The sequence below is a fragment of the Schistocerca gregaria genome, chromosome 5, assembly GCF_023897955.1.
Source record: "Schistocerca gregaria isolate iqSchGreg1 chromosome 5, iqSchGreg1.2, whole genome shotgun sequence".
In the NCBI taxonomy this organism is placed as follows: domain Eukaryota; kingdom Metazoa; phylum Arthropoda; class Insecta; order Orthoptera; family Acrididae; genus Schistocerca; species Schistocerca gregaria.
The window spans coordinates 207,920,933-208,065,111 of NC_064924.1; the positions used below are offsets into that span (position 1 = coordinate 207,920,933).

The 144,179-nt window shown below is 41.9% G+C and overlaps 1 protein-coding gene across 1 annotated transcript; it reads right to left on the bottom strand.

The window, feature by feature from the left end:
* Nucleotides 1-23,954: 23,954 nt before the first annotated feature.
* On the bottom strand, nt 23,955-92,195 carry LOC126272380 (uncharacterized). The gene is made up of 4 exons (XM_049975196.1): nt 92,057-92,195; nt 60,540-60,689; nt 41,467-41,634; nt 23,955-24,295 (listed from the first exon to the last, which is right to left on the bottom strand). The coding sequence occupies exons 1-4, from the start codon at nt 92,132-92,134 to the stop codon at nt 24,143-24,145; spliced, it is 549 nt and encodes a 182-aa protein (XP_049831153.1). The 5' UTR covers nt 92,135-92,195; the 3' UTR covers nt 23,955-24,142.
* Nucleotides 92,196-144,179: the final 51,984 nt, after the last annotated feature.

A 144,179-nucleotide genomic window follows, 5' to 3' on the forward strand; every position in this document is an offset into this window, starting at 1 on the left:
TTAAGTAGAATATGGCAATACGAGGAGCAGGAGAACTGAAGTATCTCTGCTTGCTAATTCTTAAAACCGTCCTTATTTCTTGTTTACGTTTCGGTCAGATTTTGCGCCCCCTCAATGCCTGTAATCTTGGGGTGGTCCTATCTCGCCACATCCTCTATACGGCCTTGCATCGGCCAACGGCAGGGTTCGATGGTGCTGTTGAGCTATAGGACAGGATGCAGCAAGGATGTTGCTCACAACATACCGAAGAGAATGCCTTCCTTGAAATCTCTAGGAAGACTGTACAGTCTAGGGGAAACTGCAGTGTGATACCGAAGTCTTGTAACGCACAGTACTTCATTCAATGAAATGTAGGACAACAGAAGAAAAAGACTAGGAGCACATTAAAAATCAGGTACACAAGGAAAGAAGAAAATGTAGAGGCGGCTGGAAAGAAATGTAAGGCACATTATAAATTGTGTTAGGTGTAATATGTGTGTTACGATGAAAATTTTAGTGCAAGGAACCAGAATCCAGTCATCTGTAACAGTGTGAGATGATCATAGCAAAAATTCGATCCTATATTCGGGGTATTCTTGTCATTTCCGAGCATAAATTTCCTATTGCGGAACGGTGCCGAGGCAGCGAGGTGACATATATTGACGAAGACGAGAGTGGCTCAATCGCGGGCGCCGCGCTAGGCTGTCAGAATGCCAATCGGCCGCTTCCTCTGCCAGCGCCACCTGCGCGCCATCTTTTCCCCCGGGGCGAGGTGTTTAGCTCGCGGCTTGTGGGGGCCGGGGGCGGGGTGACAGGTCGCAGAAGAAGCCAGAGGCGGCAGGCAGCCGCTGGGGGGAGAGATCCCGCGGATTGATTCGGCTGTCAATAGCAGCGGCGCGCCGACAGTGTCGCTGTCGCCAAACTCGGGCGGCCGCGTTGCCGGCGCTTCTGCCGCACGCCGCTGAAAGGCGCCACATATATCATAGCCCAGCCGCTGGCGCCGGCGTTCTTGCTCCAGCAGAGAGCGCACTGCCATCCACTGCGGATAACAACTGCCCGAGAATAGAAATCGGTCTGGCCACACTGGAGTTAGCTCTACAGTGATCTAAACTTCCTCTGTGAACTACCGGGTAATCAAAAAGTTAGAATAAATTTGAAAACTTAATAAACCACGGAATAATGTAGGTAGATAGGTAATAATTGACACACAATCTTGGAATGACATGAGGTTTTATTACAACCAAAAAATAAACAAAGTTCACAAAATGTCCGACAGATGGCGCTGGACGGCAAAACGTCAGTGACTGCGTGTATAAAAGGGTGCGCCAGCAGTCGCAGCATGTTGACGTTACCTGAAAATACGCTTTTAGTGAAGCTGTATTATCAGAATAGGGAATGTGCTACTTCAGCGTTACGATCCTGTCGCGATAGGAAGGGGATTCGAACGGGTAAAGGTCCGTTGACAAATGCAGCTGTGGCGAGAATGATTTCGAAGTTCGAAGCCACGGGTTGTTTAGACGATAGACCCCGTAATGGCCGACCGATTACAAGACGTAATGCTGCTGAGACAGTTCAGGAAGAAATGGAGACTGAAGCGAGTTCGTCTATGCACGAAGAAGTTAGCACTCGTGCAGTCGCACATCGCACTGGCAATCCATACACTACTGTTTGGTTGGCACTGAGGCGTACCCTCCGATGCTATCCGTACAAAATCCATCGGCATCATGAACTGTTACCTGGCGATTTAGTAAAGCGGGGAGCATTTGCGGTGTGGGCGTTTCAAAAGATGGCGGAAGATGGCGATTGCTTGAGTAACGTGTTGTGGACCGACGAAGCTCATTTCACGCTCCGAAGGTCTGTCAACGCCCACAACTGCAGAATTTGGGCTACCGAAAATCCTAGATCTGTCGTGGAAACTCCATTGCACGACGAGAAAGTCACGGTATGGGTTGGATTTACCACATCTACAGTTATCCGGCCTTTTTTCTTCGAGGAAATGAGTGATTCTGGTTTTGTAACTACTACCGAGACGGGTGAGAGGTACGCGGATATGTTACAGAATCGCATCATCCCCAGCCTGGATAATAAACCCTGCTGGAACGTGCGATGTTTAAGCAAGATGGCGCTCCACCCCATATTGCTAGACGCGTGGAAGATCTCTTGCGCGCGACGTTTGGTGATGATCGTGTGCTCAGCCGCCACTTTCATCATGCTTGGCCTCCCAGGTCCCCAGACCTCAGTCCGTGCGCTTATTGGCTTTGGGGTTACCTGAAGTCGCAAGTGAATCGTGATCGACCGACATCTCTAGGGATGCTGAAAGACAACTTCCGACGCCAGTGCCTCACCATAACTCCGAACAAGCTTTACAGTGCTGTTCACAACATTATTCCTCGACTACAGCTATTGTTGAGGAATGATGGTGGAAATATTGAGCATTTTCTATAAGAACATCATCTTTGCTTTGTCTTACTTTGTTATGCTAATTATTGCTATTCTGATCAGGTGAAGCGCCATCTGTCGGACATTTTTTGAACTTTTGTATATTTTTGGCTCTAATAAAACCCCATGTCATTCCAAGCATGTGTGTCAATTTGTACCTCTCTATCTACATTATTCTGTAATTTATTCAGTTTTCTAATTTTTACTGACTTTTTGATCACCCAGTACATTGTCAAATCTAGATGGCTATCAATAAGAAATGGCACGACATGAAAAAATGTGGTTAACTGATCATAATACCTTGGGACTCCCTAAGAGGAACAAGCCTGACGAAATCACACACGTGAAGAATTTTGTCACTGTTTTCTACACCAGACAATCACAATTACGGGATTTCCGTCATTAGTCTTCTTTACTGACGAAGCAACCTTTACCGGAACTGGCAGTGTCAGTAATCGTCATCTATGATATATAGACACAGCACGCGGTCAAAGGAACTTTCATTCGTCACCGTTATCTACTGTGTGAACGATGCATTTCCGGATACGTGTTCATAGGACTTTTTTCCCTTCATTTTCGTCCCTGTGGTTTGTCTGTCTGTGTGTGAGAGAGAGAGTGTGTGTATCCACTGTGAACATCATTGAGTCCAGGGATAAAGTCATTTTCTGTAAGGGTTCAGGTATTTAAATACTTTACTCCTTTTGCAAATGGACAGCAAACATCATTTCTGGTATTGTCACAAAATTTGTAATGAACTTCAATACGAAGCATGCAAGTCTTTCCGACACAGAGTCTAAGAGCCAACTGCTACTATTAATTTGCACTTGGCACCTATGCTTTAGCTTAAAGGAAACTGGAAGACTTTGCAGCATAGTGAAGCTTTTCTAAAGAACTGTAGAAGGTGACAACCTCTTCATATTTATCTCATGTTCCACAGTGTGAGGATTGCAGAGGCCTTGGTTTTCCATTTTCAAAGAGATGAAGAGCTTTGATTCCTCATATTGCAACTTGACCTCCAATTCTTTGGACATTGTGTCTTTCATTTTTATGGCTTACAGTACATAACTGGGTGTGGAAAAGGGTGTATTCTGAAGGACTTAAACCTGTGGAGCACACATAGTATACACCATCAGTTGTCAATCGCATTGGTGGAGGAATTGAATGACTCTCATACACCCAGGCGAACACGTATCATCATTTTGTTGTATTTTTCTCATTTTTACGTATTTTCCATCAATTTTCGCAATTTCACCAGGCTTTCTATAATTTCAACGCATTTTACCAAATTACTTGAGTTCCAAACCACTGCTATCAACGACTTGTCATGTCAAGGAAATGTCTCACTGCATTGCTCCCGTGATGCTCTCAACCAATAGCATTGCAACATGGTTCTCAATTTCTGTGTCATTGTTGAACCACCCCTCTGCCACATTAACTGAAATAACACAATGAGCACTATCCCTCATGCAAACTTCTAAACGTCGAAACGTACTGTGTATGTGTGATCTTAAAATATCTGTGTACCAGAAAGTCAGACATCATCCCGATCGTATTGGAGCTTGCAAACCTGTAGCAGCGGCTTCAATGGCTTTATTACAAGGTTGCTTCTTCTGCTTTATTATAGTGCTTTTGTGTAATACTTTTATTGCCTTTGTTGAACTTGGTGTTATGAATTACCACTTAGTTTGCAGTTGCATAATAAAAACTGAAAGCAGACAGCGCATAATTTATAATATTTTCTCGGTCTTAAGTGTCTGGGAGGTTGCTTTGTATCAAAATGCTCCCAAACAGCATGAAAATATTTATCAAAATTCATCAAAACTGCAATAAACTTTTTCCAAAACTACAGCATCCATCATCACATCTCTTAGCTCTTCCACCACTTCAACAGTCCCCCATAACGTCGTGGCTTTTCTTCATTAAAGGTAACAAAACTTTACACTGTTCTATAGAAACAACTTCGATCACAGGTCCATACAAGTAACATGATAGGTAAAATAGCAAAAAGTTGTTCTGTGAACTCATGCATTTCCATTACACTTTAAGTGTAAATACAGACATCCAGCAAGAACAAGTCGTCACAGAATTTTAATTATTTTGTGACTTTTTCTATACTTTCGATATTTATTCATACTGCTTACGAGAAATGTGGCTTGCTATTTCCGTTCGTACTATCCAACTCCGAGACATAACCCCAACCCAGTAATGGTATCTACAAACTATCGTAGAAACACATATGCATGTAAATAAATTACTGTAGTGAAGTAGGTTGCTGATATCATTCTGTTTTAAATGCACACACACAATATTTTTCCCACAAGTATTAAGGAGAGGAACCATTGTATCGAACTGACTTAAGCCATTAGATATTAAGGAAATTCGTACTCTAAGGACAGTTAATGTGTTATATGTAGAAAAAAGAAAAATGGAGCTACAGACCATCGAAGTAATGGAACGGGAACTTGGATATATGGTGAAGACAACTGTAACTAGAAAAAGAAGAGGCAATTGCAGATATATGAGTAGGGTTCACATATGGCTTTAACCATAGTGTACAGGGAAAGTTGGTTGCGGCAAGGGGACTGTTACCATTTATAGTAAACGTTCTTCTTTTGTCACATTCTGGCAAATTTACTTTTTAGCATTGAACTGAGCTTGGGCAGATGAGCGTATGCCCATTCATCATTTAACAATAACCATTCAAGTGAAGAAATCTGTGAAGAAAAAGTCTGTAGGACTGTGGCAGCTTTTACTGTAAAGAGGGCGAAACGGTCCAGCGGTTCTTCGAATCTGTAAAAGAAATTAACTGAAAACTAAGTAATCCGTTTCTGGCTTGGACCTTCAAAATGGCCACTTGCGCAGTTCGTAAAAACCCTTTCCAAGAGCTTGTTGTCTTTAACTTTCCAATTTCACGATCAAAAGGAATAACAATTTTCTCTAGGTCAGCTCATCAGAGAAGCTCTGTGCGTCACGTTTTTTTATTTTTTTTTCCTTGATCGTGGAATTAACTATAATCATCAAATATGGTCCCAGTAAATAACCTCTCCACACGTCTCTCACTCATGTAAATCTCTTCTGAGCACTGTGACTAACGAATCCATTGAGAATTATCCTCAAATTGTGGACGTATCTGATTTTCTAACATATTAAATTATTTTTCTTTCTCTAATGAGTCAACAATTTTTCTGTCCCTATTAGTCAACGCAAGTCATATAGAAGAAGATTTTGCAATACTTATATACATCTTAAAAGTGAAAGTAGGGTGCATTATAGAGATATTGTGTCAATACGAAACTACCTTGTCCTCATACGCAAGGGCAATACTACCTAACATCAGATAATGACTTCTGTCACACAAAGAGCTCCCCTGACATCCGGTTATGCATTGTAAGCCATAGAAATGAATGTATCCTGAAAGACGCAGAGTGCTGCAGTAATGTTGACTGTGTCCAAAGAAATTGGCGTCAGGGTACTTATGAGGCTAGCATTTCTGGTCGTCTTGACTGACATTTAAGTGACAGGTCGTACCAAGTAAGGTACTGAAGTCACCGCTACAGGCTTGCAAACACAAACATGTTTGAGATGGGGTCTGGCTTTCCGTATACACACATTTTTAACATCACACACACAGACAAACACAGAATATTTCGACATTTAGAAGTTTGCATGAGGGATATTGCTCGTTGCAATATTTCAACCACCACACAGTTTAGTAATGGAGAGGTGGTTTAGCAATGACACAGAAATTGAGAACTACGGTGCAATATCGTTGTCTGAGAGCCTCATGGGACCAACGTAATTGGTAAGATACTGTTAGATTATGGAAAACATGGTAAAATTGCGAAAATTGATATAAAATACGTAAAAAAATACAACAAAAATGAGGGTAATTATGTGTTCGCCTAGGTGTATGAAAATCGTTCCATTCCTCCATCAGTGCGACGGACAACTAGTGGGGCATGTTATCAGTGCTCTACGGCTTGAAGTCCTGCGGAATACCTCCTTGTTCCACATGGGGTCATGCATTGTAAGCCACAGAAATTACATGCGATGAAATTATGGAAAACCTGGTAACCTTACGAAAATTGATGGAATACGTAAAACTGAAGAACATGGGACAAAAAGTGAAGTTATCTAAATGCTGCCCGGTTGTATAAAAAATCATTCCATTCCTTCACCGATGCGATTAACAACTGGTGGTGTATACCATTCATGCTCTGCAGTTTAAGTTCTGCAGAAATGAAACATACAGTGTTCAAAGGTTTGGAGGTCAAGATGACTACACCTAGAACACTGAAACAGTGATCGTGCAATATGAGGAATCAATGCTCTTTGTCTCTTTGAAAATGGAACATTGTGATACATCTTCTTCAAAATAGTCCCGTTCTGGCTGAACACACCGACTCCAATGGTGTTTCCACTTCTGGAAACATTCTTGGAAATATTTTTCCTGAAGTGTGTTCAGGTCGCTCTCCGTATTTGCCTGGATGTCTTCAATCGAATCAAATCGCTTCCATTAGTGAAAATTTCAGTTTAGGAAACAGGTAAAAGTCCGCAGGGGCCAAATCAGGGGAATATGGTGGTTTTGGAAGCACAGGAATTTTGAATTTGGTCAAAAATTCAACGATGGAGGAGACACGATGAGCTGGAGCATTGTTATGGTGTAGCACCCAACTCCTGTCTCTACACAGTGCAGGCCTTTTCTTCCGCACCTTTTCGCGCAGACGTTCAAGGACACATTTGTATTACTCCTGATTAATTATCTGTCCTCCAGGGGAAAATTCATGATTCACAATACCGGTGGATTGGAAAAAGATAACCGACATTGTCTTCGGCAGACTTTGCCTTGGTTTTTTTCGCTTGTGGTGAACCTGGAGTCGTCTATTGCGAAGACTGCACTTTGGTTTCAGGATCATATCCATACACCCACGATTTGTCACCTGTAATTACTCTATATAACAAATATGGGTCTTTTTAGTCCGATTAACCACTTCTTGGCACAATTGAAGTCGGTATTGTCTCTTGTAAATTGACAACACTTTTTGAATGAATTTTACGGACACTCGATGCATATCCAGATCTTCAGTTAAAATTGTCTGAACTGTATAGAAACTTAAATTAAGTTCATCAGTCATCTCAATAATTGTAAGTCTACCAGCAGAGCGCACTAAGTCGCGAAATTTACATTTTCATTTGTTTTTGAGGTGGAAGGGCGGCCAGACCGTGGTTCATCAACAAATGATTTGCCGCCATTTTTAAGTCTGTTGAACCAGTCAAAAGCATTTGACTGGCTCAGTTATCTCCAAAAGCCGTTTTTAATAGTTCGTAAGTCTCAGATGCTGATTTTCCGGTTTTAAAACAAAATCTAACACAAACACTTTGCTCCGTTTTTATGTCCATTTTCACAGAGACAGAATCCGGCAACAACCCCTAACAGACCCGCACTCATCCAGCTGCCACAAGGAAATGAATAAGGGAAACGCAGTTTCCTGTCAGAGGGCGTTCATAGACAAGGCAAAAACTCACTCTCCACCTGCCCGCCACGCCAGTAAGCAGTAGCGGATCCATTCTTATTCTTAAAACTTCCCAATCACACCTCTTATGATCGATGTCAACATGTGGTCAGTATTTGTTTTTGATACATCAGAAGATAGAGATGTGATAAAAATGTTATTGACTTCTCTACCAATTGACGTTAGTGAAGTTTTTACAGATCATATTTATACTCCATTGGATCTTAGAGATAGATAGAGAGAGAGAGAGAGAGAGAGAGAGAGAGAGAGAGAGAGAGATGAGAACTGTAGCTTGATGTTGAAGATGGAAAAGATTTTTGTTTTACACATGAGTAAATAGCGTGAAAGACAGTTTTCTGTATGGATATTTCATGCATCTAAAATTCATGTAATACTTACATTCTTGACAATTTATTTACAACACTTTCACACACTAATTTTGAACATAGCAAATGCTCTCAAATGTGCCAGTTTGTCCATCAAACTGAAAGAAATTGGTTGCATCTCTTCTCGTGGAACCATGACTGTTTTATTATCTATGTGAACATGTTTGTTTTTAATAACTCACCACTTGTAGAAGGTGTGTTGATATTAAATTCAACCGTTCCACTGAAAAAATCATCACACAGAAGTTTATAGTATAGATGTTTCAGTGGATTGAATGCTTTCGGAGATTAAAATTCTCACATTTACTCAGATGTGTATTCCAAAATAACAAGGACATTCTGCAGTGATCTGTACTTTGCACACCAAAATGCCAGAAGTTTTTCATTCATCTAGGATATGTTATCTATTTTATACATGGTAGACATGTGCAAAATATGTATGATAGGTTAATACATATATCAGATCTATTGTTACAGAGATCCAACATTGGTAGTTCGCTCATCCTTCATCAACAATGGTATCATAGGCCAAATTCATAGGTTACTAGGGTAGGTGTTACGAAATAACTAGGAGGGGTAGGGATGAGAATTGTAGCTTGCAGTGTTGTGTAAATAACACTATGTTTTTGCTGATATGCTAATAGCCAGTGAGGAAGCTGCTGTTCTGTACCGATATTTGGGCATCTGAAATGTCGGGAGCGGCCTCTTCCTGCAACGAGACGTGTGCCATTGGCCGTTTACCTTTTGGAGATTTATCTTTGCCCATCCACGACGAATAGAACGATATTTTGCTATTGTGCAAACAGCTAGCATTTCCTGGAAATGCGTTTGATTTCTGCAGACCTGAGCAGTATATCATTGTCAACCCACACTGACCAAAGGGGAGTACCCGCAGTGGACAGACCTCTTTCTATACCATCAGCAAAAGGTTAGAGCAGTTCTCAAAAACCAGTGTTCCTGTCTGCACGGGAAGAAGAGGGAGGAAGGAGGCGAAGTTGGTGTGGAGGTGAGACTGGTTCTAAGTTGCTTACTCCGTCCACACTGTAGCCGTCACTGTCAAGCATAGAAGCTGGCACGCAGTGGAGAAATGTTGGAGATGGATGGAAACTGTCAGGATTCACCGTATTAAAATTTGGCCCTGATCTTAAAGTCTTTTATTATTCCCGGCTACAGTGCCGCATTCCTCTCTGTCTATGTCACAGGGTCCTGTGATGCCGAGTACGCTACTTTACTCTCTGCAAAAGAGACTCTGTATGTGCAGAACAGAGAATCAGTGATCATAAGGCCGTTGCAGCATCCATGAATATGGAAGTTAATAGGAATCTAAAAAAAAAGGGAGGAAGGTTTATCTGTTTAGCAAGAGTAATAGAAGGCAGATTTCAGACTACCTAACAGATCAAAACGAAAATTTCTGTTCCGACACAGAAAAGTTGAGTGTTTATGGAAAACGTTCAAGGCAATCGTAAAATGCGTTTTAGACGAGTACGTGCCGAGTAAAACTGTGAGGGACAGGAAAAACCCACCGTGGTACAACAACAAAGTTAGGAAACTACTGCGGAAGCAAAGAGAGCTTCACTCCAAGTTTAAACGCAGCCAAAACCTCTCAGACAAACAGAACCTAAACGATGTCAAAGTTGGCGTAAGGAGGGCTATGCGTGAAGCGTTCAGTGAATTCGAAAGTAAAATTCTATGTACCGACTTGACAGAAAATCGTAGGAAGTTCTGGTCTTACGTTAAATCAGTTAGTGGCTCGAAACAGCATATCCAGACACTCCGGGATGATGATGGCTTTGAAACAGAGAATGATACGCGTAAAGCTGAAATACTAAACACCTTTTTCCAAAGCTGTTTCACAGAGGAAGAGCGCACAGCAGTTCCTTCTCTAAATCCTCGCACAAACGAAAAAATGGCTGACATCGAAATAAGTGTCCAAGGAATAGAAAAGCAGCTGAAATCACTCAACAGAGGAAGGTCTACTGGACCTGACGGAATACCAATTCGATTCTATACAGTGTACGCGAAAGAACTTGCCCCCCTTCTAACAGCCGTGTACCGCAAGTCTCTAGAGAAACAGAAGGTTCCAAATAATTGGAAAAGAGCACAGGTAGTCCCAGTCTTCAAGAAGGGTCGTCGATCAGATGCGCAAAATTATAGACCTATATCTCTGACGTCGATATGTTGTAGAATTTTAGAGCATGTTTTTTGCTCGAGTATCATGTCGTTTTTGGAAACCCAGAATGTGCTCTGTAGAAATCAACATGGATTCCGGAAACAGCGATCGTGTGAGACTCAACTCGCTTTATTTGTTCATAAGAACCAGAAAATATTAGATACAGGCTCCCAGGTAGATGCTTATTTTCTTGACTTCCGGAAGGCGTTCGATACAGTTCCGCACTGTCGCCTGATAAACGAAGTAAGAGCCTACGGAATATCAGACCAGCTGTGTGGTTGGATTGAAGAGTTTTTGCAAGCAGAACACAGCATGTTGTTATCAATGGAGAGATGTCTACAGACGTTAAAGTAACCTCTGGCGTGCCACAGGGGAGTGATATGGTACCATTGCTTTTTACAATATATATAAATGACCTAGTAGATAGTGTCGGAATTTCCATGCGGCTTCTCGCGGATGATGCTGTAGTATACAGAGAAGTTGCAGCATTAGAAAATTGTAGCGAAATGCAGGAAGATCTGCAGCGGATAGGCACTTAGTGCAGGGAGTGGCAACTGACCCTTAACATAGACAAATGTAATCTATTGCGAATACTTAGAAAGAAGGATCCTTTATTGTATGATTATATAATAGCGCAACAAACACTGGTAGCAGTCACATCTGTAAAATTTCTGGGAGTATGCGTGCGGAACGATTTGAAGTGGAATGATCATATAAAATTAATTGTTGGTAAGTCGGGTACCAGGTTGAGATTCATTGGGAGAGTCTTTAGAAAATGTAGTCCATCAACAAAGGAGGTGGCTTACAAAACACTCGTTCGACCTATACTTGAGTATTGCTCATCAGTGTGGGATCCGTACCAGATCGGGTTGACGGAGGAGATAGAGAAGATCCAAAGAAGAGCGGCGCGTTTCGTCACAGGGTTATTTGGTAACCGTGATAGCGTTACGGAGATGTTTAGCAAACTCAAGTGGCAGACTCTGCAAGAGAGGCGCTCTGCATCGCGGTGTAGCTTGCTCGCCAGGTTTCGAGAGGGTGCGTTTCTGGATGATGTATCGAATATACTGCTTCCCCCTACTTATACCTCCCGTGGAGATCACAAATGTAAAATTAGAGAGATTCGAGCGCGCACGGAGGCTTTCAGACAGTCATTCTTCCTGCGAACCATACGCGACTGGAACAGAAAAGGGAGGTAATGACAGTGGCACGTAAAGTGCCCTCCGCCACACACCGTTGGGTGGCTTGCGGAGTATAAATGTAGATGTAGATGTAGATGTAGTAGGGCTACCTCAGCGACCCGTGCAACGTACTGGGGCGTGCCGTCCATGTACAGCTGGGTTGTTTTGACGACGTCAGGATACGCCGACAGCCGACTCAGTGGCCTTCATCGCCGGGATGCTTCCGGCATGTTTTGGGAGCTAACAAGACTGCCTTCAGTAGCGAGCCGTCGAGTGGCCCACCGCTGGCTGGATACGGACACCACATTCGCCTCAGAGGGTCGAACCCGCCATGGACTGGAACGCGTGGACCCCATCTGCTGCTGTGTAGCCGGTGGTGTGACACGCCCCGCCATCCAGCAGAGCTCTCACACGTGAATCCCCTCGTTAGAAAACCGGCACCTATTTATACGCGGCTGTGCACCTCTGTTTTGCTAACGAGCCACTCTGTCACACATACTCATAACACCTAGGTCGCACCAGTGGACCCCTTCTGCCTTTAACTTGCACCATGCAAACCGCTGCGTTTACTCTTGTCAGCGGTTCGATGGCCTTGTGGCCTCCATTCTACTTTACAACTGCTGGTCAACTTAACTTTTTATCAATAGGCCTGTACCTGGCTGTAACTTGTGCTCTCAGAAATATTGCTCCAAGTCTAACTTTCCTATCTTGAGTGGTGGTGCCACTACAACACCTTGAGGTGTCAGCTGTTAAGAACAGCAACACTTTAGGCAGGCATGCAGTGTGTTACTCCATGAGGAGCAAGTGAGCTATGTAAAATTCCTCCACCGTCTATTCCTCCATCATCTGTAGAGCAGGGATGCCTCTCATTCAGCAGGACATCAGCGATTTGCGCGAACTGTGTAGCTAACATCAGTAGGAGCTAAGTAAACCAATACAACTGAGAAGTGTCTCGTCATCTTGTTATACAGGGTGTTTCAAAAATGACTGGTATATTTGAAACGGCAATAAAAACTAAACGAGCAGCGACAGAAATACACCGTTTGTTGCAATATGCTTGGGACAACCGTACATTTTCAGGGGGACAAACTTTCGAAATTACAGTAGTTACAATTTTCAACAACAGATGGCGCTGCAAGTGATGTGAAAGATATAGAAGACAACGCAGTCTGTGGGTGCGCCATTCTGTACGTCGTCTTTCTGCTGTAAGTGTGTGCTGTTCACAACGTGCAAGTGTGCTGTGGACAACACGGTTTATTCCTTAGAACAGAGGATTTTTCTGGTGTTGGAATTCCACCGCCTAGAACACAGTGTTGTTGCAACAAGACGAAGTTTTGAACGGAGGTTTAATGTAACCAAAGGACCGAAAAGCGATACAATAAAGGATCTGTTTGAAAAATTTCAACGGACTGGGAACGTGACGGATGAACGTGCTGGAAAGGTAGGGCGACCGCGTACAGCAACCACAGAGGGCAACGCGCAGCTAGTGCAGCTGGTGATCCAACAGTGGCCTCGGGTTTCCGTTCGCCGTGTTGCAGCTGCGGTCCAAATAACGCCAACGTCCACGTATCGTCTCATGCGCCAGAGTTTACACCTCTATCCATACAAAATTCAAATGCAGCAACCCCTCAGCGCCGCTACCATTGCTGCACGAGAGACATTCGCTAACGATATAGTGCACAGGATTGATGACGGCGATATGCATGTGGGCAGCATTTGGTTTACTGACGAAGCTTATTTTTACCTGGACGGCTTCGTCAATAAACAGAACTGGCGCATATGGGAAACCGAAACGCCCCATGTTGCAGTCCCATCGTCTCTGCATCCTCAAAAAGTACTGATCTGGGCCGCCATTTCTTCCAAAGGAATCATTGGCCCATTTTTCAGATCCGAAACGATTACTGCATCACGCTATCTGGACATTCTTCGTGAATTTGTGGCGGTACAAACTGCCTTAGACGACACTGCGAACACCTCGTGGTTTATGCAAGATGGTGCCCGGCCACATCGCACGGCCGACGTCTTTAATTTCCTGAATGAATATTTCGATGATCGTGTGATTGCTTTGGGCTATCCGAAACATACAGGAGGCGGCGTGGATTGGCCTCCCTATTCGCCAGACATGAACCCCTGTGACTTCTTTCTGTGGGGACACTTGAAAGACCAGGTGTACAGCCAGACTCCAGAAACAATTGAACAGCTGAAGCAGTACATCTCATCTGCATGTGAAGCCATTCCGCCAGACACGTTGTCAAAGGTTTCGGGTAATTTCATTCAGAGACTACGCCATATTATTGCTACGCATGGTGGATATGTGGAAAATATCGTACTATAGAGTTTCCCAGACCGCAGCGCCTTCTGTTGTTGACAATTGTAACTACTGTAATTTCCAAAGTTTGTCTGCCTGAAAATGTACTGTTGTCCCAAGCATATTGCAACAAACGGTGTATTTCTATCGCTGCTCGTTTAGTTTGTATTGCCGTTTCAAATATACAGGTCATTTTTTAAACACCCTGTATATAGCTGCTGTTTGATGCAGTGATGCATCTAAAATCCTTTCCAGACAGTCTTCAGACAGTTTACATGAAGAAGTAGCATAAACGCGAGCGTTGACGGGTTATGGCCGCTTGCAGCAGTGGAGGATAGTGAGTGCAGACACTGCTCTCCACCTGTTGGGGTCAGAGTGCTTGGATCCTCTCACAGTAAGACGACTAACATAAAGATCCGTGTATATTAATTCATGTGGGCTGTATTATTTCAATGCTTTTTCCTACAAGAGATTGATTTTATTTAGCTGAGGATCATTGTCAGACAATTCGGCACATCCAGAATATCTGAAAGCATGCCAAAGTCGACTGTTCAGTTTTTCATCTGTGACCGATGGTCAGGTATTACGCTATTGTTCCATGGGTGCCTGTCTTTCCGAGAAATGCGTTCAATGGCTTGAAGGAAGCGTACTGTTCTTGAGTGTTTTGCCCATCTGTGACTGATTTCTGCAGATTAGGAACAGTACTTCATTGTCAGCACATGGATCTTTTTGTGTACCATCAAAGTCAGTTTAGAGCAGACCTGGAAAATCGGTATCCCTAGTTGGGAGGGGGGAGGGGGAGAAGGAAGGAGGAAGCTGCTGATGGGAGGTAGGACTGGTTCTAAGCTGCTGTCGGTATCCACAGATTGAGGTGAACACATGTGCAGCTCCCTCCACTCTCTCCCAGCGAGATCTTTAGGGATCGAATTTAGCAGTAGTTGTGTTAATACAGTGACTTTTCTGAATTTTTAGTGCGTGTTTTGGATTATGATTCGTTGTTTGTGAGTCGTGGTTTTTTCACGACAATTTCGGTGAATAATTGGAGGAGTTTTCGTAGTGTATTTGCCTTACTACACTTCAGTTTGCTGCCCTATTCCTTCTTGCCATGTATCTAAGTACAAGTTCCTCAGGAGCTACACAATAGCAAATCAGTAGGAGGCAATGCTCCTTAGACTTCAGTGAAATTTTTCTGTCCTATCCCTTCGCACCATGTATCTGAGTAGAACGTCCTCAGCAGCTATACACTTGTAGTGTAGATCAGTAGGCAGCAGTTCTTGCAATAGTGGCTGTAGGACAATTACCTTCAATTTAGAGTGTTATTGTAGACTAGAGTCCACAGCAAGGTGAACATATACATATACTCAATCAGAAATGGTAAGAAAACCTGTTTCAAGCGTCCTCAGTCAAGCCCCATGCACCAAGTCTAGTAGGTATAGTTCATTTTTTCTTGAGTAGTGGAGGAGGACAAAATTGTATCCTGCCCTATGGATTCACCAGCCATTTCAAAGAAACGATCAGCTGCAGGCATTAGTCTATGAGTTTCAAAATGTGTCTTCAGTCTACCCCACCTCATGTCCACTATTTTCTTTACCTTCTCCATTCCTCATGTTGGAGGCTATGGTCGCAGTCCGTAAGATTATGCGATCTTATTAAACTCCTCTATGTCCAACACCAACAGGTTGTCGACTGAACACATTTACCACCAAAAATGTAGGAAATACCTTACACTACAGCCTTTTTTTCTGAAATTCACAAGTGGGGAAAGGGATGCAGTTATAGGGCAATCCAGCAGCAGGATACCACCCTCCAAAATAAATAAATAAAAACAATACCTTGCTTCTTTCCTCGCCAGTAGCCCAGCCAGTGAGTTTTTTTCTCACCAGTTCCTAGATTGGAAAGGAGAGGGGAAGTGGTGAAGGAGGGGGTGGAGTGCGGAGGGGAAGGGAAGTGGGGCAGGGGCAGGAGTGGGGTGTTTATGTCACGAATGAGACAGTGTCACATCCATCTCTCACAGGGAGGAGGTGGGGGAGCCCCCAGGTAGAGCCATCTTGAATAAATTGGCAACAATGCAACAGTGCAAACTGTGTTGAGAGAATCATTATCCTTCTACCTTAGACACATCGTTGAAAGTGTACCCAGAGAAGTTCAAAGTGTCATAAATGTGAAGCATCGACATACCCCATATTAATGTCCAGTGATAGGTGTCCAGATGCTTTATATCTATTTGCTGGGAAAACTTCAAGAAACAAGAATGCGTTGCTTATCACCTTTTACTACATGAGGAAAACGGTGTCAGAAAGAGAGGAAATCTATATGACCTCGTTTGGAATTTCCCTAGCTAAGTGACGAAATTATTAAAAATAATTCTGAAGCAGCAAATTCCTATTTCTTCCAGAAACTACTTGCTCTACTAAACGGCGCAATAAACAACAATTCCAAGTTTATCCACGCAAGTCAATGAACCACATTCAAAATCTTACAAAAATACATGTTCCCTGTATTGAATAAAATTGAAATTAACTACAGTGATCATGATAACCGCTTTCTCTTTAACTTGCCTTAGCTTTCACGTTCCCTGGTATTCTTGTTACGTAATCTTTATGGACTGATTTCTTTCTGTCGATCTGTCGTAATGCTGAATAAGTTACGAAATCTAAAATTCTTCTACATCGTGCAGAGCAACTAGATTTGATTTTCACATTATGGAAATCGAGTCATCGTTCTAGATAGAATAGGCCTTATCGCCGTATTTCTAATCACTCACTATTTGAATTATTTATTTATTTATTCTTAGTTATTTATAGGGTATCAATAAATGGCTAAACAATTTCCAATTTTTTTCAACTAATGTGGGATTCGCAATTGGCTACATACTTTAATATCAGTTCGATGTCGTGGAATGGAAGGAGGTTGTACCCTTTCTTTCGTCTGCCTCAAGCTTATTTTTATCCTTGAAAGGGCAGTTCAAGACGACAGTTTAAGAAAATATCTTTTACTCACTCAAAATACTGGCGAAGCAGTTCAACAAACAAGCACTCGGACCTGCAACGTGGAGTAAATAAAGCTGTATTTCCCACGAGGTAGCGCGCAGGTAAATCAAATAAACGAGGAAAGATTATCTGCAGACCGCACAGCCGCCATAAAGAAAAAACTCGAGTAAATATCACAGCGAACACAATTCCGTGCAGTATTGCTCTGCATCTGGGAAGTCCGCCCAGTTGGAGAGCAAATACATTATGACAGAATTTATCGCATTTCGCACTGAAATTTGTTTTTGACAGTAAGACCTGCATGGTTACATAATCACTTGCAGAAAGCGAGTAACTAGGAAAGAAGCTGTTACAGAATGCGCAATAGAAAATCACAAACTGACTTGACTTCGTGTATCTTTCGTAACCCACAATAAATGTTTCACTTTGCACCGTTGAAACCTCCTGGTATTAAACTGTGTACGCCGAGGTAATGGCTGAACCATTTCTTCGAAGACTGCTTTACAGTAAATGTACATTGGAACCAAGTGTATCCATGCTAAATATCGGATCCATCCAGATCGTATTTTCCTTACCTGTTTTTCGTACGTTCCTTTTCTTTCTGATTGTTCGATACAAATTTTGTATTGATTTTAAACTAATTTCCCGATGAGCTAACGACTAGAAAATTTCAACATCTCAGAAATGGATGACTGCAGTGTTAACTCGCTTTCTTGTCTGGTCAGTGATGGAGGGTACTTCGTTTATCACTGTTATGTAGCTATGAGCTAGAGACAGGAAATTTTAAACATTGCTCAAAATGGGACGACTGTATAATATTAACTCACTTTCTTACGTGGTGTGTGTCGGGGGGTACTTTGTTTACTACTCTCATTTCCCGATGAGCTACAGATATGAAAATTTCAACGTACTTCAGAACTGGATGACAATGCTACATTAACCGGCTTTCTTGTCTGGTGTGTCATGGAGGGTACTTTGTGTACCCCTACTATTTCCCCCTGTGCTTGTTTCAGTCTCAAACCGTTTGTTAGAAGAACGATTGATGGTAAGCTTCTGTGTGAGGTTGAAGCCCTCTAATTTTTACCTGCTCAGTCTTTTCGCCAAATATACGTATCAGGCAATGGTCATCTGAGTCAGCCGAAGAGAAACAAATAAACCCAAAATTTACCGTACTTCCCTGTTGTAATCTCATGAAAATGTAATCGATTGAAACATTTCAAACACGCACAACACTAAAAAGCTGGAAATAATAATTCAAACAAAAATGAACTTTAAATATGCCACGTTTTTAAAACGTCAAAACTATAAAATACTTTCTTCTAAATCCATACAGACTCTTGTGACCGTACAGATAGTTCCGAAAATAAATGATCATGAACTTTTAATAATTATGAAAATACTTGTAAGATTTAAAACGAAAGATGTGGAGTACATGCAGTACGTAAGTGATGGACAAATATTTCACCTCCATACTATTACACTACCCACTATTGTCTACTGCAAGTACTCCATGTTTGTCATTTAAATCTTACAAATGTTTCCATAGCTATTAAAAATTTAAAATCATAGAGATTCTCACGAATGTCTCTATGGGGTTAGGAATCTGTATGGGGCTATAAAGAATTATTTTTATATTTTACTCTCATTTAAAATGTGGTATATGGTATATTAAAAGTAAATTTTTTATTTAAATAGTTATCTTTTTAGTACAGTAACTACACAATATTTGATATCCCGAACGTAACAGCGGCAACAGTCGCCGATGAGAATAATTAAATTTAAATTCGGCCAATCGCCATACGTAGATTCTGGCAAGATGACAGCTAATAAATTAACACTGAACACTACTTAACTGCTCCTATTTGTTTCGAGTGTCAAATGTCATCAAACAGAAAAAGGTTATGTAGTCCTTACTGATAAAAATTTAGATGCAGGGATAATGGAAAACAATTAAAAAATATTATTGCTAAACTTGGTGCTGAAGCATTCACAAGGATTCCAGTGTGCTCAGACACAGGGATTAATGAAACAAACGACTGACTGCGAAAAGACAATGACGCTGGATACGGTATGATTTATGATAACACATTTGCTACTGATTGTTCATCTGCAGGCAATGACGATAATAATGATGCATGCATTAAGTGGCAAAACTGGCGCTCAGTGTGATAACGTTATGACAGACACAGAGCCAACTGCCGTTGGACAAAATATTTTATTTGGAACCTCAGGTAGAAAACAAATTTCACCGAACAATTGTTGGTGTTATTGGACATAAACGACATACGAATCCGGTTCAAAAGAAACTCATTATTTCAATGTATATAGCTCGGCTTTTTTATCCAACATTAAATCGGAAATAAAGTAAAATTTGTGTCATTACGTAAAAGACAATGCAAGGAGTTTTTTTATTGCGTATTTCTCTGGCTTTCTGGATTATCGATAATTTCGATTATTAGGATGACCTACGACTCTACCTAGTCCATGTAATAAAGTTCCACTGTACGAAGCAGTGCTTCTGTGAAGTATGGGAAGTAAAAGGTACCTACTGACATAGTTGATGCTGTCTATTACAACGTGTAACAATATTCACATAGTGAACAATGCTGTCTATTACAACGTGTAACATTATTCACATAGTGAACAATGTTCAATAACCTCTACAAAACATTTACTGAAACTAATCATACTTCTGCTTCCTCCTCGCTGTGGAATGAGTCTTGAACCCGTGCGGCCACCATTAAATGCTTACATTTCGTCTTAGACTTGATTCCCTCTCTTTTTCCAGGTTATTTATTTCTAAATTTAATTTTGGGAGCATTATACATTCATACGTTTTATACTACAACCTCATCCTGCACAGTTAGGTGGTAACGTGCTCGACTCCTATGCGAGCGGGCCAGGGTTCGATTCCCAGCCGAGTTGGACATTTTCTTATAACATCATTTTTTTTATAACATGAAAATTGCCAGGTGGGACATGCCATGCATCTAAATGCTGTTGAATCGTTTCTGATGAATTAGGTGACATATAAAGCAGTGAAACAGTAGATGCTATGTTCATACAGTCGTATCTGAAAATATATTAAACATGTAAACATTAGAGAACCTGAAACTTCTGCTGTATGATACTATGAGTCCATTACAAGAAGGATTTTGTTTTTTACTCCCTTTTACAAATACAGCTATGCCACCAACATACCAGGAACAGAAGCTGCAAAAAAATGTTACAGTACATTTTTGTTTCTTTATTTTCATTTCGTTTTCCTCGTTCCATAAATGTAGAATGTGTTGGTCATACTCCCAGGCCACCAAACTCTTCGGATTTAATCCCAATTGAGAATCTGCGGGACCAGCTCGATCGGGCTGCTTGTACCATGGATCCTCAACAGAGAAACCCAGCGCACTTGGCGACGTCACTGGAGTCGGCAAGGCTGTTGGTACCTTCCAGAACCACATCAACATCACGTCTTGCAAAGGCCCGCGCTGCAGAATGTGATTATTCAGGCTTTTGACAGGAAGTTGAAATTAAATGATCGTATGGTATTGATTGTGCGAGTCCCCATCTAGGGAAGTTCGGCCACCGAGTTGCAAAGCATTTCTGTTGACGACATAATGGGCGACTTGCGTGTCAATTATGTTGAAATGGTGTTTGGGTCAACACAATAGCCATTCTGTGTAAGGAGAAAATCTCTGACCTAGCCAGTAATCGAATTCGGGTCCCCAACATGACAATCAGACGCACTGACCACTCAGCTAAAGGGGCAGGTATTACATCTACTACTCTGCAATTCACATTTAAGTGCTTGGCAGAGGGTTCATCGAACCACAATCATACTATCTCTCTACTATTCCACTCCAGAACAGCGAGCGGGAAAAACGAACACCTAAACCTTTCTGTTCGAGGTCTGATTTCTCTTATTTTATTTTGATGATCATTCCTACCTATGTAGGTTGGGCTCAACAAAATATTTTCGCATTCGGAAGAGAAAGTTGGTGACTGAAATTTCGTAAAAAGGTCTATGCTGTAATGACTTCCATCCCAACTCGTGTATCATATCTGCCACACTCTCTCCCCTATAACGTGATAATACAAAACGAGCTGCCCTTTTTTTGCACCCTTTCGATGTCCTCCGTCAATCCCACCTGGTAAGGATCCCACACCGCGCAGCAATATTCTAACAGAGGACGAACGAGTGTAGTGTAAGCTGTCTCTTTAGTGGACTTGTTGCATCTTCTAAGTGTCCTGCCAATGAAACGCAACCTTTGGCTCGCCTTCCCGACAATATTATCTATGTGGTCCTTCCAACTGAAGTTGTTCGTAATTTTAACACCCAGGTACTTAGTTGAATTGACAGCCTTGAGAATTGTACTATTTATCGAGTAATCGAATTCCAACGGACTTCTTTTGGAACTCATGTGGATCATCTCACACTTTTCGTTATTTAGCGTCAACTGCCACCTGACACAGCATACAGCAATCTTTTCTAAATCGCTTTGCAACTGATACTGGTCTTCGGATTAGGTGGTTACATTACTGTGACAGGACTGTTTACCTGTAATGGCGTGGAACACATCCATGTTATGCATCGGATCTGATTTGCTCCCTCCCTGGTACTATTGGCTGGTGAACATAATAAAAACCGTAATATTACTACAGCTGAAAAAAATCTACATGTGTCTGTGCACAAGAAACAGAAGGTGAGATTGATAATGTGTGGCTGCTACAGACCATACTGTGTTTAAATATAATGACTATCTCTTTATCCACATTAGCACTGTAACAAGACGACTTGCGGCAGAGTACGGCTCACAACTGGCGACAGCCAGTCTGCTGCCTCATAGCTCCCAAATTGATGACATGATGGCTCATAAATACCGTCTGTTCGTGTATATTTGGGCTCTGAGCACTATGGGACTTAACATCTGAGGTCATCAGCCCCCTAGAACTTAGAACTACGCAAACCTAACTAACCTAAGGACATCACACACATCCGTGTCCGAGGCAGGATTCGAAGTGATCCAGCGTAGAGACGCTCGTCCACACCGGCTGGCTGTTCGTGCATATTTCCTGCATTCCACATGCACCTCTATGTGACGTGTACCGCGTCCCCAGCCATTAGGACAAATCGAAAAATTGAATTTCTAGAACTAGTCCCCGTGCAACAGAAACTGTGTAATATTTCATGCTAGACCATAGCATATGGGCCGCTGCATCCACACATGGCGGCAAAAAAATGCGCTCTCTGACGCGGGGTGTGGGGTGGAGGTCTGGAAATCAGACAGCTTGGCGCCGTGGCGTGCATTACTTCTGTCGCACTTTGGACACAGCGGTGGAAGGTGGTGGCAGGGCACCATGGTCAGTGTGAGGCTCACTCGACGTTGATGCAGGAACTGGTATGGGTTCAATACAACTGTATAAAAAACTGCCTTTTGTAATTTTTAAACGTAGAACCCAAAGCTGTCACTGTACTTTGTTTAGTAAGATGAACCCCTTCTCAGTTACACAGTAATACAGCACTTTGTTTGAAATAGACGGCTACACATATAATTTTAAAAGCTGCGATGTGCCACATGCACCGAAACTTTTCGAAATGTTTTAAATTGATACATCATGCAATATTCAACTGTTTAACAGGCTTTTTAGCACGGAACTAATGACACATTGCATGCGACCAGTAATGTGTTTTTAATATAATACTGCTAGATACATGTCTCGAAGGATCCAGATACGGTCTTAAATAAATATACCATGCAATATGCAAGCTATCTCACTTCGATTTTTTTTAATTTCCGCAGTTTTTTACAACTCTTTGCATGTGTGCCATCTTGGTGATCCTTTGGTCTTCCACCAAGTTGGGCAGCGATGGTTGGTTGTGGCAGCACAGTATACTGAATGACATCTTGGGTTGTAAATTTTCCTAATTGAGTAATATATATCGGTGATACGGGTAACAAATTATAAATGTAAGGAAAAGGGTACTCCTAGCTGGGTAAGAGAACATATTGGCTTTTGGGCTGTGCCCATTCATCCATCTCAATAGTGGAATGTCATTTATGATAATACGAACGTATGTACAACACAGCATCCAGTCTCCAAGTGGAGAAAATCTCCAAGGGGGGCAGGAATCAAACCAGGACCCCTTCACTCAGTGATCTACCACGCCGACCGCTCAGCTACCGAGGCAAACGCTAATAGCATTATTATTGAATAAACACTGAATGACAGGCCAAGTGGCCTAGATGGGAGGAGGAGTGAGAGTTGTTAGTAATTAATTATAGTGATAAGGAAAAGGATAATCGTAACGGGGTAAGTAATTAGATGTTGAATAAACACAAATAAGTGGTCTACTGGGAGAGGGGAGGGGAGGACAGGATGGGGGAAGTATCTACACATTCAAGATGAACTGCTCAACCAATCACTCAACAGTATGCCACGTACACATTGCTCAGTTGGCCAAAAGGGAGGGAGAGGGGGGTACGGGAATGATAGGGTACCATAAATCTTTACACCAGGACTGTTTCTGTTGCCTTATTTATTTCTCTATTTGCAACCTGTTGCCTGAATTATACCAGGAGGCATTCATTCTCGAGGTGCAGTCGTCATAATGTTGTTCATCCGAGAGGATAGGTTTGCGAGACTTTTCATAGATGTCTCTCGAAATGAGTGAACCGATTTGTTTAACACCACTAACGTGATTCATAACTTTTAAATGAATACAATTTTAGATCACCTGAATATCGTTTTGTGGTTTTTACTGTGTCATATGTTGATATCTTTATTGAAATCCGATTACTTAATGTTTATTTTAAAAATTTTATTTCCTCAAGTAACATAAAGGATAACGCCTTATCCTGTATGCTACATTTTATCACGAACTGAACTCCAAGTGCTGGAAATAGAGATGATGTAACTCTGTCTTCTGTTTTCACCCCCGTCTCGATTGTAAATTGAGTTAATTCTGTTCACACTTTCACATTAATCTCTGCTCTCGTTTTTGTATATCATTTATTATCAGCTTCACAGACGACAAGTTAAATACAATTACATTCAAGGTACACAAAATAAGCGTAGTTACCACCTGGTTCATCTATTTCCCTTTGTGCTCATATTCTGCAGAATAAGCCTCGTTTAGAAGCATTATTCTGAGTAGATAATCATAAGCCGGGTCTGCAGCGATTACATTACAACTTCTATGATTTTCGCATCGGCCTGGAGACAAAATACAGTTTCACCGTCCCGCACCGCTTGCAGCTTAGCCGTCCAGTAGCCTTCTGGGGCGTTATCCAATGTTGTAGCGTCTATCAGCGTGCCTAACGTGAAGAAGGTGTCCTGAAAACAAAACAAAGGCATGTGTATACTGACAGTTCGAAAATGACGCAGGTAAATGAGAGGAAATGGCGAAGAACAATACGGATTTTGCTCTGTGCCATGATCTTCTTAAATGTCACTTCCTGTACAAGTACAGTGATTAGCAATTGCACATATGATTTGTTTTTCCTGTTGTTGTTTTGAGTACGAAGACTGGTTTGATCAATTTCTTCACGGTAGTCTACCCCGTGCAAGCCTCTGCGTGTCTTCATACCTACTGCAAACTACAGTAATTTGTATATGCTTTACACAGTAAATCCTTCGTCTCCCTCTACAATTTTACCACCACACCTCATCTCCATAACCATTATTGCTTCAGGATGTGTTCTATCAACAAATCTAATCTTCTGCATTTCTCAGAGTCAAAACGTTTTATTGGCTTGTATCCTACTTTTGTCTGTCGTCTTTATAGTTTACATTTCACTTCTGTATAAATTTACACTCCAACCCAATACCCTCACTTAAATTTATATAACATGTTGAAATATTTATATGAACCTTAAATCTTCTCTGCTGTGGCAATCATTTGTTACTTTGCTGCCCAAATGGCAGAACTCGTTTACTAATCAGATTATCTCAGCAGCGCCTCATTTATTTCTTCTAAACTTCATCCCCTTTGTTTCAGTTTCGTTGTTCATCTTATAGCATCTATTCAACACGCTATCCATTCCGTTCAACCTATTCTTCAATTCCTTGGTTTTCTCTGACAGAATTCAAATCTCATCACCAAATCTTAAATTCTTTATTTCCTCTCACCTTGAATTTCCTCTTATTGTTTGTACATGGTACTCACTCTCACTCTCTTTTGAGAGTCTCACTCTCTTTTGAGATGCTGTCTCCCTTTCTTGTTCTTAGGCTCTTTAGTTCGGTAATTTTTATCTGGTCGATAAAATGAGCAACTCATAAAGCAAACATACTGCTCAAAAAATCTGATTACACGGTAACTTACCCAAAAAGAGACAAAAGCATCTCAGTTACTGTGAAATTTAGTTGGAGTCATGACATGCCAATAAATTACAGTTACACATAACATTTTAAGATTAATTATGATATCACATATTCAATATCAATAACTCTACTCTCTACGGATAATAAACACAACCATCATGTGTGCAAAAGTATATTTAATTAGATCTGAAATGTTGCAAGCAAAAAAAATTCTTATTAGCGTCGATTAAGTGTACGGTAGTACTGAAGATTTAATGGCATTCAGGAAACAACATCGCAGTCGAAGATATTCTGACAACCTTGTAAGCTGGTTGCTCACCTCAGAGTAAGGAAAAATAATTCGCTGGTGAGACTGAACATTACGATCACTGCCCACCACGAGAATACTGGAAAGTATAGAAGGGGAGCGGAGATGAATGGAGACCCATTCTAGAGACGACACAGGGGAAATCCAAAAATAGTTCAAATGGCTCTGAACACTATGGGACTTAACATCTGAGGTCATCAGTCCCCGAGACTTAGAACTACTTAAACCTAACTAACCTAAGGACATCACACACATCCATGCCAGAGGCAGGATTCGAACCAAAGACCGTAGCCGCAGCGCGGTTCCGGACTGAAGCGCCTAGAACCGCAAGGTCACAACGGCCGGCTTGTGGAAATCCACTGACATACAATGAGGATGTCCGACGCAGTTCTGGCTACAAGACGGGAATTAACAGACTTTGAACGCGGGATGGTGGTTGAAACTAACGCATCAGACATTCCATTCCGGGAATCGTTAGGGAATTCAGTACTCTGTGGTCCAGAGTGTGAATAGTGTACCAAGGGCAGCGGCGTTTGAGTAGACTTGTCAGTACTAACAGACAGGCAACACAACGTGGTTTAACCGGAGAAATTCGTGTGGGACGTATGACAGACGCGTCCGTTAGGACAGTGCGGCGACGTTTGGCATTAACTGACTATGGCAGCACATAACCGAAGAGAGTGACATCGCCTGCAGTGCCGCTCCTGGGCTCGTGACCTTGTCGGTTGGACCCTAGGCGATTGTCAAGCCGAGGTCGGATCAGATGATTTTTGGACAACATGGTTGTGGAGATGAAGCAGCGATTAGTGTGATTAATCAATTATTCAAAAACAGTCTTAATCGCATTTATTATTATTATACCGCCAACCGGTTTCAACCCGACGTAGGGGTCATCAACCCTCCGGAATAGAGTCGTACCCTACTAACTCCAGTTTCCGCTCCAGTGAATTTTACATCACCATTTACACCCATCCTATCTGATTAAGTAACACACAAAAACATCGTGGACTGTGAATTTTTTGTATCTTTGTCCATAAAAAAACAGCTATCGATAAAATTATATACAAATTATTTCAATAACATTATAGATAACATGTACGTGGTGGTGTGAGAAAAGTAATGAAACTGATTTTTTATCTACCAAAATTTTTTAAGTATTTTCGAAGGACAGTGTTGTCGCCTTCAAAGTAGTTCCCCTCGGAAGCTCTACACCTGTGGAGTCCTTGTCCCAGTCTTGGAGCCAGCGCTGACCTTTAACTAGTCGGTCACATTCTTTCGAATGTTCTGCATAGTCCCAAAAGGACGTCCTTGTAGGACATTTTTTGATTTTCGTGAAAAGAAGAAAGGCACAAGGACGTAGGTGGATAGAGGGGATTTGGAACAGCAAGAATACCTTTTGAGGTCAAAAATTCCGTGATGGAAGTGGTCATGTGACATAGGGCGTTGTGGTGATGCAGCATGTACTATGCAATGTGCGGTCTCACTCGATTCACCCTTTTGCTGAGCTTTTAAGGACGTCTTTGTTAAACACGTGGTTGACAGTTTGTCCTGGAGGAAGAAACTGTTCACGCACGATACCTCTACTGTCAAAAAAGCAAATTAGTATTGTTTTTATCTTCGATTTGCTCAGTCTACCTTTTCTCGGTTGAGGAGAAGTCTTCGTGTGTCACTCCTGTTTTCCACTTCTTCCCAGGGTCGCACTCAAAAATCCAGGATTCATCACCTGTGATGACGCGACTCAGTCATTCGTGGTTATTTTGGCAGTCTTCTGGAGAAGATCAACGTACACGTTTCTTCGATTGTTGATCGTCGGTCTGATCTCATAATAGCTGCCACACGTTTTCGCCGGTTTTTGAAGCTGAAGATCTCCTTGAGCGAGCTTCATCTTCGACGTGTTCTTGGCCTTCCAAAAATGATTTGTGCCAGAGAAAAATATGTGCTGTTGATAAGCAATGTTCTCGTGGGTCTGTTCCAACTTTTCCAATATGACCCTTGCGGATTCTCCAAGTTTTGACAGAAAACTTGATTGCCTAACTTTGGTCTAAATTCCGCTGTTCCATTTTCATAACAAACAACAAAACTCGGCTTCATTGATGGCTGTACAGAGCTGAAAGTCGGACTAAGCATCCATAAAGGATGAACACGTACGCATACAGAAGTAGAACAACACCGCGTTGACAGATCGCTCGCAGTGTTGTCAGTCTCGTTACTTTTCTCATGCATTTTGCAAATTGCATATATTTCGTTTGGTGAACGACTGCAGTATTTTATCAAACCGTCATCAGGTCTTTCTTTACTTCTTAGTGACAGTAGGAGCCGGTGGCGTGAAACAAGACGCTCTGGAGGCATGTAGAAAATTTCTCCATCTTGGAATATCCCTCAGTTATAAATTATCATCAAAGCTTCACATACTAACCATCCTACAAAAAGCTTGCAATAGGCTAAAACTATTAACTAGGTGAACTATCATGCACCACATGTCTCTGTCCAATTTATCCTCCGGTATGTCTATGTTGCAAGGATATCTGCTTCGCCAAAGTTGTGTCAGTCCCTCGATATCCTTGAACACCATGCAATAAGCCTCGATTTCCACATCCGTTTACCTTCCCTTACAAGGCTCTTTTACCGTCACATCATATTACCATCTCTCCTTAGTGACACTTAATATCTTAACAAATTCTACACCAGCCGCAAACTCGGTCCCATCAATCCTAGCATTTCGCACCCAAATCCCAACCTTGTTCCGCACCTGTACCGGCACATTTCAACACATCATCTCGCTACGAAAACTGAACCTATTCCCTCTCTAGGACAAAGAAATATGCCCGATGGTTATCCATATTATCAACTGTAGTCTATACCAGCCCACACCTTGGCTGCCTCTGCCCTCTCGATTTTTCCTGTAACTGTCCTCTTCATGCTGCAGCCCTGCTCACTCCTCAGTCTCCTACTCCTTTTCTGCCGTATGAACACCTACCCTCAACCTACAGTTACAACCCCTCTATCCATATGCCAACATTCTACACTTAATTTTCCCCTCAACTTAAATATTACTCTCCCAGCGTAGGTTCTTGTCGATATTTAAATCTACATCTCCATTTACATACTCTGCAAGCCACCATATGATGCGTTGTGGGGGCTACCCTGTACCACTAATAGCCATTTCCTTTTCTGTTCCACTTGCAATCTTAGAAAGGGACAAAACGATTGTCATATGCCTCCATATGAGCCGTAATCTCTCTAATGACATCTTCATTGTTCTCACGCGAAATGTACGTTAGCGGCGGTGGAATCGTTCCTTAGTCAGCCTCAATAGGCGGTTCTCTAAATTTTCTCAGTAGCTCTCCTCGAAAATAACATCACCTTCCCTCCAGTGATGCCAGGTGAGTTCCCGAGGCATCCCGGTGATACTGCGTGTTGTTCGAACCTATCGGTAACGAATCTAGCAGCCGACCTCTAAATTGCTTCCGTGTTTTCCTTTAATGCGCCCTGATGCGGATCCCAAACACTCCAACAGTGCTGAACAGTGGGCCTTATTCTTCCAATAAAGAGAAGTTGAACATTCGTATTCCCTTCTACAGTCCTTACGTGCTCATTTCATTTCATATTACTTTGCAACAGTATGAGTAGATATTTAATAGACTGTGTCAAGCAGGACACTATTAATATTGCAATCAAACATTATAAGTTTATTTTTCGTACTCATCTGCATTAACTTACTTTCTTTTACATGTAGAGGTAGCTGGCATTGATGACACCAACTAGAAATTTTATCTAAGTCATTTTGTATCATCCTACAGTCACTCAACAACGACACGTTCTTATGCTCCACACCAATATCACCAAACAGCCGTGGACTGCTGCTTTCCTGTCCGCCAGATAATTTATGTATGTGGAAAACAACAGCAGTTGCATCATATTTCCCTGGGCACTCGTAACAATACCCTTGCCTCTGATGCACACGTGCCTGCCGGGCGGAGTGGCCGAGCGGTTCTAGGCGCTACAGTCTGGAACCGCGCGACCGCTACGTTCGCTGGTTCGAATCCTGTCTCGGGCATGGATGTGTGTGATGTCCTTAGGTTAGTAAGGTTTAAGTAGTTCTAAGCTCTAGGGGACTGATGACCTCAGATTTTAAGTCACATAGTGCTAAGAGCCATTTGAACCATTTTTTGAACCACACGTGCCTCGAGGGCAACATACTCGGTTCTGTAACTGAATACTTTTTGAAAATGTCTTTTTATTATTTCTATTTCATGTTTTAGCTTTCGTTTTTTACTGAAAAGAAGAAAACCAACAGTTTAAGTTTAAAGAAATACAATCCACGAAACTCATCTCTCCATAAATTTTGAAAAATATATGTAAACGTTACGCTATTTCAGTATATTGTTTTCGTTTTTATGCAGAGTTCAAGCCGTTTGACTGAAGAGCTGGATGCGTGTACCGCTACGAGCCCCTCACTCCTGCTGTAGTGAAACAGCGATAAAGGAAAAGAAGTGGGTTTTTGCCATGGCGGGCTGTATGAAACACTACATGGTACTCTATTAAAAGCATTGCCTGCAGAATGGGTACAGCCAGGGACTAAAACCGCCAGAAACGAGAAGGTAGCTCGGATACATAGTCCGCTCAGCCAAGTTTTTCTTAATAGCACATGTAGTACCGTCCGCGGATAATCTCATCGAGATTCCGTTCTATACATTTTAATGAGTATTGATCCTGCAAAATTCCCTTTCGGTACACCCTAAGCTACTTTTAAGTCTGAGGATGTTTTTCTGATTCATTCCTGGCCGTTTCGATAAAAGGATCGTTCACCTGATTTGTGGAGCAAGTAACTAACTCACTAAGGAAATGCTGCGATACATTTGCTACAACTCTTAAATCCATTCATAAACCTCGTGTTTCGTTCCGTTTTGGCACATTTTATTCACGCGGTGACACCTGGGAATCGTATCGAACACCGTTCAGAACTCAAGGAACTCGGCATCGCTGAGCGGTCTAAGGCGCTGCAGTCATGGACTGTGCGGCTGATCACGGCGGAGGTTCGAGTCCTCCCTCGGGCATGGGTGTGTGTGTTTGTCCTTAGGATAATTTAGGTTAAGTAGTGTGTAAGCTTAGGGACTGATGACCTTAACAGTTAAGTCCCATAAGATTTCAGACACATTTAAACTTTTTTTTGAAGTCGGCATCGACTTGAGCACCGCGCCAGTATCTACTGCCACCTGGATGACGTGCACAAACAGGGTGAACTGGGTTTCACACGACTGCTGTTTTCAGAATTCACTTTGACTGTGGAAAAGGTGATTTGTGATCTCGAGAAATTACATAATGCATGGGCATAAAACGTGATCCCAAATGGTACAATATTTCGCAGTTTACCGTTACTCGTCCAATCTCTGTTGTACAGGTACAATGGGCAAGGAAAAAAGAAAATTGTCATCAGAAAAAAACTTCCATGGATTTCAGTTGTTGTACTTTGTAAAGATCTGCAAGACAGACGTACCTGAAGATCTTAGAGAATGTCCACAATGAGGGCATTATGCTGGAAACTGGTGCATAGCGAAACAGCCCAATACCAAGCCCAAGCGCTAAGCCTGGCGAGCCACCACTTAAAATGGCGACCTCTACTGGATGTGAGGACCCGCAATTTCGCCCTATATAAAATTTATTGCTATTAAATGTTTTATATCAGCGTGCCGTGCGTACTTGCGAATGTCTTCGATGCCGTTTAAGGGTACTCCAATCAAAGAGCCAGCGACTTCATTCTGTGTAATGTAAGTGGAAGATATTTCGGACTTTTCCTGTGGTATTGTAAAAACTGATGAAATTGAGACCAAGTCTTACATTCAAGAAGTGGAAATAGGTAATCTGCGTTTTTAATGATTAACCGACAGCTAAACATTTCTTGACATTTACGAGCGCGTGCTGAAAAGCAGTGCCTCATAATTTTTTATTCTCTTCTCAAGTCTGTAGATGAATTACATGTAACGCACATTACTCGAGCGACTTTCGCACTTCGCTGGCGCAAGTTGCTACGCTCTGTCACTCCAAATTGCAGCATGTTATATGAAGTTATGTAATTTAACTATGTCGGTGTTCTACGGGACCGCCGGCCGTGGTGGCCGAGCGGTTCTAGGCGCTACAGTCCGGAACCGCGCGACCGCTACGGTCGCAGGTTCGAATCATGCCTCGGGCATGGATGTGTGTGATGTGCTTAGGTTAGTTAGGTTTAAGTAGTTCTAGGGGACTGATGACCTCAGAAGTTAAGTGCCATAGTGCTCAGAGCCATTTGAGCCATTTTTTTTTTCTACGAGACCCTCAGAGAACTGAAAGCAGGAATCCAAAGATTTGTCCACATGTGGAGCACCATCTACTTCAGCGAGAGAGTGTCAGTATACAGACGAACACTGCGACATCCTCCGTACAATACCGACTTGGCACCATCCAATCTTCATCTGTTTCCAAAATTTAAAAAATACTTTCGAGGAGCTCACTTTGATAGTCATGAAGCGGTGCAAGCAGAGGTGCGGTTGTGGGTCCGTGAATGAAGTCAAACATTACACAGTGACTGTTGCAACAACCTGACCTTTGTACAGGGTGATCCAAGTGCCACTATCCACGGGTTCTATGCAATCCGCAGTGCCTCCAAACACCACTTGCGAGATTTTCACATTCTATTTCTCACTACATGCAAACTATCTGTCCTACAGAAAAAATGAATGGCACCTTTCTGTAGAAAATTTAGTTTAGTTACATTTTGTACTAGGGTACGTTTTCGCTAGAGGTCATAGTTTTCGAATTATGCAAGAAAAACATAGAGAAGTGGCCTGAAGATGCGGTTTTCTGTACTACTACGAAAATTGTGGACTCCAACAGGAAAGTACCCCTGTACAAAATTTTAGCTAAATGAAATTTAATACAAAAAAGTTTTGTTAATTTTTTGCTAGGACTAATAGTTTTCACGTCGCGAACGAGGGAATATGAAAATCTCCCTTGTGGTTCTTGGAGGCGTTGCGGGTTGCATAAAGCTTACCTGTACGGGCAGCTGAACCACTCTGTATATTCCTAACTCGTCACTATGGTGGATATCTGCAACATACGTAACTAAAGAACACTCCACAACCAAAGATCGCTAATAAAGCGTTATATTGGGTAATTGGTTTCGACAAAGCCGTTCTGTCATCAGATCTTAGGCTTTAAAATATTCCAAAATATTGTCCAACAATGCTGCAGGTCATTTCACGTTGTATACAGGGTGGTCCATTGATAGTGACCGGCCCAAATACCTCACGAAAAAACTACAAAGTACGAAACTCGTCTAGCTTGAAGGAGGACACCAGATCGCGCTGTGGTTGGCCCGCTAGATGGCGCTGCCATAGGCCAAACGGATATCATTTTCGTTTTCTAAAATAGGAACCCCCATTTTTTATTACATATTCGTGTAGTACGTAAATAAATATGAATTTTTAGTTGTACCACTTTCTTCGCTTTCTGATAGATGGCGCTGTAATAGTCACAAAAATATGGCTCGCAATTCCAATGTGGTCATGTACCTTCGTGAACTTATCACTTGTGAGAACGCATGCTGTTACAGCGTGATTACCTGTAAATACCACATTAATGCAATAAATGCTCAAAATGACGTCCGTCAACCTCAATGCATTTGGAACGTGTAACGACATTCCCCTCAACACAGAGAAGTTCGTCTTCCGTAATGTTCGCACAAGCATTGACAATGCGCTGACGCATGTTGCGAGGCGTTATCGGTGGATCACGATAGCAAATATCCTTCAACTTTCACCACAGAAAGAAATCCGGGCACGTAAGATCCGGTGAACGTGCGGGCCATGGTATGGTGCTTCGACGACCATTCCACCTGTCATGAAATATGCTATTGAATACCGCTTCAACCGTACGCGAGCTATGTGTCGGACATCCATCATGTTGAAAGTACATCGCCATTCTGTCATGCAGCAAAACATCTTGTAGTAACTTCTGTAGAATATTACGTAGGAAATCAGCATACATTGCGCCATTTAGATTGCCGTAGATAAAATGGGGGCCAATTATCCTTCCTCCCATAATTCCGCACCATACATTAACCCGCCAAGGTCGCTGATGTTCCACTTGTCGCAGCCATCGTGGATTTTCCGTTGGCCAATAGTGCATATTATGCCGGTATACGTTACCGCTGTTGGTGAATGACGCTTCGTCGCTAAATAGAACGCGTGCAAAAAATATGTCATCGTCCTGTAATTTCTCTTGTGCCCAGGGGCAGAACTGTACACGACGTTCAAAGCCGTCGCCATGCAATTCCTAGTGCATAGAAATATCTTATGGGTGCAATCGATTTTGATGTAGCATTCTCAACACCGACGTATTTGAAATTCCCGATTCTCGCGCAAATTTGTCTGCTACTGATGTGGGGATTAGCCGCGACAGCACCTGAAACACCTACTTGGGCATCATCATTTGTTGCAGATAGTGGTTGACGTTTCACATGTGGCTGAACACTTCCTGTTTCCTTAAATAATGTAACTACTCGGCGAACGGTCCGGACACTTGGATTATGTCGTGCATGATACCGAGCAGCATACATAGCACACGCCCGTTGGGCATTTTGATCACAATAGCCATACTTCAACACGATATCGACCTTTTCCGCAATTGGTAAACGGTCCATTTTAACGCGGGTAATGTATCACGAAGCAAATACCGTCCGGACTGGCGGAATGTTATGTGATACCACGTACTTATACGTTTGTAGCTATTAGAGCGCCATCTATCACATTCATATTTCCTTACGTACTACACTAATATGTAATAAAAAATAGGGGTTCCTATTTTAAAAACACGCAGTTGATATCCGTTTGACCTACGGCAGCGGCAACTAGCGGGCCAACCATAGCGCCATCTGCTTTCCCGCTTCAAGCTAGACAAGTTTCGTTCTTTGTAGTTATTTCGTTTGACTCTTATTTCGTGAGATATTTGGCCCGGTCACGATCAATGGACCATCCTGTATACAATTCCCACTATCACGGACAATATATTGTAATGTTTTAAAGCATAAAATTCGACGATGACGGCTTGCAGGGTAACTCTGTCGAAACCAGCCATCCAATACAATGTTTTCTTAGTGGTCTTTGGTTGTGAAATTTTTCTCAATTGCCAAAGGGAGAAATGTGTTCGACGACAGGGTGATTATGTAGGGAAACAAAGATGAAGACGTGAAGAATAAAACTGTCGAGTGTTAATAAAGTTAGTTTTATTTAAAAAGCTCTCAGAGTTTTCGCATAAGAAATTCTGAGGCATTACTTTTCAACTCGCCCTCGTATTTCCGAGCAAACCATTATGATGACCTTCTTAATACCGTTATGGAGCATCTTTCTAAGGCAAGCACCAGCGAGTCTGTGTGACACGGATTCGACAGCTTTGAGAGTAGGTAGCAGATACTGGCGCCAAGGTTGATGATGCACTTCTTGAGTTCTGAATGGTGTTCCATGCAGATATGTCATGTACGGAGTAGAACACAGCCGTACAGAGTATCACATCAGCTTTGTGATTGCGTTTAATAGTTCTTACCAATCGCAATGCAGCATGTCTACATGAAACTCTACACAATTCCCGTAAATTACGGACTAATTGTTTGTGGGCACTGGTCTGGCAGCTGGTAGCAGCCGAGGTGTGTTCCGTCCAATTCGCTTCATAATTTTTAGAACATTTTGCTTAGGAAAACGGTGATTGATAAAATTATATTCAAACTATTTCAATAAAACAGTCCAGATGGCATGTGAACTGTATACATCTCGTTTGGTGATCGGTTTCGGTCTTTTATCAGGTCATCATCAGACCATCTTTTACTCCGAGTAAGCATGAAAGGATAATATTCAACCTGGCCTCACAAGAAACGTGATTCATCCGATCACACGACACTTTTTCTTTTCTCCATAGTCCAGTCTCAATGATCCCATGTTCACTGCAATCTTAATTGACGGTGTTGTTGGATCAACATGGGAAACCCTAGGGTCTGCTGCCGCGAAGCTTCGTGATCAACGAAGTGCGCGGAACGGTTTGATCTGAAACTCTTGTTCCTGTACAAGCATTATACCGTGCCGTCAGATCTGCCACAGATCGTCGCCAATCATGCTTTACAGATAGAGCAAGACTCTCGGATCTCCGCGTCCTGTTATGAAGCATCGATGTTTAACATCTTGTCGCCTTTTCGTGGGTTCACCAGCCTTCAGCCAGTTTCCATACATACCCAACATAGTAGCACGCGAATAACTGACCTACTGCGGCATTTCCGAGATGCCTGGTTGCAGGCGCAGGGCCATGGCCATCTGCAATCTATCAAAGTAGCTTATGTCAGAGGATTTCTCCATAGCGGACCGTATCGTAGCTAGAATCATTTCTTATAGGTCTTTCCTTACATTATGTATTTAACTTATCACTTGATGTGCCCGAAATGCTTCTAGGAGCTATTCATTCTAGCGGTGGGCAGTGTTTCGTCCCTTCAGGGCATTTGTTGCGCACGCTGCAACCAATAAGTTTTGCACGAAGTGCGTTGAAATAAATAGCACCACCGGGTGAAGTGATGTTTGAGCACTGCAAAACCGTGTTCTGGTGGTAACCTCTGTAACACTTTCAGTTTCATCATTCAGCTTAGTTCTAAAACGCGGTTATCAAGGTAATTTTCTTGTCATGACTCGTATCCAGTTTCTCGGAAATAGTAAGTGGGAAATAACAGTGAGGCTAATAGTTTGAGGCTAACCGCGCTTGGAAGATGTAACTGGTTAGGACGACTACTAGTGAAGTTTGACTTATTTTTGTTGGAAGCAGTCTAGCATATACAGGATATTTCAAAATGATTTTCCTTTTGAGTCATCAGTCTTCGGGCCGGTTTGATGCGACCCGACCCACCACTAATTCTTCCCCTGTGTCAACCTCACCATCTCAGAGTAACACATGCAACCTACATCCTCAGTTACAAGCATGATGTATTCCAATTTTGTTTTTCTCTACAGTTTTTACCTCCTACAGCCCCTGAACGGAATAAACGGTTTTTAAGGCTTTGTGTCATTTATCGCATTCAACTTGCAATCATTTTAATACATTAAATGAAAGAGCAACTCATCCAGTTTTCTTTGTACGTGTGTGGAAAGCAAATAGTATGGAACGACCGAGAGCACTGAAGAACGTGTGGAACAAGTTAGGGTCTTTCGCGCATGGCCCAAGAAATCAGTTCGGAAGGCTAGTTGTGAATTAGCAATTTCACTGACATCTATTTCGAGACTTCTAAGGAAGCTTACAACTACGTTCTTACCTTCTGCAGTTGTTACAAGCTCTAAGGCCTACAGAGTACTGGTTACGTGCTAACTTTGCAAACGAATGTTGCTACATGACGATGAGGATTTTCTGAATAGGGATGTCCTCAGTGATTAATCGACGTTTCACGTAAGTGGAAATGTGAACATACATAACGTTTGCGTCTGTGGGTCAGCAAATCCACACGAGATGGTACAGTTACGATGAGACTCATGAAATATTTTTTAGTCATATCGCGGCGGAAAATTTATGAGCCATTATTTTTCGGTGAAGCAACTGTAACTGATATTTCTTATCATGATGCGCTGCAACTATATGTCTGCTTCCTCACCTGCAATACACTGAACTACAAAACTTTGCTTGGCGGCATAATGGCACGAAGCCCCACTGGCATAAACTCAGTACGCAATGGATTAAAACACGATGTACCCTACCGCTGGATTGGCCGCACGGGGCTGCATGACATACACTCCTGGAAATTTGTCCCATGAAGGGGAAACTTTATTGACACATTCCTGGGGTCAGATACATCACATGATCACACTGACAGAATCACAGGCACATAGACATAGGCAACAGAGCATGCATAATGTCGGCACTAGTACAGTGTATATCCACCTTTCGCAGCAATGCAGGCTGCTATTCTCCCATGGAGACGATCGTAAAGATGCTGGACGTAGTCCTGTGGAACGGCTTGCCATGCCATTTCCACCTGGCGCCTCAGTTGGACCAGCTTCATCCAGTCCCAAACATGCTCAATGGGGGACAGATCCGGAGATCTTGCTGGCCAGGGTAGTTGACTAACACCTTCTAGAGCACGTTGGGTGGTACGGGATACATGCGGACGTGCATTGTCCTGTTGGAACAGCAAGTTCCCTTGCCGGTCTAGGAATGGTAGAACGATGGGTTCGATGACGGTTTGGATGTACCGTGCACTATTCAGTGTCCCCTCGACGATCACCAGAGGTGTACGGCCAGTGTAGGAGATCGCTCCCCACACCATAATGCCGGGTGTTGGCCCTGTGTGCCTCGGTCGTATGCAGTCCTGATTGTGGCACTCACCTACACGGCGCCAAACACGCATACGACCATCATTGGCACCAAGGCAGAAGCGACTCTCATCCCTGAAGACGACACCTCTCCATTCGTCCCTCCATTCACGCCTGTCGCGACACCACTGGAGGCGGGCAGCACGATGTTGGGGCGTGAGCGGAAGACGGCCTAACGGTGTGCGGGACCGTAGCCCAGCTTCATGGAGACGGTTGCGAATTGTCCTCGCCGATACCCCAGGAGCAACAGTGTCCCTAATTTGCTGGGAGGTGGCGGTGCGGTCCCCTACGGCACCGCGTAGGATCCTACGGTCTTGGCGTGCATCCGTGCGTCGCTGCGGTCCGGTCCCAGGTCGACGGGCACGTGCACCTTCCGCCGACCACTGGCGACAACATCGATGTACTGTGGAGACCTCACGCCCCACGTGTTGAGCAATTCGACGGTACGTCCACCCGGCCTCCCGCATGCCCACTATACGCCCTCGCTCAAAGTCCGTCAACTGTGCATACGGTTCACGTCCACGCTGTCGCGGCATGCTACCAGTGTTAAAGACTGTGATGGAGCTCCGTATGCCACGGAAAACTGGCTGACACTGACGGCGGCGGTGCACAAATGCTGCGCAGCTAGCGCCATTCGACGGTTCCTGGTGTGTCCGCTGTGCCGTGCGTGTGATCATTGCTTGTACAGCCCTCTCGCAGTGTCCGGAGCAAGTATGGTGGGTCTGACACACCGGTGTCAATGTGTTCTTTTTTCCATTTCCAGGAGTGCAGTTTGTTTTACATGACCTCTACGGTCAGACACGACTTGACGCCTTGTGATTTTTACCTATGGGGGATTATAATGGAACATTGTGTACGTGTCTCCGTTACCAGCGGATCTACCCGACATTAGAAACAGCGTTGTTGCAACAATTACTCCAGTCATACTGGTTCAACAACAAAGTTAGGAAACTACTGCGGAAGCAAAGAGAGCTTCACTCCAAGTTTAAACGCAGCCAAAACCTCTCAGACAAACAGAACCTAAACGATTTCAAAGTTAGCTTAAGGAGGGCTATGCGTGAAGCGTTCAGTGAATTCTAAAGTAAAAAACTATGTACCGACTTCACAGAAAATCGTAGGAAGTTCTGGCCTTACGTTAAATCAGCAAGTGGCTCGAAACAGCATATCCAGACACTCCGGGATGATGATGGCTTTGAAACAGAGGATGACAGGCGTAAAGCTGAAATACTAAACACCTTTTTCCAAAACTGTTTCACAGAGGAAGACCGCACTGCAGTTCCTTCTCTAAATCCTCGCACAAACGAAAAAATGGCTGACATCGAAATAAGTGTCCAAGGAATAGAAAAGCAACTGAAATCACTCAACAGAGAAAAGTCCACTGGACCTGACGGAATACCAATTCGATTCTACACAGTGTACGCGAAAGAACTTGCCCCCCTTCTAACAGTCGTATACCGCAAGTCTCTAGATGAACGGAAGGTTCCCAATGATAGGAAAAGAGGACAGGTAGGCCCAGTCTTCAAAAAGGGTCGTCGAGCAGATGCGCAACAACTATAGACCAATATCTCTGACGTCGATTTGTTGTAGAATTTTGGAACATGTTTTTTGCTCGAGTATCATGTCGTTTTTGGAAACCCAGGATCTACTCTGTGGGAATCAACATGGATTCCTGAAACAGCGATCGTCTGAGACCCAACTCGCTTTATTTGTTAACGAGACCCAGAAATTATTAAATACAGGGTCCCAGGTAGATGCTATTTTCCTAAACTTCCGGAAGGCGTTCGATACAGTTCCGCACTGCCGCCTGATAAACAAAGTAAGAGCCTACGGAATATCAGACCAGTTGCGTGGCTGGATTGAAGAGTTTTTAGTAACAGAACACAGCATGTTGTTATCAATGGAGAGACGTCTACAGACGTTAAAGTAACCTCTGGCGTGCCACAGAGGAGTGTTATGCGACCACGGCTTTTCACAATATATATAAATGACCTAGTAGATAGTGTCGAAAGTTCCATGCGGCTTTTCGCGGATGATGCTGTAGTATACAGAGAAGATGCAGCATTAAAAAATTGTAGCGAAATGCAGGAAGATCTGCAGCGGATAGGCACTTGGTGCAGGGAGTGGCAACTGATCCTTAACATAGACAAATGTAATCCATTGCGAATACATAGAAAGAAGGATCCTTTATTGTATGATTATATGATAGCGGAACAAACACTGGTAGCAGTTACTTCTGTTAAATATCTGGGAGAATGTGTGCGGAACGATTTGAAATGGAATGATCATATAAAATTAATTGTTGGTAAGTCGGGTACCAGGCTGAGATTCATTGGGAGAGTCCTTAGAAAATGTAGTCCATCAACAAAGGAGGTGGCTTACAAAACACTCGTTCGACCTATACTTGAGTATTGCTCATCAGTGTGGGATCCGTACTAGATCGGGTTGACGGAGGAGATAGAGAAGATCCAAAGAAGAGCGGCGCATTTCGTCAGATGGTTATTTGGTAACCGTGATAGCGTTACGGAGATGTTTAGCAAACTCAAGTGGTAGACTCTGCAAGAGAGGCGCTCTGCATCGCGGTGTAGCTTGCTCGCCAGGTTTCGAGAGGGTGCGTTTCTGGATGAGGTATCGAATATACTGCTTCCCCCTACTTATACCTCCCGTGGAGATCACGAATGTAAAATTAGAGAGATTCGAGCGTGCACGGAGGCTTTCAGACAGTCGTTCTTCCCGCGAACCATACGCGACTGGAACAGAAAAGGGAGGTAATGACAGTGGCACGTAAAGTGCCCTCCGCCACACACCGTTGGGTGGCTTGCGGAGTATGAATGTAGATGTAGATGTTGATCAAACTTTGAGAAGAACGCGCCTAACGACTCGATATTTGACGAAAGGTGCCCACATTGAACACTTGCGAGAAAAGCTGTTCCAGTTGTTCTTTCATTTATTTTTTGGTAATTGTTAAGATGAATGTAATAAATTTTATAAAGTCTTAAAACCTACACAATTTTGAAACACCATGTATTTGCAGTTGCCACGATTATCGTGGACGATACCGCATTAAATGCGATGGTGTACTGATTTGATTTCATTGTTTACATTGATATTTTCATTTCGTAAAACGCACTGAGTTACCAGCGGATCTACCCGACTTTAGAAACAGCGTTGTTGCAACAATTACTCCAGTCATACTGATCAAAGTTTGGGAAGAACGCGCCTAACGACTCGATATTTGACGAAAGGTGCCCACATTGAACACTTGCGAGAAAAGCTGTTCCAGTTGTTCTTTCATTTATTTTTTGATAATTGTTAAGTTGAATGTAATAAATTTTAAAAAGTCTTAAAACCTACACAATTTTGAAACACCATGTATTTGCAGTTGCCACGATTATCGTGGACGATACCGCACTAAATGCGATGGTGTACTGATTTGATTTCATTGTTTACATTGATATTTTCATTTCGTAAAACGCACTGAGTGCAAATTAGCTTTTCTGTATGGAACGTACCGGCTGCACGGGACATTCGACCGGTGGAGATGTTGTCTTGACGGCGTTCGACCAGGGTGTGTTGGGATCGTTGATGCGATCACAGAAGTTGTCAAACTCTTCCTCGAAGAAGAGAGAGCAGCTAGATGGCTGCGATTTGGAGTCACACCTCGTGAATTCCACCTTCACCTGTGTACAAAAAAGAAAAACGAAATAAAACATTGTTGGTTGACAATGCTTTCGATGAAACGGAAAATCATGGTTGCACAATAGTCATCTACACAGCGCTTTGAAAGTTAAAAAAAAAACTTGGGGCTGCTTAAAAATGGATCTCTCAGAACTGATACAAGGTGCTCTAAAATTCCCCTTGCAGACTTCTAGTACTTTTAGAGGGGACTGAGTATACAATATTTTGAACTGGATCCCATGTCCGAAAACGTACGGTTTCCGTGCTACAGGCATTTGAAAATATCCATTTGAAGATATATTTCCTAGGTAGCTTTGCGACAGTGTAGTCAATGTGAGTGGTGCTTACCGGATCGGCTGATGTCTACCCTACCTCTCTCACCTGGTTCGAGTCCAATTCAAGTGTCTGTGAGACTTAGCTCAACATGGTTGAGCATTCGTTTGCAGAATACACCGACATGATCCTTCCGTATGGCAAAACTCACGGTAATCGATGAGTTGCTCGTCGCCTTTATGAAGGTCGTTATCCACAACACCCGAATCCATCGCAAACTCTTTTCGCCACAGTTAGGCAACTGCTCCAAGAAAGGCGTACCTTCATCGTCAGCAAGCGTGAGTGTGGTGCTCTAAGAAGCCACCGCACACCCGAATTGGGTGTAGTCTTACTGCATCACACTGAAGAGAACCCGCTAACGAGTATACGAGCATTTGCAAGTGAAATGGGTGTTGCTCCCAGCACCATCTGATGTGTTCTTCATGAGCAACAACTACATTCATCCCACCTCCAAAGGACACGATCACTAACGTCAGCCGATTTTGCACCACACGTTGAGTTCTGTACGCAAATTCTGTGCTGTTGCATCAACGAGCCCTAGTACTTCGACGGCGCATTCTCCTCAAATATGAATGCAAATTTACTAGCCATTGCGTTCTCAATTCTCGAAACAGGCATCTTTAGGCAGACGAAAACGCACATGCCAGGCCTGTACAGGGATTCCAACTCAGATTTGGTATCAATGTGTCGGTATTACTCTGGATGGTCGTGTGACTGGTCTGTACACGCTTCCACCCCAGTTCACGGATCCCATCTACTTGACTTTCGTACAACAAATGGGTGTGTTGTTGGATGCTGTGCCATAGGATGTCCGTCAAGATATGTGGTTTCGGCATGACGGCGCGTCCGCTCACTTGACACGACATGTTCGAAAACACCTGGACCAACGATTCATTTACAGGTGGATAGACCGAGCTGGTCCAGTCCCACGGCCTCCACGATCACTGGATTTGAGTCCATTGTGCTTTTTCCTCTGGGATGAAATGAAGAGTTTGTTCTGTAAGATTACAGTAGAGACAGAAAAAGAAGAGTTGTGGCCGCTGGAGGAAAGATTGCAGAGACACCAGCTGTTATAGAGCGCGTGCACCACAACATCATTCACAGATACAGTGTGTGCACCGAACTTGATGTCTTACTTGTCGTGAACCAGACTGCTACCCTTCTTTGAAAAGGACAAAAACTGCTTAATTTGAACTCCAAACAATACTGTCTGTGAAGACTGATTAAGTTTACTTTTTGTTTGTTTGGTTACTAGAATTTTAGAACATTGTTTTTTGCTTGAGTATCATGTCGTTTTTGGAAACCCAGAATGTACTCTGTAGGAATCAACATGGATTCCTGAAACAGCGATCGTCTGAGACCCAACTCGCTTTATTTGTTAACGAGACCCAGAAATTATTAAATACAGGGTCCCAGGTAGATGCTATTTTCCTAGACTTCCGGAAGGCGTTCGATACAGTTCCGCAATGCCGCCTGATAAACAAAGTAAGAGCCTACGGAATATCAGACCAGCTGTGTGGCTGGATTGAAGAGTTTTTAGCAAATAGAACACAGCATGTTGTTATCAATGGAGAGACGTCTACAGACGTTAAAGTAACCTCTGGCGTGCCACAGAGGAGTGTTATGGGACAATTGCTTTTCACAATATATATAAATGACCTAGTAGATAGTGTCGGAAGTTCCATGCGGCTATTCGCGGATGATGCTGTAGTATACAGAGAAGTTGCAGCATTATAAAATTGTAGCGAAATGCAGGAAGATCTGCAGCGGATAGGCACTTGGTGAAGGGAGTGGCAACTGACCCTTAACATAGACAAATGTAATCTATTGCGAATACATAGAAAGAAGGATCCTTTATTGTATGATTATATGATAGCGGAACAAACACTGGTAACAGTTACTTCTGTTAAATATCTGGGAGTATGCGTGCGGATCGATTTGAAGTGGAATGATCATATAAAATTAATTGTTGGTATGGCGGGTACCAGGTTGAGATTCATTGGGAGAGTCCTTAGAAAATGTAGTCCATCAACAAAGGAGGTGGCTTACAAAACACTTGTTCGACCTATACTTGAGTATTGCTCATCAGTGTGGGATCCGTACCAGGTCGGGTTGACGGAGGATATAGAGAAGATTCAAAGAAGAGCGGCGCGTTTCGTCAGATGGTTATTTGGTAACCGTGATAGCGTTACGGAGATGTTTAGCAAACTCAAGTGGCAGAGTCTGCAAGAGAGGCGCTCTGCATCGGTGTAGCTTGCTCGCCATGTTTCGAGAGGGTGTGTTTCTGGATGAGGTATCGAATATATTGCTTCCCCCTACTTATACCTCCCGAGGATATCACGAATGTAAAATTAGATAGATTCGAGCGCTCACGGAGGCTTTCAGACAGTCGTTCTTCCTGCGAACCATACGCGACTGGAACAGAAAAGGGAGGTAATGACAGTGGCACGTAAAGTGCCCTCCGCCACACACCGTTGGGTGGCTTGCGGAGTATAAATGTAGATGTAGATGTAGTGACTGACATTCTAAAACATGCGATGTTCTCAGTTAAAGTGGTATCGTTAGCAACATGTGTTCAAACGGTTATAGGACAGAAGCGGTACGTTTCCGGACATGTGCTCAGAATATTATCTACTCAGTCCCCTCTATAAATCCTGAAAGTCTGTAGGGGAATTTTAGAGCACCCTGTATAATTCATCAGATAGGGAATAAGACAATGGCCATTATAAATGCATGGATAACTCACGAGATATCGAATTTAACTGGAGAAGAAAAAAATATAAGAATTCATCACATGAAGCACACAAACGGGGGCACAGATCTGTAGAAATTGAAATCTTTCAGAAAGTACAAAATTACTAAGCAAGAATAACTGGAGGGGAAACGCAAAGCTGTAGAAGAACGCATGACTATAGAAAAGGTGGATACAGCCTATAGGAAAATTTAAGAGATACTTGAAAAATATTAAGAAATCAGATGACAGACAAGTACCAAGCGAAGAAGGGAATGCTGAAAGGTGATAGGCAAATACAGAGGTTCTCGAAAAGGAAAACAATCTTGAAGACAGTGTTACGGAAAGAGAAGAAGAAGTATATCAAGATGAGATCGGATATACTACCGGAAGAGCAAGAAAGGCCTAAGTTGAAACAAGGCCCTTGAAGTAGAAGATATTTGCTCAGATGCTGAGAACCTAGGGACATACAGCCACAACACTATTATTCGATTAACTTTCCATTGCTGAGACGGCGAGACTCAGTGCTGTCACCAGAAGCACCTCCAGAGAGTCCAGTTCTCCTCTGGACGAAACTTCGGGAAACGAAAAGCTTCTTCGACCAAGGCTGTACAGCCTGGAAGACTCGTCAGAACTATTATTCTACTCGCATTGAGGACATGTGAGACAAGCGAAGTACTTTGGATTTGAAGAAGAGTGTAATCATTCATATTCTACAAAAGGGAAGGAGAGAGGGACACAGTGGTCTAGGGGTAAATCATTTGGCGCCATCTTGTTCTTGGGGTAGGATTCTGGTGCTGAAAGACAATGGAAACCACTGCACTAAAGACAAAAAAAATGTGGTCATTACGCATTCATAAAAAAGTGTCATGACGATCTCTTCACTGGCAACTGCCAAGAGGGAGAGAAAGATTGAATAACCAACGAAGTCTATCGGATCGTGGAATGTCAGAAGCATGAATGTACTAGGAAAGCTAATAAACCTGACGAATACAGTGCTAAGGTTTACTCTAGATACAGTGAGGGTCAGTGAAGTGAAATAGAAAGAAGATAAGTATTTCAGGGAGAGACGAATATTGAGTAATACCGAGAACAGCAGAAAAAGGATTCGTCATGACTGGAAAGATAGGACAGAGATGTACTTTGAAAAGGATTATTCCCATAAGAATCTACAGAAACCAACTTCAGCGACAAAGATTCAGCTACACATGCCGACGTCACAAGTGTAGATGGAGGGAGACTATATGATGGCATTTAACGTGTAATTCAGCATGTAAAGGAAGATGATAATCTAATAATTATGGGGGACTGGAACGTTATAGTAGGAGAAGGGACTGAAGATGGTGTTACGAGAAAATATAGACTCTGTAGTAGGAACGAGAGAGGACCAAGACTAATGGAGTTCTGCAGTAAACTTCAGCTGGTTCAAAAATCACAAGAGGAGGAGGCATACTTGTAAAAGCCTAAGGACATGAAAAGATACTAATCTATAAGACTGTAGACATACCAATAGAGTTTCGGAAAAATATCATCCGCACAATTCCAAAAATAGCAGTGACAGATCGAAGCGAGAATTGGAGCACACTCAGCTCAACAGCCAAAGTTACTCGCAAGAATAGCATATAGAAGAGTGTAAAAGAAAACTGGGCATCTGGTTTTGGCATTAGGAAAGGTAATGGCACCAGAGAGTCAGTTCTGACGTTGCGCTTGTTAATGGAAGCATGACTTAAGAAAAATCAAGGCACCTGCTTGGGATTTGTCGACCTAGAAAAACGTTCGACATTGTAAAAGGGGGCAGGATATTAGAAATCCTCAGGACTGTAAGCTACATGTAAAAGAACAAAGAAGTAACAATAAGATGAATGTCTAAGAATGAGGTGCTAGGGTTAAAAAGAGTTTATTTTGTTTTCTGTGGAAAGGGTGGAGCCCCGCCACGTGTGCAAGTCTGATTAGCTGACGCCACTTCGGTGACGACGACAACACCCATTCTCCGAGCGGACAAAATCTCCAAGACAGCCGGAAATCGAACCGCCCCCGCCCCTCCCCTCCCCTCCCATACACGCACACAAACACACACATGGCGTACCACCACACTGACGACTCAGATATGGAGGCGGACATTAAAAAAGTATGTAAAACAGGGATGCAGCCTTTATCTTTTGCCGTTCAGATATAACGTCCAAGAAGCAAGTGACGTAAGTGAAAGATTTAGGAGTGAGATTAAAATTCAGGGCGAAGAGAGAATTTCTGCAAGGAGAAGTCTACTGTGAACTATCAAACATTGACCTTAATTTGCGGAAGAAATTTCAGAGACGTATGTCTTGGTCACAGCATTTTATGGAAGTGAATCTTGGACTGTTGGAAATCGAAGAAGAAGACACTCGAAGCTTTTCAGATGTGAAGTGGTAGAAGATTGCTGAAAATTAGGTGAATTGAAACGAAATGCGCCCGGTTCTCAGCAAAATCGGAAAAGAAAGGAACATATCGAAAATAGTGACCACAATAGAGGACCGGATGATAAGATATGTGTTACAACATCAGGTGATAATGTTATGGTGCTAGGAGCTGTAGAGGGTAAAACCTGTAGAGGAAGACGGACACCAGAATAGATACCACAAATAATTGAGGTAGTAGGTTTGTTAAATGCTACTCTGAATGAAGAGTTCGGCACAGAAAAGCAAGCTGTGCCTAACCACTTGAAATCAGAAGATTTATCATTCTAGAAAACAGTTGCACAGAAGGTGGGTGCTGATAAGTGAGAATGTTACCGAACTACAAGTTTAATAAGTCAAATACTGACGAATGATTTACGTAAAAGTGGAAAAACGGTAGAACTCGTTGTAAGATCATATTGCGCTCTGGAGAAATTAACGAAAAGAAGATAGGAAGCAAGAGAAAATTTCTGAAAAAGATTAATTTGTTAACAAGGAATATGAATTTAAGTGTTAAGCTTTTTCTGATACTATTTGTGTGGGATGTTCCTCTGTACGGAAGGGAAATGTGAGCGATAAACAGTTCAGACAGCAACAGAATGTAAGTTTAGAAATTGAATTTTCTCATTTTAGAGAACTCAAGGGTGATCTGTTTAATTGCTAAAAATCATTCAACAGCCAAGACCACTTTTTTTTTTTTTTTTTTTTTTGTTTAAGACTACCGGTTTCAACAGACTGTGCTGTCATCTTTAGGTCTTAAAATCTTTTGTTCTGAAACATGTCCATTTTACGCTGACGTCATGCCTAAGACGTCAAGCGGATGAAAATGTTGTTGTTGTTGTCTTCAGTCCTGAGACTGGTTTGATGCAGCTCTCCATGCTACTCTATCCTGTGCAAGCTGCTTCATCTCCCAGTACCTACTGCAACCTACATCCTTCTGAATCTGCTTAGTGTACTCATCTCTCGGTCTCCCTCTACGATTTTTGCCCTCCACGCTGCCCTCCAATGCTAAATTTGTGATCCCTTGATGCCTTAAAACATGTCCTACCAACCGATCCCTTCTTCTAGTCAAGTTGTGCCACAAACTTCTCTTCTCCCCAATCCTATTCAATACCTCCTCATTAGTTACGTGATCTATCCACCTTATCTTCAGTATTCTTCTGTAGCACCACATTTCGAAAGCTTCTATTCTCTTCTTGTCCAAACTAGTTATCGTCCATGTTTCACTTCCATACATGGCTACACTCCAAACAAATACTTTCAGAAACGACTTCCTAATACATAAATCTATATTCGATGTTAACAAATTTCTCTTCTTCAGAAACGCTTTCCTTGCCATTGCCAGTCTACATTTTATATCCTCTCTACTTCGACCATCATCAGTTATTTTACTTCCTAAATAGCAAAACTCCTTTACTACTTGAAGTGTCTCATTTCCTAATCTAATTCCCTCAGCATCACCCGATTTAATTTGACTACATTCCATTATCCTCGTTTTGCTTTTGTTAATGTTCATCTTATATCCTCCTTTCAAGACACTGTCCATTCCGTTCAACTGCTCTTCCAAGTCCTTTGCCGTCTCTGACAGAATTACAATGTCATCGGCGAACCTCAAAGTTTTTACTTCGTCTCCATGAATTTTAATACCTACTCCAAATTTTTCTTTTGTTTCCTTTACTGCTTGCTCAATATACAGATTGAATAACATCGGGGAGAGGCTACAACCCTGTCTCCCGGATGAAAATAGCACGTTATAAAAGGTTTGTCATCGCTAAAATATTTAAAAACGTAAAACACCTAGTTCAAAAGGCTATGTTCACATACATACGAACAGTATGTGTATGCAGCCCGTTGCAATAAATTCCTAAACCTTATTACAGTGCTAAAATTTAAGACAAGTAACACTTCATTTCCATGTAAGGTATCACCAGAGACCTCTACAGTCTCTTAAAACGAGACACACAGCAATCGGACTTTCATAATTTTTTATATTTGTGGTACATGACGTTCAGAACTCAAATATCAATCACTGGTAGTTCTATGCAACCCTAGAGAAAAAAAAATCTACATTGAATTTTTTTCATCAATCTCTACATTCGGCTGTAGCACATCTCAAGCGCTTCGATTCTCTACTGTTTCGGTTTTCCCACAGTCTACGTTTCATTACTTCAGTGCCCCAAACCAAACATACATTCTCAGAATTTTTTTCCTCAAATTAAGATGTTTGATACTAGTATGCTTTTGTCCAGCACTAGTTCCCTTTTTATACCTTCCTTTCTCCGTCCGTCGTGGGTTATTTTACTGCCTAGATAGCAAAATTCCTTATGGTCGTCTACTTCGTGACCATCAATCCTGATGTTTTCTCGCTGTTCTCATTTCTGCTACTTCTCATTACTTTCGTGTTTCTTCGATTTACTCTCAATACTCATTAGACTGTGCATTCCATTCAATAAATCCTGTAATTCTACTACACTTTGCTCCCGGGTTCCCGGGTTCGATTCCCGGTGGGGTCTGGGATTTTCTCTGCCTTGTGATGACTGGGTGTTGTGTGATGTCCCTAGGTTAGATAGGTTTAAGTAGTTCTAAGTTCTAGGGGACTGATGACCATAGATGTTAAGTCCCATAGTGCTCGGAGCCATTTGAACCATTACTACACTTTCGCTCGGGATAGCTGTCAGTGAATCTTACCACTGATATCCTTACACTTTGAATTATAATTTCACTCTTGGACCTTTCTTTCTTCGACGTATAGATTGAGCACTAGGGGCTAAAGACTACAGCACTGTCTAACACCCTTTTTAATCCGAGCGCTTCGTTCTTGGTCTTGTACTCTTATTGTTCCCTCTTGTCTCTAATGCTGAATACTACCCGTCTCTCCCTATAGCTTAGGCCTGTTTCCCTCACAATTTCGAACATCTTGCACCATTTTACATTATCGAACTCTTTCTCTAAGCCGACAGATCCTATGAAAGTGTTTTGATTTTTCTTTACACTTGCTTCCATTATCAACCGCATCCCCATAACTGCCTCTGTGGCGCATTTACCTTTCCTAAAGCCATGCTGATCGTCATCTAACATATCCTCAATTTTCTTTTCGATTTTTCTTTATATTATTCTAGTCAGCAACTTCGATGCATGAAGTGGTAAGCTGATTGTGCGATAATTCTCGCATTTGGCAGTTTTTGCAGTCTTCGTAATGTGTGGACGATACTTTTCCGAAAGTGAGAAGGTACATTGCCAAACTCATACATTGTACACACCAACGTGAATAGGCGCTTTGTAGCCGTTCCTGCCTGCCAATGATTTTAGAAATACTGGTGGAATGTCATCTATTCCTTCTGCCTTATTTAATCTTAACTCTTCCAAAGCTAATTTAGATTCTGATTCTAATACTGGATCCCTAGCTCTTCTAAATCGACTCCCGTTTTCTTCTTCTATCACATCAGACAAATCTTGCATCTCATAAAGGCCCTCAGTGTACTCTTTCCTCTTCTTCGCTGTCTCCTAGCGTCCTTAATAACCTAAATCAAGGTCAATTCGTCGAAGGACGTTGTGGCGCTGTGGTAGAATGCTCGTCTGCCAAGTGGTTGGCGATAGTTCACATAAAGCATGATAAATGTAAAGATAAAAGAATTTAATTTTTAATGTTTCTCTTTTTTTAATTGAAACAATCTTTATTAACTACCTCTTAGAATAGATCGATAACTAAGGATTACTTTTGCAATGCAATTTTGTGTGAGCTGTAGAATAAGAATTATAGAGACCTGCATTTTTCATAAAAATGACAGATAACTTGTTAGTCAGCAAATATTTGATGAATTTTATATTTACATGACGTACGTTTGCGAACTGAAAACGGAAAGAATGAAAAAATTATTACCAAAAGAAGCAGCGATTACCAGTCTCTGAGGAGCTTTTTTCCCATCTTCACGTAATTTACGCTCCACGGAAATGCTCGTACACCATGTTAGTTTAAAAAATTTGCATCATCAGCTGAGACTCGAAACATCTGTCCGTCGAACCCCCCCCCCCCCCCCTCCCACATATCACGTCGGCCACGGTGACTGCTAAAGTGTTGGCGTTACTTTATGGTTTTAAAGATGTTCCGAAAACTTAATGTTAATTTCTTCGAGAATTTTTGTTAGTTGAGTCGTACGGTTTTGGCCGTTTGATGTTTGTGTTCTGAACTTCTAGTACCAGTAATAAAAACAAATTATAAAAACTTGATTGCTGTTTGATTTCTTTATTAGTGAAAAATATATTCTTCATACATACCGGATGCCCCTCCTAAGAGTCATCAGGCTCATTTTTCCTGATGTTTCGGCAGATGTTTGTAATTTTGTTTTGGCAGTGGGTAGCTGGAGTCAACCCAAACACATCTTGCTTATCACATCTATCATGGGATGTCTAATTTCGACGGAAATCGTCGGTTTCTTTCCAGTTAAAAAAAAAATTAACACTGCATTTTACCTGTCCATTCGATGTAGTGAACCCAAATTAGTCGAGTGCGACATTCGTTTTAGCGATATGCACTAACAGGAATAGTTAAACACGAAAAATAACCAGTATTGCAGCAGTGACAGCATTGCCCTGGTCCGAGCTGACTGCAAATTGGGAATGTGTAGTTACGAACTGTCATTGACTTCATTATCAAATAGTGTGCTACTTAGTAGAAATGTATTTGAAATGCACAATTTTCTATTAAGTTCCAATTAGTTTGGTTCAAATTTCACGCATCCCCCCCCCCCCCCCCCCCCGCCAACCATGCACAGCTTCGGGAAATGTGGATCAAGCATGATGGGCACAGGCACACTTTGTTGCTGATATAAGATATCTAATGCGTCGACGTGGTCCAAGATGGATAGGTCACTTCAAGCTTGTACCTTGCCTCGGAGATCAAGTGACCTCAGACCTTTCAATTTTTTTGGGCGGGGTCACCTCAGAAGAGCTGCGTACAGCACTCCCGTTAATAAGGTTTAAGAACTGCATCCGTGATGCAGAATGATCACAAAGTCCCACTACCCCCTATGTATTATTTAGATGTTAACGAATCGTTGTTTCTTATTCTTTCAGATGCTGATATAATCTAAATCAAGCCCAATGAGTCCACTTACACTTTGGAGGAACGGATCGTAATGAGCATGATTTCACTGTAATGTTTCGAAAACCTTCCAATCGAAACGAATATTTTTATAATGGAAGATCTCCGTTCAGCACGTTCATAAGCACGACTGGAAATATGTGTGGAGGCTGCAGCGTCTGTCAAATGTTCCCCACATAAGTCCTTTACATATTCTACATTACAAAAACGTATGAAGTTAAAGTTAATATACCTTCGTTTATAAACGAATTGAGTGATAATGACATACAGTAACACCATAAGGCATGTGGGAGAATTCGCGATGTCCTTAAAGCTCTTCGTTCAAGGCGGAAAGTGTTTTCCTCGGATGATTGTGCAGTTTATCGCAGAGCAAACGTGAGAAATACTTATTTCTGGAATAAAGGAAACTCACATTTTTATGAGGAACTTGAACACAAGACATCACAAGTCATGCCTTGGACTGCAATGTCTGCAACCCAACTCGTAGGTCCCTTTTTTCTTTGACGGTGCTGTGAATCACACTGCATATCTCACCATGTTACGTGATTGGTTTATCCCACCTCTGTAAGAACGGGGAATGTTCGGTTGTGTATGGTTCCAGCAGAATGGAGCATCCGACCATTATACTATTGCCCTTAGAGAAAAACTTCAGTGCGTTATTTCCTGATAATTGGATTGGACCTGGTTCTGTCCATTTGCCTGTACCTTTGGAATGGCCACTCCGAAGTCTTGATCTTGCGACAGTGTATTACTGGAATTTATTAACAGAAGTTTGCTGCGACACGTTGTGGAATATTTTACGTACTCAAGGATGCTACTCGACGTGCGTTTGCTGCCATCGCGCCAGCAACGCTGAGGTAGATTTCACATCGTTCATAGAGGATGGCTTACACACAGGCACTTTGGAATAAATAATTACACTACACCTGAGTTGTCCTCTGTTATGATCCCCCATAAAACAATGCCACAGTCTACGAATATGGGGACACGCGATAGGAGTAATAGGACATTGTGATTATCCTGTACAGTGGTGTCAAGATTTACTAAATGATCTGCGTGTGTTTTAAAGATTTCGTGGCTCTCTGTGGAAATGAGTGCCGAACTGACCCCATATGAAAGGACGACATGTGGAGCGTGTATCAGTATATCCCCTCTCGTAGTATCTTTGTTCGACTGTTATTACTTCCCGGTCGTTGTCTGTCGTGAGGCAGTTCGGGTGGCGAGTTCGGGCCGCCAGTCAATTTCAACGTGTCTGGAGCGCAGTCCGGACCTGCCAGTCGGGGACTTGCAATGCGGCACTAGTGCATTCGGTTTGGAGCTGTGATTCTGTGTCGACATGGCTCGCCCGATCGTTGCCGCCACACATCGGTCTTGGTGGGTCGTCGGTCGGTTGTCCTACCGGACCGATCGTTCATGAGTCGGCTGTGTGTGTGCGCGCGCGCGTGTGTGTGTGTGTGTGTGTGTGTGTGCGTGTGCGTGAGCATTGACTCCTGATTTGACTTCATGCATGCTTAGTTACTGTTGGGTATCGTTCAGCTGTTCGTGCAAGTTTGTCAGGTTGTGTGTGTAGTTGGCTTTATTTCCACTGACGACTATTTTAGATGTTATTGGCATTCTGAGGGAGTAGGTCGGTTGGTGTGGACCAGGGAGGATATCTCCGTGCGGTGCAGTAGGCTGGGTCCGCTGGCGGTCCCTCCGCAGTGTCGGAGCGTGTGTGGAGCTGTCCGATCGCTACGAGGTTCATGGCTCACCGACCCAGGACGTCAAAGTTGAGTGGTAGGTTAAGTACCCAAGCCACGTCCGTTCATGTTGTGTCGTCCGTTTCGGTGGTTCGCTGTTGGGGAGCTTTTCCTGTGAGCAACACCGAGTGTTTGTAGTGGTGAAATCGAGCCGCCATGGGGTGGAATTAACTATATTGGTTCACTACAATTCAAGTGCCTTGTGGCCTTTAGTGTTCCGGTTACCTGTCCTGGCCATTAATGTAATTTCAGGCAGCGTCCTTTCCACACCTATTGTCGCTGTCCAACATGGTGTGTGGTTTTGACAGCTTAATACATATTTCATTGTGGATAATCACATCCGTAACTTTGTGGTCTTTGAGTTTTTGTGTACCGATTGGTGGTTAGCAAGTCGTTTGATCGGTCGGTCCGTGACTGTCTCTTGGTTGGGTTTCCGATAGACCAAGTGTATTTGGGCCCACCACCTGTCGCACCTAAGTGAACGTTAATGTTTCGAGGGCAGGCCCACCGGGGGTGGGGAGGGGAGGGGTGGAGGTGAGTGCCGTTGTCTATACTGCCCTTTTCATGAGTGTTTAATGGCCTGTTGGTAATCTATTATAGCCAATGCTTGAAAAGAAAAGAAAAATGTATTGTGTTTTATGTAAATCAATCTATATAAATCAATTGTGGGCCTTCAGCTGCTTAAAACCTTATTCTTAAATTTAGTTATTGTCGTTGCGTTTTCTTTTTTTTTTTTTAATTTAGTGGTCTTCCCCCATTGAAAACTTAAAGGTTAACGTATTTTTGAATTTTTGGAAAATCAACTACGGTCCTTCAGCTGCTTAAAGCCTTATTCTCAAATTTCCCCTTAAGCGAAAACAATGCGGCCTTCTGTCTTAAAAGATTACGTAATACATTTTAAAATTTTGAAATTTAATTGTGGCCTTCAGCCGTTTGTATTGCACCTTGTATATGTTTGTTCTATCCACTTTTTCCTTGAGGCTTTCCGCGTGTCTCTGATATACATATATTTTAATTATTTTATTTGCAATTTTAACTGCATGTTTTCAGTCACTTGAAATTTATTTTGATACTTTTTAAGAATATGATTTTGAAACTCGTAGTTGTAAAGGTTCGGCTATGTGCTGTTTTGGTTTAAAGGTGTTTTGATGTGAAACTGACCGACACCTTATTTGGCCCTTTCCACAATCCCGTACGTGTACAGAGAAACGAATGAAGACAATTACAGAAAAATTGGATGAGTTATTCAAGAGATAAAGTTTCACAAACTGAGCAAGCTAACAACGCGTTGCTCTACATCTGGCCCTTATGCAAGCAGTAATTAGGCATTGACTGATAGACTTGTTAGATGTCCGCGTAATTCTTCTGTACAACTGGCGCTTTAGATCGTCAAAGTCCCGAGATGGCTGGAGTTCCCTACTCATAGCGCTCCAAAAATTCTCAATTGGGGATATATCCGGCGACCTTCCCGGCGAAATGCTCTCGACGCGTATGGGCAGGCATTTATCTTGCTGAAATGTAAAATCTGGATGGCTTACTATAAAGAGCAATAAAACGTGGCGTAGAATATCGTCGATGTACCGCTGTGCTGTAAGGGTGCCACGGAAGACGACCAAAGGGGTCCTACTATGAAAACAAATAGCACCCCAGACCATCACTCCTGGCTGTCGGTCTGTATGGCTGACGACAGTTAGGTTGGTATCCCACTCCTGACAGAGGCATCTCCAAATACGTCTTCGGTCTGGAATATGATTGCCGGAGTAGAATTGTCTTCAGCGTTGTCTTCAATCCAATTTCGAACTGAACCTCGATGACCAACAATGACGTGTCTGGAGACACCGCGGTCAGCAGTGCGTTACCTTCACCCGCCGTATGGCCCGACAGCCACGACTGATGGTTTACGGTGCCATTTTTTTCATATCAGGATGTCTTTTCCTGTCTTCCGCTGCATCCTTACACCACAGAAGTACGTCAACGTCATTCTACATCCTGTTTTACTGCCCTTCATGGCAAACTACCCTGATCTTACTTTTCAGTAATACAATGCCCGCCCGCACGCGGCAACGTGCTCGCAAAAACCCTGACTTGACCAATAAGGTCGCCGGATCCCTCTCCAGTTCAGAATTTTTGGTGCATTATAGGCAAGGTCGTGCAAACAGCTCTTGATTTTGACGATACAACGCACCAACTGGACAGAATTTTGCATGATTTCCCTCAGCAGGACACCGAACAGCTCTGTCACTCAATGTCAAGCCAAATTATTGTTTGAACAAGGGCTAGAGGTGGACCAACACGTTATTGGCTTGCTAAGTTTGTGAAGTTTTTAGCTTGAACAAATCATCCATTTTTTTTGAAACTGTCGTCATTTGTTTGTCTGTACATATACATCACATCTACTGATTTCCGTCCCATTTGGATCATGCCTTCGTGGTGCGTTGTTGCTGCTTTTTCGTTTTGCTAGAGTATATATACAGATTTTGCACTTGTGCGTCTCTCTGTTTGGGGCTTAAATGTGCCATGGTGGCCAGTTTTGTCGTTTCTTGCGCCTCCAACAATCTCATCAAATGTTGCTACAGTCATATGGTGATAGTCCTTGAATTTATCTGGGTAATTCTATAAGGCTGGCAGGTTTCAAAAAACTGTCCTGCACATCTACGAATTTGTAAACATATAAACGTTATCATTATATATCTCAGAAATTGTATTTAAAATATCGTGATTCATATATTTATCAGTCACTACGGTACGACTGCTTCGTGCCTCACCGCAAAGCCGTTGTGTTCATCCTACGCCTCGTAACAGTTGCTCACAGTCGTTGCGTACCTGAAAGCGTTCACGAGTGAAATGGGGCATGAATGTGAAGAGACAACGCTGGAAGAGAGAAATGTTGTAATTAATCTCCACAAACAACACATATTCCTCTCTGAACGTGCCAGTGCAGTCAACAGAAACAAAACTACGGTGTTCTCTGCCATTCAGTGCATCGAACAGAATAATCGTGTTGTGAATACGCCGAGATGTGGTGCTCCTCCGAAACTTCCTACTAGAGACAGGGGAAAAATAATAAAAATGGTGAAGCAAAATCCGAGGTTGGCGGCATCTGAAATCAGAGAATGCTTTGAACGATATTCACACAAGAACAGTTGACCAGGTTTTAAATAGTTCCGGTTACATCTACATCTGCAGCTACATAGATACTGTGCAAATCACATTTAAGTGCTTGGTACAGGGTTCATCGAGCTACCTTCATAATAAATCTCTCTTATTCCACTCTGGAACAGCGTAGGGGGGAAAACGAACACCTGTTTCTTTCCGTGCGAGCTCTGATTTACCGTATTTTATTATTATGAACGTTTCCCCCTACGTAGGACGGCTTGAACAAAATATTGTCGCATTCTGAGCAGAAAGTTGATGATTGAAATTTCGCGTTAAGACCCCACAGCAACGAGAAATATCTTTGTTTTATGTCCACCCCATATTCTGTATCATGACCGTGATACTCATTTCTCGTTTCTCGTTAACACAAAACGTTGTGATTTTCTTTGAACTTTCTCGGTGTCCTCCATTAATAGTATCTGGTAGGGATCCCAAACCACATGGCAGTACTCCAAAAGAGGACGGACCAGCGTGGTGTAGACAGTCTCTTTAGTAGATTTGTTGCATCTTCTTTCATCTTCCGCCAATAAATCGCAGTCTCTGGTTCACCTTTCCTACAACATACTCTGTGTGTTCTTCCCAATTTAAGTTGTTACAATGCCCGCATTCATACGAGGTAACCATACGTCAATCATGTAAATCCGAAAAAGCGTCTAGAGCTTGCTGACGAGTAGATGGTGAAACCAACCTAATTCTGGGATTAATTTTCTGGTCGGACGAGAGAAAATTCAGCCAGTGCAATGGTGGTGGATGTGTCTCAGTGTGGAGGCTACCAAATACAGAACAGAGACCTAAGAACATGGTAGCTGCATTGAAACGTGGAGGCGGCATTCTAATGGTATTGGGCTATTTGGTTCCATCAGGCGTTGGGGAATTGGCATTTATTGATGGGATCACGGATAAGTTGGCATTAAGAATCTTCAGATGTCTGCAAGAGTCTGCGATTAGGAAATGATTACTACTGCCGGCAGCATTCCGCTGAAACTGTGAAGCTTTGGATCGTGCACAAAATTCCTCACACTTCGAAGACACCGCCTTAATCGCCAATTTAAATCCCACAGAGAACATCTGGAATGAATAAGAATATCGTGTTAGGAACCATCACATCAGAAGTGAGGACCATCTGAAAGAACTTCTTCGAAGTGGAGAAATATGCACTCTGCAGTCACCAGAATTCATTTACAGACGGTGTTCAAAAGGCTAACAGCAGCCATTCGTAGAAAGGAGGTGTTAACTAAATAGTAGCTGTCCTCTGTTCTAATACTTCGTTCCAGATGAAGAAGCTATATTAGTTCTCCCTGGAAGTGGAAATATGTTTCAGTTGCATTTGTTTAGTAGAAGACTCAGCATTAATTTGTACCAGTTGTATTTTTGTCTGCTTCCTATACATAACTATAGAAATGACAGAACTAGCAAACATGTTTATGTTCGAATACTTATGTGGGCCTCTCTATCTTCGTTAGTTAAACTGGGGATCCCACACTTTTTCTAAGTCTCTTATTCAGATGAACGCTCGTCTCCAGCAGAAACCAACACAGAAAAGACCACAGGACACGAAATAGCTCTACATCGGATCGAGAAAAATACAGGTCCGATGTATAGGTAGACTCTGGTCGACATCGGGTCACATAATCGATTCATATCGGATCGGGAGAAAAGAAATCTGATATAGGTGTTGTCTTCTTGGGAACGCATACAGATGTAGTAGTTTCTTCACTCAGTTGATTGGCAGTATCATTTCATTTTATTGTAGCTAACAGTAACTGCCAGACTTTGTTGACATGTAACAATCCCAAATATTCTAGCTAAACAAATTTAAAATTAATTTGGCATTTCTCCTCATGGAGGTACTGTATTTCATTTTTCATGGGTGGTATCGTTTTTAAGATTTTACTTGGTTGTGTTTATCATCCATTATTGACACAATAGTTTGTTCTTTTAATGCTGGAAAGAATGAACAACGCATGTGCCTCCAGGAGAAACGCAACAATGTCGCTCTAGAATGTATTTATATGTGGCGAAATAAACTGATGGATAACTTCCCATGGTCGGGGTTCACAGTCATGTAGAATTGTTTAAAAGGCATTAATTCATCGTTGACTGTAGCAATTATTTACTTCCCAATTGCAATTTCGGCCTTTGGACCATTTTCAGGTGGTACTGCAAAAGATTTTGCTTCATCACTTGGCAGACTTTAAAAGATCTGTTATGTTGATGACATTCATCCATGTCGGAGGATTTGAAGTCTGACATGTGCTGCAACAAAATCTTTTGCAGTAGCACTTGCAAAGGCCGAAATTGCAATTGTGAAATAAATCATTCCTACAGTCAATGGCGAATAAGATGTCGTTTAAAAAAAACTGATAGTTCATTTGCCTATTGCAGCCGTCACGTCATTTACTGATGTTAACTTGTGCCAAAGATAGTTACTAAATCAAAAATATCGATATTTAGTATCGATATTGCATCGAGTGTAATTCCCGTTCGTGAAATATCGACATTTGTGAGTAGATTTTTTTTCAGATTACTTTTTATAAGTCAAGGAAAGTATCAGAGCACGCTTCAGTAGTTTCAGTAAAGGCTCGGACTACAAGAGCAGATTGTCCGAGAAACAGAAGTTCCCAAGTTTCGAGAACCTCTGATGCCGACTGTCATACACTGCGATAGCTCTGCAAGATGGTCACACAATAATTTTCGCACAGCCTCGAAGAATGATATTTATTAAAGAAAAATATTATTCTTTTGTAATTTCAGTTCCAACCTCCCATTTATCTTACAGCTCAAGTTACTTATATTTTGTATCATATTTATGCCATTTTATGGTTATTTTCAGATCATTTTATAATCATTTTCCAAGAACTGTAAGTCGTCAAAAAACTCGGATACTATTGTTATACAGTACACCATTTTTCATATCGGTAATCTAAACGAATTCTGAGTAGGAGCAACCCCCCCCCCCCCCCCTCAAACCCTACCCTACAGCGCCCACCTCCATCCCTGTGGACGCTACTGATCTTTTCCTGTTAATTACTCTGACTTTAATTTGTTTACTCCCCTCGTTTACTAATACAGCTATATTACTGTCAATATTGCATGATGCGCAACATTTTCGTAAATACGTACATATTACCTGTGAAGTTTTCCTTGAGGAGAGGAGTAAGCACAGATTAAACCGAGAAGACTGATGCCTTTGGCTCTGGTATCTAGTACAGCTATTTCTTTTACAAATTAGATATCTTTAATGCAAAATGAATTGAAGCTGTATCTAGAACGTTTGAGTTGTGTTCAAACAACGTGCTGAGTCTACATATCAACTACATCAAGGGAATAATGGGAGGATGTCATTTCTTTCATGTAAGAGACTGTCTTCTGTAGTTCCAGCAACATAGGAAGTGGTTAATATTGTGTTACTCACGCTCAAGCCAACGGGAAGTTCCTTTGTTACTTCAGTTGTGGCGTTCGCCTCTAGTATCGACCGATCTATCCTTTCAACAGCATGCTCTCGAATTGCCACAACCAATTCGTCATTGTTGTCACATGGCGCCACGCCATTGATTTTGATATCCTGCAAGAAATGGAAAAAAATTAGTATAAATAAAGTACAATTTGAAGAAAAATCTGGTTAGTGGTGGAATATCTCACAATGGGAAACTAAAGTTGCAAAATAAAAGTAACGAAAGTTGATAGGCTCTAAAACCATATCTTCACAACTGTTATTTTATGTACGAAAAAAATGTTTAAATACACATAACGATAGAAAAATAATATCAAAATGGTTTATAAAAAGTAAATCTGATTTATTCTGTTCTGAAATAACACACGTGATCCAGGATAGCATGCGACGCTAGATAACGTGTGAGTTTGTCAACCATAAGTTTCATACTTGCGTGTATAATTTACGTATTCATCACAAAAAAGTCTGTTTCTGTTTTTAATAAATGGTGGCCTCATAGCAGTTCATGAAATGAACACATACTACCGTTGATAGTGCAAATACACATTAGAAGACAATTTAACAAGTGCCAACCGCATTTGAACTGCATACAATGTTGAGTGCAACTATTGCGATTTACTGATTATTTATGGACTACAAACTGTCCTGGTCACCCACAGACGTCAAAGAAGGTACTGGGGAGGATTCGAGCTGTTTGTGCAAAGAGCCCAAGCAAATCGGCAACGGGGACTACTTGCAAATTAAGGAAACCTCCGTGATATAAGTTGGGAGTAGCAAGCAAGACAAAAAGCACAACCAACGACAATAAAATTCAGAACTTATTACCAAAGGATGAGTTCAGCGACAAGCTATTATTCAGTGAGAAGCAGAAAAGCCAGTCACTATAACATTAAACCTGCAAGTCATTGTGGATTTTGTAAAGTTGACTTTTCCCAGTCAACGAAGGGTGTGGGTGCCGATACCACTTAGACGAACGTATCTTACGCTTCTGCCAATCTTGTCACTTAACAGAATGAAGCTCCCACCTTCCCAGTGCAATACTCACGTAAAATTGAACACTACTGGGCCAGAATTTAGTATCGATGAAGCTAGAAGTAAAGGAATGTTATCACTACTCTGGCATCCGCGAAAACTCATCAAGAACATTTTAACACTGTAATTGGAATGTTTCCTAATTATTGTTGAGCAGATAAACTAAGTTTGGTTTGTATACATGCTGGATGAAAAACTATGTTCTGGACCTGCTATCTGAGCCAGGGGTCTAAAAAGTAACAAGTAATGGATTTAGAGACCTAACTTTTTAATTTTGGGTTTTTAATGTCGATCAAAGAGATGAAAACACTAAGCAGATTCAGAAGGATGTAGGTTGCAGTAGGTACTGGGAGATGAAGAATCTTGCACAGGATAGAGCAGCATGGAGAGCTGCATCAAACCAGTCTCAGGACTGAAGGCCACAACAACAATGTCGATCATGCTCAAAAATCTATATCTTATCTTTTTATTCTGTATCCAAATATTTATGATACCGATGTGTCATCTTGTATGTATATATTAAACCGGGGACCTAGGAAGAATGGAGAGGCTTCGTCCCGCCGTAGCCCTCAGTGGTTCACAACCCCACAACAGGCCATAGCAGTCCACCCACCCCACCGCCGCCCCATACCGAACCCAGGGTTTTGTGCGGCTCGGCCCGCAGTGGAGTTTCGTTGTTCTAAGCGTGATTACTTTCAAAGGAGTTTCAGAAGAGTAAACTCAACAAAATAAATACACGTATAGTTTTTAGCCCTAAAAACGGAAACTACCCAAATTCTTTGTATTATATGTTACAGAAACAAAACGAGACCCACCAAAGATGACACGTAGGTTTCTAAATATGCTTGCTAAAGACTGAAGAAAAACGTAATCTTTTGCAGAAGGTATAATTTCAAAGACACAAACTTAGTTTTCGACATCTAAAATTGGCAATGCAAGTTTTCAGCCCCAAAAAGATGACTAACTGTTCAAGGCAAACAATAGAAAAAGGAAAAGACTCATGTCCCAAGACATATTTACGGAGAAAAAAGGCGATATCTTGGAGCGAAGGCATTACTGTCCCGAACACTGGATTCAAGTACTGTAATTGCTTCCTGCTGCCTGTGGCTGAGGGCTGCCTTTAACTGCAAAATAATAGAGCTTGCAAGTGAGTAATTTGTTTTAGATTCATATATTTATTTGTAATTCAGTTGGTGACTATCTTGGTGTTTTCTAATATTGCCCTCACGGACTGTTAAGTTTAAACTACGGTTACGTCACAGGACGGTTGTTCTGCTGAGTGTACCTGATCTTTCATTAACTCGTTTGCTCACTACTCTAACTGCGGTAAACTGTAAGATACAGAAGCTTAATTTGCCTTGTTTTAAGTTCTGGAATTTCACGCGCAGCACATGCGCAGTATCGCAGGTCTTTGTGATATAAATTTGTTACGTAGTTAACATGATATTGCAAGATTTCTGTAGATTGCTTGTGCTTTCTAGTCCGCAGTTTAACTGCATTTTGTTGTGTTTGTGAGTTCATTCATGTTACTGAAGTTTCAAGATAGAAGCCCAGCTATTTCGGGCGTTTGCTTAAATCTGTTTCAGTGCAAAGCATAGTGACCTGGTGCAAGGTTTTGCTAATGAAATAGTGAACATTTAATATTTATGCTGTTGTTCAAATTTGCCCTACCCTTCTTTGAAGTTAACGCGAGATCTTCCTTGCGCGTCGCCTAATAACTTATGGTATCCTAGGTCTGCCACTTACGCTCTTGGTATGTACTCGCCTGTGGCTACTTGGCTTGCGTTAATCGTCCACGCTTGGATCGCTCAGAGTGTCGCACTACGCAGTCAACACACCAGTTTCGGGATCCGTATGACGGTGACTAGGGGTAAGATTACCTCACTAGGGGTGAGATAGATACTGCCCACAGAAAATTAAAGAGACCTTTGAAGAAAAGACAGCCACTTGTATGAATATCAAAAGCTCAGATGGAAACCCAGTTCTAAGCAAAGAAGGGAAATCAGAAAGGTGGGGGGAGTATATAGAGGATCTATACAAGGGCGATGTACTTAAGGGCAATATTATGGAAATGGAAGAGGATGTAGATGAATATGAAACGGGAGATACGATACTGCGTGAAAAGTTCTAGAGAGCACTGAAAGACCTCAGTCGAAACAAGGCCCCGGGAGTAGACCATATTACATTATAACTACTGACGGCCTTGGGCGAGCCAGACCTGACAAAACTGTACCATCTGGTGAGCAAGATGTATGAGACAGGAGAAATACCCTCAGACTTCAAGAAGAATATAATAATTCCAATCCCAAAGAAAGCAGGTGTTGACAGATCAGTTTAATAAGTCACAGCTGCAAAATACTAATGCGAATTCTTTACAAACGAATGGAAAAACTGGTAGAAGCTGACCTCGGGGGAGATCAGTTTGCATTCCGTAGAAATGTTGGAACACGTGATGCAATACTAATCTTACGACTTATCTTAGAAGAAATATTAAGGAAAGGCAAACCTACGTTTCTAGCATTTGTAGGCTTAGAGAAAGCTTTTGACAATGTTGACTGGAAAACTCTCTTTCAAATTCTAAAGGAGGCAGGGGTAAAATACAGGGAGTGAAACACTATTTACAATTTGTACAGAAACCAGATGGCAGTTATAAGAGTCGAGGCGCATGAAAGGGAAGCAGCTGTTGGGAAGAGAGTGAGACAGAGTTGTAGCCTCTCCCCGATGTAATTCAATCTGTATATTGAGTAAGCAGTAAAGGAAAGAAAAGAAAAATTCGGAGTAGGTATTAAAATCATTGGAGAAGAAACAAAAACTTTGAGGTTCGCCGATGACATTGTAATTCTGTCAGAGACAGCAAAGGACTTGGAAGAGCAGTTGAACGGAAAGGAAAGTGTTTTGAAAGGAGGATATAAGATGAACATCAACAAAAGCAAAACGAGGATAATGGAATGTAGTCGAATTAAGTCGGGCGATGCTAAGCGTATTAGATTAGGAAATGCGACAAAGTAGTAAAGGAGTTTTGCTATTTAGGGAGCAAAATAACTGATGATGGTTGAAGTAGAGAGGATATAAAATGTAGACTGGCAATGGCTAGGAAAACGTTTCTGAAGAAGAGAAATTTGTTAAGAAAGTAATTGTATGGAGTGTAGCCATGTATGGAAGTGAAACATGGATGACATGGATGATAAATAGTCTGGACAAGAAGAGAATAGAAGCTTTCGAAATGTGTGATACAGAAGAATTCTGAAGATTAGATGGGCAGATCACATAACTAATGAGGAGGTTTTTGAATAGAATTGGGGAGAAGAGGAGTTTGTGGCACAACTTAACAAGCAGAATGGACCGGTTGGTAGGACATGTTCTGAGGCATCAAGGGATCACATATTTATCATTGGAGGACAGCGTGCAGGGTAGAAATCGTAGAGGAAGACCAAGAGATGAATACATTAAGCAGATTCAGAAGAATGTAGGTTGCAGTAGGTACTGGGAGATGAAGAAGCTTGCACAGGATACAGTTGCATGGATAGCTGCATCAAGCCAGTGCCAGGACTGAAGACCACAACAACAACATGACAGTGACGGCTGCCATCTGGCAACGTTCGTTTTTCTGGTAAGCTATAGACACGGTTACATTCGTCGTGATGCTATACTCAGGACCATTACTCTTACAAAAGGACGACGTGGTATCAGTCATGTGTTCGGTGTTGTTGAGCGCCCTACGTTCAGCATACATCTCCCTTTTGTCGCGCTAAGGAAAGCTGCAACAATGGTCGCCGTGTTGACACTCTGTGGTGCTTTGATATCGTTCCGCTATACTTGTGGATACTTGTCTTCCTGCAGACAGGACCATTTCGTAACTCAACACACATGACGTGTCTAATATCCTGCACGGTCTTTACGAATCAAAACTTTATCTTGGTTTGTTACCAGACTTATCAAATTACCGCCGTATTGTTCAGTACGAGGGTGACTTTATAAGTCTGATAAAAAAGCAAGAAAATTTTTTGTTCCGTGAAGACCTCCCATACTCCTTTCAGGAATATAAAGTCGGTCCAGCAATCCACTAGCTTTTTCATCCTATCGCAAAAATAGATTCTGTCGAACTCTGCAAAATACTCGTTGACTGCAAGCCAAAGTTTCAAGTTATGGAACAGGTAGAAGTCACTTGGAGCTAAGTCTGGAGGATATGGTGGACTAATTCAGTGCCCAGTTCACGCACTTTCGCCATTGTTATCGCTGATGTGTGGGATGGCGCATTATTCTGGCGAAAGAGCACATTTTATTGCGTACCAACGTTGGTCTTTTTTCAGCCAACACAAGTGGCAAACGATTCGGCATTGAAGCACAAATCGGGGGCAGTTATCTGCCTTTTTCCAAGTATTCTATGAGGATTCTCCTTGGGACTCCAAAAAACAGTGGCCATCACCTTACCAGCCGACCAAATGGTATTTGCCTTCTTCGGTGCACTTTCACCAGCCTGTGTCCAAAGTTTTGACTGCCGTTTTGAATCTGGATCTGATGGATTCAGGTTTTACAACAGTCACAACTCTGTCCAAAAAGTCTTGCCTATTGCAATACAAAGCCAAACATTATGTTGAAGTGCTGTGGCTGAAGCCTTTTCGTTGACTTTGAGCAATCGCGGTACCGACCTGACACGCAGCTTCTTCATGACCAATTCTCCGTGCAGGATATTATGCACCCGCTCAGTTGAAATGGCTACAGTCTCAGCAGTCTCATGAACAATTATTCGTTGATCATTCATTACCAAACCATGAATTTTGTCAATGGTTTCTTTTGTGGTGATCTCCATTGGACGGCCGGTGCGCATTTCTTCTTCGGTGCTTGTCCGACGAAGTTGAAATTTATTAATCCAAAATTAAATGCTCTTCAGTGATAGTGCAGAGTCTGCGTGAACTTCATAGAATTCTGTCTTGATTTGTGCGGCTGTCCATACTTTAAAATAAATATGTTTAATAATAGCACGAAATTCGGTTTTAACCTTTTTCAATAGCAGTCGACACATTGACCAGTTCAGAAGGCTGTCAACAACGAACTCTACACTGTACATTGCTGAAATTATTATACCATCCTCGGAATAATCATGCGTACCAACCATGAAGGCACAACAGAAACGATCCATTATTTCTTGAAAATTTACCTGACTTATAAAACCACCGTCTGACCTCCAGGCTGCAATGGCGTGAAGCCGATGACCTTGCCCGGTCGGGATGGCCGAGCGGTTCTAGGCGCTACAGTCTGGAACCGCGCGACCACTACGGTCGCAGGTTCGAATCCTGCCTCGGGAATGGATGTATGTGATGTCCTTATGTTAGTTAGGTTTAAGTAGTTCTAAGTTCTAGGGGACTAATGACCTCAGTAGTTAAGTCCCATAGTGCTCAGAGCCATTTGAACCATTTTTGAAACGATGATCTTTTTGAACCCGTCGATTGCATATTAGCCTCAAAGACGTCGGTTCCTGACCAAAATAACAGCAATATCACGGAACGGCCACAATCGTGTTGCTGTCGAATTACGACATATGCTTTCTACTGGACGTGTCTTCTTTTTACACGATTTACGCACGATCTTGTCGTAAACATCGCTACCAAGCCTTGAGTGGAGTAAGCTGGTTCACGAGGATGTAATTTTCTGAGGTGAAACGGCTTGCACAGGATATAGTAGCAGGGAGAGGTGCATCAAACCAGTCGTCAGACAGCATAACACAAGAGGTCTAAAATAACCCTGTGGCTCTTCAACGTCTGGGGTGAGAGCCACCTCAACCCTACAGCAAAGAGTGGAATCCTCTCCAAGCGCCCCTGCGCCCTCTTTCATGCGGCTCCCAAATGGCTCTGTCATTCTTGGTCAATTTGCGAATCTCTTCGCTTGGTTGGCCTCCAGCCACGTGCAATACTGGACAATATAAATCAGGGCGTGCTGTGCTGGTCCTGCGAACGGCTGAAATCAAGTGGAAACAACAGCCGTGATTTCTCCCGAGGGCATGCAGCTTTACTGTATGGTTAAATGATGATGGCGTCCTCTTGGGTAAAATATTCCGGTGGTAAAATAGTCCCCCATTCGGATCTCCGGGCGAGGACCACTCAGAAAGACGTGTTATCCGGAGAAACAAAACTGGTGTTCTACGGATCCGAGCGTGCAATGTCACATCTCTTAATCGGACAGATAGGTTAGGAAATTTTAAAAAAGGAAAAGGATAGGTTAAAGGAAGATATAGTGAGAATTAGTGAAGTTCGTTGGTGATATGTGGCGTCGCGGGCGCCAGTCGTTTCTCTGTAACGATGAAAGATCTCTGCGATCGACTCTGCATCGCGTGGCAGCAGTTTTCCTCTTTGGTCGATTTTCGGATAATTAATCGCACGTCGCTGTGGGGAGATGGCTGGTTTTGGTCGGTTGGTTGGAGCTCCGGTGTGCAGTCTGGTTGTCGGTGGTCGCTCTTTGCACATGCTCTGCCTCTTTCTGTCACGTGGGCTATGGGGCTGTGGATGGACACTTGCGTGCTGTCGGGAGAGTGTACTACGTCTATTAAGATGGCGGTGGTCTCGTCCGTGCAGCTAAAAGATATCAAACTGTGAAAGTGCCTTTGGAGTTTGTCAGCTTGCAACCGGGTACGCTACAGAATCAGACGGTGGGAATCATTCAGGTTGTTAAAGTTCTGCTGTATATGTATGCTGAAATTCGCACTGTGTGGAGTTAACCGGCTCTCCCAGTGTTTGGACGCCCGTATTATCTGTTTTGTGTTGATTACTGGTGCACAACTTATGAACACTAGTTTGACTGTTTTTGTCGCACTTGAGATATTGGCAGTGAGTGTTTATCAAAGTGGGCGCCTGTGCATTCCGAAAGATCCACAGGTTTGAGTTCCTGGCACTTATTTCTGCCTTTTGCCATTAAGTGTAATCCACCTAGAATGGCATTCTTTGTAAAATTAAGAGATTTATGACATTGTTTTTCTTGTATGTAATTAGTATTTAGGATTATTAGACAGGGTATGTGTTCTGGTTTCTACAAATTCTGCAATGTTCGCATGTGAATGTTTATGTATCGTGGTTCCTGTGCAAAGGCAGTGTGAACTGTTGTTGTAGACAATGATTGCAAGAGATTTAGTTTGGCTGCAAGGAGTAATTGTATTCCTGTTTTGAAATTTTTCTAATGTTTTAAGGATTTTGTTGCTTTGGATACTCTCCAGTTGCTGTGTGGTTTTATGTTGTTGCTTCACTGGTATAATTAGCGGTGTGCGTCGTCCTTTGTAGCTTGGCGGCAGCCAGTGAATTGTTACCGACAGCACAGTGGCTGTGTTTATCAGTAGACTCCAGTTATTCGACGAATTTACGTTGAGTATTTATTATTTGTTTCTTGTGACCCCGAGGCGTCCGTATTCCCTTCTCCTCTGTTCCTTTCAACTTTCACTCAGGCACGATCTGAGTTGTAGTTTCCGCGCACGTTTGAGGTGTCATTACTTGTCACTGAAATTTGGTAATGCCTGAAAGATGTCTTTCGTTGTTTCTGCTGTTATGTCTTAAAAGGTGTCCAGCTTCTGTGGAAGTTTTACTCAGTAAACCATTTACTGTTGTATGATTCTTCAGATTTATGTAAAGAGGGTTTTAAAATTATTTATTGTTTGGGGTGAGCTTTGACGCCCGTAGACATTTTGTCTCTTTAGTAATGTTTCAAATTATAGGGCAATTACAGTACGTATATTACAGGTGAATAAGGACTGCAGGAAAAGAACGAAAGAGGAAGCTGCCTAGCTGAATTCTGCACGGAGCATGATTTAATCATCGCTAACACTTGGTTTAAGAATCATGGAATAAGGCTTTATGCGTGGAAGGGACATGGAGACACCAGAAGGTTTCAGATCAGTTATATAATGCTAAGACAGAGACTTCAGAACCAGATTTTAAAATGTAACATATTTCCAGGGAATTCTGACTACAATTTATTTGGCTATGAACTATGGATTAAAATTTAAAAAATTGCGAAGAGGCAGGGATTAGAGAGATAGGACTTGGATAAACTGGATGAAACAGAAGTTTCTGAGAGATTCATAGGGAGTATAAGGGAACGATTGACAGGAAGAGGAGTAAGGAATGCAGCAGAAGAAGAATGGATAGCTTTGAGAGAAGATATAGTGAAGGCAGAAGAGGATGAAATAGGTAAAAAGACAAGGTCTAGTAGAAGTCCTTGGATAACACGAGTGATACTGAATTAATGAAAGGAGAAAATATAAAAATGCAGTAAATGAAGCGAGCGAAAGCGAATACAAACGTCTTAAAATCTGTACAAGTTGTACAGGTGGCAGTTATAAGAGCCGATGGCAGTGATTAAGAAGGGACGGTTGCCGATGACATTGTAATTCTGTCAAAGACAGCAAAGGACCTGGAAAGGCAGCTGAACGGAATGGACAGTGTCTTGAAAGGAGGATATAAGTGAATATCAACAAAAACAAAACGATGGTAATGGAATGCAGTCTAATTAAATCAGGTGATCCTGAGGAAATTAGATTAGGAAATGAATCACTTAAGGTAGTAAATGAGTTTTGTTATTTGGGGAGCAAAATAACTGATGATGGTCTAAGTAGAGAGGATATAAAATGTATACTGGCAATGGCAAAGAAAGGGTTTCTGAAGAAGAGAAATTTGTTAACATCGAGTATAGATTTAATTGATAAGAAGTCTTTTCTGAAAGTATTTGTATGGAGTGTAGTCACGTGTGGAAGTGAAACACCGATCATAAACAGTGTAGACAAGAAGAAAACAGACGCTTTCGAAATGTGGTGCTACAGAAGAATGCTGAAAATTAGATGGGTAGATCATAAGTAATGAGGAGATACGGAATAGAATTGGGGAGAAAAAGAATTTATGGCACAACGTGATTAGAAGAAGGGATCGGTTGGTAGGACGCATTCTGAGGCATCAAGGGATCACTAAATTAGTACTGGAGGGAAGCGTGAGGGGTAAAAATCATAGAGGGAGACCAAGAGATGAATGAAGTAGTCAGATTCAGAGGGATCTAGGTTGCAGCAGTTACTCGGAGATGAAGACGCTTGCAGAGGATAGAGTAGCATGGAGAGCTTCATCAAACCGTTCTTTGGACGGAAGACCACAACAACAAGAACGTGATTTTTAACCGCCTTGAGTGTTGTAGCTACTTAACTTGTTGTTAGATACAGGGCATAAAATCTTCACCGAGTATTTTATTCTGAGAACAAAGTTCATTTTTTGCAACACAAGTTAATGGAAAATGCAAGTCCGATAATCGTGCTGGAGCTGACGGACTTTTTAATACAAATTCAATGTAAAATGGATACATTATTTTCAAGTACTTTATTTTTAACAAATTTAATTCTTCACGTGCATACAGAGTTTCTTAAGGTTATGAAATGATTCCTTTCGTAGAATGGACGAGTCTACAAATGATGACTAGCTATTCGCATTGCATTTTGTGGATGTTTAGTCACTTTAGCTGAGGATGAAAATCGTATAGACTAAACTTCATGGTTTGAAAGTTGAACAGAGAATATCGGGAACTGGGTTTACCCATTAATGTAAAGAAAACGAAGTATTTGGTTACTGGTAGAAACACGTCACATTTTGGGGTACTGAGATCAGTGGAACACGTGAGGCAAAAACTGACCCTACGACTTATCTTAGAAAATAGATTAAGGAAAGGCAAATCTACGTTTCTAGCATTTGTAGACTTAGAGAAAACTTTCGACAGTGTTGACTGGAATACTCTTTTTCAAATTCTAAAAATGGCAAGGGTAAAATACAGAGAGCGATAGGCTATTTACAATTTGTACAGAAACCAGATGGCAGGTATAAGAGTCGAGGCGCATGAAAGGGAAGCAGCGGTTGGGAAGGGAGTGAGACAGCGTTGTAGCCTCTCCCCGATGTTATTCAATCTGTATATTGAGCAATCAGTAAAGGAAACAAAAGAAAAGTTCGGAGTAGGTATTAAAATCCATGGAGAAGAAATTAAAATGTTGAGGTTCGCCAATGACATTGTAATTCTGTCAGAGACAGCAAAGGACTTGGAAGAACAGTTTAACGGAATGGACAGTGTCTTGAACGGAGGAAATAAGATGAACATCAACAAAAGCAAAACGAGGATAATGGAATGTAGTCGAATTATGTCGGGTGATGCTGAGGGAATTAGATTAGGAAATGAGACACTTAAAGTAGAAAAGGAGTTTTGCCATTTGGGGAGCAAAATAACTGATGATGGTTGAAGTAGAGAGGATATAAAATGTAGACTGACAATGGCAAGGAAAGCGTTTCTGAAGAAGAGAAATTTGTTAACAGCGAGTATAGATTTAAATGTCAGGAATTAGTTTCTGAAAGTATTTGTATGGAGTGTAGCCATGTATGGTAGTTAAACATGGACGATAAATAGTTTGGGCAAGAAGAGAATAGAAACTTTTGAAATGTGGTGCTACAGAAGAATGCTGAAGATTAGATGGGTAGATCACGTAACTAATGAGGAGGTATTGAACAGAATTGGGGAGAAGAGGAGTTTGTGGCACAACGTGACAAGAAGAAGGGACTGGTTGGTAGGACATGTTCTGAGGCATCAAGGAATCACAAATTTAGCATTGGAGGGCAGCGTGGTGGGTAAAAATCGTAGGGGGGTACCAAGGGATGAATACACTAAGCAGATTCAGAAGGATGTAGGTTGCAGTAAGTACTGGGAGATGAAGAAGCTTGCACAGGATAGGGTAGCGTGGAGGGCTGCATCAAACCAGTCTCAGGACTGAAGACAACAACAACAACAACGAGATCAGTGGACTCCTATAAACATTTGTAAGAGATTATTAACAAAGATCAATCCAGTAAAAGCGAAATTAAAAACCGCATTGACCTAGGTAGACAAGCAACCAAATAACTAAATGGAGTTTTATGAACTGATATCTCAGATCAGAAACGAAGGTTAGGATGTTCAAAATGATTTCGGAAAGTACAGCAGCATATGTAGCTGGAACTTGGGACATAACTTAAAGAATTAGAAGAAATTTATTGTCAGTGTGGAAGGGTTGACGCTACGGGATAAAATCAGAACTGAAGACATATGTTTAAGAGAGTGGACTCTGACACCATTGTAACGGATACAATCGAAGCAAAAAATGATGATGATGATGACACCCATAAACTGGTGCGTGTGTTCCTGGTACTTAGTGCCCATATTATTGGCCATAGGTTTACGTCTGTCAGTGGACTCACTATGGTTTCTCGGGGTCTTAAGTGGAAGCCATCGTGGAGTTGGAGCTGGAGAGGGAGCTGGTGGACAGCCGGTGTTCACAAGCGGCACACAGAGGGCAGGGCTGGTTGCCGGCGGTACAGTCACGTGTGTGAAGCAACAGTTGGGTTCGATGGAGCGTCGTGGCCAAGGACTGCAAGGGCCGCAGTGGTGACTTGGGAGCGGTCAGTTGCTGTTGGAACATTATGCAGGAGCAGCGGGTCGCATGGATGAACTGGGTTCCATCGGAGCAATATGTGGCTTCTCACGGAACTGCTTGCAGGACTGAATCCGTGTGACTGGCTACTACCGTCATTGGCGAACCGCTTTATTTCAAAGTTACTGGATTAGAAATTGTTCTCCGGTTCTCACCATTAGTGGTTAGTGTTAAAGCTCCCCTCCCCGAAGTGTACTGTTTTCCTACACCACGTCAGCGTAGATGTTATTTGATTTGGCTTGGTTGTGCCGGCGTTCTTAGTCCCCTCCAGCGTGTCACGGTCCACGGAACTTCTTGCTTGCTAATTAATAGTTGGAAACTGTAATTCTGGAACTTCTACCTCGGCAATATGAAAGACTGTGACCTCAGTGGCTCAGTGTAACCTTACTATCGTGAACTTTGTTTAAAGTCTTAACTTCCTTAAAGGCGGCTCTGTGTAGCCTTACTACTGTCAAACTGGGAATTTTTGTTTAAAATTTGAAAGTTGTAATTCTCTCTTGAAAGGAGGGTATAGCGTAATTTTACCATTGTGAATATTTAGGCTTTCAAAAAAAAATTTTTTTTGTCTTTGAAAGCTTCGCAGGATAACGTTTTTCCCTCTATTTTAATCAACCCTTTAAAGGAGGTTTAAAATAATTTTTATCTAGTATGAACATCTGTTTAAAGTTTTGAAAAGATTTAAAATCACCCTTTAAAAGAGATTCAGTTTGTCCCCTTTTGTAAGCATTGGCTTAAAGTAAACGTTAACATTTCCTTTTAGCCTCTTGTTATTTTTTGTGTTAATGTTAAGCGTAAGTCTTCATCATTTGGTACACAGTCCATCTAATCATCGAACAAATAGTAGAAAAACATCGGAATCATATTCTGCGGCAAGTTGAGTGGTGTAAGATTGGGACTGTAAATGTGCCACACACTAGCATGTGTCGTGAATCCTAAGTAAGCTATTGGATCTTGTGTACACATATATTTTTCTAGCATCACAATTTTCTCAGTTTTATGACACTGAAAATTTTTTAGTGTTTTGGATTTCAAATCAAGTAATATTTTTTAAATTACAGTTTGTCTAAACATTTGTTCTGAGTCTCAGTTTTACGACTGAGTTTGCTGAGCTTGCCTGTAAAACCATATTTCGCTTAATTGTTCCAGTTCATGCTACCAGTGTATAATATTCGTAGTGCCCTGTCAAATGAAAAATGAATATATCTCCTGTGCATTCCCGACTTGGGCTATGCCCTACCATAGCATAAACGATGCAAGAAGAGAGAGTCAGAAGAGCTACGTCGGAGATATTTTGTAGGCGGTATGTTGTAAAGACAGGAAACTGGAAGCTACGATGCGAGAAACAACTATAATGTTGCATTAAATCCCAAAAAACTCTTTTTCAAGCAACAATGCATTTCAATCTACACTCCCGGAAATTGAAATAAGAACACCGTGAATTCATTGTCCCAGGAATGGGAAACTTTATTGACACATTCCTGGGGTCAGATACATCACATGATCACACTGACAGAACCACAGGCATATAGACACAGGCAACAGAGCATGCACAATGTCGGCACTAGTACAGTGTATATCCACCTTTCGCAGCAATGCAGGCTGCTATTCTCCCATGGAGACGATCGTAGAGATGCTGGATGTAGTCCTGTGGAACGGCTTGACATGCCAATTCTACCTGGCGCCTCAGTTGGACCAGCGTTCGTGCTGGACGTGCAGACCGCGTGAGACGACGCTTCATCCAGTCCCAAACATGCTCAATGGGGGACAGATCCGGAGATCTTGCTGGCCAGGGTAGTTGACTTACACCTTCTAGAGCACGTTGGGTAGCACGGGATACATGCGGACGTGCATTGTCCTGTTGGAACAGCAAGTTCCCTTGCCGGTCTAGGAATGGTAGAACGATGGGTTCGATGACGGTTTGGATGTACCGTGCACTATTCAGTGTCCCCTCGACGATCACCAGAGGTGTACGGCCAGTGTAGGAGATCGCTCCCCCGCTCCCCACACAATGATGCCGGGTGTTGGCCCTGTGTGCCTCGGTCGTATGCAGTCCTGATTGTGGCGCTCACCTGCACGGCGCCAAACACGCATACGACCATCATTGGCACCAAGGCAGAAGCGACTCTCATCGCTGAAGACGACACCTCTCCATTCGTCCCTCCATTCACGCCTGTCGCGACACCACTGGAGGCGGGCTGCACGATGTTGGGGCGTGAGCGGAAGACGGCCTAACGGTGTGCGGGACCGTAGCCCAGCTTCATGGAGACGGTTGCGAATAGTCCTCGCCGATACCCCAGGAGCAACAGTGTCCCTAATTTGCTGGGAAGTGGCGGTGCGGTCCCCTACGGCACTGCGTAGGATCCTACGGTCTTGGCGTGCATCCGTGCGTCGCTGCGGTCCGGTCCCAGGTCGACGGGCACGTGCACCTTCCGCCGACCACTGGCGACAACATCGATGTACTGTGGAGACCTCACGCCCCACGTGTTGAGCAATTAGGCGGTACATCCACCCGGCCTTCCGCATGGCCACTATACGCCCTCGCTCAAAGTCCGTCAACTGCACATACGGTTCGCGTCCACGCTGTCGCAGCATGCTACCAGTGTTAAAGACTGCGATGGAGCTCCGTATGCCACGGCAAACTGGCTGAGACTGACGGCGGCGGTGCACAAATGCTGCGCAGCTAGCGCCATTCGACGGCCAACACCGCGGTTCCTGGTGTGTTCGCTGTGCCGTGCGTGTGATCATTGCTTGTACAGCCCTCTCGCAGTGTCTGGAGCAAGTATGGTGGGTCTGACACACCGGTGTCAATGTGTTCTTTTTTCCATTTCCAGGAGTGTATATACCATTCCACTGTAAGGCATGCATCGAGATACTTGGTAATGCTCCACATCGCCAGATGTGTCAGTTTCTCATTGGTTCGCGTTGGTTAGCTGAAGAAATAAGCGTAAGAGTGGCTTGTATACTCTTATTTCTTCAGATAACCGACACGAAACTGTTATATATAAAAATGATCCCATGTCGTTGTTGGTTTATTTATTTCCATGTACGGCTCAACACGTGCTGCAAGCCTTTCTATCCTGGGCGACTAGCGTGTAGATGGTTCCGTATGCAGTTAGCGTCGTGTATGGTTTTTGACAACGATGTTAATGAGCGATAAGGGAGAGACTGATACTTGCTCCGACACCTACCCTCCTCCCCTCAAAAGTACCACTCACGTTGTCGCATGCCCTCACTCCATGAGGCACGGGAGAGGCTCGCAGTGCGATGAAGGACTTCAGACTGCAATCTGTCCTTTTTTCGACAAATACAGACGATGGAAATACTGTTCCGTCTCCAGACAACTACACAACTGTGCTTTAATTATATCCGCGACAAAGTAGTTTCTGTACATAGAGCGGCTTGAGGGCTTCTTCCATCTAATTTTTTTCGAACGGCATCGTCAACATAATGATCACGACTAAGACATTTTTAAAACACCACGCAAACAACGTTGGTGATTGTGGACATTACACACGAACTGCCTTGTTGTGAGTGTATTTGTTGTTCGTCGTGTGACTAGGGCCTCTCGTCGGGTAGACCGTTCGCCGGATGCAAGTCTTTCGATTTGACGCCACTTCGGCGACTTGTGCGTCGATGGGGATGAAATGATGATGATTAGGACAACACCAGTCCCTGAGGAGAGAAAATCTCCGACCCAATCGGGAATTGAACCTGGGCCTTCAGGATTTACATTCTGTCTCGCTGACCGCTCAGCTACCGGGAACGGACTTTGTTGTTAGTGAAATGGCATATTACATTCATTGGTTTTTAGAAAAAAATACATTTTTGTATGACACACTCCATAACACACGCAAGATTTCTACGTTTTGTTTTACTGCCACATGATCGATAAATTGGAACTAGAGTTGTAAGTTCTTTCTTCCAGAGGATTTTAAGTCGTTCGGAAGTCACTATGATCGCTGCATGAGAGATTATAATTCGAATGTAGACACGAGCAACCGGCCGGTACGTGAACTGCATATTTCTAGCGGTTCATACTCATCGTTTTGGTTCAAATAGCTCTGAGCACTATCGGACTTAACTTCTAAGGTCATCAGTCCCCTAGAACTTAGAACTACTTAAACCTAACAATCCTAAGGACATGACACACATCCATGCCCGAGGCCTACAGATGGCGAACAAAAATATGGAAACACGGAAAATGCAACACATTACTGTGTCTTATATGGTGTAGGCAAACCCGATGCCGTTCACAATAGCTTCCAGACATCTCAGAATGGAAGGATATCTCATATCACTCTTCCTGCAAAATTGTGGTAAGTTCAGGTAACGATGACGAAGGTGGTCAGCGATTATACACTCTTCCCTCCAAAGTAGACCACAAAAGCTCAATAATACAGAGATGTCGTGACTGTTGTGTCCAGGAGAAATGCGACATTGCAGATTCGTGCACGCTAAATCAGTCCTGAACGATTTGAGTTGCGTGAACGGGGTCACTGTATCCTTGGAACACGTATCAGTATTGGGGAACAACAGTTGTACCATGACATGGATTTGATCAGCCACATTGGTCACATAATCATTGAAGGTAATGCTACCTCGCGGATCACCCATGGAGTAGGAACAGCGGTTATCACTGAAGCTACCGCGTTTCTGTAACACCGGTTTTGTGACCTACTGTTTAACCTGAATGTTAGAACCCTTCAAAGTAATCGGTTTCTGAGCTGAGCCATTTCCGGGTTTTATTATTCCCAAGCACCTAACAAAGACTGAAAGTTTCTAAGTCTACAAAGACTGAAAGTTTCCTAAGACTTTTGCATTATAATTTTTTTCAAGATCCCCATAATAAAAATATAAAATAGAATAGTAAGAAAAGCAAACTTACTCTGTCCACAGTTTATTGCTTTTCTCGAAAAGGACTACGAAAAAATTACCTTTGTTCTCCTATTAATTTTAATTTTTTTATATCTGCTTAAAAATCATGTTCAATTGCGAACCATACCATTATTTGGTCTTAGGAATAGTCAGCGCTAAATGGTGACAATTAAGCTCGGAGAATATTTTTCGTGCTAAGTTGTTCGATTCTAAAGCCAAAGGCGTATTATGTAGGCACAGGAAGCAGATCAACTACTTTCTATTTTTACGATATACCATGAATGAATCGTTAAATTTTTACTTTATTACTCTTGCCATAATTTTTATTTTATTTTATTATTTCGTAGAAATGGCAGACAAATAATAAGCTTTTTATCCAAATTTTGCTCTTCAGTTATTTCGAATGCACGCCCGGGTTCCCGGGTTCGATTCCCGGCGGGGTCAGGGATTTTCTCTGCCTCGTGATGGCTGGGTGTTGTGTGCTGTCCTTAGGTTAGTTAGGTTTAAGTAGTTCTAAGTTCTAGGGGACTGATGACCACAGTAGTTAAGTCCCATAGTGCTCAGAGCCATTTGAACCATTTTTATTTCGAATGAATACCTGTTTTGTAGTCAACCACAGTTATTTATTTTTTTAACAGGAATTTGAATACAATTGATCTTTTGATGACAAAACTAAAAACATTATTTCAAAAAATTCAAATGAACAAGTCAGGTAATAGTAAAAATGTAACATTATCCTACAATGTGTACACCGAGCGAGGTGGCGCCGTGGTTAGTACACTGGTCTCCCTTCCGGGAGGACTACTGTTCAACCCTCGTCCGGCCATCCAGACTTAGGTTTTCCGTGATTTCCTTAAATCGCTCCAGGCAAATGTCGGGATGGTTCGTTTGAAAGAGCACCGCCGATTTCCTTCTCCATCCTGGACGCAATCCGACCTTGTTCTCTGTCTCTGATAAACTCGATGTCGACGGGACGTTAAATCAAATCTTCCTTCCTTTTTCCGACAGTATTACTAACAAAAGCTCAAATTTTAATAATTAATTAATCCACTGGCCGGTATTTATTGTCCAGTGCATTCTATAATGTGTTGATTTGTGCGTCGACTCCTTTAGCCTCAAAAAGTGGTACTCAGAGACGATACCCATCTACCACAAGCCACAGCAGTACCTACCAAAGATAAATAAATTTGCGCTATAAATGAAAAGCCTGACATTCACCTTTTACTCTGATCCCAAAAAGACACGAAAGCAGAACTGCTTCTGGGAAGTAAAGCATTCTGAAAGTAAAGATCTATTTCGTTCGGAAACAAACTTTTAGCATCGCTTTGATTTAGTGGCTATTTTATTTATACAGGGTGATTCAAAAAGAATACCACAACTTTAGGAATTTCAAACTCTGCAACGACAGAAGGCAGAGCTAAGCACTATCTGTCGGCGAATTAAGGGAGCTATAAAGTTTCATTTAGTTGTACATTTGTTCGCTTGAGGCGCTGTTGACTAGGCGTCAGCGTCAGTTGATGCTGAGATGGCGATCGCTCAACAGAAAGCTTTTTGTGTTATTGAGTACAGCAGAAGTGAATCGACGACAGTTGTTCAGCGCGCATTTCGAACGAAGTATGGTGTTAAACCTCCTGATAGGTGGTGTATTAAACGTTGGTATAAACAGTTTACAGAGAATGGGTGTTTGTGCAAAGGGAAAAGTTCTTGACGGCCGAGAACGAGTGATGAAAATGTAGCACGCATCCAGCAAGCATTTGTTCGCAGCCCAGGAAAATCGACTTGCAAAGCTAGCAGAGAGCTGCAAATTCCACAATCAATTGTATGGAGAGTCCTATATGGGGCACTGAGAATCCGCGGGAAACAACTCAGTATGAACGTGACTCGCCTAAGGTGAACGTTTTCTGTGCCATTTCAGCCAATAAAGTTTTTGGTCCCTTTTTCTTCGAAGGTGCTACTGTAACTGGACTACAGTATCTGGAGATGTTAGAGAATTGGCTGTTCCCTCAGCTCGAACAAGAAGCACAACAATTCATATTTCAGCAGGATGGAGCGCCACCAACATTGGCACTTATCTGTCTGTAACTACCTGAACGCCAACTACCCGAGGCGATGGATCGGCCGCCAGGCAGCCTGTGACAGAGCACTTCATCACTGGCCTCCAAGAAGCCCTGACCTTACCCCCTGCGATTTTTTCTTATGGGGGTATGTTAGGGATATGGTGTTTCGGCCACGTCTCGCAGCCACCACTGATGATTTGAAACGAGAAATAACAGCAGCTATCCAAACTGTTACGCCTGATATGCTACAGAGAGTGTGGAATGAGTTGGAGTATCGGGTTGATATTGCTCGAGTGTCTGGAGGGGGCCATATTGAACATCTCTGAACTTGTTTTTGAGTGGAAAAAAAACTTTTTAAATACTCTTTGTAATGATGTATAACAGAAGGTTATATTATGTTTCCTTCATTAAATACACATTTTTAAAGTTGTGGTGTTCTTTTTGAATCACCCTGTATAGTAAAAGATATAAAAGATCTTACAACTGATTCACGAATTGCGACTTATTCGTAATACGGCTTCACTGTGTTTCAGGAAATATTTGTTTTGTTACAAGTCTAGTCATGTATCACAAAAATTTTACTAACCAGATAATTAATTTCGTTCAGCTATGACCTTTTTCAGGCCTAAAAAATAGCATACAAAGGAAGCTTTATCTACAATGTGTCCAAAATGCATAAAACACATTGCTTTATCCGTAGCTCATATGAAATAAATGGTAGATGTAACAAATACGCTGTCCAGTTACTATTGTTTTTATGTTTCCACGTTATTGAACGGTTTATGTGCACGCCAGTAGTGGGTACATTGTGCGAAGGCAGCCTGTCCATTAAAAAATTCTTTTTTCCTGTTATTTGGTGAGCTGCACACATATTGTTTTAATGATGGTAGTGCATATCTCTTGTAACATAGTGTCGTATTTAATAGAACGTCCTTTGTTACGATTTGCATTAACAGTGGCTCATGTGTAAATGCTGTGGGATAATAGTGCTGACGAAGAGAACACGGTAAGTGCCATGACACGATTTCCCAGAAACTTTGCTCAAAATAAGCGAACACATGTCTCTGTTTATCCGTAGATACTCGACCGCTTCTGAAAAAACGATGGTTTAAGTTTTCCGGGAAATTTCCAGCTACTTCATGTGCCTTTTAATTCGCAGTATTATCATAAGAAATGATGGGGCAGTGATTAGAGTCGGGAATTTTTAATTTTGCGCTCCATTTTCGAAACCCGATTATCACTTTTATTTTGTTTCATTTATATAGCTTTCTCTATAGAAGATTACATGACGAATATTTTCCAGTGTATATTGATATAACGTTGTCCTTATACGTGTAATAATTGTATGTCAGATCAATGAATCGAAAAAAAATGAGAAAATTGTTTGAAATTGTTCTCAGTGAAATTCCTGTAGTGTATCATGATTCATAACCAACTGCAAGCGCCAGTTTCCGAAAACGTGATCCGTTATGCGTGGTTTGCCTCTAAATTACTGCCAACGCGTGAAATCTTCAGCAGTTTTAATACGAAGATATGTCACTGTTGCAAATCTGCATTCGTGCAAATGCACGTGCTGTTAGGAGTATCTGTGATTCGAATTTTTCTTCTATCGGAAAATATGGCGTGATAAAAGGGACATAAAGTACCTCGCAAACTTGGTCATTTCCTCAGAATCTGTCGAGTATCCACGCTTATTTTCTCTTCCACTGAGCGAAGTTCCCGGGAACTTGTCGGGTTCTCCTCTTGGATGACATATTGTTGGTGTCTAAGCATGGTCGTTGAAAGCCGGTTCGTACGATCAAATTTGGTGGATGGATTGTGCCAGCGCAATGGGCTTGGAGGAAGATGTTTTTATGGTCTGTTTTATTAGTAAACTGCAGAGTTCGTTTCAACGATCGACAGTATTGTACAATGACATGTAATTTTGTAAAGCAGTTAGAATTTTTAATAAAGCCTCTTTCCTTCTTACATTTTGTTACATAACATATAAGGGTAATAATCTACGTTTTGAAATTTATTTGCGCTAAATTCAGTGAGAAATATTCTGCACAATTACTTAAAAACACTATTTCTTTGAAGTCATGTGAACAGATGTGCAGCAACGACATCCAGCTTGCCAGAATGCAATGACGTTACTCTTCGCTGCAGGGCAGTATACCTTACATCAATAAAGTGTCAACATGTCTTGTGTGATAATGACCATGGTACTCAGAAAAAGTTTTACGCTTTGTAACCAAGTTTTTATGGGTGATTAATGTGAGTGTACCAAGCCGGCCGCTGTGGCCGAGCGGTTCTAGGCGCTTCAGTCCGGAACCGCGCTGCTGCTACGGTCGCAGGTTCGAATCCTGTCTCAGGCATGGATGTGTGTGATGTCCTTAGGTTAGTTAGGTTTAAGTAGTCCTAAGTCTAGGGGACTGATGACCTCAGATGTTAAGTCCCATAGTGCCTAGCACCATTTTTTGAGTGTACCATTTATATACGCAAAGAAACGAATTATATAACGTGCAACATTAACGCAAGTACGTATATGCTGTCATTTTGCTGATAATATCCGATCCTGTACATTATGTAATTTGGAGTGCCTCAGGGAAGTGTGGTGGGTCCGCTGTTGTTTTCTTGGACACAGTCACGTCGATTAAACATTTGGGCGTAACATTGCAGAGCGATATGATGTGTGACAAGCATGTAATGGCAGTTGTGGGGAAGGCGGATAGTTGTCTTCGGTTCATAGGTAAAATTTTGGGAAAATGTGGTTCATCTGTAAAGGAGACCGCTTATAAAACACTAATACGACCTATCCTTGAGTACTGCTCGAGCGTTTGGGATCCCTATCAGGTCAGATTGAGGGAGGACATAGAAGTAATTCAGAGACGGGCTGCTAGATTTGTTACTGGTAGGTTTGATCATCACGCGAGTGTTACGGAAATGCTTCAGGAACTCGGGTGGGAGTCTCTGGAGGAAAGGAGGCGTTCTTTTCGTGAATCGGTTCTGAGGAAATTTAGAGAACCACCATTTGAGGCTGACTGCATTACAAATTTAATGCTTCCAACTTATACTTCGCGAAAAGACCACAAAGATAAGATAAGAGAGATTAGGGCTCGTACAGAGGCATTTTTCCCTCGTTCTATTTGGGAGTGGAACAGGAAGAGAAGATGCTAGTTGTGGTACGAGGTACCCTCCGCCACGCACCGTGTGGTGGATTGCGGAGTATGTATGTAGATGTAGATGTAGATGAAGACACTGTTCGTTGGAGACATTGTATGTTATTTTTTAGGTCGGATGATGGTCATAGCTGACGGAAATTAACTACCCACTTAGTCAAATTTTTATGGTCCATGACTGGATTTACAACAAAACAAGAATCTTACAACTGAGACAAACAAAATACCGAATGAGACCGGTTATTCAGAACTAAAATACCGGTATCAGTTTTTACTGGTCGGTTTACCCCACCGCTACCATGCATCCTATGGGATTCCACGATATGGTTGCCCGAATCATCACCGAAGCACCGCCATGTCTTCATTTGGAACGTAAAGTTGGAGACAGCGTGCAAGGCACATCCGACTGAATAACTTTCTTCCATTGCTCCGTAGCCCAGTTTTTATGGCTGTGTTTAATCGTTTGCATTCACTTTCTTTCTTGTCCATAAAACAACTGCTATAGCGAAGTTACCAACATTAGTCTGCCATCATATTGGTATTCCAACAGCCATTTTTTCATCACTCTGATAAGTTGAAAGCGCATACGATGTGCTTCAGGGAATCTAAAGAGGTAATAATTTCTTGATCTTTTTCATCGCACTGTCTACGTCACAAACATCATGTTGGATATTTCCGTTGCCTAAGAACTTACCAACAACATCCTTGAACGATAGCGAAGCTTCCAATTCACTCAGTCATTTTTTATACAAAATTGTAATGTAACATCATTTTTCGAATCCCAGATCCAATTTCTTTTTTGCTAGATGAGGAAACGTCTCTCACAACTGTCTGAAAATTTTTCCACAGTTAGTATGTTAATGTGTCAGATGTTATTGTTTTTTTCTTTGTATGTATGGCATTTATACTATCAGCCTGACTAGGAAAAATTCTACCTTTAACTGTAGATGTCTGATTAGAACTCCGAACGTTATTAGGAATTTAACGACAGCCATATTTAAGAATATTGGATCTACAGACACATACTATCTATGTACATGGGAACACCATCGTATCTGGAGCTGAAAACAGTCTTTGATCGCAGAAGTTTTTCTTCTTTTTATGATAGGTTTTGATTTATGAGATAATAATCAGATGCGTTTAAAAAGAGGAAAATAATGTGCTAATTTATGAATGAGAGAGTTACGATAGCTTACAACAATAGTGGCAACAGTAAAAGAAACGCAATTGACGCACTGTGTAGGGTCACTGTCAACATACCCTGTTGCGACTGCAGCACAAGCATTTGAGTTTCATCATAGTTTTCATAGATTTTTACATACTGGACACTGCCTATCATGGCTAAAAGCGTTTTTTATGTTTTGTTTATTATTTGAAAAGGACCGGCATGTCTCCCCTTTTAGCTGATTCTCAGATCATTTACGTCAAGGCTATTACCAATTATGTTGTAAGCTATCTGGTGCTCTTACTTATAAGTTTAGATATTCTATTTTTTTCGACCCATCTAATAATGTCACAAATCGAAACCGGTCACAAAATAAATTTAAAAAATGTGTGGTCAAATTCCACAAATTTTATACAATTACACAGTGATTATGTTTATGTCACACTTATTCGTCATATACGACAGACCAGTTCCTGAGTATAAGTGCGCTTTGTTGAAAAGCGTGTGCAATGCTGATTTACAGCGGTTCGACAAAAATATGGAAATGGAACGAGAAATACATGCTTGAACATAAGTTCGATGCTAGCCAAGCCAGCATATTCCGCTGTTGTTTTTAGCCATAAACCGCACCTGTGCAAAGTGCTCGATAGTTGCAACTGTCAGTCGTGGTCATAACATTGTTTTATGTAGCTATGAGTGCATTAGGCTCAAATTAATGTGCAATGGTGATAACAGATTTTTCTTTCGCATCCAAAAGGTTCTTACACCTAACGTTCTTCTCTCTAGGATTCAAGATTTTTCTTGATAATCAGTTTATTCTGCACCATTGCTGATCCCTTTGCCTTACCATACAGTTCATGTCACAAACAGGGATATTCAGTGAAGCCACATGACATTCTCAAATCATCATGAGCGGAAGAGTTTGTTTTATTTAACTTTTTTTGAAGTGTACATATACCACATGTCGAATAAAACACTTTTTAAATTGTCCTGAGAAGATTCTATAGTCTCTATTTCTGCTTTTTATATTCAAATCCAAATTCATGCCTCAGACTATCAATACCTAAGTAATACACTAAATCACCTTTTTCTTTGAAACATTGGAATGTTCGTTCTTTTATTTGAGTCTGAAACCATACAGTTCAGCTAATTTTCTTCGTTAGGCACTAAAAGCCATTTAAAAATTTATGCAACTTTAATTCTTTACTTTAATGTACCTTTAATTCTAAATGGCTCGAAGTGCAATGAAACTCTTCTTGAACTTGTTCGTCTGCCTCAGACTGTGTGTCATTACAGACATCCAGGAGAACGCTATCAAAACGAATAGATATAAATAAAAAAAGAGCCAAAGAGCATCTTATAATTTTTTTGCGATACATACTTATCAGTGTAACAACTTCCATCGAACTTTTAACTTCATATTATTAATTTAATTAGTTGCACTTAAGTGTAAGTCGTTAATACAGCTAAAACTTCATGTAATGTACGACTGTTAACTGTGGAAACGAAAGGGGGATGGAGCGACTTTTTATTTATACTGGCTGGATTGATCTAGAGACTTCCTTAATGAGCCGGCCGCGGTGGTCTCGCGGTTCTAGGCGTGCAGTCCGGAACCGTGCGACTGCTACGGTCGCAGGTTCGAATCCTGCCTCGGGCATGGATGTGTGTGATGTCCTTAGGTTAGTTAGGTTTAAGTAGTTCTAAGTTCTAGGGGACTAATGACCAAAACAGTTGAGTCCCATAGTGCTCAGAGCCATTTGAACTTCCTTAATGAGAGCCACAGTGGAGAACCTGGCGGTCAGAGTTTGAGAAATGTTGCTTTCGACACACGGAGCGCGCAAAATCGTTTCTCAATAACAGAGTTGTTATACTGCTCACTCGAGTAGTGATTCTTTAGCTTTCTGTGGAATCTGACACACACTGAAGTGCTTCTTTGGGAGAGAATGCTTTAATCAAATTTCTGTTCCTGGCTAATGTGTTAAGAGATATCTTGACTGATGTCCTGTCTGGTACTGAGGCAATTTCGGCCCTGTGAGTTTGTGCACGGCATTGTGCGTCCATTGTGTAGGCAGAGAACTGCAGATATGTCACGTACGTCATCTGTACAACGTACAGCGCCCCACTGAGCGGACCAGTAATGCTGTACAAATGCAGTCCATACTTTAATAGATGAAATGCGCTCTCTTGTTTGGCAGACATCCAAACTGTAGCAGTAAATGTGTTGAGCTCCATCTACTTGTCCACAGAGCGTTTTCTGAAAGAGCCAGTCAGGGTCGAGGTCTTCTATTTCTCACCACAAATCAATATCAGCCAACTCCTGTCCGTCTAACAAGGGGGAGGGGGGAGGGGAGCTGGTCTAAGGAAAGTCAAACACACATTCTACCAATCTCGAAACTGGATGTAGTGTAGCATCTGACATTGTTTAGTAATTTACGGTATCCAAGTTATGATTGATTCTAGTAGCATCTCTATTGGAATCATTGGTCTGATGTGCTGAAATGAAGTAAAGTAAAGCCACAACACGAAACTTCGTTTTATAGAAATCCCTAGGTGTAGATTGTCAATGGCAGAGCCGTCTCAATTACTTGTAGTCGTGAGGATTCTAGTGTGAAGACAAAACTTTGCAACCACACATACACAAGCACTATATGTCACAGACACTACGGAGTTTTACATCAGTTTGCATTCTTCATCACCATATGACCTTGGGGTGATGAGATTAAGTCCCGATGGATACAACACTATCGTCCACGTAGCTGGTAAATTTGGCAGCAGCCGTTCCGTTCCTGAGGCGTTAAGGCCAGTGACTGTGCTCCATTTTCGAGGTGTGTCTGACTTTGTATTTTAACGACTTAACGGAAGACCTCATGCTGTTCATCCTGCCTTTCCCACCGCGATACATCTTCATTTACATCTACACATGTACTCCGCCAGCCATACTCCTGTTCCACTCCCAGAGATTGCGAGGGAAAGTCGACTATCTATACGCCTCTATAGAAGCCCTAATATCGCTTACAATATCTTCATGGTCCTTATGTAAATGTGCATTTGTGGCAGTAGAATCGTTCTGCAGTCAGCTTCAAATACCATTTATCTCCATTTTCTCAATAGTATGCCGTGAAGAGAACGTTGTCTTCCTTCCAGGGATACCGACCTGAGTTCATCAAGTAACTACGTAACACTTGTGAGTTGATCGAACCTACAGGTTACAAATATAGCAGTCCGAGTCTGAATTACTTCGATGTCTTTCTTTAATTCAGGTCGCATTAAGGAAAGACATCGAAGTTACCCAGGGGCTGGCTGGGAATCCCAATCCTCGATCAGTACTCAAGAATGTGTCGCACAGCGCCGCATTTCCCATGCAGATTCCTAAAATTCTCGACCATTCATCTTCCCTACACCGTCCTCAAGTGCTCGTTTCATTTCATATCGCTTCATATCGCTTTACAACGTTACACCTATACGATTATTCGACGTGACTGTTTGAAGCAGCTCAAACTAACACTGTGTTCTAACATTATGGGTTTCTTGTTCCCGTTCATCTCTGTTGCAACACTGATCATTAAAATTGCTACACAACGAAGATGACGTGCTACAGACGCGAAATTTAACCGACAGGAATAAGACGCTGTGATATGTAAATGATAAGCTTTTCAGAGCATTCACAGATGGTTGGCGCCGGTGGCGACACCTACAACGTGCTGACATGAGGAAAGTTTCCAACCGATTTCTCATACACAAACAGCATTTGACCGGCGTTGCCTGGTGGAACGTTGGTGTGATGCCTCGTGTAAGGAGGATAAATGCGTACCATCACGTTTCCGACTTTGATAAAGGTCGAATTATAGCCTATCGCGATTGCAGTTTATCGTATCGCGACATTGCTGCTCTCGTTGGTCGAGATCCAATGGCTGTTAGCAGAATATGGAATCGGAGGGTTCAGGAGGGTAATACGGAACGCCGTGCTGGATCCCAATGGCCTCGTATCACTAGCAGTCGAGATGACAGGCATCTTATCCGCATGGCTGTAACGGATCCCGCAGCCACGTCTCGATACGTGAGTCAACAGATGGGGACGTTACCAAGACAAGAACCATCTGCACGAACAGTTTGACGACTTTTGCAGCAGCATGCACTGTCAGCTCGGAGGCCATGGCTGCGGTTACCCTTGACGCTGCATCACAGACAGGAGGAACCTAGGCGCACGAATGGCAAAACGTCATTTTTTCGGATGAATCTACGTTCTGTTTACAGTGTCATGATGGTCGCATCCGTGTTTGGCGAAATCGCTGAGAACGCACATTGGAAGCGTGTATTCGTCATCGCCATACTGGCGTATGATGGTATGGGATGCCATTGGTTACACGTCTCGGTCACCTCCTGTTCGCACTGACGGCACTTTGAACAGTGGACGTTACATTTCAGATGTGTCACGACCCGTGGCTCTACCCTTCATTCGATCCCTGCGAAACCCTACATTTCAGCATGATAATGGACGACCGCATGTTGCAGGTCCTGTACGGGCCTTTCTGGATACAGAAAATGTTCGACTGCTGCCCTGGCCAGTGCATTCTCCAGATCTCTCACCAACTGAAAACGTCTGGTCAAAGGTAGCCGAGCAACTGGCTCGTCACAATACGCCAGTCACTGCTCTTGATGAACTGTGGTATCGTGTTGAAGCTGCATGGGCAGCTGTACCTGTACACCCCATCCAAGCTCTGTTTGACTCAATGCCCAGGCATATCAAGGCCATTATTATGGCCAGAGGTGGTTGTTCTGGGTACTGATTTCTCAGGATCTATTCACCCAAATTGCGTGAAAATGTAATCATATGTCAGTTCGAGTATAGTATATTTGTCCAAAGAATGCCCATTTATCATCTGCATTTCTTCTTGGTGTAGCGATTTTAATGTCCAGAAGTGTGACTTCCGCGATTCACAGAGAATTAGTGTTATACTCTTCCGCTAAGCAAAACGTTGCCCAGATATCTCACCCTACGATAACCTTTGGTTGTGAGTCACCTAGAAAGATGCACGTCACCACTCACCAGGTACTATGACTGATGAACTGTGTCATAGCCTTGAAGCAACATGGAATGACGTGGCCGCACCTGTCATTCGGGCTCTGTTCGATTCGAGAGCCAGCAGGTTTAGAGCAGTTGCTGCCGCCAGATGTGGTAGCTCTGTGTACTAAATTTTGCAGCATACATACCCCCAGTTCTCCTAAAAACTTAATGATATGTACGGAAGAGAGCAGAGAGAAGGCCGAAATACTGAATTCGGTCTTCGGAAATTGTTTCACCGCGGAAGATCGTAACACTGTCCCTCCTTTCAGTCGTCGTACGACCGTCGAAATGCCAGATATTGAGATAGCCGATCGTGAAACTGAAAAGCAGCTACACTCGCTTAGTAGTGGAAAAGGCGTCAGAACCAGATGAGATACCTAAAAGATTCTATAAAGATTATGCGGAAGAACTTGTTCGCTTTCTGGCAGTAATTTATAGTAGATCGCTTGAGCAACGAAAGGTACCTAACCACTGGAAAAAGGAGCGGCTCATTCCCGTTTCTAAGATAGGCCCTAAGACAGATCCACACAGTTACACACCTACATCGTTGACGTCAATCTGTTGTAGGATTATGGAACATCTTTCATGCTCAAGAATTATGACGTTTTTGGAAAATGAACATCTCCTCTATAAAGATCAACATGGACTCCGCAAACAGAGATCCTGCGAAACTCAGCTCGCTCTGTTCTTCCACATGACATCCACAGCGCAGTGGACAATGGTGCTCAGGTTGATGCAGTGTTCCTTGATTTTGGTAAAAAAAAATTTAAAAAAATAACGACTGCATTGCCGTTTAACGAAAAAAATACGAGCTTATGGAGTATCGGAGCAGACTTTCGATTGGATTCAAGACTTTGTTACAGATAGTACTCAACAAGTCACTCTTAATGGAACTAAATCGATAGGTGTAAAGGTAATATCCAGAATACCACAGGGAAGTGTGATAGGATCGTTGCAGTTTATGATATATATAAATGATCAAGTACAAAGCGTCGGATAATCTTTAACGCTATTTGCACATGATGCAGTTGTCTATACCCAAGTAGCAACGCCAGAACATAGTAGGAATTTGCAGAACGACCTGCAGAGATTTGATGAATGCTGCAGACTCTGGCAGTTGATCCTGAACGTAAATAAATGTAACACACTGCGCATACATAGGAAAAGATATCCTCTAACGTACAGCTACACAATTGATGACAAGCAGCTGGAGATAGCGTCTGCCGTAAAATATCTAGGCGTAACTATCAAGATCGACCTTAAGTGGAATAACCACATAAAACAGATAGTGGGAAAAACAGACACCAGACTAATTTGCATCGGCAGAATCTTAAAAGAATGTAGCTCGTCCACGAAAGAAGTGGCTTATAAGGCTCTTGTTCGCCCGATTCTTGGGTATTGTTCATCTGTCTGGGATCCCTATCGGGTAGGACTGATAGAGGAGATGAGAAGATCCAACGAAGAGCGGCGCGTTTTCTCACGGGATCGTTTAGCTGGCGAGAGAGCGTTACGGAGATGCTAAACAAACTCCACTGGCAGACGTTACAAGAGAGGCGTTATGCATCACGGAGAGATTTACTATTGAAACTTCGGGACAGCACTTTTCAGGAGGAGGCGGACAACATATTAAGCTACTCACCCCCACCACATACATCTCGCGTGTTGACCACGAGGAGAAAATTCGAGAAATTAGAGCCAATACAGAAGCTTATCGACAATCTATTAAAAAACTAAAAACCCGCCTCGATTGCGAAAAAAGCACCTAGTGTTAACCCACGTTTCGGCGTGGATACCTACACCTTCTTCAGAACAATAAAACCCACAAGTGCCTAAGAAGACCTTTGTCAATGATTAAAAGAACACCATAGCTATACATTTATAAACGAAAAAGAAAAGGAAAACACAAACAGTACATATGTACAAAGTCAAAACCACTACTTACCTTAATAGTGTACGCTCCACCTCACACCGGCCTATGTTCGATGGGCCATGACCCGCCATTAAGTAGTGGTTTTGACTTTGTACATATGTACTGTTTGTTTTTTCCTTTTCTTTTTCGTTTATAAATGTGTAGATATGGTGTTCTTTTAATCACTGGCAAAGGTCTTCTTAGGCACTTGTGGGTTTTATTGTTCTGAGGAAGGTGTAGTTATCTACGCCGAAACCTAGCTTAACACTAGGTGCTTTTTTCGTAATTAAGGCGGGCTTTTAGCTTTTTAATATATTAACCAACGATTGCTGACGCGCTGCGATGTTGAAGGTTATTATCGACAATCATTCTTCCCACGCTCTATTCGCGAGTGGAACAAGTTTAGAGCTATCACATAGTGATACCGAAAGTACCCTCCACAACACACCATTAGGTGTAGATGTAGATGTATGTGTAGATGTAGGTGTTTCCCGCCTATTGTATATATACAATGAGTAAAGTTTTATTATTTATTACGCATCTTGGCGTTGAAGTTATAATGGCCAGCAGAATATCTCTTGCACGTTTACATGGTGGGACAGGTTTTTCAAATTGCACTTGACACTTTCTTAATAATAATTAACGAAGTGGTAGTTTCCACCTTTCACTGCTGTTCATCTCCCATTGCCGCAGATGCAACGCGCGATGCCTTAATGGCACACTTGGCAGGCGTATCGCGGTCAGTACCTTGTAAGGCTGGTCCACCTGAGCGGAGACGAGACAGGTCCAGACCAGCACCACAGCAAGGACTGCCCAGCGACCCATGCCCACGTCTCGCAGCCCACTCCAGCTGCGGCAACCGGCTAAGCTGAGGCCTCCCACAGGGACTGACAGCCCCTATCCAGCCTCCTTCATTTATATGGCCGCCGTGCGTCATGAGCCTCGCGATAAGAGAGACCTCCGTCCGAACTTGAAGCTCGGGCGGCAGAACGCAGAGTGCTTTGTGGTAGTGGGAGACGCACCGGATAGAGATACAGTCGCGACCGGAAGCGGATCCGGTGGCTATTTGTTCGGCGTCCAACACGGTATTCTTTCCGGCTTTAAACGCTTCGTGACGATGGGCGATAAACGTTGTGAACGCACGTTGTTGTGGCACACCACGTTTGGCCGTCCCCTTTCTGCTGCAGAGGGAAATTACATAGTTACGCAGGCCACTACGAACTAATCTCGATTGCTACCACCCACTATGTGCTCAGTTACAAAGTCGTAACGTGTCGTCCCTGATACGAGTTAAGGACTTTGAGTGATGTTTAACGTTCCCCTACCACCAGAGATTGTCCGCCTCCGTAGCTGAGTAGTCACTGCAGATGGCTGCCTTGCGAGAGACTAAGAAGCGATTTCCGGATCTGTCGGTGATTACAGTTTTCCTTGTTGGGACGAGTGGTATGGGACACACTCAGCCTTGTGATAGAAGCTTTTATTAGTGAAGGAAATGAATTCGCACAATAATTCGGTGATCACTGTGAATTTTTGCTTGTAAGCCAGTCTATATCGTTCACAAATTTTCATCTAGTACGACATATCAATGCCCCCACATTTGCATAGGTTTTATTGAAACTGGCCCTGAAATTTGTTTTGCAAATTCTGAGTCTTGATCTGATGGTGACTATACACGAAAGTACGTAACAAGTGAAAATATATTAAGCAATCCAGACGACCTTACCTTCATGTCTTGAGGATTCTCCTGCCAGATATGATTACAGCGTATCACACTGTGCTGGATGCGAACCTGAAGGCACTGGGACGCGTTAAGTAAGACAAAGGAACTCGTTTTTTTATATGCCTGGAATCCATTAACGCTCTACAGACGTTTCAACAAATGCACCCAGCAGAAAAAGTTGTGTGCACCATACAAAATACTACACTTCTTTTGTTGCAACGGCGCGCGAAGGTGACACCAGAGCACACGGAGGGGAAATGAACAGGCTGACATAACAGAGGAGGAAGGGAGTTATTGAGCCAGGTGAACCAGCGTCAATGTTCAGAAGAGTGACTGCAGGTGTGAGTGAAGGAGCTGCGTGTTCTGAAACCCACTGTACGTCCGTGGAGTTCTGCAATGTGAAGTCTTACTCGTATATTGCACTGTCCTCTAAAACATGGCTTTTTTTATCTGGCGGAAATACCGATTCTACTAAACCTACAAATAGACTAACGTGTGGAACATTGGGACTAAATGCCCCCGCAAGACCCTTGTTTTCCCCGTCCTTAACTTTGCCAATGAAGTACTCAAAGTGCCTTCTCCTTCAGCACTTACATTTACAAGAGACATAGGAGAGGTGTAGTTGTTTTGAATACGTATCCCAACACACTACAGCCCCCACACACTTCAGAACCCAGCCCTGTTGCCGCACCTCTATCAACATGTCTCACCTTCACTCCAACTCAAAGCACTTGATATCCTTTCCAAGCGGAATTTCAATTCTTTAGCCTTCCAGACATACCTTTGAGATCGACCCCTCCTTCCAACCGTACCTGTGACATTACAGCCTTTATCACTGCGATTTTTAACACGTAAAAGTTTTTTTTCTGTATTCGCGTCAGTATGTGCGAACTTTTAACATATACCAATGAATGTTGTAACCAGATATCTTTGCCGCGCTCCTGAAGAGCGCAGAATATCACGATAGCTATAAACTGTTATACGCTGCTATCGATCAGTAAAAAAACGACGCACCTATGTTTCAAAATAACAATTGCCAATTTTTACTTCTGCAGGGAGCCGCGCCGCTCTCTATCTGTTCTTCTGTGAATGTGTTGCGAGTCGGACGCAAAAGTATTGTGCTCCATACTGACATAATCATTTGATTGTAACTTTAAGAGTTTAAGTGATTAAAAGCGAGAATGTGTATCATGAAAATTCACTCCACCGCCACAATGGGTGGCCATGTTAATGTAAGTTTCCGTTTCATAATATAATACTTGAAGCCTTGAAGTTTATTTAATATCAAAGAAAATCTCTCAACCTTATTTTCATTAATTATACTTGTGATAATCTTTTCTGTTTAAAAGTTTTATGCAGCTTATGATCCAGCAAGTGTTCTGTCGGAACAGGAGGCTGTCGTGACGGCATCGTTATAGTATTTATTCCAAGTTCTTTCAGTTCCGTTTATATGTTCGTACAAATCCAATTAGTTGTCTTTTTTCTCCGCACGATCTTCCTCCGAAAAAATATCTGTTCATTTTTTAGTAATTATAGATATCGCGAATAAGAAAAGACAGCCGCCTCCTGCTCCGAACGGAACACCACGACTTTTCTGACGTCGGAGAGTACCGCACGAATTTTCCACTAAAAGGTAATAGAATTTCTTAAAGCTGGATCAATTACACATGTTGCTGCTGTTCTCCGACAAATCTGGTGTGATTAATAGTAATTTATTCTGTCACGATAAAAAGAACCAATTTTACTTTTACCAAAGCAACAAAGCTTTCAATTAAATTACTAAAAAAAAAAAAAAATCATACCAGATCTGGCGCCCGAACAGGGACTTGACTAAAATATTGAAAGTGTCATGGTACTAATATATGATTGTCTTATTTCATGTATCGCTCTTTGGAACCCAATGCTGCATAAAATTACGGATGAGCAATAAATATACGCAATATTGAAGGACGCGGTATTTACACAAATATCTTGGGATTTAATAAGACGCTGATTTGCAGTTTTGAAGACAACGCCTAGTGAGTACCAAATTTTCGTTTGCCATAGTTCTGTCTAAAGAGTAGCTCATTTGACCTTCAAATTCGACCTCACTCTATCCTTTTTGTAGTTTAACGTAAAAAACCGCTTTTTTTTCTACGTAAATATTTGAACATTTTCTGTAACGTTTTGCTTGGACTATTTGTTTTATACTGTAGTTAGTATTCTCGTATAAGTTCAAGATGGATGCCATTTCAGTCTTTTCTGTGTAACAGCGTTGGCAATCAATTGTTTCAACGGCGTTGACTCCATCTTGTCTTTTTGCTACAGACGGGTGTCAGTTATTACACACGTAACATTAGACATTTGACGAACGCGCCGCGACTTTAACTCGCGCGGCAAGAATAATTGACAATCAGAATTTCAGTTGGCAGTACCCATTTTAAGTTGGAAATAGTTGAATTTCATTATGGAGGACGGACAATCGAGTGCGAACTCTGCAGACGAAATCGACGGCACTGTTAACGAACATTACCGACTCCGCTCACGCGGAACGACGGCCAGGACAGACGACAGACAAGAGGTAGCTAACGTGGACGACACTCAGCAGGAAACACCCTCCTCCCCGATAACGGTATCAATTGACATTGTCAAAATGTTACAGCAATTGATACTGGGCAGACAGGAGAGGGAACAGCGCGAACGTGATCGCGAACAACGTGAGAAAGACAGAGCCAAGTTTTTATCAGAGTTGAAAACGGATATGACGTCACAGATTGACTCAGTTACTACGCAAGTAGGCTCTCTCACAGCATAGATTGACTCAGTTAGGAATGACGTAAATACCACCATTGATGCGAAAGTAGGTACCCTCACTACACAAGTAGGCTCTCTCACACCACAGATAGATTCGGTTAAGGGTGACGTCGCGGCGCAAGTAACCACTTTGACAACACAGATAAGCACCCTGGATAACAAAATTGATAACATTGGTCAGAATCTCACAACTCAAATCGAAGCGTGTCGCAAAGAAACCGATTCGGTAAAACTTGCGTATAAAACAGTTGCACGACAGGTAGACGTGTTAGCGACAGCGGTAGCCACTGTAGAATCAAAAGTAAGTGCAATGGCGAATGACATTTCGGACCGAACTATTGAGGAAAGAGTTAACAGTAGTGTTGCTTCGCACACTAAAGCACTTACCGAACATTACAAAGAATGGATTGATGTACAAGAGAAGCTTGTTGAGGAGAAGGTTACATGTGACTTGAAAGACGTTGTTAAATCCGCAACCTTAGACATGTTATCTGCACCCGGCAGTTTAGGAGACACTGTTTGTACTGAACTAGGCCAAATTAGACGAGTGTTTACCCGGAATTTGCCGGAATCGCGGAAGCAAGGAACAGATGATATATCCGACCTGAAACAGCAAATTCAAACACTACAATATGATAACCAGAGTGACGGGAAATACTCACTACCTTCTGAGCCAGATGAACATCAATACCAGACAACACAACAACACAACACACCACAGTACATTCCGCGACCGAAAAATGAATTTAACGATTCACACAACAACAACACTGAACAATTGACACTCACAACCCTCATGAAAGAGGAGAGTGTATTGAAACACAGATTTTTTCAACCATTCCAACAGGAAAAGCGAAATATTCATCCAGTCGTTTTCCTCAAGAACTTTTCAGGAGTCTTTCCAGCTGCCTGGAATGACAAACAGAGAATACAATTCATTACCGGATACATACAAGGAGAAAGTGCTATACGGGGAACCGAGATGGTTGATAAGTGCAAAACATTTAGCGAGTTTGAGAAGAACTTTTTAAGAAAATTTTGGAGCGCAGGTGTTCAGCAACGCCTACGCAAAGAGGTCTACAACGCCGAACCTTTCCATTCGAACAGTGGCGGACTTCGCCGGTACTTTGAAAAGTACTTGAGAAAGATACAATATTGGGACACTCCCATAACAACAAAAGATGTTATTATGATTCTTAAGTCAAAACTACCCATTTCCATACGCGAAAAATTAGTGAACGTGTCAGAGGAAGATCAGGGCGCATTTTTATCCGTCCTTGATTCGCTCGATCTTATACACGAAGACGCGCGTGCGAATGCTAACCGTAAGAACAACAACGCAGGCACGTATTCGAATGGAAACGGTAGTAATGGAAATGGTTCACACGAAACACAATACGGAAACAAACACTACAATAACCGCAATAGAGGCCGACACAATGGTTACCGAAATGGTAAACACAAAAACAAGCATTACGGCAATCAACGGTACAATCCAATATACAACACCCAACAACAGTATTACGGGAATGCCCCATACCAATCAAACAATAACGGTAGTAACTTCTACCAGAATGGGAACAAATACAAGAGTAAACGTTGCAACAATCAAAATCGCGGAGGTCAGCTACCTCCACCACAACCCTATGGGCAGCCACAACACCAGCAATACACGCCTCAGCAACAACCATTCATGCAACAACAACAGTACACGTACCACAACAGGACTTTAGATACAATAACAATAAACCAAGAAAACAATACAATCCACCGGTATATTTTACGCAGGCAAGTAATGTACCGATTTTTCAGCCTGGTAACCAAGTGCAGTACCAAAAAGGGTTTGATACAAATCAACACACACAATGGGTAAAAAACCAGCGAGAATGGTCAAGTGATGTGACAGAAGAATCAAATCAGTCGCATCGCAAGAAAGCAGAAAACTAAAGGCAACACCTTTTCGCCTCCTTGGGGATGCTGCGGGACATAATGGGGGCAAACTCGACCTTGAACGGCTTAACGTAATACGTTATGATCGCGACACTGACTTGAGAGACGATTTGTTGTAGGAAAATATTGAGACAGACTTGAATGACGTATGGGAAGACGAAGTACAAGCAATGACTAAAATTTACATAGCCAGTACACCAATAGATGCTATTACTGATACTGGTGCAAACGTAAATGCTTTATCACTATGTATGTTTAAGAAAGTTTCTGCAGGGATGAAAATTTTAACGTTACCAGTACAAGGTTGTTCAGTAACAGGAGCGGTAGGATCTTTATCACAGCGAGTCAATTTGCAAGCTCAGGTACCGATAAGGATTAATTCTACTTTTTTCATGTGTGTATTTCTAGTAGTTAAGAATTTGTCAGTGTCATGCTTATTAGGAATGGAGTTCCTGAGGAAGAATAAGGCAGTGATTGATATAGAAAAGGGTATCTGTACAATCCGAGTAGGTGAACAGGAGGTAACGCTGCAATTGTTGCGCGGCAAGGTCAAAAGAGTCAACACTGAGCACAGAGTTAAGGTACGCAGACTGCTACAGCGAATGTTTTTGAACCAAGCACACATGACAAGACAGGGTAACAGTTGGACGGATTTTGATACTGATGACGGACTTCCGACTAGAGAAGAGATTTTGAACAAAGTAAGCGAATCAAGTGAACTTGATTACAGACAAAGGCAAGATTTATTGCTCTTACTTATGAGGTATCTTCATGTCTTTTCTTCGAAACCTGGAGTAATACGTGACTACGAATATGACCTGAAGGTCGCTCCCCATTCTACTTTTTGCAAGACAACGTACTCTGTCCCGTATGCAAGGCGCGAGGCTGTGAAAAATGAAATACGTAAAATGCTTAAGTGGGAGATCATTGTACCGTCAGACTCACCTTACAGTAGTCCGTTATTGTCAGATTTGAAGCAGGATGGTAGTGTACGTATAGTTTTGGATGCAAGAAACATAAATAAAATAATTATTCCAGTAAGAACTCGACCTGAGGCTATGGATGAACAATTACAAAGGTAAAATTCCTCACATCGGTAGACTTGAGATCGAGCTACTGGCAGGTCAAGATGACATCACAGTCTCGAAAATACACAGCGTTTATATTTGCAGGTAGATCATACCAATTCAAAGTAGTTCCATTTGGTTTGAATGTGAGTTCGGGCGTATTCATAGCTGCACTTGATCATGTATTAGGACCTGAACTGTTGGATCGAGTAACCGTGTATGGTAATGACTTACTGACTGCTACGAAATCTTGGGAAGAACATTTAGACATAATAAGCAAAGTTTTCCAGAGGTTTGTTGACTATGGAGTCACAGCTAATCTACATAAGTCTAAATTTGGTAAAAGCGAGATTAAATTTTTAGGACATCTTGTATCATCACAGGGAATTACCCCAGATCCAGACAAACTAGCAGCTATTAAAAACTTTCCTGTGCCCTCTTCTAAACGCCAGTTGAAAGGCTTCCTCGGAATGACTTCCTTTTTCAGAAAGTTTATTTCGGACCAGTCGATGAACAGTCAAGCATTGCATGATCTTCTAAAGATAAATACTCACTGGCATTGTACGCCAGAGTGTCAGGCAGATTTTGATCGCATTAAACAAGCACTTCTTAACAGCAATATTTTGTTCCATCCAGACATGGATAAAGAATTCTGTATTTCGTCAGATGCTTCATTTCAGGGGATTGGTTCATGTTTGTTTCAAACAGAAGTAATTGATGGAAAAGAAGAGATAAGAGTTATCAACTTTTCAAGTAGGGTTCTCACAGAATGTGAGAGGTCATACTCGGTGACAGAGTTGGAGGCTCTGGCCGTTGTATGGTCCTTTAAAAGGTTCAATTACTACATCCATGGTCGGAAAATTAAGGTCTTTTCTGATCACCAAGCTCTTAGTTTCTTGCTCTCGTGTAAACTTCTTCATCCTCGTCTTACACGATGGAGTCTCTTCTTGCAAGAGTATGATTTCGAAATAGTATACATCACGGGTAAAAACAACATTATCGCGGATGCTTTGTCACGCATGCCGCAAGGTCCTCCCGAGTCCAGTGAACTTATCGAGCAGATGTCTAACTACCGAATTCTTCTAATGAAAGACCCACTACATAGAAAGTATTTCCTTCAGCTCTGCAAGCAGATGCGTATACTCCAAGAAACAGATCCCAAATGGCGTAAACAAAACTTGTCCAAATTTTATAAACTACACAACGATGTTTTATTCCATCGAATTTCTCTCCTCTCTGGTAGATGGTGTGTGTGTGTATACCACACTCATACGTTGAACACCTTGTCTGGTACACACATCTTTCCTGGGGTCATTATGGACCTGAAAAATGCAAACGAAAGATTTCTGCATATTGCTATGTACCAAACTTGCACCATCGAATCCCCAAGTTGTTAAGTACATGTCTTATCTGCCAGAAGGCAAAACCCTTCAACCATTCGAACCTAATTCCTCTGAAGCCAATTATTACTGAGAGACCAAATCAAGTTCTGGCCCTTGATCTCGCCGGCCCCCTGCCGCAAGGGAGGGGAGGGGTGAAATACCTAGTCGCATTGTTGGATCTTTTCACAAAACATGTGAGACTTTATGCAGTGAAATCATCCAGTGCACTTCCGATCATTCGTCGAATCGAACAAGACTATTTTCCTCGATTTGGCAAGCCGGAGGCCATTCTATCAGATAATGCATCGAATTTCACTGGCAGACAATGGCGCAATTTTGTTTTCAGACATGGCATCAAACAAATACTTATATCTCGTTTCAGACCGCAATCTAATCCCACCGAACGTATCTTCAAAGAGTTCAATAGATTCATTCGAACCTACATACCTAATCGACAAACCCGTTGGATTGACTTCGTATCTTCATTCGAGCAGATTGTCAACAATCTTCCACACTTCTCAACTGGATTTACACCTGCGGAATTCATGACGAGTCATCGGGAAAGAAATGAATGGTTAGATCCCATACCTAAAATTGTAGAACCAGAATTAGATTTAGATGCAAAACTTAGGCAAGCATTGGTATCCTTGGCTGTACAGCCGAATCTACGCAAGAAGTCTTATGACAAGAAGGTATCTAAGTCTCTTACATATGATATTAATGAAAAGGTACTTTCACAGACACATTTTAAGCCATCGAAGTTGTTGAAAAGAAATCGGAAATGGAGGCTATTGTACGATGGACCATTTGTAGTAATTAGAAAACCACATGTTGTTGTTGTTGTTGTCTTCAGTCCTGAGACTGGTTTGATGCAGCTCTCCATGCTACTCTATCCTGTGCAAGCTGCTTCATCTCCCAGTACCTACTGCAACCTACATCCTTCTGAATCTGCTTAGTGTACTCATCTCTCGGTCTCCCTCTACAGGATGTTATCTAATAGCGGATCCAGCATCTGGCAGAATTAAAGGATTGTATCACCACCAGGATCTCAAGAAGTATAACGAGGCAAAGTAACAAGCAAAGGAACATTAGCCTAAGGTTTAACCTGTGAAACACTTCAGTATTCAAACACACCAATACGAGTACTCACACTTTGGCGAAAAACTATGGAGGTAATTGAAGATTTGATTTATTATGGCGTACGAAAAAGAAAGCATATTCCATTTGAGAGGACAGATTCTCAGTTAGTTTTAAGTTAGTCAGAGGTGTAAGCAGTCCAAGTTGGCTGTTGGCATTGAGAAATGCCGTTATTGGTGAAAGGAGATACGGAAGGAAGTAGCAGATTGCCACCTTCCAACTCCAATGAATATACAGGGTAATTAAAAAAGAATACCACAACTTTAAAAATGTGTATTTAATGAAAGAAACATAATATAACCTTCTGTTATACATCATTACAAAGAGTATTTAAAAAGGCTTATTTTCACTCAAAAACTAGTTCAGAGATGTTCAATATGGCCCCCTCCAGACACTCGAGCAATATCAACCCGATACTCCAACTCATTCCACACTCTCTGTAGCATATCAGGCGTAACAGTTTGGATAGCTGCTGTTATTTCTCGTTTCAAATCATCAATGGTGGCTGGGAGAGGTGGCTGAAACACCATATCCTTAACATACCCCCATAAGAAAAAATCGCAGGGGGGTAAGATCAGAGCTTCTTGGCGGCCAGTGATGAAGTGCTCTGTCACAGGCTGCCTGGCGGCCGATCCATCGCCTCGGGTAGTTGGCGTTCAGGTAGTTATGGACAGATAAGTGCCAATGTGGTGGCGCTCCATCCTGCTGACATATGAATTGTTGTGCTTCTTGTTCGAGCTGACGGAAAAGCCAATTCTCTAACATCTCCAGATACTGTAGTCCAGTTACAGTAGCACCTTCGAAGAAAAAGGGACCAAAAACTTTATTGGCTGAAATGGCACAGAAAACGTTCACCTTAGGCGAGTCACGTTCATACTGAGTTGTTTCCCGCGGATTCTCAGTGCCCCATATAGGACTCTCCATACAATTGATTGTGGAATTTGCAGCTCTCTGCTAGCTTTGCAAGTCGATTTTCCTGGGCTGCGAACAAATGCTTGCTGGATGCGTGCTACATTTTCATCACTCGTTCTCGGCCGTCAAGAACTTTTCCCTTTGCACAAACACCCATTCTCTGTAAACTGTTTACACCAACGTTTAATACACCACCTATCAGGAGGTTTAACACCATACTTCGTTCGAAATGCGCGCTGAACAACTGTCGTCGATTCACTTCTGCTGTACTCAATAACACAAAAAGCTTTCTGTTGAGCGGTCGCCATCTTAGCATCAACTGACACTGACGCTGACGCCTAGTCAACAGCGCCTCAAGCGAACAAATGTACAACTAAATGAAACTTTATAGCTCCCTTAATTCGCCGACAGATAGTGCTTAGCTCTGCCTTCTGTCGTTGCAGAGTTTTAAATTCCTAAAGTTGTGGTATTCTTTTTGAGTCACCCTGTATATGTATGTGAAATATTAGGTTAAGCAATTTCTTTTTCAGCCCTCAAGATGGAATGTTAGTCTTTAAGTGTACAGAGTACAGCCTATTGCGTGTAAACTGTGCGTTATTGTAACACCGCCATGAACTATACCTTTTGTTAGCGCGATCTTCAGAATTAAACAGATTTGTGTAGCCACGTGTTTGAACTGTCAAAAGCAGTAAATAACAGAGAGAGAGAGTATCACGTAGTATTTGATAGTTTTCAGGAGATTCAATCTTAGATTCAAAGTATCATCTACGAACAGTAAGCCTCATAAAGATTTAATAGCTAAGCAACAAAGCATTTCCTTTATTCTGTTTTACAACAGCTGTTAGGTCATGTAGTCGAGAGTGCCACTACATGGAAACATGTACGTCGTACTGACAAGTCTGAAGTATTCCTGATGGTAAACGTTTCTCCTTTAAACATGTAAGATGCACTAAAGTAATTAGCTATTTCACAGCCAAGCCCGACAATCGCCCGGAAGGAAGCGTGAGAAACTAGAAAGCTGTCACCAGATATGACTCACATTATAATAATAAAACTAAGATCTGATATTAGGTTAAAGAATAGCCACTTGAAGGCACACGTGACGCATGTCATGCATCTAAGGTCACAAAAATATCTTAGTGTAGTTGTGCTAGAATTTATATATGTACACTCCTGGAAATTGAAATAAGAACACCGTGCATTCATTGTCCCAGGAAGGGGAAACTTTATTGACACATTCCTCGGCTCACATACATCACATGATCACACTGACAGAACCACAGGCATATAGACACAGGCAACAGAGCATGCACAATGTCGGCACTAGTACAGTGTATATCCACCTTTCGCAGCAATGCAGGCTGCTATTCTCCCATGGAGACGATCGCAGAAATGCTGGATGTAGTCCTGTGGAACGGCTTGCCATGCCATTTCCACCTGGCGCCTCAGTTGGACCAGCGTTCGTGCTGGACATGCAGACCGCGTGAGACGACGCTTCATCCAGTCCCAAACATGCTCAATGGGGGACAGATCAGGAGATCTTGCTGGCCAGGGTAGTTGACTTACACCTTCTAGAGCACGTTGGGTGGTACGGGACACATGCGGACGTGCATTGTCCTGTTGGAACAGCAAGTTCCCTTGCCGGTCTAGGAATGGTAGAACGATGGGTTCGATGACGGTTTGGATGTACCGTGCACTATTCAGCGTCCCCTCGACGATCACCAGAGGTGTTCGGCCAGTGTAGGAGATCGCTCCCCACACCATGATGCCGGATGTTGGCCCTGTGTGCCTCGGTCGTATGCAGTCCTGATTGTGGCGCTCACCTGCACGGCGCCAAACACGCATACGACCATCATTGGCACCAAGGCAGAAGCGACTCTCATCGCTGAAGACGACACGTCTCCATTCGTCCCTCCATTCACGCCTGTCGCGACACCACTGGAGGCGGGCTGCACGATGTTGGGGCGTGAGGGGAAGACGGCCTAACGGTGTGCCGGACCGTAGCCCCGTTTCATGGAGACGGTTGCGAATGGTCCTCGCCGATATCCCAGGAGCAACAGTGTCCCTAATTTGCTGGGAAGTGGCGGTGCGGTCCCCTACGGCACTGCGTAGGATCCTACGGTCTTGGCGTGCATCCGTGCGTCGTTGCGGTCAGGTCCCAGGTCGACGGGCACGTGCACCTTCCGCCGACCACTGGCGACAACATCGATGTACTGTGGAGACCTCACGCCCCACGTGTTGAGCAATTCGGCGGTACGTCCACCCGGCCTCCCGCATGCCCACTATACGCCCTCGCTCAAAGTCCGTCAAATGTACATACGGTTCACGTCCACGCTGTCGCGGCATGCTACCAGTGTTAAAGACTGCGATGGAGCTCCGTATGCCACGGCAAACTGGCTGACACTGACGGCGGCGGTGCACAAATGCTGCGCAGCTAGCGCCATTCGACGGCCAACACCGCGGTTCCTGGTGTGTCCGCTGTGTCGTGCGTGTGATCATTGCTTGTACAGCCCTCTCGCAGTGTCCGGAGCAAGTATGGTGGGTCTGACACACCGGTGTCAATGTGTTCTTTTTTTCCATTTCCAGGAGTGTATATAGTGTATTTATTTTCATATTTGATCCTCTCCTCTTCCACTTCTCCATCCTATCCCATTAAAAAAAGTGAGGATTAGAATTTGACAGGCTCATCTGAGTGCTCTTTAGACGGTTGAAGTGGAAACGAAATTTGTGGGAGAGATCCGTTAGCGAAAGTTTTGTTCTAATCGCGTATCGCGAGTAGCAATGTTGAGAGATTATGATACATTCTGCGAGTAGTACTTGCAGCCAGTAACTTTATGAAGCATGAATCTTCCGGAGAGAAATGCATGAGTATGCTCGACCAGTAGAGACACAATTTGCTCAATCTGTGCTATACATAAACAGTGACACTAAATTTTGAAGAGAAACGAAATAACAAGCTGCTTAAAAGATTTGTTTTAAGAAAAATTTTACCTTTGTAAAAGGGAGAGAGAATAACCGAAATAATCGTGCCCTGATGCACAAGTAGTGGTATTCAATACGCTAATCCGGCGTGGCGTGACTGAAAAGGTTAACAGAATTTTGTGACTGTAAGCAAACTTAAGAAATGTATGTATGTATGTATGTATGTATGAAATTTATGGACATTGTTTAATCTTGTAATGTATTTACCTGTGAGTAACTTGAACTGTGAACTTTGAAATCGCAATGTGAGACGGGAGATGTGAATTTGCAGACACTCTAAGACGTTCTAAACAAAATGCGAGTGATAAAAGTGTACAAAATACGTGTGCAGTGACGTGTGTACACGCAAGTGCAGGTGGTGACAGCGATCACAGCAAAACATTTTGCAAACTATATGTAAAACGTTGGCTTCACTTACCTGTGTGTAAGCAGCATGGCAGGTCGCAGGGACTGTCGTGTGAAATCCTCGAAACAGACGGTGGTATTTTCTATCCAAGTTTTCGATACGCCGATAGACGATGGAGAAAGGACACTAGACGTGTTTTCCGCGTGTTCTCATCTTAGCAGAGCGCGAGTGACACACGTTAAACGTCATACGAGCATACACGAGCGCGTGTTGCACTGGACTAATAACCGGCAACAGCGCGGAGCTGCTTGCAGTTGGACTCAACAATTAACATTTGAAACACAACCGACGCGCACGCTGTGGAGGCGTGTCATTGACCTTAGAATGTTTTCCGTCTCACAACTACGCAAGAGACATTGCTAAAGCTATCACAGTGAAACTTAATTATGAACTTTATTTATTCTGTAAAAAGAGAAGTCCTAGCTTCAAATTAATTTCCATTTAATCAGTCACGTCGGATATTTTGCAATAGATAATTAAATAAAGACAAGGCATTACTGAGCACTAAAACGTTAACTGGAAGGGAAGGTTATCAATCCTGTCCAGAATCCTATAAAACCTTTACCTGTAAGTCTAGATTATAGCACGAACCTAACACAGGTTTCTTTCTGTTTACTTGCATGTAAACGACATGACGCTTGATGCGAGACACTGGAGAGGCAACACGAGCGAACGCAAAAAAGACGCTACCCAGGGTCGTGACCTCTCGGACGACGACGCTCACCGAACGAGAATAGACGTTCCAGACTCCGGTTAAGTGAGGGCGTGACAAATAAAAGTGTACAGTGTAGTGTCAACTGCAACGTCCTGATTAACAACGACATTCTAAAAGAATCTAATGAACGGATAAAAAAAAATTACGAGACCAAACAGGTCACAGACAATTTTAGAGGACTGTTTAAGTAATTATTTCAATGTATCTGTGTATGTTTGTCTACTGACATGTTTTGTTTTCTATATAGAGTATTATTCATTTATCTTTGTGTGTGTTAGACTTAAAATTATTTTTTGTCATAGTTTGTTTCACAGTAACAGCAATTAAGATAACAGTGCAAGGACACCTTACAATAAACTGAGAGAAGTGCCAAAGTGCACAAAAGACACTGAAAGACTTTATATGTTTTCATAACTGTACTGGAAGCATAAAATAACTAGATGACAAACTCATTCCAATTTTATGTTAGAACGAAAGTAAATAGATGATAAAACGCAGTAATGTCTTGAAACTACATGTGAGTCCTGATGATCCTTCCGGAATCATCATACCTCACATGGGAGGCATTGTGACATTACAGCCTTTATCACTGCGATTTTTAACATGTAAAAGCTTTTTTTCTGTATTCGCGTCAGTATGTGCGAACTTTTAACATATACCAATGAATGTTGTAACCAGATCTCTTTTTGCCGCGCTCCTGAAGAGCGCTGAATATCACGATAGCTATAAACTGTTATACGCTGCTATCGATCAGTAAAAAAACGACGCACCTATGTTTCAAAATAACAATTGCCAATTTTTACTTCTGCAGGGAGCCGCGCCGCTCTCTAGCTGTTCTTCTGTGAATGTGTTGCGAGTCGGACGCAAAAGTATTGTGCTCCATACTGATATAATCATTTGATTGTAACTTTAAGAGTTTAAGTGATTAAAATATATGTAGCCACAAACAAGCGAGAATGTGTATCAAGAAAATTCGCTCCACCGCCACAATGGGTGGCCATGTTAATATAAGTTTCCGTTTCATAATATAATACTTGAAGCCTTGAAGTTTATTTAATTTCATAGAAAATCTCTCAACCTTATTTTCATTAATTATACTTGTGATAATCTTTTCTGTTTAAAAGATTTATGCAGCTTATGATCCAACGTGTGTTCTGTCGGACCAGGAGGTTGTCGTGACGACATCGTTATAGTATTTATTCCAAGTTCTTTCAGTTCCGTTTATTTGTTCGTACAAATCCAATAGTTGGTCCCTTAGGTTTCTTTCATGTAACTTCTGTCTGTTTTCTCCTCGCGATCTTCCTCCGAAAAAAATTCTGTTCATTTTTTAGTAATTTTCGATATCGCGAATGAGAAAAGACAGCCGCCTCATTCTCAGAACGGAACACCACGACTTTTCTAACGTCGGAGAGTACCGCACGAATTTTCCGCTAAAAGGTAATAGAATTTCTTAAAGCTGGATCAATTACACATGTTGCTGCTGTTCTCCGACAAATCTGGTGTGATTAATAGTAATTTATTCTGTCACGACAAAAAGAACCAATTTTACTTTTACCAAAGCAACAAAGACCCTTGTTTGTCCCGTCCTTACCTTTGCCAATGAAGTACTCAAAGTGCCCTCTCCTTCAGAACTTACATTTACAAGAGACATAAGAGAGGTGTAGTTGTTTTGAATCCGTATCCCAACACACTACAGCCCCCACACACTTCAGAACCCAGCCCTGTTGCCGCACCTCTATCAACATGTCTCACCTTCACTCCAACTCAAAGCACTTGATATCCTTTCCAAGCGGAATTTCAATTCTTTAGCCTTCCAGACATACCTTTGAGATCGATCCCTCCTTCCAACCGTACCCTAACCTATGCAGCCATTCACCAAATGAAAGCTCCGACCAAACCATTCCTGTCCCAGCTGGCATTCCACTCCTATCCTAACAGCCACATCCCAACTACCGATTCGCCGGCCGAAGTGACCGAGCAGCTCTAGGCGCTACAGTCCGGAACCGCGCGACCGCTACGGTCGCAGGTTCGAATCCTGCCTCGGGCATGGATGTGCGTTATGTCCTTAGGTTAGTTAGGTTTAAGTAGTTCTAAGTTCTAGGGGACTGATGACCTCAGAAGTTAAGTCCCATAGTGCTCAGAGCCATTTGAACCATTTGAACCAGTTTCCGATTCCTTTCCACATAGACATCCCTCATCCTTGTCCATTCAACATCCTCCCCAATACCTCCAACATCCTTATCCACACTCACAGCATGAGCCCTCAACACTTCATTCTTACTACGACTACAAATTTGCTACAATCGTCATCATCATTTCACAAACTTAATCATAATTTTAACTTCGTAAATTTTTATATTTTAATTAGAATTTTTTTAAAGAATCAAAGGGTAAACATGAGCAACACGACAGTTGACATCCCCGCGCGGGGGTGGAGCAAAGGGGAGGGGGCCAAAGAACTCGACAAAAATATAAGAACATCAAAAATACGACACATTACCATGCCTAATACGGTGTAGCAGACCCGTTGACCTTCAAACTAACTTCCACTCGTCTCGAAATGAATAAATACATGCCATGTATGGTTTTCTAGTGAATCTCAAACTATGATTCCTGAAAAATACTAGGAAGTTCAGGTAACTTTTGTTGGCCTTCCCTTCTCTCCAAGGTACACCACGAACGCTCAATAATATTGATACGTAGTGACTGTGGTGAATAGCATTTGTTCTCCGTATTATACGATGGTATGTGGTTGGTGATAACGAATAGGGAACGGTTTCGAGAAAATGTTATAGTGGAATTTATGTGGAACAAGGAATGGGCAGCCATTGGATTTCTTGTAGTATATGGGATATTCAAAGGGTTGGAAATTTTTTACAAAACAGATGAGATATTCGGATATAAAGAATTGTCTGGGAGCAGTGCCAGGGTTGGTTTCTAAATTTTGATAAGGTGCAGATTATCTACGAGGTAACTGTAGCAGCAGTATGAATAGATTTTATGTTGGGAATGTTCTTGTTTTTACTGCAGTGAAAAATGAGGACGATATGGGTGATTGAAGGAGGATGGGATTTCCAAGAAAATACGCACAAGGAGTGTAGTGCCAGAGATGTTATGGATTCGGAGGGCTTTTCTGGTAGAGGTGTCGGGGTTTGAATTCAGTTCTCGGTCAACCTGCTCTGTCTTGATCTCTGGGCGAACACATTCGATCAAGACAGTGAGAGTCGGAAGGGAATTAACGTTTTCTGGGACGGGATGGTGGGAGAGAGAGCTAGGACACGTGGTGACCAAACGTTATGGCAGAGAATTTGCCCAGTAGGTAGGAGTGGAATTCAGGGTTTGCGGATTTTATAATCATGGAGTCTTTGCTGATAATGATTTGGGTCATTTGCAGGTTGGAGAGGTAATTTTGAAGGAGTTAGGAATTTTAGTGCAGTATGGTAGTGCGACATTCAGTTCTGCAGTGACTTTTGCAGCTGTCGACCTCTTCAACAACTGTCCGTCAACGCACGCTTTCGTTTCAGTTGTGGCTTAGTGTATGATGTTCCTCCACTTTTCCTGTATGCAACACAAAATTCGATACGGTGCCCCTTGACACACCTAGCACTTAGGCTAACCTTGGTTGCGGAAGCACCCATCATAAAAGTACCAACAATTTGCCCGCGTTCGAATCCACTTGGATCCGGCATAATGCACCCACAATTACACAGAACCATCTACTGAGGTATATTCACATGTGCAACTCACGATCATATATGACAACGGGATATGCAGACTTTGATGGCATCTACATTTGTGTTTAATGAAGCATTTCTCGCGACGTTTCCACATTTTTGTCCAACCCTTTCGCATACATACATACATACATACATTTTTGGCTGAGATAGTGGATAAAATAAGTTAAAACATATAGTTCGAAGCCCCTGTACCGATTAACGGTACTGAGAGACTTTATCTAGATAAGCAGGCGAATTCTGCAACTACAAGTCGACTCCTAAATATTTCCGATTGGAATCCCATCTACCACACTCCCAGCCTAGTGGCATATTGAATGGAAAGAAATAGACCGAATGTCAAACAGCTCCCTCTAGAAAATAAAAAATACGAAGTAAGAACAGACAAAAAATTCGGAATGAAGCACTTAATAATGACATAAAGGCTGCAGCCAGTCGTGTGAAAACAAAACATTTTTATGGTACTGAGTTAGTAAAACTCATGACGACATTTGCGGGTCACTTCGGACCACATTAAACATGGTGGAACGGTAAGTCACATCACTTCAGAAGCGGTTATTACGAACAGGTAAGGTGTCGATACAAAAGCGAGAAACCCGTGAGCTCTGCGGAGGGACTTAACAGTCGGCAGCAGAGCGGACGAAACCCAAGTAAAGTTCAGAATGCTAAGAGGAAAAGCACTGTTCGTAGTGCGTAAGAAACGTTTAATATGTTGATAGAAGTAGAGGTGAAGATAAACAACTCAGTGTGCAGGCGGTGTGTGGTGTAATGGAATTTTCTTTTTGTGGCGGTTACTGGTGTAGACGGCGATCATGAGCGGAGCGCGCTGTGGAAGGGATGGCGCCGCCTGGCGGACAGACCCCACCTGCGGGAATCAGCTGCCCGAAGTTACAGCGGTAGCGATGCGATCTGACGCCCACACACCAATGTCCGAGAAACTTGTTGGATAGTACAACATTTCTATTACTTTGCCGGGACTCGGGAATGGGAACACACGGCGGCTGCTCTTCCCGGGGTAACGCCACAGATATTGTCATGCATCGTCTACGGGTCCCGTGTTCTTTTGCGGCACTGATCTCGACGCTCTGCGAACGATGTGTACCAACTCGTGTGGTAAGTCATCAGTCAAAGTAAAAACTTTGAGCCGTTCAGTTGTGATATTTCTGTTTCTGTGCTAATCTCTGTGCCCTTTAATTTGAAGTTATGAGAGGTTCCCCGAAATCCCCGAAATAATGGGAAAGTGGACCTCCAGTACAACTGCACACTCTCGTCTACAATATGATGGCATCACATTATTAGGCTTTAACAGAATGAGCTATGCAGTTAATAAAGTCGATCATGAAGTAGAAATAATTGTTTAAGGCTAATTTGATACCATAGGCAGATGGCCGAAAACACAGTAGACCGAGAACTTTACGACTACAAGTAATGGGAGCACACATGATCACTGCCAGTTACCAATGGCAGAATAGTCCTAAACAACAACACATACTATTTGAGTTCCAAAACCGAAGACCAGGAGATGAAGCCGAAATTTACAGTGGTATTCGTAGGCTTGAGTGGCGAGATAGGAACATTCGATCCAATTGAAGAAACGATCATCCCCATGTGATGTGTTGGCGATCTCTGGGATCGCGGACGACGCAAGCGTACTTTCCTTCGCAAATATACCGTTGTCGCCACTGCCTAAGCTTCTTACCACGTCGATACAGCGACTAGTTACTAGATCCCTCTCCTCTTTTACCGGCCAATAGTGGGCGAGTGCACGGGATGAAAATGGCACAAGCGACGTCAGGGGCACGAGAGGTTGGCACCCCTGCAAGCATCTCGGTGGCCGTGTGAGAGCCTCCGGGACTTCCTCTACCAGCAGAGATAGGACTTCCATAGCTGGGGGCTGCAATCACACCTACACAGGCACCCCACAGTCTCTTGCCTGTATTGTCACATCGGACATGGCGTGGTGACGGAATTTGTTGCCATACCTCACGTAGTGCTTTTCAGTGACGCTGCACGATGTCACATGGTTGTTATTAGGGCACACGAATAAGCCCCCCGTCCTCGACATCCGACACCCGCCAGTGCTATTCGTGTAGTAGCTTGAGGATATGAGAGCTGAGCATAGGATCATCAGCTGGAATTTAGCTTCTTCTGTAGCCAGCAGAGGTACTCCCTCGTTGACATTGAGTCTCTGGCTCATCGAGACTTGAATGATTAGTTCCGCTTACATACAAGTAGTTATAGGCAGGATCACCGAACAACCAGAATGTACATTAGTATTATTTTGTGTAGTGTCAGTTTCTGGTGTTAGAGTGAATACAATCTCAGTACATCACGAGGAATCTGACTAGCGTGTCCATAATATTTACATAAATCTTGGGATCAAAGTATTTCTTGAATGATAGTCATTATCTGGATCCATCAGCAGATGAAACATGATGCCAGCGTTAACGCATTCAAGCAGTAGTAGACTTTATATTTGTAACTGCTCAAAAAGTGCACCCATTCCTGTAATCTCTGCGTCATCTTATCTGATAGGTGCACTAGGAGCCCAAAAAATAGTGGCTTTGTGTCCGTAATCGGGTGGAATTTTCCAGTATAAGAAATGTTTTTATTTTTTATTGTAAATAATAGCCAATATATCCTTTTCTCCGGTTGTAATGGGCGTTTGTCATTGTCAGTGTTTTAGACGAATACTCAGTAGTTGTTCTGAACTGTTTGACAACTTCTGTGACAGAACAACGCCAGTCACCAGTTATGAAGTGCCTGTCGTCACGACAGTAAGGTGGACAGGCAGGGAGCAGACATAAAAAATAAGTTTAGCTTCAAGAAAACATTCTGATAAATAGTTGACCTCTCAAATTTGGCGCCCCTTTTTAGGATTGATTGAGGTCAACGGTATCTGCACAAAATTCGGTGTAAATTTCTCATAATGACAGATCTTCCTTAAGAACGAATGGCGCTCCAAGTTTCTGTACGCCAGGGAGATTGTCAATTGCACAGACGTGTTCGGGCGCAGGCCTGAAATCATTTTGGCTCAGTATGTAGCCAAGGAACTGAACACTCAAGGGAAATGCTACACTTACTGAATTCGTACTTGAACCAAGAAACACGATTAAATAGCTGAACTTATGAAGTGTATCTCCCAAATAGATCTACTGAGTATAACTACCTCTAAGAAGTCTGTAGTTTGTACTTCCCACTCTATAACCTGTTCAAAGTATTTTTAAAATTTTACCAGAACAGTCGCAACGCCAGAAGGTAATCAGTTATACTGATTACAACGAAACTTTTAAATTCTGCATCTACGGATAATTACAAGAAACTGACAGCTAAATCTAAAAATGAAATCCAGTAATCATCTGGCTGAGGAACTGTACATACATCTACTTCAGGACGTCATTGATAAATGCTTTAAAATGATCAAAAATCCGAGTTCTACTCACTAAAATGGGTGTTGCCCACTGACTTTATGCAATTGGACTTACGTAAACAATCGAGGAGTACCATTAGCACTAGGTCCCGTTCCCCACCCCCCCATGACCACACCCGCCATGACCCACGGACCTTGCGTATTTCTGAGATACAGGTAGTCTTATCTCAGGTGTAACCACAATGGAGGATACCCGTGGAGAGACCAGTCTGTGATTCCTGAAGAGTAGCAACAGCCTGTTTATTAATTGCAGGAGCAACGATCTAGATGACTGACTGATCTGACCTTGTAACATTAGCCTATATAGCAATGCTACGTAGGAATCACAGGTGGCTGTACCCACTTTTCTTTTCCTCGGGGCATCCATCTTTACTGTATGGCTTAACGTTGATAGCTTCCTCTTTTTTTTTTCATCAGTCTTCTTACTGATTTGATGCGGTCCGCCACGAATTCCTCTCCCGTGCTAACTTCTTCATATCAGAGTAGCACTTGCAACCTACATCCTCAATTATTTTCAGGATGTATTCCAATCTCTGTCTTCCTCTACAGTTTTTGCTCTCTACAGCTCCCTCTAGTACCATGGAAGTCATTCCCTCATGTCTTAACAGACGTCCTATCAAGCTGTCCTTTCTCCTTATCAGTGCTTTCCACATATTTCTTTCCTCTCCGATTCTGCGCAGAAGCTCCTCATTCCTTACCTTATCAGTCCACCTAATTTTCAACATTCGTGTGTAGCACCACATTTCAAATGCTTCGATTCTCTTCTGTTCCGATTTTCCCACACTCCATGTTTCATTACCGTACAATGCTGTTCTCCAGATGTACGTCCTCAGAAATTCCCTCCTGAAATTAAGGTCGATATTTGATGTTAGTAGACTTCTCTTGGCCAGGAATGCCCTTTTCTCCATTGCTAATCTGCTTTTGATGCCCTCCTCGCTCCGTCCGTCATTGGTTATTGTACTGCCTAGCTAGCAGAATTCCTTAACTTCATCTACTTCGTGACCATCACTCCTGATGTTAAGTTTCTCGCTGTTCTCATTTCTACTGCTTCCCATTACTTTCGTCTTTGTTCGATTTACTCTCAATCCACACTCTGTACAAAGAAGACTGTACATTTCGTTCAAAAAATAATGTAATTCTTCTTCACTTTCACTCAAGATAGCAAGGTCATCCGTGAATCGTATCTGTGATATCCTTTCACCTTGAATTTTAATTCCACTCCTGAGCCTTTCTTTTATTTCGGTCATTGCTTCCTCGTTGTACAGATTGAACAGTAGGGGTGAAAGGCAACATCCTTGCCTTACACCCATTTTAATAAGAACACTTCGTTCTTGGTCGTCCACTCCAATTATTGCTTCTTGGCTGTTGTACATACTGTATATGACCCGTCTTTCCCTTTAGCTTACCCATACTTTTTCAGAATTTCGAACATCTTGCACCACTTTACATTATCGAACGCTTTTTCCAGGTCGACAAAACCTGTGAACGTGTTTTGATTTTTCGTTAGTCTTACTACCATTATTAACCGCAACGTCGGAATTGCCTCTCTCGTGCCTTTACCTTTCCTAAGGACAAACCGATTGTCATTTAGCGCATTCTCAATTTTCTTTTCTATTTTTCTGTATATTATTCTTGTAAGCAACTTGGATGCAAGAACTGTTAAGCTGATTGTGCGATAATTCTCGCACTTAGCTCTTGCTGTCTTCGGAATTGTGTGGATGATGCTTTTCCAAAAGTCATATCGTATGTCCCCAGACTCATACATTCTACACACCAACGTGAATAGTCGCTTTGTTGCCACTTCTCCTAATTATTTTAAAAATTGTGATGGAATGTTATATATCCCTTGTGCCTTATTTGATTTTAAGTCCTCCAAAGCTCTTTTAAATACTGATTCTAATACTAAATCCCCTATCTCTTCTAAATCGACTCCTGTTTCTTCTTCTACTACATCAGACAAATCTTCCCCCTCGTAGAGGCTTTCAGTGTATGCATTTAACAGTGCAATTCCCGTTACACTCTTAATGTTATTACCCTTGCTTTTAATGTCACCGAAGGTTTGTTTGACTTTCCTGTATGCTGAGTCTGTACTTCCAACAATCATTTCTTATTCGATGTCTTCACATTTTTCCTGCAGCCATTTCGTCTTAGCTTCCCTGTACTTCTAATTTATTTCATTCCTCAGCGACCTGTATTACAGTATTACTGAGTTTCCCGGAACATTTTTGTACTTCCTCCTTCTGTCGATCAATTGAAGTATTTCATGTGTTACCCCTGGTTTCTTCGCAGTTGCCTTCTTTGTACCTATGTTTTCCTTCCCAACTGCTGTGGTCACCCTCCTTAGAGATCGTCATTCCTCTTCAACTGTGCTGCCTGCTGAGCTATTCCTCATTGCTCTATCTATAGCCTTAGAGAACTTCAACCGTATCTCGTCATTCTTTAGTACTTCTGTATCCCACTTCTTTGTGTACTGATTCTTCCTGACCAATATCTGAAACTTCAGCCTATTCTTTATCACTGCTATATTGTAATCTGCTTCTATATCTGATGCTGGGTACATCTTACAATCTAGTATCTAATTTCGGAATCTCTGTCTGAGCATGGTGTAATCTAACTGAAATCTTCCTGTATCACCCAGCCTTTTCCAAGTATACCTCCTCACCTTGTGATTCTTGACAGAGTGTTCGCTATTACTAGCATAGCTTAAACTGGATACAGTACTCAATTAGTCTTTCTCCTCTCTCATTCCTTGTCCCAAGCCCATATTCGCCTGTAACCTTTTCTTCTACTCCTTCCCCTACAACTGCATTCCAGTCCCCCGTTACTATTAGATTTTCATCCCCCTTTACATACCGTATTACCCTTTGTAAGGTGTCAGGCAAATCCAACACCTTCCATGAAAACCCTGACATGATAAGCAAATCCAGAAGTATGTCACATAGCTCCGAATAAAGCGTGACATTAAATTAACCAAAGTAATACGAGTAACGAGTGAGCAAATGGAATACCACAGACTAACACAAGAATGCCTAAATGCATGTCGTCCCTCCCACCATGAGGCAGACGCAGTTCCGAGGGGAGCAACAAGGACAGAAGCCGAGAGCAGAACCGTGTTAAGCTAGAAGGCCCTACGATGAGGGACAGACTGGACACCCACGCCGCCAGCCTACCTGTACGACTACCACCCTCATGTTTTAGCGTGAGACTTTTTCGCGTCTCAGGTACGTCAAGGACCACCCCCTAGCCCATGTTAAAAGATAGAGCCCTCCAGAAGAACAGTATAGATCTTACGATAACGCTAAAAGGACCGCACGAGCTGCAGGTTTTAGCGTGAGACTTTTTAGCGTCTCTGTTACGTTTCAAACTTTAAAAACATTGCCCCACTACGAAAAGTATAACGTTTCTCATTGGATAGACAGAATTTTTGTAGGCGGAGCTTAAGGTTAACATTGAGACCATGATTGGTCAGATGAAAACATAGCCAGATAGTTTTTTTTAAACCAACTTCGGTAAATTGTAGTAAGGAGAAGTAAGAGGAGAGTTAGTTCCGAGACGGCGAGCTGGATGCTGGTGCGCCGGCCGCTGTCGCCCTGACGCTACCTAAACACCGACAAGGTAATGAACGCACGCGATGCCGCATTTTTGAGCGCATAAGGCTTCACTCAGAACTGCAGAAGTCTCATCTGTTACACCCCCTTTTTGTGTAATACTAGTGTCAATCGTTAATTAAAACTCATGGTGTTCACATTTGCCACTTGAAGAACAGATCTGAAACACGATGATTTTTCTTTTATATAGTGAAGCCACATCAGCCACTGTAATTTACGACAAGTTAGATAAGTATTTTAAGATAATTGAGGGTCACTGTAGACCATTTTGATAGTTTTCTCTTTTGTGAAACTTAATTTAAACCTAGATTATAGATGTGATATGGCATAGGTCATCCTTCGATCCATTGTAGAACTTGGAAACCCATTCAGGGAATATTCGTTCACATTTTTTTTGAACGCAGTTGGTTTTTACCATCTTGTATTAAAACATTTCCTTTTATCAATAGCGCAATTTATAAACGATGTTTTGTGAGTAGAATAAAATTTGCAATGGTAAACTTAACTGCTTTTTCGACGTTATTTTACCAGCTAACTAAAAATATGAAAGCCTTGAACCCTTTCCACTAAATTTAGTTAGTATTAAGATGCTTTTACAGGGAGTGCAGTGGAGCTGACGCTGAGATCATTAAGTATTTGGTTATATCATCGCTAGTCTCACTGAACTCTTCTGAATTCTACATGTCATGTGTGGTCTGGCATCTCCTTACCAGCAACAGGTCCCAGGTTCAATCTAGTTAATTCCCTAAAAAACACGCTCAGAGCGTCGTTGCGCAAAAGTTGTAGGGAGACACGATATAGTACAAACAGACACCACCATGAATGTTTAGAAAATGGCGACCCTGCCAGGATGGTAAAATACCATGTTTGAAGGTCGACCACATGCCTAACTAGGTCAAAAAAATATCCTGCAAAAAATTTTCGTAGTAAAAAAAATATTTTTTTAAAGTTATACATAGTCGAAAACAGTAGCTGCAGCGATAGATAGTAAGAAAGTATTCAATAACATTCTAGCAGAGACAATAGCATAATTAAGTTGTGAATTTTAATATTGTTAGAATTAAGTTTTCTCTCCAAAGCAAGCGCACAGGTGGCGGATACATCGTTGACAAGTTGGTTCTGACCCAACAAGTAAGTGATGGATTGTCAGTCTTGGTAGTGTGAAGTCGTGAGAACAAAAAGTTTATGAAACACGTGAGATCGTATGAGCGCATGTTGACGTGAAGTAGGTCGCGTGAATTGCCTTTAAAACAGAAAATAAGGTATTCGGAAAGATTAGCAATGGCAGATCGAGACCTTGACCGAATTGAGGTAGAGACCCAGCATGAAAATCGACAGAGAATAGAGGACAGTACAACAGGCGATGCAGAATCGCGAGAAATAGGACAGATAATGCACCATAACGAGGATAATGTACGTCAAGGCACAGAAAACCTAGGTCAGCATACGACAGAGGAGCAGGAAAGTAGAGAGACAGTCGATGAGGATTCTAACTTGCGGTTTGAATATGTAGAACCCATAGTACAAGTAATCAGAGCTCCCTCACCACATAGTACAAGGAATGCAAGCAGAAACGTGTCACAGCACAGTTCAATGCAATCGGTTGCGAACCAACACTTGGGCAAAAACACAGAGCGTAGGACGTCGGAAGAAAAGGCAATAGGACCCACCAATCTGGCAGAATTATTACAACAAATTACGGAAACCATGACAAGGCAAAATAAAGAAATTGCGAACCAAATTAAAATTCAGAATGCGGAAACCACGAGACAAATGCATGAGATTGAAGAACAAAACAAAAAAATTCAGTTACACCTAAGTCATATTGAAGACGAGGCAAAAGAATCTCGAGAAGTGATAGGAAACTTAATAACAGGTCACAATCAATTGAGAACAGACATTGACAAGGTACAAGTGGACATACACATTGCGTAATGACATTCAGGACGAGATCAAAACATTACGTAACAACACCCAGGCAGAAGTCAAGAAACTAAAGAAACAGAAAAACGTAATTACTAGACAAGCAGCAGGTACAGCGGGTGAAATTGTTGAAAACAGTGTGTTACACAAACGTATCACAAAAGCAGCGCTGAAAAGATATGATAACCGCATAGTCAAAATAGAAGCGCAAACGAAGCGACAATTTCAGAAATTGCGAACAGAGTTGTTGCAAACCATTGAAGAGCGTAGTGAACAGGATCGAACAAGCACAGAGTCTGCAACCACATCCGTATCTGTAACAGCACCGGAAAAACAAGCAATTAACGAAGATATTACGCATTTACGATTCTAAGCACAGGCGGAAAGTAACATATGTGACATAAGACAGCCTGCACCAAGGGTAGGCGAAAGTTACAGTGGACAATATCCAATGGATCTGCCACAACAGGAAAGAACGACGGGAGAAATGATCAGAAACAAAAGTGGCGAAGAATCGCGAATTTCATATGGTACTATGACAAAGTACGACAACGATCATTTCCTCACAGTCAGAAAATTTCAACACTTTCGAGAAGGAAACTCATTACATCCACGAACTTTTATTGATCAATTCCGAGTAGGATTACCAGAACACTGGACGCTAGAACACAAATTAGATTTATATGTGCACACATGTCAGGAACAGTCGCAGAAACCATGCAGAATGTTGCAGCGACATGCCGATCGTACGAAGATTTCAGAGAGAAGTTTCTCTCACGATATTGGTCCAGCGATGCACAGAACAGAGTGAAGTACGGATTATTACAAAACCCATATTTTGAAAATTCAGAAGAGAAGAGTCCTGCGAAATTTTTCGAAGTAATGGCAAACAAAAATCAATGCTTAGATGTACCATACAGTGACGGAGAGTTGATTATATTATGCGCGATGAAACTACCATTGAAATACCAGCAATTATTAGTAGTTCGCGGAAGCAATGACGTCGAAGCATTTAAAGGTACTCTAAGGGAAATAGAGTTCATATTTTCGGGAGATGACGCAAGAAAAAGACGAAGGGCACGTGAAAACGAAAGCAAAAAGCAGTGGAATACACAAGACACAGTACGAAGAAACAATAATTACGAACCATGTGATAACTTCGCACCAAGAAACGACAATAGATTTCAACAAAGAACCGGTTATGGATTTAGAAGAGAATATGGCAATAACTATAATTCACCCAGGAACGGCAACAACTATTACAGAGGGAATAACGACAATCGGAACGGGTACTGGAGAACCAATAGACCGACAAATTATCAACCAAGAAACCACTATCAACAAGCTGAACAAGAAAAGCGAGTACAGATAGAAGATGTGGAGGTAAGACCACCAAACCCTAATAAAAGTTCGATTTGACAGCTAAGCGCCCATGCCAGAGAGAATGACGCACCGACCCAGGACAATTGCAGCACCTTGAACAGAGAAGTAAGAATCTTATCACGAGAAGAGAAAAAGGAAGAAACAAACCCGCAGGGACCAGATGAAAACGAAGACAGGAAAATAACAATATCGTGTTGGGACGAAATTAATTGGGAGAATACTGACGAGGAAGATGAATTACCAGAGGCACGCACAACGAATGTAGGAAGAAAGGACAAAGCAGTGAGTATTGCAGAGCTATTTGAGATGGAAACCAGGGAAAGCGAATTCAATGAGGATAATGCACAGTCGACAGAAGTTGAAAATAAGTTACAAGTGGGCACACAACCCAACGTATATAATGAAGGAAGTTATGAAGCGATAATTAGTGCATTTAGATGCGATTATGTGGAAGGAGCGACGAAGAAGGAGAAGATAGATGAGGATGAGGAAAAAGTAGAGGATGTTGAAGAAAGCGTAAATGAAGGAAGAAATAGAGAAGAGGAAATAAAAGAGAGAGAAGTAGCAGTCAAAGCTTATCCTACAGAAAGTTCGAATTCACAAGGGAAATTCCTAAAAAGACTCATGCATGATTCAGTGGAGGATTCGTTGATGCAAGAAGAACCGAACCAACCCTTTCAAATTCAACCAAGTGTGAAGGCCATGGTAAAGCATATCCCAGTGAATGTTGTAATTGATAGCGGAAGTGAACTGACTGCGATCTCAGAAAATTTATTCATGCAGTGTAATGCCAATGAGGAATTGCGAGTTCTGAAAACACGTTAAGATTAAAGTAAGAGGTCCTATTATAAACAATGCTGCGGAAGTTACGAGGCAAACAAGGTTAACTCTTTCGTACCAAGGTCAAAAGATCGAAGCCAACTTCGTGATTATACCTAAACTAACTGTAGATTTGATTATAGGTGCAGATTTTTTAAATGAGAGACGAGCGATAATAGATATGGGGAAAGGTAGCGTAACATTCGGGAATGTCACACTTCTCTTTCAGCAAAAGCGAAAATTAGAAGAAATAGCAGTTATAAACAAACAATTAAGAATGATGCGAGATAAAGAGGATGAAGAATTAGAATGGTATGCACAAAAGGGGGAATCGCCTCTGTTAGAAGTCCACAAAGAAATCGACGAAAAGTTGCAAGGAGTTCAAGGTATTTCGGAACACAGTAAAGGAGAATTAGAGGGTATTTTACGAGATAAAGCAGAGGTATTTTTACCTAAGACTGGCAGTATTAAACACATTCAGTACAAGTTTGAAGATTAATTTTATTACTGATAAATAATCAGCACAATATTTCAAGATTATGTTGCAGATAAGATCGTCAGGAGAAAGAAGAATGAAGAGAGAGGAAGGTGGGAAAAAGAAAGTAGTTTCAATAATAACACCAATAGTACCAGAGATTAAGGTGAAGGGATAAAGCGTAGACAATCTAACAGCTTGAAATACTAAAATGCTATACACCACGACACTACACAAAAAAAACCAATTTGAGGATTCTTGAGTAGACATTAAGACTCCAAATATCATAGAATTGTAACACGGAAAGGGCGCCAAAATTTGTAAAGCTTTTTAAGAAGGCGTAAAACAAGTAGATACTAGACATATGTTAGATTATTATAAGTAAAACTTTTTGTAATAACCATTGTAAAAACTCCAACAAAGACCAGATGCAACGATCCACAAGTTGCAATGCGAGATATATCAAGAAAGAAAAGCACGTAATTAGCAAGACATGATTCCTACATAGCAGGAGCGTCAAGAGAAGGGAAAGGACAGCGATACCAACAGAAGGCTCTTGTAGCGAAAGTGGGCAATAAATTTGCCCGCTAGGAGGAACCCTGCTGGGATGGAACACGGAGCCGCACACTGACAGACCCCTGCAGAGACGCGAGGGAACGCCAAACGTCAGTATAGACAGACAAGAAGAAATCCCACTTTCGCCGCTCGTAAACCCCAGGGCGCCCCCCACTCAGCGGAGCGAGCAAAAAACGGCACGACGAGAAGACCGCTTGGGCAAGCCACCGCTGGCAAAAAATAATATGCGTAAAAGTCACACTACTGCTATTAAACAGCACGCTGATGCACGAAACTGAAGAAGAACTTCCACAAAGTAAAAATGACGCGCCCAAACAATTTATCAAACTGTTACTAGGAGGAGAGCTTCAAAGCGACTAGTTATCAATAAATATTTCCATATCCTGCCCAGAGAAGAAGCAAGAAGCAAGTAAGAAGCAGAGAAAAAGCAGGAAGAACAGAAGTTGAAGATTTGCAAGATTGAGACCAAGAATGAAGATGGGTGAAGAATAGACGACATACCTTCCCAAATCCCTATCCTATTGTAAACTAGTCGTCTGCAAAGTATTACAACGAAAAACGACCGCTTTCAGCGACATATAACAATGACTTTCACACATACAAAGCCAGTAAACCACGAGATTCTGCACTCACAGCTCCTTTCCATTACTGGACCTCCACAACAGCAACACACTTGCAAAGCCAACAAGGAACGACGAACGAAGCTGTACATCAAATACTTGCCCACATCAATCTTGCTCAAGTCCATCATGTTCGTGCAAAAACATTCGCCAACCTCATGCTTAAACATTCATAGGATTGTGTGAATGTGTGAAATCAAATTATGTGATGTAGGTATTGTGCAAAAGAAACATGTGAAAAACTAAATAAGTTAAGCACATCAGACAGCTAATAAACTACAAAATAACAGTCATTGACTATGGACTTAAATAAAGAAAAGACTATCGAAAAAATAAGTCATCAGTTCTGAAATGGACAGTATATAAAGAAACAATACGCCACTTATTTTCTCCTCATAAAAATAAAAGAATAACTATATTTTACTTAGTTTCTCCTTATAAAAAAAAAGAATAAAAAATTATCTTGTTGGATGTTTTCCTCTTTTTTAACATTTGTACCATTTAGTAGGATAATATCTCAATACTTGTTTATGTATATTTCTTTGTCAAAGCAATTCTTGGAAATAATTCTTATTTGTTAGTGTAACAATGTGGAAATGAGTGTCTAGAAACAAAAACATTTTACTTGTACATGATATTTAGAAAATGTGTTAGGAATAGATTTTACTTAATTAATATATTTATATAAACAATATTTCTAAGAAAATCGATGTGAAATACTCCTCACTTTCGAAAACAAACTTCTTAAAAAACAAACTTCTCACTTAAATAAAGAAAGAAAATAATTAAAAATTAATAATAGCATAAAAATATTCTTCTCTTGTCATTTTTAATTACAATGTGGAAGAATATAAAAATATAAATTAGTAATACAAACTAGCATAGAACAGAATAATGTGGCTGAACAGTATGCAACAAAATTTAGATAATTAGAAAATTTTGACTGACTTAGACAACGATTCAATCATTGCCTAAATTCAGTGCAAAAATTAAGTTCGAAGTGTGGTGATATGTAAGGTGTCAGGCAAATCCAACACCTTCCATGAAAACCCTGACATGATAAGCAAATCCAGAAGTATGTCACATAGCTCCGAATAAAGCGTGACATTAAATTAACCAAAGTAATACGAGTAACGAGTGAGCAAATGGAATACCACAGACTAACACAAGAATGCCTAAATGCATGTCGTCCCTCCCACCATGAGGCAGACGCAGTTCCGAGGGGAGCAACAAGGACAGAAGCCGAGAGCAGAACCGTGTTAAGCTAGAAGGCCCTACGATGAGGGACAGACTGGACACCCACGCCGCCAGCCTACCTGTACGACTACCACCCTCATGTTTTAGCGTGAGACTTTTTCGCGTCTCAGGTACGTCAAGGACCACCCCCTAGCCCATGTTAAAAGATAGAGCCCTCCAGAAGAACAGTATAGATCTTACGATAACGCTAAAAGGACCGCACGAGCTGCAGGTTTTAGCGTGAGACTTTTTAGCGTCTCTGTTACGTTTCAAACTTTAAAAACATTGCCCCACCACGAAAAGTATAACGTTTCTCATTGGATAGACAGAATTTTTGTAGGCGGAGCTTAAGGTTAACATTGAGACCATGATTGGTCAGATGAAAACATAGCCAGATAGTTTTTTTAAACTAACTTCGGTAAATTGTAGTAAGGAGAAGTAAGAGGAGAGTTAGTTCCGAGACGGCGAGCTGGATGGCTGCTGCGCCGGCCGCTGTCGCCCTGACGCTGCCTAAACACCGACAAGGTAATGAACGCACGCGATGCCGCATTTTTGAGCGCATTAGGCTTCACTCAGAACTGCAGAAGTCTCATCTGTTACACCCCCTTTTTGTGTAATACTAGTGTCAATCGTTAATTAAAACTCATGGTGTTCACATTTGCCACTTGAAGAACAGATCTGAAACACGATGATTTTTCTTTTATATAGTTATTGAAGCCACATCAGCCACTGTAATTTACGACAAGTTAGATAAGTAATTAAAGATAATTGATGGTCACTGTAGACCATTTTGATAGTTTTCTCTTTTGTGAAACTTAATTTAAACCTAGATTATAGATGTGATATGGCATAGGTCATCCTTCGATCCATTGTAGAACTTGGAAACCCATTCAGGGAATATTCGTTCACATTTTTTTTGAACGCAGTTGGTTTTTACCATCTTGTATTAAAACATTTCCTTTTATCAATAGTGCAATTTATAAACGATGTTTTGTGAGTAGAATAAAATTTGCAATGGTAAACTTAACTGCTTTTTCGACGTTATTTTACCAGCTAACTAAAAATAGGAAAGCCTTGAACCCTTTCCACTAAATTTAGTTAGTATTAAGATGCTTTTACAGGGAGTGCAGTGGAGCTGACGCTGAGATCATTAAGTATTTGGCTATATCATCGCTAGTCTCACTGAACTCTTCTGAATTCTACATGTCATGTGTGGTCTGGCATCTCCTTACCAGCAACAGGTCCCAGGTTCAATCTAGTTAATTCCCTAAAAAACACGCTCAAAGCGTCGTTGCGCGAAAGTGGTAGGGAGACACGATATAGTACAAACAGACACCACCATGAATGTTTAGGCCTTTCAATATCCTCATAGACTTTATCTCTTCATTTTCTGCTTTGCGCGTCGGGATGTATACCTGAACTATCGTTTCACCTGTAGAACGCTATCTTTTAGTTGATTATTCAATCTTTTTCTCATGGTAACCTCCCCCTTGGCAGTCCCCTCCTGGAGATCCGAGTGGGGGACTATTCCGGAATCTTTTTCCAATGGAGAGATCATCATGACACTTCTTTAGTTACGGAGCACATGTCCTGTGGATACACGTTACTTGTCTTTAATGCAGTTGTTTTCATTGCCTTCTGAATCCTCATGCTGTTGATCGTTACTGGCTCTTCCGCCTTTAGCGGCAGTTTCCCACCCCTAGGACAAGTGAGTGCCCTAAAATTCTGTCCACTCCTCCAGCCTCTTTGACAAATCCGCAAGCAGAATGAGGGTTTCTTCTTACGCTGGAAGTCTTCAGCGGCGTTCGAACCTGGGACCGAAGTCGTTTTTTTGATTATTAATCAAAGAATTTTTTTGTTATTAATCAAAGACGCTACCCCTAGACCACGAGTCTTGTGGACAAAGTATTCTGGGGGTAAACAGTGGGAACTACTCAGGAGAATCTTATTATGAGGATAAATAAAATTTGTATTCTGTGAATCGGATTGTGGAGCAGTAGAACACTTAAGCGTGTAGGTATGATAGAGCATTAAAAATTGGTACTGGATAAGTTGAAAACAGATACAGTTGGAATCAGTGGAGTTACGTTCGGGAAGAACAGAACCTTTAGTCAGGTGAGTAGAGGTACATAAATACGAAATCAAGTAGGGATATTGTAGTATTGGGTCTAATAATGAACGAGGAAATGAGAATGCGGGAAAGCTACTATGAACAGCGTATTGACCACATTATATAGGCAAAGTGGCCAAAATAGACATGAAACCAACACCCAACAGAGTAGCAAAAATGTCTATGATGAAGAAGCTGAAAGAATGTATGATGAGACAGAATTCTGCAGGGAGTAAATGGGACGAAATTCAATGGTGATGGTCAAATGATTTCGATAGTAGGAAAAGAAAGAGAAGGATAAATAGTAGGAGAATATGGCTGAGGTAAAGTAATGAGAGGGGAAGACATCCGGTAGAATTTTAACTCACTGTAATTTTATAATTGCTGACTCTTGGTTGAAGAATCATGAACAAACGTTGGATACAATGGAAAACACCGGTAGACAACGGAAGGTTCCAGACAGCTTATGTATTGGTAAGACAAATATTTTGAATCGATTCTACAGTGCGAAACTTCTTCAGGGGTAGATATGGACACCGACCGTAATTTAATGGTTATGAACAGCAAGTTAAAACTAAATAAAATGAAGGAAGGTAAGAAACTAAAGAGACGGGTTTACGAGAAATCAAAAGAACCAGAATTGGTACTGGTACTTTCAGTTTTTTCTGGCACCATTTCCCAAATTGTTGTTAAGAACTTTAAAGGGTGAATTAGGCATCGATTGAAGGAAACAGAGAAAAGGAATTAAGTGAAAGACCTTGGGTAGCTTTCATACACGAAATAGTGAAAGCAGCAGAATATCAAACAGGTAAAAAGGCAAAACCCAGTAGTAATCGTAGGATAATTCCAAGTAACCGTCTTCCTTTGATGAACTAGCGACACCAGTCGGATATCAAAGAAAATATGCCGCCTCACGGGACTTCAAAACCCAAACGTCACGCTAGTTCTGATACCGCTTAGTACCTCGATCCCCAAAGTTCTCTCACCAAGCGAGGTGGCCCAGTGGCTAGCACACTGGACTCGCATTCGGGAGGACGACGGTTCAATCCCGTCTCCAGCCATCCTGATTTAGGTTTTCCGTGATTTCCCTAAATCGTTTTAGGCAAGTGCCGGGATGGTTCCTTTGAAACGGCACTGCCGATTTCCTTCCCATTCCTTCCCTAACTCGATCTTGCGCTCCGTCTCCAATGACCTCGTTGTCGATGGGACGTTAAACACTAACCACCACCACCACCACCCAAAGTTCTCTACTACTATTAAACATCCATATGCAGTTGTGACCAAATGGCTATCTGCCATTATCCATCACCTACCACAACACTACATATGCAGTAAGGTACCAAGTGTAGTCCTACCTAGTTATTGTTACAGTCAAAAATATAAGCATTAAATAAGAATCAAAGTCACTTCCTATGCACGTGTCCATAGCTCTGCCTGACAAAATACAAGTGAAACAACCAAAAAAGCCTATTGCGTAACTGAGGTTGAAGAACAAGCTGCAGGATGGTCTTCAACTAGCATACGTAACTTTTTGAGAGACTGTGACAATGAACACATCACTTCTCCTAATGTGAGCTCCACACTCGTAACTCATACGGAAACATACTCGAAAACCCGTCTTTTAACAATTTTATGATCGTTCTGTCCGCTGGAAAACTTATTCTTATGGAGGGACTACTTAGTTTCTCCAGTTCTTCGGTACCAGGGACAAATCCCCAAGACTAAGGGGTGTCCCCATAAAAACTGCATCTCACTTTGTGGTTTGACAGAAGTATTCCTGTGCCAAGTTTCTAGACCATTCGAGGCGTCTCACTTCTTTAGCCAGGCTTCGGGAGGGTGAGTGGGGGGAGGGGGGGGGGAAGCCTCTCAAAACATGGGCACATACAGTATGAAAATGATGGGTGAATAGTTGATTCCCAAACTCACATGTGGTGCACCCAAATTTTTCGTTACAAATCTTACAAGTATTTTCATAGTTGTTGAAAATTCACTATCACAAATTTTCAGAACTATCTATATGGGACTAGTAGAAATTATTTTGTATTTTTTAGTCCGCTTTAAAAACCTGTTATACTAAAATTTATATGCACTCACATAATTATTTTCTGCTTTTTAGTGTTCTTCTATTGTTGCAAACCATTGTGGCGAGGATCTAACAAGTACTGGTAACCACTCGAAGAATAGGTGGAGACTGGTAGACCAGAGACCACCAATAGCGGTTAGCTGAGCGTGAATAGGACGGCAAGACGGCAGTGGTCGCAAGGCCAGCACTGTAGAGGCGGTACTGGCTCTAGCAGATGTAGCAGTACCGTGTAGCGGCTGTCATCGGGGTCCACATATCCTCTCTGGAACGTATTCCCATACTACCCGCTGCAGGACTGTCGAGATACCTAGATTTTCAACGTTTTTCACCCCCGCCCCCCCATCACTACGCCAACTAGGTGAATCAGACAGACAGTAAAGCGAGTTAATATTGCATTGTCATCCAGATCTGAGGTACGTTTAAAATTTCAGGTCTCTAGCTAGGCGAGAAGACAGTTTTATACCAATTGGAAAATTTGTGCCAAACACACAGGCAAACACGAAAGGCACTTAATAAAAAAGTATTAAAATGATATTCGCCTGCATATATTTTTATACGTAGTATCAGCAATGATCAAATGACGTTCAGTTGCCCTCTAAATCAGTGAGCTGCTTCACCAGTAAGTTTCAGCGTTAATCAGGTATATCGAAGGTCCTGTACCCATTTGGAAATCCAGCCCATGTTCCTGATAACCTGTTGTAAGTAGGCTGTTTAGGTGTTTTTATTGGTAACGCCGCTGCCACGTAGCGCTCTGTATAAAAATCACTGGCTGTGCCGTGTGCAGTCTGTGGCTGGTTTGCATTGTTGTCTGCATTGTAGTGTTGGGCAGCGGCAGCTGGATGTTAACAGCGCGTAGCGTTGCGCAGTTGGAGGTGAGCCGCCAGCAGTGGTGGACATGGGGAGAGAGATGGTGGAGTTTTGAAATTTGTAAGAATTGGTGTCACGAACTGATATATATATTATGACTATTAAGGTAAATACATTGTTTGTTCTGTATTAAAATCTTTCATTTGCTAACTATGCCTATCAGTAGTTAGTGCCTTCAGTAGTTTGAATCTTTTATTTAGCTGGCAGTAGTGGCGCTCGCTGTATTGCAGTAGCTTGAGTAACGAAGATTTTTGTGAGGTAAGTGATTTGTGAAACGTATAGGTTAATGTTAGTCAGGGCCATTCTTTTGTAGGGATTTTTGGAAGTCAGATTGTGTTGCGCTAAAAACTATTGTGTGTCAGTTTAAGCACAGTCTTGTATAATTTTTCTAAGGGGACGTTTCATATGTCGACCCTTAGCCGAGGATACCTCACTGTAATCTTCTGATTTTTTTCTTGTAGTTTGTGTAATAAGTGTAGACTTTGTTTATTGCTAGCGCGTAATCATAGAGAGAATTTCCTTTGTAGTTGCAGTTTTTCATTGTTGTACAGTAAAACAGTTGTGGCATGCATGCAGAGTTGCACCAAGTATTTCGCAGTTGGGCTTGCAATTAACGAGATATTATTTTCAGTGCTATGTTAATGTGTTTTCTTATTTTTGCTCTTCAAATTGTTCTTTTCTGTGTTATCGTGTGAAATATTGTGACAATAATGGCGTGTGAAAAACGTAATACTAGTAAAGTAAACTGAGAAATGACAGTGAAGACGAAAGCAGTGTGTTAGCGCCACCATGTAATGAATTAACTAATGTTCAAAGTAGTAATTTGGTAATTGTGCATAGGGAAATGGAGCAGGTTGCAAATAATGGTGTAGGCAGTGAAACAATTAGTGAACAGGGAAGCATTATCGATCGATCGGTCGGCAACAGCTCGCCTCAGGATTCCGAAATGACAGGACACAATCTTGCAAATACTGTAGGTTCAGGTTTTGCGTCCTCACCGTTTTCTCAAATAAGTCAAGACACATTTTCTGTTTTTCAAACTGCGAATATTGCCGGTTCAAATGCATTGCCGAATAGCACTGAGGAACATGTTTTAGACACCAGTGCATTGTTATTACAATTAATGCAACAAGTGGGACGAAAGCTTCAAAAGTTAGACACAATGGAACAAAATCTTCAAAAGTTAGACACAATGGAACAAAATCAGAGACTAGCACAGCAAAAGCTTCAAAAGTTAGACACAATGGAACAAAATCTTCAAACGTTAGACACAATGAAACAAAATCAGAGACAAACACAGCAAAAGCTTCAAAAGTTAGACACAGTGGAACAAAAGCTTCAAAAGTTAGACACCACGCTTGAACAAACACGTGAAGATTTAACTAATGAGTTACATAACATCGAATCGAAATGTCAAAAAGTCTGTAATGACGTAAAAACACAAATTTGTGAGCATTTCAAACCTATTTTTTCGCGGCACGAAAATACATTACAGAATCACGAAGCAGCCATAAAAGAAGTGCAAACTGTTGTTCATGAAAATCATGAGACCTTGCAAGCTAAAATTGACTCTCTTGCATCTACCGATTTGGTTACGCAACTTGCAAAAACTCAGGAAAACTTAAAAGACTCAGTAGATACGATTTCAACACAAATGCACACTCTGAAACTTGGTTCAGAAAAACACACAGAGGAAATAATTTCACTATCTGATAAAGTAGCCGTACTTTCAGATCAGTTCACTAACTTATCTACAAAGGTAGATGATGATCTGAATGACACAAAACCTGTAGCCTTCAGTGACACTGAAGAGTATGAACAAAGTAGAAAATTCAAACAGAATCAAAATCAAATCAACACACAGTACAAAAGAGAAATCCGGGAAGTACAAGATCAGTTGACGCAGGTAATACAAAAATTACATATTTCAGAGGACACTCGCGCTCCAACACGGGAAGAGGAACTTAGAAATACGGAAAAGCCACAAAATAATAACACAGGGCATTTCGGAAATCATGAAAGAAATTGGCAAGGTGCACCGAATTTTGAGATGGAACCGCCGAAACGACGTAACAATGACCGATATGCTACTCGCCGACACGATGATTTTGACTATAAGCTGTTCATTACTGCATGTAAATTTAAAACATTTAAGAATTCTGGCAACGACATTCATCCACAAGCGTGGCTTCATCACTTCTCTCATTGTTTTCCTCCCAACTGGTCATTAGAGCACAGATTAGAATTTATGTGTGGCTACTTAGAGAATGAACCAGCTTTAAGAATGCGATCAGTCATTCACGATTGCCACAGTGAAGGAGAATTTTATCATGCCTTCCTCTCACTTATTGGTCTCAAGCTACACAAGACCGAGTAAAACATAATGATGAAACATTTCGAACAATCTGAATTTTCCAGTCTTGTGAAATATTTTGAAGACATGTTGCACAAGAATCAGTACCTGTCAAACCCATACAGCCCCTCAGAACTCATCCGCATTTGCTTAACCAAATTTCCGGAACATTTACGGCATATTATTTTGGCAGGACGTTGCAAAGACGACACTGAAGCTTTTCAGGGGCTCTTACAAGAATTAGAAATAGACACTGACAATCGCGGAACGCGAAAACAGGAGCACAACAATTACAGGTCACACCTGTCACAATTCCGCGATGACAGAAATAATACACCACATGGCTATTCGTACAACGTAAATCGTGACCAAAACAGACACCACCCGTATGACAACCGTTGGCAGAGTAGTAATAATTACAGGGAAAGATCACCTCTCCGCTGTAGTGACTGTCACAGAGACAATCAGAGAAACAGACAATATGGCAACCAGAACTATTATTATTATCACGGGAGACATAATAACTTCAGACGCAACGGTCCAGCGCGCAGTTACGATTCAGGGAGAAATTCTCCACCACGTGGCCGACAAGAAAGGAACTATGGAATCTACCGACAAAATGACAGACCTGAATTGCATCAGAACTGGCGGGATTCCTACAGGACAGGGCCCTCGCGGCAAGGTGAATTTGTAGAAGTTAGGTCTCCTAATCCCAATAACGGCGCGCGCCAACAAAGAGACAGACAATGAATAACACCGCAGGCAGCCGCGTGCGCCGGCTGGCTCAGAGAAAAATAACATAGGCGCTAACCTTGAGAAAAACTCCAGTATTCTTTACCGACATTTACCGCATGATAATTACGTTCAAGTTGAAACTCTGAGTACTATGAAGAGTAAAGGATTGCACTATATTTCACATGTAAACCCTTTATTGAAAGATAATCTGCTTTTTAACTTTGTCTTTGCCATATAACTTTTCACTTTACAATACTAATATGCTTTGTCAGACTTACAATCTGTTAACATGCAACAATGTTTGAAGTTAAATATCCAGGCAAGAACCAAGAGAACTTATTTAAACAGAAATTACGAATGCATTGTTATTGTGAACAGACGCCACAGTGTTCTTATTTGTACATTCTTTCTTGTTAGTTGCACGATTACATAACGACTATAAGGCTTACATACTTAGAACATATACCGTTAATGAGATTTTAATGAAACATTTTGGTTTAGTTGAAAAGACATTCTTTATGTGAAGTACTTTCTGTGAGATTAAAGATGACTTTGCATTTGGTTTCTATGATAGCTACACGATTATATCACGACGCTACTAATGTGTGACACAATTTACATTGTGGTTTTGCAGTGTATCTGTTTTATATCTGCACTGTTTTTCTGAATTCTTCTGGAAAGGAAAACAAGTTTTAGTAGTAACTTTTGTGGTATAGGTACAACGAGACATCCTTTTCTGTAGCACAACAATACGTTACAGCACTGTACTTTCCTCATAACGGCAATAAGCGTAGTAACTACGATATCTATACGCAAAGCATTTCACTTTTGTTTATCATGAGGTAACTACATTGACTTCTGTACAACTTAGCTTTCGGAGGACGATAACTACGACACTTCCACAGAGATTATCTTACAACACGATGGACAGTTTAGCGCTACAGTACGCGTATTTGAGTGACTTATTTTTGTACTTAAAACATTTATTTTTAAAGATATTTGAAGTACAATGATACAAAGGTTTTCCGTGGTACATTTCATTCCATTGCTGTAATCTGTAACACCTGAGGATATAATTACATTAATCCTCAGGGGGGTACACGCTTACTTTGTGTACCATGTGTGTGGCAAACACAAGCAGCCCTAGCTAATATGGTATTTGATTATACAACTTTACACATCGGTACCATATTTGTCTAACACATAAATTACATACTATCTGATAATTTAACTGAGAGACAAACATATTTTTTTTACTACATCAGTGACACATGTTTACACAATTAGACAGTTGGATAACTTGACACTTATGAAACTGTATTTTGTCTGTACTTTGTGAACTGTTCATATTTTTTCGTAACCATTGTGATAGTATGAGAGCTTTGAGTGATGTATTTGGTATGGAATCACATGAGCAGAGATTTTTTTTTAGGTTTTGAAATTACTGGAAGAAGCTACGACGATTTTGAGATTTGGCTGAGGTTTTATCATGTTATGATGACGATGTGTATTACGCTGTTGCGGTATGTTTATGATCAATAAGCTGATGCTATATGAGTTATTTGATTATGCTACTTATCTGTTATGATGGAATATTGAAGAAGTGTCGACGAATAAGGTAAGAAATAATGAGTAGAGGTTAGGGACTCTGGTTTGTGAAAAAGGTTGTTGAAAACCAAGAATCGTACTTTAAGAGTTATGAAATGTATGTAAATGCTTGAATGTATTACAATGCCGACGAAAACTTTTTGGACACTGTTATATTAATAGAATTTTGTTTCTACAGATGTGTAACGCAAATTCTTGACCTGTGAAATTTTTTATATGAGACTGCCACTGTAACGAAAACTGGTGTCGTAAATATTTCGGTAAGACAGTTAAGTGACCACCTGCACGTAATGCGTCGTGGGCACCCAGCTGGGCGACAGCCACCTGGAAACAAGCCATTAGTGTGTGCCTTTCAGAGGCATAGGTAAAAAAAAAAACAAAAGGGGGCTATTATGCTCGCTATTTATTGACATTTCTTTGTAGAAAGCGTTGCAAATACGACACGCTCAAACTTGAAAACATATGATTACACTTTGGAGTTCTTAATTTATGATATTTACTGAAATGAAATGATGAGAAACATTCCATGTCTATTGTCTTGCTAGTTGGAAGATTGTTTACTGCACTATGAAATGACTTATGGCTAGCGAACGACGTTTCACGCCTTGCTTCGCCTATTTTGTTTAATATCTAGTTTCTAGCTGCCCTGCAGCATTGGTTAAAGTAAAATTTTATAGATGTACTAATATAAATATTTTATGCCTACAGACCCAGTAAAGAATAACTTCGTGATATACTTCCAAAAAAATGAGGGAGCACAAAAAGACATTGCCCTTCACAGGAACTGCATACATAATTTTTTTTTCAAGTACTTGGTAATTTATTTCATTGAATAAGTAGTGTTGCACCATTTTAATTACATAGACATTAAGATGTGAATATACATTTCCCTTATCTGCGTTGTTGTCTTCAGTGTACTATTTTTTCTGCTTGTGAGTTTGTCATGTTTAGATATAAGTTATTACATTTACTGCTGCTTGCTTTGCTTACCTGCACCTTTTTTTATTGCTGTTTGTATTCATTGTTTTGATCTGCTGCATTGCCTCGTCCCTTAGTTAAGCATCTGAGCTCAGTAGATTTAAGTTAGCTTAAGAGGGGGTAGCGTATATATGAGAATGAGTTTCGATGGATTGGAAGAAATGCACTGAGAGGTTATATGAGAAAAGTACAGAAAGCAGGTATAGGTAGGATTTTCTTGGAAATAAATGATACGGTAAGATACTGGAAAATAAATGATGAAGTAACAAATATGTGAACATATAAATACAGAAAGCATGCTTGGATAGGATTTTTTTGGTGGAAACAAATGTTGAAATAAGACGAAAGATCTAAGGAATGAAGTTTTGGGTTGGACTGCAGTACCAAATGTTACACTGAAAACAAATCCTGCCCTTTCCTCTTGTGTTAACCCACTATGTGTTTGTGTACCCTTGGGTATTTGTGTTCTTCCTGTGTTTATGTGTTTATCTGATGAGAGTTACGTAGTAGAATTTTTATGATAGTGTGTTATTTACTTTGTAAAGATGTTTGGACACTATTTATCTGTTTTGTTTTATTGCTCATGTGTGAAGTTGATGTTTCAAAAGTTATTCTGATCTTTTATGTATGTACTTATGTCATAATTTTTGCAACACTGATGTATTTGTTATTTCGATTCTTTTGTAAAGCCTGTACTACTACAAATGTTATCTGTATTGTTTTGTTCTTTAATGATATATTTTGTACCTTTGTTATTGTATTCTTATGTTATAAAACAGTAATTGACACCAGTTCATCAAATTAAGTAACTTGTAAATTACATTTCACTGCACACGTTTCTGTTGGTCATAGTATATGGACAATATGTGAGAAGTAGGGACTGATAGTGTTTGCACATGTGTTAATAATTCAGTAAGGGACTGGATAACAGCATTGCTGGTTGTAAGGACATTTCAAAAACAATTTTTGTGAGTGCACAAGCGGTGGTTATGGACTTGCTATATTATCCGCAAGACTCTTCAATGGTGATTGTGCACCTGCACAGTCAAACAGATGGCTGCTGGCCATCTCTACAAGGACTGAAGTGGGTCTACACCTTCGATGGCCCACCAGTACCATTATTTCTACATGGACTGCAGTGGGTCTGTACCTCTGGTGGCCCACCAATACCCTAATCTCTACCAGGACTACAGTGGGTCTGCTCTGTGATGACCTACCTATCAATAGTCTTCAACTTCGACTGACTCTGCTGTGGGTTTGCTCTGTTGTGGCCCATTACCTGTCTGCATGTCAAGAGTCAGCACTGTCTTTCCGTTGGAGGGACAACACTACTTCTTCAAGACTGCTTAGAAATCCACTACTTCCAAGTGCAATTTCTTTTATTGCTCATACTTTGAGAAAAACACTGCAATTTTACTGTGATGAACGATCAGGACTGTCTTTATGGACTGTGAGAAAATTTTAGCTTTTGACCAACATTCTATCGATAAGTGTGTGCATTTCATTTCTTTGTCATTGTAATTATGAAAAAAATTTTCAAATCTGTATTGGCCACTGCCCAAAACAATTTGTAAATTTTTTTGTGGGGAGCATGGGGGCTATGTAAGTAGGCTGTTTAGGTTTTTTTATTGGTAACATCGCCGCCACATATCGATCTGTATAAAAATCACTGGCTGTGCCGTGTGCAGTCTGTGGCTGGTTTGCATTGTTGTCTGCCATTGTAGTGTTAGGCAGCGGCAGCTGGATGTTAACAGCGCGTAGCGTTGCGCAGTTGGAGGTGAGCCGCCAGCAGTGGTGGACGTGGGGAGAGAGATGGCGGAGTTTTGAAATTTGTAAGAATTGGTGTCACGAACTGATATATACACTCCTGGAAATGGAAAAAAGAACACATTGACACCGGTGTGTCAGACCCACCATACTTGCTCCGGACACTGCGAGAGGGCTGTACAAGCAATGATGACACGCATGGCACAGCGGACACACCAGGAACCGTGGTGTTGGCCGTCGAATGGTGCTAGCTGCGCAGCATTTGTGCACCGCCGCCGTCAGTGTCAGCCAGTTTGCCGTGGCATACGGAGCTCCATCGCAGTCTTTAACACTGGTAGCATGCCGCGACAGCGTGGACGTGAACCGTATGTACATTTGACGGACTTTGAGCGAGGGCGTATAGTGGGCATGCGGGAGGCCGGGTGGACGTACCGCCGAATTGCTCAACACGTGGGGCGTGAGGTCTCCACAGTACATCGATGTTGTCGCCAGTGGTCGGCGGAAGGTACACGTGCCCGTCGACCTGGGACCGGACCGCAGCGAGGCACAGATGCACGCCAAGACCATAGGATCCTACGCAGTGCCGTAGGGGACCGCACCGCCACTTCCCAGCAAATTAGGGACACTGTTGCTCCTGGGGTATCGGCGAGGACCATTCGCAACCGTCTCCATGAAGCTGGGCTACGGTCCCGCACACCGTTAGGCCGTCTTCCGCTCACGCCCCAACATCGTGCAGCCCGCCTCCAGTGGTGTCGCGACAGGCGTGAATGGAGGGACGAATGGAGACGTGTCGTCTTCAGCGATGAGAGTCGCTTCTGCCTTGGTGCCAATGATGGTGGTATGCGTGTTTGGCGCCGTGCAGGTGAGCGCCACAATCAGGACTGCATACGACCGAGGCACACAGGGCTAACACCCGGCATCATGGTGTGGGGAGCGATCTCCTACACTGGCCGTACACCTCTGGTGATCGTCGAGGGGACACTGAATAGTGCACGGTACATCCAAACCGTCATCGAACCCATCGTTCTACCATTCCTAGACCGGCAAGGGAACTTGCTGTTCCAACAGGACAATGCACGTCCGCATGTATCCCGTGCCACCCAACGTGCTCTAGAAGGTGTAAGTCAACTACCCTGGCCAGCAAGATCTCCGGATCTGTCCCCCATTGAGCATGTTTGGGACTGGATGAAGAGTCGTCTCACGCGGTCTGCACGTCCAGCACGAACGCTGGTCCAACTGAGGCGCCAGGTGGAAATGGCATGGCAAGCCGTTCCACAGGACTACATCCAGCATCTCTACGATCGTCTCCATATGAGAATAGCAGCCTGCATTGCTGCGAAAGGTGGATATACACTGTACTAGTGCCGACATTGTGCATGCTCTGTTGCCTGTGTGTATGTGCCTGTGGTTCTGTCAGTGTGATCATGTGATGTATCTGACCCCAGGAATGTGTCAATAAAGTTTCCCCTTCCTGGGACAATGAATTCACGGTGTTCTTATTTCAATTTCCAGGAGTGTATATTATGACTATTAAGGTAAATACATTGTTTGTTCTGTATTAAAATCTTTCATTTGCTAACTATGCCTATCAGTAGTTAGTGCCTTCAGTAGTTTGAATCTTTTATTTAGCTGGCATTAGTGGCGCTCTCTGTATTGCAGTAGCTTGAGTAACAAAGATTTTTGTGAGGTAAGTGATTTGTGAAACGTATAGGTTAATGTTAGTCAGGGCCATTCTTTCGTAGGGATTTTTGGAAGTCAGATTGTGTTGCGCTAAAAACTATTGTGTGTCAGTTTAAGCACAGTCTTGTAAATTTTTCAAAGGGGACGTTTCACAATGAAATCATCTCTTTGAGTAAAACTAAGGCATCGGCTCACGATTTGAAGTGCAGTACTGAGCATTAGCGTATGCTGTCGGCAGCGGTCACAGACAGCTATCACATGCCCACGTTTCTTCCAAGCAGAACACGTAGCGTTGCACTGTGGGCAACTTGCTGGCTGTGACTGCAGAAAGTGTCGGATTTCTCGATTTTTGCTACTCTTTGCAAGCTATGACTATGCTGGGTGAAGTACCAATACTACTACTGCAACTGCAATTTCATATTTTTCTTTGCCCTACATGGAGGAGAAACCTGTAATTACGTTACTAATCGCTTCATTCGCGCTTTTGTGTTACAATTTTCCGCGACTCCTGGTTTCAATTACAGTAAGCCTTGGCGAATTATCTAATGGATAAAGACTACTATTTATCGTGTTAACTGCTGTAGTGGCCGTATATCGCCAAGCAGCAGGTGTAAATCTTAGTCTAACCAGGAACTAGATGAACCAAGCCGGCCGTAGCGGCCGTGCGGTTCTCGCGCTGCAGTCTGGAGCCGCGAGACCGCTACGGTCGCAGGTTCGAATCCTGCCTCGGGCGTGGGTGTGTATGATGTCATTAGGTTAGTTAGATTTAACTAGTTCTAAGTTCTAGGGGACTAATGACCTCAGAAATTGAGTTCCATAGTGCTCAGAGCCATTTGAATTAGACGAACCAACATCAATCCCCATCCAGTTGAAAACTTCCCTTGTCTTAAATACTATTCTTCAGTAGCAGATCCTTTTCATTAACAAGGAGACTCAACGATCATTTTGCACATAGAATATCAAATTCCATTCGTGGAAAGAAATTTGTAAGTTTACGAAACAAAGGAAGTGTCAGTAATAAACATTAACATTGTTTGGTAATCTCTGATGGCAAAGTCTTCTTTCATGTACATTTAGAATGAAAGTTTCTTCCTAGAAGGCTTTTCCCAATCCATAAACGTCCAAGCAACGGCCCGCAATTTTAGATCATTATCTGAACTTCCTTAATATAGGTTAAATACATATGTTCACTTTAGATATGAACCTGTCAGAGATAACACTCGCACTAGAAACGGGTTGATGCACGCCAAAATATCACCTCAATACTTGTTATAGCGAGCTTGAAAGGTAACAATAAACGTATGTCACAGTTCGGTCGTATACGTTCTTTATCAATGCCTGACTGTCGTTAACAAGTGAATACAGATCACTCAGCAGTTCCATGCACTGAATTCATAACTTCCATAAAATATTTCTTTGAGGCCTTTTAACTAGTAATTCACTATTAATGATAGTTACATGACCCTCTGTAACTCAAAAAATTTTAAAGATCGTTGCTTGATGACAAACTGACGTGTTACATAATTCCCCACGTGTTCTCACTATTAACCGATATTATTTTCAGTTCGGAGCACACACAATGCGTAAATTACATTCCTTGTCATTAAATTTCCATTTAGTTTCTTTAAGATTTCATACGAGCTATGACAATTTCTATTAAAGTTGTTTAGCGAATCTTCCTTCAACTGGAAGCCCTCAAAATTAAATGTCCTCGTATTTCGTATCTCTCCAATCGGAGACAACCGCCATACTTCTTCTGAGGAATTCTTGTGTACATTGAATCGCCAAAAGACGAATATTTGGTAGAACATAACTTTTCAATGGTCACCGTCAGACATCAGATACAACAGTGGTTACAGTTTCATCATTCCATTTATTCATCAAGACATTTCAGTAATTATATTAAGACTCGGCAATGTCTTCCAAGTCGTGTGCTGCCCGGTAGCCATCGGTTGGACTCCAGACGCGCTCGGTTGGCTTCCACATTGCCTCATCGTGAGAATAGCGGTGGAACACCTTACCTGGAATCGATCATAGAGTATGAAATACGGAACAAACGTAGCATTTTTAGTACAGTAATTCGCGTAACATCTATAATACAAAATTGTAATACCTAATTATGATTGCCTAACGTCGCTCAACGGAACATATCAGTGCTCACGAGGATTTATCGCAGACACTACAGTGTCATGGTGTCACGCAATATACAGATGATGTCGTCCTGCGGTCAGTTGACGGTAGGGAACGTTGTTGTATAGGGTGCGTTTTTGCGACGACAAACTCAGGTTTCAGGTAACTGTGTGAACAGTCGTGCATAAACTAGACTCAAACTGCTTTGATGGGAGCTAGACTCGCAACCACATCCTGAAATGAAAATTTGGCGTGGTATGTACTACCATTCTCAGAATAGAATATCGCATCATTGACCAACATCCTGTACGGAAGGCTAATTAATATTTATACAAAGATCTCGGCTTTATCAGTGCTTGTTTTGAGAAATTTCATAATCAAGTTTTAATTTATTCTCCTAAATAAGATATTTCTAGTACAAGTACATCCGTTTTATTCAGAGAAGTCATTATTTCCAGATATTTCTAGAGAAAAGGGGTATTTTAAGCCATAAATTCCGTCCACAATTTCATCCTTAAAAATGCGTCAGTGGTTATAAAACATTATTTACTTACAAATTGTCCTCCCCACTGGCTGAGATGTCAGCGCGACATAATGTCAATCCTAAGGGCCCGGGTTCGATTCCCGGCTGGGTCTGAGATTCGCTCTGCTCAGGGACTGGGTGCTATGTTGTCCTAATCATCATCATTTCATCCCCATCGACGCGCAAGTCGCCGAAGTGGCGTCAAATGGAAAGACTTGCACCTGGCGAATGGTCTACCCGACGGGAGGCCCTAGTCACACAACATTTACAATTTTTTTATTTACAAATTGTGTGCTCTTAACATAATTAGCCATTGACTTAGCATTGTTCATCTGCTGGCCGAGTTAACGAAACATTACAGTGAATTCTCTCAAAAAAATTAAATTTTATGTAAGAGCTTTCTCATACAAAGATTTGATTTACCAGTTTTTGAAATAATGAAGTATAATAACATCAAAATTTTATTCAATCTTCGTTGATCCATTATGGACCATGGGACAACCGCTGGCATGTATTTCTTGATGCAATAATTTACCAACAGCCGTGTGTATTGTAGAAATTTATTTTATGAACTTCTTATGTGCTACCAGTTTCGGCATTACATTGATGCCATTTACCTGATTAGCGATGACTTTTGCCTTCAGGATCATTTGTAGGATCGTTATCTGAGTCGCAGCTATCCACACCATTCTGAGGATTGTACAAATCGTCCTTGAAAAGCATTTTTCTGACACTAACAGCGCGACGTTACTATTTCTAGCAGCCATGTTTATCACACTTACCATTGTTTACGTGAGCACATCCTGACAAATTTGTCCTTAGCGAGAACCATAAATTGCCGACAGAACTGGTGTTTTTCGGTTTATCGTAAAACGATCAACTAATGCGAATAAAACACACCAAGTACCGTTTTATGTGTTTTACTGTGTTCCTCATCAAGTGTTTCTTGCCACTGTTTACAGCTGACGTCTTCATATGACTGGTTCACTTAACCTGACACCGGCTGGCAGCCAAGTGCGATTGCTCCTCGAAATGAACGAACAACGAACCACACAAGACGTCGAAGGAGAAACTGATCGTTTCTATGAGTGGTCGTAATTTCCAAACCAGTTCGTAAATTTGACTAAGAGAAGACAACAACAAAAGAAAATGAATGTGAGAGTCAGGCATGTTACTAGCCTGTAGTAGCAATGTAGTAGAACATATTTCGAAAGTTAAAATCCCTTGATAGTGTTGAATGTTTTTCTAAATTCACTTTAGGAAGACACTTGACACAGTTATCTTACAGTAGTCATGATCCTTGTCAGGTAGCTATGTATCATTTCTAAGTATTTATACATACCTTCTACTCTATTTTTCAGAGGTACATTCACCTGAGATTGGTATGAGGGTGCTGACTGGTGGCTAGTGTTCCTGGGGGAAGCATCCAGCCTCCCTTTCGAGAAAGTCAAGGAATAATTATTTTATGTGGCGTTGCTTGAGGGGTAGTACTGTTATAGTATAGTTCGGCTTCCTATCGTTATTATTTTGAGATAAATGATTACATTAAACTCGTGGTACATTTATTAAAATGTTGAAAAGTACGCTCTCCATTGATATGTTGCAAAGGATGATGTAGAAATTTATGTTGTGTGATGTGCTTGTTTTCATTTACGTATCTGGAACCAAGAAGAACACTTACAATAGCTTTACGAGCGCGTGCTGAAAGCTAGTACCTCCAAATTTTTCGTAATGTTGTCAGCGTCGGTTGAGGTATTATATGTTATGAAATTTGCTCGCTCGACTTTCCTGCTTCGCTGACGGAAATTGAACAACCTGTCGCAAGAGAGCTCCTAGTTGTAGCGTGTAACATGGCAGTATGTAACGTAACTAGGTCGGTGTGTGAGAAACAGTGTGCTGTAACCAAGTTTCAAACCGCGTAAAACGTGCTTCCGATAGAAATCTATAGAAGAATGAAATTTGTGTGCGGTGATGATTATATCGACATCAATACTATGCGATGTTGGGTTGTTTGCGACCGTAATGAAGGAAACGTTGGTGCTAACGTCAACGGGTTTGACAGAGCTTTGAGTGTTTAGAAAACTTGAAGAACTCTTTCGCGGATTTCACTTTGATAGCGATGAATCGGCGCAGGTACAGGTTGTGGCTCCGACAACAAAATCAAACATTCTATGGTAACGCTGTCAACAAACTAGTCTCTTGTTGGAAGAAACGTATTCGTCGCCAGAACGATTATGTTGAGAAGTAAATATGTAGACATGAAGAATAAAGTTGTAGAATGTTAATAGTGTTTGTTTTACTTAAAAAGTTCAAACAGTTTTCACATAAGAAGTTCAGAGGCATTACTTTACAGCACATCCTTGTATTCGTATAAGTCATAGTACAGGAAAGATTCCTGCAACCTTCCGAAAAGTTGCCAACAAAGGAAGAGATTTTCATGGTCATTCACTGACTTGTCGTTGTTAAGAGAGATGCACAAAGGTCTTTAAAGTTGCTGTTATTACAACTACACGCCCAGAAGCAGTGTTTCCAAACTCCCTGGACTGCTATAGAGGTAATCTTCCAGGTTATATTATTAGCATGCGTTACTTCGCTTAAAGCGATTTCTTTAGTGATAAATTTTTCTGATACATACATTACGGGCCTGAGCTCGTGAGATGTTACTAGAGACAGAGGACGTGGTAAAAACAGATTGCATGCTCCATGTTAACAACGCAGTATAGCTTGAAAGTCAAAACATTTATTATGTGTTCTCTTTAAACTTACATTCTCTTTAAACGTACACCAAAACCATGTGACATTACGTGTACAGTACGCACCCACAGACGGGATAAAAACAGACTGGTAGAAGTCAAACACCACTGTATAATGCTGCTGGTTATTGCACATTATTCTGAAATTATTGTTATAATGTGAGTTAATATTTATTTCATTCGACTTTTCTGTCTATTTGGAATCTTGATCTCCCTCATGGACATATTGCCTAAGCTCTTAAGGTTAACATGACTGTAAATAAGCAATGTGTTCATATAATCAGGTATGCAATACCGACTGCCAAGATCGTCAAAATGAAAAGGTGAGTGTCAGTGTATTTCTAGTGTACTTGAAATTTAAAAGCTAATTGTCATCTTATAACTCTATTAGGACAAATTAATTTTTTATATAAGC

Coding starts and splice junctions, on each gene's coding strand:
- LOC126272380 (XM_049975196.1), bottom strand. CDS start 92,134: ATGGGTCGCTGGGCAGTCCTTGCTGTGGTGCTGGTCTGGACCTGTCTC. Junction 60,690..92,056: donor AGGTGGACCAGCCTTACAAG/GTACTGACCGCG, acceptor CATTTCTTGCAG/GATATCAAAATCAATGGCGT. Junction 41,635..60,539: donor AACTTCCCGTTGGCTTGAGC/GTGAGTAACACA, acceptor TTTTGTACACAG/GTGAAGGTGGAATTCACGAG.